The following is a 133,545-nucleotide window of genomic DNA, read 5'->3' as shown; positions in this document are numbered from 1 at the left end:
TATTTGACTTTCATGGCCTGTTCAAAAACAGATTGACATAAATTCCAGTCTATATTACAAGTGACCGATTGTAATTAGATGTAAAATCATTAGAGATATTCTTGTTATTAGAGGAGGTGTTCTTGTTATTTGAGATTTGTTTCAGGTGTAGTGAATATTATTGGGTGATTATCACTACCTCCCGGATCAAAATAAACATTCCAAGAAGCATGTATATAATGACGATTCTAACCATCGTTTTGTTCGGTACACTTTTCCCAAATCTAACTTTCCTGATTGGAGTTCCATCGTTCATTACTATATATTGAGAGATTTGATAATGCTTGTAAAAAAAATTGTTTCCTGCAGTGTTACCTTTAGAGCTTCCAAACAGTTTGTATGTTCATATCTCCAAAAGTATAATCAAAACCATAATTCAGAAAGCTATTTTCCCAGAAACCAACGTTTGGAATATATATATTTCATAAAATAAATTTTGTATAAAATAAAAATTTAATGTTATTATCTGTACAATTTACCTATAAGAATGTGATTATTTTTAAAAGTTTGATTCTGTTATACAGAAAACAGTGCCCCCATATACATTTTTCTATCTTGTGTTACTGTATTATACTTTTTAATATATAATGGAAGGTTCGAATTTTTCCAGGTTTCGTGTAAAATTATGACATTGGATTGAAAAACGCAATTAATTTATGAGTGACGAATAATTTATTTTAGACATTTTGGCTCTTCCATTGGATAATGGATAGTGATCGAAAGATTTTTCTCCACAATGTTCTTTAAATGTTTAAAGCTTTGTGGATCTGTGTTACTATATTTTCTAAAAAGAAGTGGGAAGCATCTATATTTTGTGATAATAATATAGTTGCCGACAATTTCTTTAATGCCTCAGTATGTTTTGAAGATAATTCATAAGAAGAGGAAATTTATTTCTTTGTCATTGTGCTATACTCATGTCGGAGGATGCTTCAGGTGAGAAGTAATAGGATGTCTGCCTTTTTGAAGAAGAGATGATCTTGCTTTTTTTATTTTTTTAAATTTACATTTAGGCTATCATGATTCACAGATTAATCTATCTTTTTTATTATTTATGCTGCCTGTATTTTTTTATTTATTTTATTTATTTATTTATTGAACAATTTCCCAGATACAGCATAACTTTGCCATTTTACACAGGGACATGCTAACAAAAGAAAGAAAAAAAAAACAAGACAACAATAAACACAACATAGAAAAAAAAGAGTGTAAAAGTAAAACTATTCCGTCAAAGCTCGTTTAATTGCTCTTTCAAACACTGGGTAGCTCGAAAAAATGTCCACATCAGTTGTTACTTGATTATAACTGTTTGGTATTCTATAAAAAAGAGACCTCTGTGTAACAGCCAACCTAGGACGGGCAAGATGGAATAGGTGGGTATTCCGAGTGATGCGGGAAGGGACACGTAAGGATAGTTCCTGAAGTAATATTTCCGATCTTAAGGTTCCATTAACTATTTTATGTAGATATTTCAGGTCAGAGATAATTCTGCGTACTTCAGGAGTCTGAATATTAAGATGTCGCAAGAGCTCCTTCTTAGATAATATTCGAAGTGCAGGAACACGAAATCGGACTATAGCAATGAAGAAATTGAGAACAGAATCAAGTCTGGAGAGATGTGTAGGTGCTGCCATGGCCCATATGGGAGAGCAGTATTCGATCTTGGGCGCTATTAAAGTCTTATAAAAAGTTGCTAATGAAGAAACAGTGCGTAGTTCGGTGAATCGATAAAGAAGTCCCAACATGCGCATTGAATTCTTTAGTATTGAGGAGATGTGGTCAGAGAAGGTGAGTTTTGAATCAAAGATGACACCAAGATCGTTATGACTAGCAGAATGTGTGATAGGGGAATCGTTGATATGGTATGTGGAGGGAATAGGAGACTTTTTCAAAGTAATAGTAATACTGTCACATTTCTTACTGTTGAGTTTCAAGTGCCACATTTCACACCAGCCTGTAAGGTAATTTATGTCTTCCTGTAGAGCAATTGTGTCATGGAGACACGATATTTCTCTGTATAACTTACAATCGTCAGCAAAAAGCAGAAGACCACTAGGTTGAGCTGATAAGTGCGTGTAGAGATCATCCATATACAGGACAAACAGTAGATGCCCAAGTACACTCCCCTGAGGCACCCCTGAGATCACGGGTTGGGGGTTAGAAGTCGCCCCTGAAAGAACAACTCTCTGTTTACGGTCCTTCAAGTAGCTTGTGATTAGAGAGAGAAATTTGCCATGTACATTAAATCTATTGGAGAGTTTATGAAGAAGATGAATGTGACTGACAGAATCAAAGGCCTTCGAGAGATCAAAGTAGATAACATCTAATTGAGTATTGTTATTCATACATTTGACTGCACAGGAAAGAAGAGTACTTAAGTTTGAGAGACTTGAGCTTTTCGGTAGAAAGCCGTGCTGAGAACTATGGATGTAAGGTGAGGTGAATTTAAGTAGCCTGTCTTTAATTATTTTTTCGCAGATAATTGATATTACAGAAAGAAGAGATATTGGCCTATAGGAGGATACATGATCTTTAAGTCCTGATTTATATATTGGGGTTACGTGAGCCAGTTTCCAACTGGTGGGATAATACCCTTCCTTGAAGCATCTATTGAATAAGATAGATAGAGGAACCGCAATAACTGAAGCAGTTTTGTTGAGAAAGAGAGGACTAATTTTATCAGGTCCAAGTGATCTATGTGGAGATAACGATAGCAAGAGAGCCAGAACTTCGCCCGGGGTGGTAGAGAGAATGGATAAGGTGTCCGAACAGATGGGGTGGAGAGGGGGGAGATGGGTTGTAGAGGAAAGGGAAGTAAATGTTTTGCAGAAGTAGTTATTGAAGAGGTCTGGTCTTTGATCATCACTCGCTTCAGTATTTTCATCTTGAATTGTTGCCGGTATGCCCGGAGATTTTGTTCTAGATTTAATTACAGACCAAAAGACTTTAGGGTTACTAACAGTAAAATCACCAATTGAGTCCATGTATTCAAAATATTTACGTCGCTGTACCTTCTTGGCAAGACTTCTAATTCTAGCAAAGTTTTTATATGTGTAGTCACTCGGATGTGATTTCCATAGAGTCCAGGCAAGCTTTTTGTTTTTAAGTTGTTCACGAAGTTCATTGTCGTACCAGACCGGAAACCTGTTCGATTTTGATGCTTTCACCGGCACAAAATCCTTTATGGCTGAGTGGACAACGGATGTAAATAAGTCCACAGCGTCGTCAACAGTTCCTACCTCTAACAAACACCAAGGAAACAGTTCAATAGCCTGGCAGATGTCACCCCAGGGGGCTTTCTTCCATAGAAGTTGTGACCTACTTTTGAGGGGCTGGTTTGTAGTAGTGGAGGGGAGGAAATCGAAAGAAACATCCAAGGAATCGTGATCCGAGGGAAAAAGATTTCTGCATGGGACAACACAACGAGGTTCTAAGTTAGAAAGAATGTAGTCAAGATTGCTATTATTGCGGGTATTATGCATATTATGTTGACCTAGACCAAGTCCATGAATAAAATTGTCCATGAAATAACTGTCGTTTCCATCTTTAGCGACTCCATGCTTGCTGTCCTGCCACGTGATGGAAAGGTTGAAATCACCCAATAGGATGACGTCACCGTGTGACAACGCATGTAACAGTGAGTCATGGCAAGCTTCTAAGATGTGCTGGGGGGTGTTCTTGTGCGGCCTATAGAAGCATCCAATAAACACAGAACGACGCTTTGGAATAAATACTTCCACCCATATAAGTATTCATTATGATGTCTGTTTTACGGGTTGATAATGATTCGAATTGAAAAGTATTATCCTTTTGAATATTTTGTATGGGTGATTTCTACGAATTAAAAGATTGTGATGATTTAGTCTCATACTGAGGGTCTTGTATCAATAGTGTGCTTGATTGGTGATCTAATGTTTGTCCTTTCTTCTGGTGGAGTGTCATATTAGACATTAAAATAAGATTTCTTCGTTTGTAAATTCAGCGATTTATTATTATTTAAAAATGGAAAAGCAGAAAATTTATGAAGTTTTTTTGTGAGATAGGTTTATCTTGTCGTGGCTGAAAAGGATTGGACCTGAAAGAAAAAAGTAGAAAGTTTACCTATTCTATTCTTTGCTTCATTAAACGAAAGTGTTTGTACAGCCATTAGTTGCATAATCTGTTGTTGCCTCTTCCTTTCCTCACTGTTCAAAATCAATGTGTGTGAAGCTTCGCTGTTTACACACTTTGGATTATTATTTCAATTACTGTAATCGAGCAGCTGATCACATTTTTTTAGACATTTTATGATTTAGTTTACAAGAACGAGTTATATGTCCGAATTTTCGGCATCGATACTTACACTGTCTTATACCTGGGATGTACCGACCGGTATAGATAGATAATATATTTTGATACCTTAGGTAGCTTTTGGGAATCAAAAGTGAGAACAACTGATCGAGTAGGTATTCTACTGTTTTTGGGATCAAATCGGAAAATTCTACATGCTGATGTGACGGGAGCTTTGCCTTTAATGTCTTTCAATAAATTGTTCATGGAGATATCGATATCTACATCCTTTATTATACCGGGTGAGAATAAGACATGATTTGGGGTAAACGTTTCCAATTTGTTTTGTTGTAGAATATTATGGTCTAGAAACATGTTTGCTTCTAGCTCTGATTTGGAAGTGAGTTTGATCAAGTTCCTACCCATTATACTAAAATCAGATATTCCTTGTATATCAGCTGCATGTTTTCCCCCCTAAAACTTCTGTACTTGATTTTACGTATACAATATAATTTGTTTGTACAGTAAAATGGTTCTTTTTCTTCATACACCATTATCGGTTAAAGTATAGGTGAGACTTATTTATATTTTTCTTAGCTGTCTCCAAAAAATATAAATAAATCTTTATATTGTTAATAATAATAATAGCTAGAATTGAATTTAAGAAAAAATGATTCTTTTACTTTTAGAATTTAGGCAATGGAGGTGTACAGCCATCCTAGAGAGAACCTTAATTCCAAAAGAGACAGAATGACTCAGTAAAGATAAACAGAAGTTTAAAAATAATTGTTAAATTAAAAAATATAAAAAATAAGAGTATAAAAAATTAAATTTCCAATCCGGTTCTCGTTACCATGATCATAGAAATCCATTTGCCAAGTAATGCAGATCCCTGCCTCAACAAAACCCAAGCCCCTTTCGAATAAAATAATTATTGAATAAAAAAATCTATATAACTTATATATCTAGCTTAGAATCACACATTAACAATATCTTAGATAAAATATTATATTTTCTATAAACCTACCGCAAATCAGGTGCTGAGACTGTTAAGAAAATTTGATAAATATGTATGTAAACCGCTGAGATTTTTTAAAAGGTTTATTTCCCAAAAGGGGGTAACAAAAACAACAAACAAGAAAAATATAATAACAAGAAAAATAAAATATTCTTGAATAAATAAAATAATAGGGATAACCATCATTAAAAAATAAATACCTTAAATATATATCAGGTTCACACATTCATCAAATAAAAGTTCTTTTTTTTTTCTTTTTTTCTCTAATAAGTAAACACACGCAAAAAATGGGCCCTGAAATGTCTATCCTCAACGGTGAGAAACTACTAATGATTGGCACAAAGGAGTCAATATACAATCTAGTTACATTGCGTTGTTGCAAAATTGTTCAATAGATTTTTTTTTCTTTTTTAATACTTCAAATCGCAGTCTTCGAGGTTCAAAACATTTAGTATTCTCGTCGACAATTGCACATAAGATCTCGTCCAGTGTTATTTTAACATTTACCCGAAGAGGAAAAACTTTAAGTTTATAACGTTGATAGGAAAAGAATATATAATTTAGTAATTATTCTTGATTACCAATTTAGTCCTCACAGTTAACTTTGATAAATTAATTCAGTCACCAACTAAACTTAATGATACTTGTCCAAAGGAATTACACAGGAAGCCAAATAATTTCATATTAATTTCTAAATACTGTAAGCCGAAAGTTTATCAAATATCCAAAATGCAACTAAATTTCATGGTATCGTCCAAAAATAAAGAAAACTAAAAGCAGAATACTTTTAGTCTCAATTTCCAGTACCAGGATCGAAATTCCAATTAAACATGACTATATGCTGTATAAACTGTCTCTAACACTTCATCCAATAATCCAACCAAATTTAACGAAAAGATTAAATCTTCTGTTAAACTTTAAAAATTTTCCAGAATTTAGATTGGTGATAATTTTCCAAAATTATAGATGATTCCAAAAGAAAGAAGAGAAATAATAATCAATGTGGTAAATGTCGATGTCCAATTATCAGGTAAGTCCAATACTTCTAAACACATTGAGGAAAAGAAACTTCTTTTTTATTTTCAAATTTCAGACGACAGATAGAGGAATTCCAGGACCAGATTGAGAACCATTTATTTGTCCAATCAACACGCACGCATGATCATCACATACAGTTCCTAATATCATAGTGATTTTGTTTTAATGGCCTCTTATTCCTATTAACGTACTGAATTCATATTGACTTCAATAATGTTACGATTACAGTAACAATTCCACTTCTATGCATTCACAAAATTAATACTTTAAAACCGAACAAAATTAATACTCAATGAATAAGACGATAGAGACAGCTGTGGGGATTGTTTTTTTTTTCTCAGCTCCGTTACACACTTTTACTACGAGTGCTCATTTAATCATAATAATATTTTCATATTTGCCATTCATCGGCAATTGTTTACAATTGACGCGTCGCTACATAACTTATTCAATCAACGAAGAAAGAGCTATATTTCCTAATCATTATACAATTAAGTACGATACATTATTTCATTACAATTATATCCCCGGATTAAAAACATCGTTTTTCTACATTACTTACACTTTCCAAAATTTATTTCAAGCTCGAAACTTTTACTTAACCCTAGAGGACTTACAGGGTTTGTCCGAAAAGTAATAGGACTGAGTCGATTTTTAAAAAAAATTATTGAGCCAATCGTTAAAAATCTTTAAAAACTTTCAAAATAGGCTCTTTCTGCGTCGATGCAGCGCTGCCAGCGCGATTTCCAAGCATTGAAGGCGTCACGGAAATCATTCTCCGTGAGAGCCGCGGTCCAAGCTGCTTGGATCCCCTCTGTCGTCTCAAAATGCTTGCCTTTCATCGGGCGTTTCAGGCGAGGAAACAAAAACAAGTCCGGGGGCCACATCTGGGCTGTAGGGCGGCTGCGGAAGCGTTGGGATGCCGGCCTTGGTCAGGTAGCTGTTCACAAGAAAGGCGGTGTGAGCCGGGGCGTTGTCGTGGTGCAGCTTCCAGTCGGCTCCGATGTCTGGTCGGACCCGACTAACCCTTCGTTTGAGTCTCTTGAGCACGTCCACGTAAATCTTGGCGTTGACGGTTTGTCCAGGAGGAACAAATTCATGGTGGACGATGCCTTTGATGTCAAAAAAGACAATGAGCATCGTTTTCGCTTTGGATTTGCTCATTCTTCCCTTTTTTGGGCGAGGAGACGCTGGCGTGTGCCACTCGGAAGATTGCCTCTTTGTCTCGGGATCATACTCAAAGATCCATGATTCGTCACCTGTGATCACGTTATTCAAAAATTCCGGGTCACTTTCACACATGTTCAAATTTTCTTGGCACAATTCCACTCGCCGCAATTTCTGGTCGTCAGTGAGCACTTTTGGGACAATCTTCGCGCACACCTTGTGCATGTTCAAATGTTCCGTCACAATTTCATGAACCACAGTTTTTGGTAAATTTAACATCTGGGTAATTAAACGAATACTTAGTCGACGGTCTGAGTTCAAAACTTCGCGCACACGAGTCACATTGTCGGTGTTTGTCGAAGTTGAAGGTCTTCCAGCACGGTCTTCATCGGCGACCTCTTCCCGGCCCTCCGAAAAGGCCTTGTGCCACCGAAACACACCACTTCTTGCTAAAGCATCATCTGGGTAAGCTTGCTTGATCATATCAAACGTCTCTGTCGCAGATTTACCGAGTTTAACACAGAATTTAATCGCGTACCTCTGCTCTAACGAACGCTGCATTTTCGGCTTGCACCACTCACAGAAATACGTCGCGCGAAAAAGCCTGTCCTGACTCTCCGTGTACTCGGAGACAACTGACCAGCCGCTCGTTCGTTAGCTAGGAACGCCCTCTACCGGATCCAGTCGGTGCGTGCACGCTCCGAAGTACAGTCATGGCGGAATAAAATAAGTCCTACTACTTCCCGGACAAACCCTGTACAAAAGCAAAGAATATACGCCAATTACAAAACGTAGAATAAAAAAAATCTCGTCTCAGAAATTCACGGGCCTTTGGAGTTTCAAAATTTCTAATTACTACTCCGAAAATGCAATAATCAGTATCATTAATGAAGGATTACAAAAATAAGCGAAAGGTTGGATACACTTCAAACAGCCGAAAACGCGATAACAGCTTTCTTTTATTTTCAAAAGTTTGCATATTCCTCATCACTGATCAAACCGAAATAATTGTTACATAGCTTAAGGACAAATTAAAGTTAAATGTAAACATATAGTTGTTGGATAAAAATTTGGAAAGAATTCAGAAATATAAGGTTGAAGAATCGAAAACTTGACCAAACATTTATAAATTTTGTAACATTTCCTCTCCGAGAATGAATTTTGTCACATATATTATATTCGCAAACTTCCAATCAGATGTAATCAATAATCTCGTATTCCATTCATAAAACAAAATTAAAATAAAAAAAAATATATAACAACATAACTGACAATACATTTATCCTCCTTTAAATACTTTTGGCATAAGACGGCAAGTCTAATTAAATTGGGTTCCCTATGCTCAACGATAGGCAATCGATCCCCGAACATATTACAGTACACTGATAAAATTGGCAGTTAACACACGAAAAAGAAAAAGAATTCACATTAACGGACATATCATACAAAAGCCAGAAGAAACGGACAAGTGTTGTTGTGTACAAAAAGAGAATTTAATTTTAAAAGATTACGGATGTGTGATCTACTATTTTGAGCAGAAAGCTGTAGTGAGTAAGACCTTCAAATGTAAACAACCCAAGATTTTGTTATTAATACCTACTGTAACTACCCCCTTTTTGACCTATTCGGTATCCTGAAGTAAACACGTAATCAGACAAAATTTTACGTGTACCGAAATAACAATACTATGCCATGACAAATCAGAATTTCAATATTTCTACCGGTAACGAACTTGATACAACACGAAATAAAAAAACGACCTAACTTTACATTTGTAACTACCTATCCTGATATTTAAAATTTAATAATATCAGGATAGGTGATATATAAAATTTACCTATTCTGATATTTATCCTGAAATTTACCTATCCTGATATTTAGAATTTAATAATTTAATATTTCTACCAGTAACGAACTTGATACAACACGAATTAAAAAAACAAGCTAACTTTGCATTTGTAACTATCTATCCTGATATTTAAAACTTAATAGTTACACTACTAGAATTAACTATTTTCGATCTGTGCCATTGCGACTTCTCATTAGTTCAACAAATCTAATATTACAATTAACATACCGAATTGTTGCCATTATTAAAACGTAGAATATGTTTCGTGAAACAAAGAATATATTATTACTGGCAAAATCATCAACTTTTAAGAAGAGATCACGAAATAATTATTTTATCTTCGTCTCCTTTATACTAAAAACAATTGTAGTATCTACTTAAGAATATAAACACATTTTTTTATCCTCTAGGCCTCAGCACACTTAAACAATCAATTTCACTACTTTCAATTTATCACATATCAACGAATTATAACGAAATAAACAATGAGGGAGAAAAAATAACAGAATAAATTACACTTAAATCAAAATTTTAATCAAACGTAAAGAAAAAGGAGTTTTGGTGAAACCAAGCCTCTCATATCTCCAATTATTACACGTTACACAAAAATAATGCTGCCCTACAAAACATACATACAAAACGAAATTTTCTTTCTTTCTTTCTTTTTATAAGTTTAAGAAAGGAGGCCTATTTTTAAAAAAAATCAATACTTACAGGTTCTCGGAGTCCTCATTTTATTTTATTCCCTGTTTTCTTAAGTTAGTATTATGTCCATTAATTAGTTGTAGAGAATGACGTCCAAACGAAGCACTTAGCCGAAATTTTTACATCACAATACGAGCGCCTCCTACCTTTGTTTCTGCTTCTAGCCAAATGTTACTAACTTCCTCTAATGTGAACAGGGGTGTAGCCAGCGGGTTTGTGTAGGGGGGCGTCGTTTTTGAGGGGGGGCCAGCTGCAATGTACAAATTAAAAAAAAGTGTTGCTGCTAGTGTTTTTGAGGCCTGAAAGAAAGGAAAATTTTGGTTTTCTTCTGGAAAACTAAAAACACTATTTTAGCTTATTATTATTATTATTATTATTATTATTATTATTATTATTATTATTATTATTATTATTATTATTATTATTATTATTATTAATATTATTATTATTATCCATTAATTATATTCAAGATAGTTTTTATTATGCTTAATCAAGAACTACTGCCCGGGACCAAACGCTATACTTTTGTGCATAACTATAAAGGTAACCAAGAAAGTTCTGTCCCTTTTCGTGGAGGCCTGTGTTCAATTGGACCTCACACCGTGAGTTGAATGCGAGTGGAGATAAGACGAACGTCAGTTGTTGGTGTGGGTATATCCAACATACTACCTGGTTGTGGCAATTCAGACACACCGTGAACTTGCGTAAAGACAGAGGGAACATGAGACATCCACAGAGCGTCATAAGAGCATGTGTGCTGAACGAGTTCAAATGGAGGTCAAACGCCACTATAGCGGGACAGAAGATATGCCAGGCCTTTGGTGAGGGTGTCGTGACGACGCGGACATTGCAGCAATGGTTTAACAAGTTTAAGAGTCTTCATCCCGGCGAAATTAAAATACCGCTAATTACCAGTAATTATGTGATATCTTCAAATAGATAAAAGATAATCGAAATGTGGAACAAGAGCGCCCTAGACAATATTATTTTACATGACAAACCGTTATCAGGACTCACTTATCTGCTTTCGATTTCGAGCCATTTTGAAAATCGGCATTTATTTTCGCGTTTCTAAACAGCTGAAAACGGAAAGCCACTAGGTGACTTGTGATAACGGTACCTCACGCAAAATAATATTGTCTAGGGCGCTCTTGTTCCATATTTCAATTATCTATTATCTATTTGAAGATATCATATAATTACTGTAAAATTAGCGGTATTTTAATTTCGCCGGGATGAAGACTGTTAAGGAGGATGACGAAACTCCCGAAAACACCACGTGTCAGAAGACCAACACAAGTACATAGAGGAACTGGGACTACAATTCAGTGTGTGGAGAAACCATTCCGCAGCACATCCATCAACTTGTGAAGCATTACAAGCTGGTTCGATGGGTCTCACATATTTTGATTCCGGGCCAGAAGGCAACGCGGCAGTCGCCTGTGTTTATTTACTGTTTCGGAGCCATTTCTGGACAGGGTGTTGACATGTGATAATAAGTGTGTCTTATACGAAGCTCCACGGCGCTGTCATCATTGGTTAGCATCCCATGAACCGATTTCAAAACAGCCGAAACCAGCACTGTACCAGAATAAAGTCCTTCTGTGTGTTTGGTGTATCGTGCATCGGGAACTGCTACCAGCTGGTCAGAGTATCAATGCAACTGTGTAGTGTCAGCAGTTGAGCTGTGCTCAACAAAAACTCAAAACTCTGGAGCCATCACTTCTGAATTGCAAATGTGTCCTCGTTTACGGAACAACGCTAAGTCCCACGTGGCTAGGATGACTCAGGACACCATTCTCCGCCTTGGATGGGAAATAATATTGCAACCACTATATTCCCCGGATATTGCACCGTCCGATTATCACCTGTTCCATTCTTTGGAAAATCAGCTTAGAGGACGCCAGTTCAAATCCCTAGTAAAAGTCCAAAATGCACCTGATACCTTCTTCGTTTCACGACTCACCAAGTTCTACCGCGACGGATTCCATGGTCTTCCACAATGTTTTCAGAAGGTCGTCAATGCTGATGGGGACTATTTTTGATCTTCCAGGTTAGGTGACATATCGATGTTCGAAGGTAGTGGGTGAAAAAGCAATAAAACTTTTCTTGGTTACCTTTATATTTAAATTTAAGACCTTATATACAGAACCCATCTACACAAGATTGATTTTCTTTGAAATTTCACTTAATTTCTTTACGGTTTCCTGACAAAAATATTTATTTATTATTCGTGACTAAGAAAAACATAATTATTTTGTTACAGTGAGTAGAAATAAAAGAGAGAGTAAATGAAATTCAAATTGAATAAAATCATTGTTTCTCACCAAAGTTTCCATCCTCTATGTCTTTTAAAACACTTGTTAAAGCATATAAAAATATACTGTACTTACAAATGAGTTTAGTACCTTTGTTTCATGGCTGTATTTGTAGTACCTTGTTAAAACGTTTGTCGTCAAAATGTCAAATATAAATCGCAGTAAATTGTGTAATCTGCTGTCACAAAAAAAGTATCCAATTTTTGATCGGTATAAGAAAGAAATACTATACTATTTTTCGATCGGTATGGAAAAACAATATTTCTCCATACTATTTTACCGTAAATTATTGTCAATAAACTTTGTTACTTTTAAATGAATGAAGCGAGATAATTTTACTATGATGTTTTAAAAGCTGGTCATTTGGGGGGGCCAGGGAACCATTTGGGGGGGCCTGGCCCCGATGGCCCCTCCCTTGGCTACACCCCTGAATGTAAAATTAACCAAAAATTCCCCTCAACGTTTTATTAACTAACGCTAAAATTAATTGGGAAAAATACTGTTTTAAGTTAAATATAACCTTTTGAACAGGCCTAATAAAACAAGGAATGGAATTCTTAAAACTTAGAATCGAAAAAAAGAAAACTGAAGAGAAGAACAAGCATAATCAAAGGGATAAAATTATCTCGTTACATTTCTCCCCCTGGGTTATATAATTTTGGATACAAAATTTATTCTCAATCACTCCCCTAAAAATAATTTTGTACTAACCTCGTATATAAAATCTAAATATAAAATTCTTTTAATCCATCATTAATTACAAGTGGTAAGTATTAAATATTATCTGTAAATAAATACATAATAATAGACCTAACTTTTTTGATTCATAAAAGAAACAAAGATATTCTATAATGTTGAAACTTTTCCTAAATTACTATTTAAAGAATGTTTATATGTTGCAATAGCTGATCGTACATGTATTGTTTTAAAATATAAAACAGTTGAACATTGCAGGAAACATCAAATAAAAAAGTATAATTTACGATTTACTTATAATGGGAAAAAGATAATCTTTTAATAACTCTTCACATTTCTTCCTCGAATAATTAAATAATTTTAAATTTTGAAAATTCTGAACTCCAGCATTTTTGCCAGTAAGAATATGTAGAATTGCACTATTTCACATTAGTTTTTGTATTACATATGGACCTCCGTAGCACTTTAGCCATTTACCCATTTGTTTCTTCAATGCTGAAGAGAGGAAATGGGTTTTAACCATGACCAATAGACCCGGTTCTAGTTCATCCTGACGGTTGCCTTTATCCTTTTTCGGAATTCTTCTAGGAGGTTTTGCATGTATAACAAGATGTGTCTTATCATTCGGCACTTTATCACGTTCCGGAGGCCGCAGAAACGACTTTTTGAATGTATCTACCACCGAATAAGGTAGAAAGATTTCAGATGGAGTGCATCCTATGCTGATACACAGTGATTTGTTCAACAACTCCGATAGGATTTTAAATACTTCACCCAATTGGTTTGACTACTGCTGCATTCTAACCTAATGAGCCGGTTTAATTCTTTATTACTTCTTTCCGTAATTTCGTTGCTAGACGGAGAATAACTAGAAGTATATATAGGTTTGATTGGACGTTCGTCACAATACACTATCGCTATGGCTATCTGCTCCTCTATATCACCCGGATTTTGAGCCACTGACCTGAAACATGAGTCACTACACTACAAACATTTTTCAGCTATACGAACAGCATTCTCATCAGAAAGTTGGTACATATTCAAACAACGTTGCAATTTACGGAGAAACTGACGAGGAGCACCAGAATTTATGTCCCCCGAATAAGTCGGGAAACTGTTTAAGCCCTTTACTGTAAGGCCAGAATGGAGCAATGCAGGACACGAATTATTCGCTAATGGGTGAACCATGGGATTACATGCATAATTAGTCGAACAATTCCTTGGGATTTTCACGAACGTATTATTTTCACCATCCGCAATGGTACGGAATTCCATCCTAGGTTTAGGTTCGATTCTCTATTAAGGCTGGGGTTACCGGAAATTCCATTCACACCAGAGGTCTGATCCAGTATGGTAAAATCCATAGCATCACCAAAAATTGTTTCATTAATCGCATCATTTTTACGCCAGTCTACCTTTACATATTGTGAAGTTGATAATTGCCTATTTGCTTTAGATTGTGACGAAACAGGGTTAGACTATTGTCGACCATTACGATTAAAGGAGGTTAAACGTTGCTCAATTATAATATTATTACTGTTCAAATCTTTTAACTTATGTTCATTTTCGATATTCAACGCAGGGTATGTTTGCTTACAAGGCAGTTTTTCAACATGCTGTCTTTCATCTTTATATTTAGTTTCCAGTTTCTGAATTCTTTCACTGAGGACCGTAATCCCCACTTTAGTACAACATTGTGAAATTTTCAACTGAGCCTCTGCGTGATCCGATTTTAATTGCACAATACTATTCTGAGTTTCAGCTACACAACTTTGTACATTATCAAGCCAAGTTTCACATTGCTCTATTCGAGAAGGGATAAACTGAATAATTTTGTCGAGTGACTAATTGGTTTCTACAACTATCTAAATCAGATTCAACAACTTCTAATCTTGAATTACAATTACTAAAACCTGTTTCAACTTTTGTAATTTGAAAGCCAATTTACTACTTTCAGTTTGTATTTCCTGCTGTACTTCAGCTTTTACGTTATAAATTTTGACTGTTAGATCCCTAATCAAAGCTGAGAAACATTCTACCTTGTCATTAAGTTCCTTTATTTCTTATGATCTTGAAGCTTTGCTGGCGTCTGCTATTCATCCAATGTTCTCGGGATTGCTGCCAGAGTGAGTGTTGCTGTGCTGAGCTTTCGTTACCATACAGCGGCAATATCTTCAGAGCTATGTGTTGAAGTGTGCTGGTCGTACAGTTTATATTGTGGTCTTTAAGAAACTCTGTGTTCCTATTGGTTGTTTTTGTTGACCAATGGCGTGCTCTGATGGACAATGATGTCCTTTATTTCTTGTTTTAATTTGTTACTAGTATCATTAATTGTTTGTGTGATACGGTTACAATTCGCGCTCATACTTGACTCTAATCTTTGCATCATAGTTATTAAAGTCTGAATTGAGCCACCAACAGATGCAATTTCACTTGAGGGCTTGCTAATTGAAGGATCCTCGCTATTGGAAGATCCTCGGTAGATACCTCCTCAATTGTTACTTTTTCGACTTCTATTGGCATTTGCGTCGATGCAGGTGCCTAACAAATTTTACATTTCCACGAGATAATTTTCACGTACTCGACTATTTCAGGAGTTTCGGTAAATCCCACACATCGAAAATGATGCCAACTGTGACAACCGTCACATTCGACTGCAAATTTATTAATTTTATCCTCGGCTCATATTGCATACTGCAACAGGCATACTTCCCGTTCAAACTTTCGCTACTAAAGCTGTCTCTCGTCGAATTTATTTCCATAAGAGAGGCTTAACAATTTATGTAATATAATACTTATTACAATGTCACGTTCTAACTATATTAACTTTTTTTACACTTCCATTAGTAAACTTCCCCTCCTCTTCGGTTCCAAATACCAAGATGTGAATTATTATACCTACTACTACTTAATTTTTTCTTTTCTATTTTATTCGTTTTTTTCAAAACAAGGTAATTTGAAATCTTTTCGAATCCCAGGTTTTCACCTAAATTTTGCTTTGCGGAGGGAAGTTGAATTGGGCAGTCATCGTCTCCCCTTAAGGAAGACTACTCAACATGTTTTCCGAAGGCAGAGAAGGATTGCCCATAAACGTAGAACTACGATTATTATTAGTTGATTCAACAGTAACTGACGGATATGATGGATTTAATGTAGAAGTAACCGAAGTTGCAACCGGCATATTAGAAGAGAAAGGAGAGCTAACTATGGGCACTGGAGAACATTGCCCAAATGCTGGTTTTAAATTATACATCCCACGTACAACATAAGGAATTGGTCCACTTCCATACATTATGGGAATGTTGAACTTCAGTCATAGGCCTAATTTTATTACTTTCGTTCGTACACCAATTTAATTTTAAATTTCTATTTCTCCTCCAATTGCGACGTTGCGGTTTTCCGGTAAAGATCCGAAAATTTAGATTATTTAGTGTATTTTCTTTCCCAGAACTTTCATTAATTAGGGGTTCGGTTTGAACAGCATTATTTCGGGTTTCTTTACATTGAGCTATAAAAGTTTTCCTTATGTGTGGTTTCTTATTTTGAAATTTTACACCACTAAAATTGTCCTGATAGCTATTAGGATTCCACTATAGCTCAGCTATTCTAAGTATTAAGTCTTGAACAGTACTAACCGAACCTAATTTAAGTATTTTTGATTCTTCGCTTGAAAGACAATTTAAAACCAAATCTTTCAATTCTTAGTCAAATGGCGACGTGACTATAGAATTGTACGTTTCTACAATATATGGAACAAATTCCAATAAGAAAGATTATTTACTTTTATCATATCGTAACGATTAGAGACGACGTTTTTACGCTGTCTCCACTCGTTCAGATATGTACTGTAATTTAAACAAGTTCAGGAAATCTGGAAAGGTTTTGATTTGACTTGCCACACTTCGATACCAAATTTTTGCAGATTTTTCTAAACATCGAGCAATTATGTACATACGATCTTGATCCGTTAATATGTACAAATTCATAGTCTGTGTTAAGTCATCAAGGCAAATCTGTGCTACGCCTTGAGTAATTTGTCCGTTAAATCCCGGAAAATGGTGTAGCTCACGGAAATAAGATCTTGCGCACATCTTGTGTGACGAACTGTTTTCCCAATGCATACTTTCTTTATTTCGACCCAACGCTTCTATCCCTATTCTATCATTCACAACTGTTCCAGGCTTCTGGCATTGATTAACACATGGTTTACAACACGAATTTTCGTTTTCGCCATTTTTAGTTCTAATATGCTTGTGTCTAGACTGCTGTTTATTCTTTTATTCATCTTAATCTAACGAAGAAGAGTTTACCTGCACAAAATTTCTTTCTCGACTGATTCGCGTTCCATCTAACCTAAATGTTTGATTTTCATTACTCTCATCAGATATATTACATTCAACTCTATTTGTTTCAGGTGACTTTCCTAGAAAATTTTGATTAGTATTAATTAACTGATTATTTCTTCTACTCTCTAATTGTTCTAAATTTTCGCGGAACAAATTTTCGTATCTACCTTTTTCTTCATCCATCCGCTTCTGTAACAATTGCTTTAGGTTCTCTACATTCCGTTTACATTGGTCCCCTCCATGTCTATAGGCACCAATCACATCCCTTTCCAAAACTTTCACCATGTTTACCGTTTTTTCATTTAATTCGTGGAATTTCCGATTCTCTTCAGCTTGCCGCTGTTTTACATAAATTTTGTCTTTTTAGGTTACCTAAGATCACCAGAAAAGAAATTACAAAAGCAACTTTCTAAACCCTCTTTCCACCGCGTATATATATAATCCTTTGCATCCTACATGATTTATAGAACATCACATGACACAACTTAATAAACTAATGAAACCACAACAAGAACAAAACAAACAAAATTTAAGTTTACAATTTCAATTGTAGGAGGAGCTAGTACAGCGGTGATACTTTGGCCTATCTGATCTGACAAAGAGCCTCTAGCCACTTTCAACAGTATTTTTCAATTAACATGTCTTCGACCCTGAGTAAAGCACTTTCCTACTAACCACATACCGGTAAATATTTTTGATCTACTTAGCTTAAAATCCATACTCAGTATTCTGTTGGGTTTCTCTATTCTTTTCTCCGTTTCCGATTATACACCATTCTTTTGTCACCGATACAGGAGGAAACATCGATATCATCCGATCTATAAAATCTTACAATATCTGTCTCACTAAAGTTCGCTAACTTATCATATTGATCTCTTTTATAATATGCATACATTAAAGAGCTATTATTCACAACATTATCAGTCATTATTTGGGGTTCTATTAACAAATATTTGTTAACACTTATCACCTTATATCTACTACTGCAAACTACATCTACAACTACCTCTACATTTTTGTAACATCAATTAAATTATCGTCACCAACAACATTTACATGAGACCTAGACTCTGGCGCTCCTAAGGCAGCCATTTTATTTCTTTCCAAATTAATTTCTTTCACTCCATTTGAAACACCACTAAAATCATTGGAAACTTTATGTCTTTCTTTAACTACTTCCGACCCCCAGCTCTTCTGTTCTGCTAGTAGCGAGCTCAGTTGCAACTTCATTCTCAAATGCCGATATTGATGACGTTAAGGATGATATTTTAGAAGATTTCTCTGTTCGGAAAGTTACATGGAGCGCAAACCCAACATGAATCTATTTCGATACTTCTTTCGACTCCGGGCTGCAATAGTTTCAAACATTGGAGGTGAACTTTCTTTGCACCATTTTCACATATCACCGTCTTCACGCTACTTGTATCTAGGTTTTCCTTACAATAAACACAAACTCGAAATTCCTGAACGTTATTTTCAGAATCAACATCATTTTATTCATATGATCTGACTAACACATCTCCAACATCTCCCATATAAACCTGCACTACACCTAACTACTGGATCTCACACCAGTACTACATACTCTAGTTATACAAACGCTTATTTATCCTGGCTGGGTCGCCAATTTTGATATAGCTTATTTTGCACAGTTAATTAAATTCTAATCTTACTCTTGTTTCCATGGAAATGGATTCTGGATTAGATCGCCAATTTTGTTAAAGCTCTTTTCACGCCATAAAAGAAAAATCACAGATTCTGAATGTAGTCGCCAATTTTGATATGATACTTAGATTCAAAAATAGTTATATATATGTATATTCTGAATGGGTAAAGCCAATTTTGACACGGAACTTTCATTCTATAACAGAAAAGAAAAGCATACTAAGCAAATCCTGAAGATACCAAATTAAAAAATAAAACAAATACACCAGAGTTTGTCCAACCCAAAACGTGTAACCAACTCATGCACGAAAAGAAATATTCAGATTCTTCTTAAAGTAGTATACCAGCTATGAGATCCATCGAATTCTTCATTTCACCGTTATATATATATATATATATATATATATATATATATATGTGTGTGTGTGTGTGTGTGTTGATACAACAAAATATTTGACTCAAAATATAATATTAATTTGAATTATTGTTTCTATTGCTTTCAGATAATATCACGGCTACAAGCTATAAACTATACCAATCCAAATATAAAAGGCGAAGAAAATTGTATTAACTTCATCAGAGATAAATTACAATAGTATTCCAAATTAATGTTCATACCTATTTGTTTCCATAAAATTTCAGTCTGTACTTAAATTTTAAGTGTATTATTCAATTTGATTAATTACAATTCAATAAAATTCAACTAGTTACATTATTTTGGCTTTCATTATTTTATCCGACCATTCACATTGGAAGTTTTGTTTATTATAGTATTATGGGTACCCATCTACGGTATCTAATTAAGACTGACTTAGTACTATATACATACATACATACATACATACATACATATATATATATATATATATATATATATATATATATATATATATATATATATATATATATATATATATATATATATATATATAACAAAATCAATATGGGCTGATCCACTCTAACTACTCCCTAATTGCAATAGTATACATTCCAGAATAATAAATAAATACAAAAGAAAACTAACCATCCTAGTCACCTATGCATTGAATATATTGGACGCTTGTATCGTTATAATCTATTTTCTTTATAAATTAATTTCAAAATCGTAGCGGATACTAAGCATCTCCAGCTATTACACCTAGCCATAAAAGAGAATACCATTACATTATAACTACTCCTCGATGATGATATATGAAATATATACATATGAAATGCAGCTAAAAATGAAAAAACTCTATATTAGCTCGAACACTAGCACGCTCAGCTACGAGGCTGACAGCACGTGGCATTTGCTTTTTGCTATATGTATGCTACGTGGCGAGAAACGGTAAACTCCAACCAATCAGAACCGTGTATTTAGTTCCTATTGCTAGGGTCCAGCATGATTAAAATATATGCAGCCTTAGCAAGGATGCATTTCTAACTAGACTATTATTTACTGACTAAGTAATATCTTATATACACTGCTCTTGATCCTTGGTACGTATTAATCTATCTATTGAAAAATAATTTAAACTTTGTGTTACACATATTCCTATTTAAAACAAGACAGCGTAGAAAAGTAAACATAGTTTTACAATCAATACCATCACTATCTTTCACACACAAGTAATCCACTCTCCTACAAATTCGTTCGTACTCAAATATCTATAAGTTTGCCTTATTTCAGTTCTTGGTTTCATAAATGCTGCAAAATTTCTGTGAAACTAGTAGATTTTAAGAATCGAAATCATTCCGTAAAACTAGTTGTAATTTAGGGGGGAAGACTTTTTTGTTAACTTGAAACAAAGCATGTTATACTGCAGAAATGACTTGTATTTGTTTGCTTGCTTTCGTTTGCTTTTTACGCCGCATCACTTCCAGCTTTCGCCGAAATTCTTCTGCAGGATCTATGATAGCAGATGATCTTTTCGATAAAAATATCTCGTCAAAATCTCTTCGACCGTGAGAGATATAGGTATCTGACAATTTTTGTGGTGAATCTGGCCATGTTCTAACTGCAGAATAACGAGGAATGTTGAGTGAGAATTGATGCTTTGAACGGATCGTAGACTTTCGTTTTTCTGATTTGGTTTCCACAGACACCATTGTTTCATCTTCTGATATTAGTGTCTTACTAGCCGCTGGACGGTCTTCAAACATACCTTGGTCAACTAGAAACAGAGGTTTTGGTAAACTAGGATTTTCTTTCAGATAATTACAATACGATTTCGTAGCGTATAAATCGAGTATATCTTTCCAAACTTCAGCCATAGACACAATGTCATATCGCTTGTCTCTTACTTCCCAACGACGAAGAACTTCTGGGTCTGGCTTCTTCACCCTCAATTCTCTTGGTAACATTTTCTGGAAAGCGACATTGTTCACTTTTAACTCTACAACTTTACTGTCCTGCTCTAACTCTCGATGTATGGAGGCGACAGCTGATCTTTCTGGAACTCCTGCCAGTTGAGCTAATTTATCTGGTAATACTACTAGTTCCTTCACTTTGACAGCTATTGCACGTGCACACGGAAGTTCTTGTCCAACCTGGAAAATACTTGCCACTGTCTCCTCATCTAAAGCCACTTCTTTTCCGCCTAAAGTTTTCAACCACTCACAAAACTCACGAGTAATCTGAAAATAAACATATATCAATATGTAAACAACATTGATATAATTATTTTCGTAAAAATTCGTTAAAAAGGTAAATATACATATACATGCACATCAAAGCAAGTATTGTTTCTCTTGGAAGAGGCTTACATCAGGAAGTTTTAAAGCAGCGTTTTTCAGTCCTTTTTAAATATTTTGCTTATTGATTGTGTAATTTACAATACTATGGAACAGGTACGAATATACAATTATTTCACACCTGATTCCAGACTATTTTGTATTTTTGATCACAAATAAAGATTAATTATGAGACTACAATAGTGTAACTATTAAATAGTGAATAATAGTTAGTGTTATCGTTTGGAAAGATATAAATAACAAACTTTTCTCTATAGCATTAACTTTCTGCCGGCACACCAGTGGTCCAATAGCGGTACACTAGTGTGCTGGGGTACATAGTTTGAAAATTCCTAATTTAGAGGATGCGTCGTACATTTTTAGAAAATGAAGATATCTGATTATAGTGTTCGGGTACTCATGTTTAAATTTTAAGAATCTTTTCAGACATTTACTGGAGCACATTTTAACTTGACACTGTACCAATCAACTCCAACTCGATGCTGTGTGACGCCGACTGCTGCCCGAGTTCAAAGTAAACTACATGAAGAGGCATGGAGCAGACGAGGAACACGGTTTGTTGACGACAAGCAAGCACAACCCAATTTGTGGAATCGTGACTTCGTATATTGTCATCGTTTATTCCCTTCTTCTGCTCTTATTGCTCTATCTACTTCTTTCATCTCTGTCGCTGCTCCAAGCGTAAAAGCATGCTCAAACGCCATACATCGGCCAATTGAAAAGTTTAATGGTATGGTATCTTTATTGTTTAGAGAATGTTTGAAGAGTCCTGGTAAGTTAACTCTATTTTTTCACAAATATTTTTAAATTAAGATTTGTACATGGCTCAGTAAATTGCTTAAGCCAAAGAGACTCAACTTAAGAAATGCTTTTCATGCTCCGGATGAAACATGATCACAGGCCACCATTTGGTCATCACCGTCACAGCGTATCGAGCTGGAAAATGACATTTTCGTTAATAGTACTTACTCTATGAACAATTTCATCGGCCTTCCTATTGAGTAATATCCCTTCTTCATCTTGTTGTGGGTCGATTGGTTCATCTGGTATTTCAGGCCTCCAATGCTGACGCTGTCCGCAAACCAGGAAATTGTGGTAAGGGTTCCTCTTCATAGTGCTAGCAGCAGGTCTACAAATACATTAAAATGGGACATAGTAGAGCTTGAAGGTGTAATACAATATACTTGTTTATTATTCAATATACGGAGAGTAATAAAAATAGTGCTGAATAAATATTACCACGTAATTCTTTTTACAAAATGAAATCATTATATATAATAGAAAACGTTGAAATTAATTATGAGATGGAAACGTTTACTTTACAAGTAGTATGTGTGCAAAGAGAATGTGTGTTATCGTTAGGAAAAGGGAATCTACTAGTTAACATCATAGTTTGCTCTTTAAATAGTACATAATAAAAATAAAGATTTCTTCCAACAAAACAAAAACTTTCAATTATTATTGGCAATGAACGAAATACTTTTCATCACCACAGAATTTAGTTTCTTCTATTCTCCCGAAAACTGCTCATTAGAATTTAGATCCTATCCTTAAGCTTGTTAGTTTATCATTTCGATGTGATCGGACGAGTGATACATGTCTTATATTTGAACAATATGTTAATTAACCAGAAATTAAATTTTAAAGTGTTAATGATATAGGCTATACCTCATTAATCACTTCATGTACTGACAATTTTAGGCTATACCTCATTATCCACATCATGTACTGATTATTTTAGGTTATACCTCATTAACCATACCATGTAAATCATACTGATAATTTTAGACTGTACTCCATTAACCATACCATGTACTAAAAATTTTAGGCTACACCTCATTAACCATACCATGTACTGATAATTTTAGGCTATACCTCATACTATGTAGACCCTACTGATAGCTTATACCTCATTAACAATACCCTTGCTTATATCATAATGAAGAGCATGATGAGGGTATGTTTCAGTATCATTTTCATCTCAATATCAATTTTTAGATTTAAAAATAAACTATTTTTCCTCCGTTTTGTCGAAAACTATCTACGAGCTTTTACACTCACGCATATCATTTTGTTTAGTAGAATAAGTTATATCAATTATTGATACACTCGTGTGTGTGTCATCTTTGGAAAATATTTCCCGTTAAACACTAATAAAATATTGAGCGGCTAAGTGCTCTGTTTGTTGCTCGTAGATTCCAGTAGAAGCAAGAGCTTCTCCTTTAATATTGAAGCTTTCTTGTAGGTTATCAAGTACATTTTATAAAGCAGACATAGTAATAAATTTCATAAAATGACCCCTCATTGGCGGTGTCATACACATCATTTAACAGCCAGTTCTATGATTGGTATCTTAAGTTGCTCTAATATCAATATTATTATATTATCGTGTATTTGTATTACATTATTATTATTATTATTATTATTATTATTATTATTATTATTATTATTAATAATAATAATAATAATAATAATAATAATAATAATAATAATAATAATAATAATAATAATAATAATAATAATAATAATAATAATATAATTATGCCAAAACAGAAAAACTTGGGGGGGGGGGGCATTTCGCATCTTTTTTCCCGCTAGAACTCAAACTTTGTGTTTATGACAGGAAACTTACACATGTTACAGAACCAAACTGTGTTTTCAAATCCGCAGAATTACAATTCCATTGATGAGATGCTATAAAAAAAAGTATAGTGTTGTGTCTCAATTGCAGCATATCTTAATTATCTCTTTACATAACAGAAAGGAAAACAAGTATACCAGACTCTCAAAAACAGTACTAGAAAATTAATATGTTTTCATAAATTCTAGATCTCTAGGTGAAGAGACAATCTAAGCATCCGCTTTGGAGGATCTGAAAAATTTTAATAGTCAGTTCTGAAAATCTTAAAATTTTTAACAAACGGTTCTGGGAACCTGAAAATTTTTAACGCCAGAATCTGTGAATCTGAAAACTTTTAACAGCTGGTTCTGAAAAGCTGGAAAAATTTAACAAGCGGTTCTGGTTACCTGAAAAATTTTAGCAACTACTTCTTACAACCTGAAAAGTTTTAACAACAGTTCTGAGAATCTCAAAAATTTTAACAACTGGTTCTAAGAACCTGAAAAAATTTAACATGCGCTTCTGAGAATCTCAAAAATTTTAAGAACTGGTCCTGAAGAACATGAAAAATTTTAACAACCGTTTCGATCGACCCAAATCAATGACACCATTCGTTCTGGGAGAAAGCGAAAGACTCTTGCTTACGTAATTTGCATACTTCGTTTGAGATTTTCAGCTATAATGTGTGATACAAAATTTAACTGAAATTTAATTTTTGAATATGTTTTGAAATAAAGTTTAATCTAAAAGGACCACACAGGCAGATCTCGAGTACCAATTGTAGTCTCCGGACCGCAGTTCGAGAAAAGCTGCTTTGGGAAATCGGGAGCTGTTATAATTGAGTAGACCTATAGGCTATATTTGAGCTGCAAAATTTGTAGCTTTGGCTTTTTTGAAGGACTGGATTCTGTTTTACTGGTCGTTTATATGTGAAGCAATACTTTAACTTGCAGATTTTCAGGAAATTCTTGGAAAAGTAAAGAAGTCTTCATATCAGATAGGATAATAGATTCAGAAGAGATCAATTTAAAAACAATGCAAATGACAACTAAAATACTCTTTTATTTATTACTTACAAGAAACGAAAGAAGGAAAATTTTGCATTATATATATTACTAGTATATATTACCCGCTTTGCTGGTAAAAGATATCAAAAATATCAAAAAACGCTAAAAGACATATCTATTTATTTTAAATGAGAAGTCAATATACCAAATTTCATGTCTTTATCATTCTGAGATTCAGAGATATGGATATTTTAAGATAAAAATTGCCACTCCTCTTTCACGCCTTACCAGTCGAATTTTCAAAATTTCTTCCTTATTGGGACCTTGCACCGCAAATCCTATATCCTGTCCAAATTTCAAGTTTCTAGCTTAAGCTGTTTGCCTGAGAGTTGATCAAATCAGTCTGTCAGTGAGGACTTTTTCTTTTATATATAAAGATTACCAGATAATTTTTCTGTAGGTTGTAGATGTTGTGAAGTGCAGATGTCACTATGAAATGTTTTACATATCAATATTTTAATGCAATAGGATCTGCATATCAAAATGTAAGTTTACACGAATTTCTCTATTAATACTTAAATTCTTGACTTACTGTGGTAAAATATTTAGGCTTACATAGTATAAACGCCTGACTACAGATTACTGTACTTATCCAGTGTTTAATTACAACTGGTTATTTCATTTAAATGTAAGAGTGGACGTATTTAAACCTAGTATAAGAATATTTATTACTAATTCTTGGGACAACAAGGTGACAGCAGTGATGATAGCCTATAACAAGACGCTTATATAAAAATATTATTATTATTATTATTTTTTACTTGGAAGCAGAGTGGTACACGAAATGTCATGCACTTAAATTTCCTCATATAATTTTTAGTACACAAAATATGTGATACAACTGAACATTGTTTTATTCTTTGAATGTGCATGATTAGTGACCATGAAGGATATATTCAATATGTGCATCCTTCTGGCGTATCACCTCATTGATAGTGATGATTTTAGGGGATGACCCGGGGGGTACTTCCCCCCGAGTTACAAAAGTCTTCCCGGATGCTTCAGGTCTCTCCTTATAATTATTTGGTGAGAACTTCTTGTCTACTTGGGCTTAGTAGATAAATATTTTTAAATTAAAAAGAAAACTATGATTACAAAGAATTATTTCACATAATCCTTTCTATAATATCATTATATCATAGAAACAAAGAAGAAGGCGTAAGGGTATTGAAAATAAAAGAAGACTTTGATGTGTCAAGTAGCAACCTAAGCTTGGGTGAGCCAACGGCCAATCTGCCATTGTCTATTGATTGTAGCGGAAGAAAAGATGTATCGCAAATCTACACATATTATTGCATGATTTGAGTTTGTTACTGAATTGAGAGATGGCATAAGTGTTTGATTAGTCTTGCCTGTGTGTGTGCATTTATTTTGAAGACTCACTGCGCGTGTGAAACAGTTGATATTTCAACTTGCTGAGATGTCAAAACAACCGACATTATTATCTTTTTAAAACAAATGACGACGTGTTGAATGTGAATCATGTTCTACAAGAGACAACATTCGCAGTGAAGTTGAAAGCGCAGAATGAATTTCAGTTGTTTCTTCCAAGGATGTTATAAAATATTTTATAACATCCTTGGTTTCTTCTAAAATATCAGTGAACGGTGATATTGAGTCGGAGCCATCTTCAAGTAAGTGTGATGTTGAACGAGAACTAAAATATGAAAGAAATTGTAGAAACAAGCATTCGATTATCAGGCGCACGGCCTCCCTAAAAAAGAGAAAGAATTCTACATGAAATTCAGAACGTTTTGGAAGAGCCTGTGATAATGATTCCAGAAGCTGTTGATGTGCGTTGGCTTAGTCATTATCGTACGGTTCACGCAGTGTTCGTCTGCTACAAATCCATATTAATCCATATTAATAGCATGTGAGCTGATTCATAAGAATGAAGCTGATCTATCTACTTTGGCAGGGGAAATTTTGTTAGAAATGATGAATTTTAGTTTTATTGTTTGGTGATTCTGGATGAGACATTAAGTGCAGTTAGTAACCTCAGCAAACTTTTACTAAAGGAAACTATAAAACTTTCGTTTCTTCTGCTCTTGTATCTGGAATTGTAGAGCATTTAAAGAGCATCGCCCTCTTTGCGCAACAAGGGATGAAAAAATGAGGTGAATAACAAAATCAAGAATCTTAAGAAAAATGCATCAGAAGTCAAAAGTGTATGTTTTAACGAGGATAAAATGAAAGGTTTAACGAGCGCAAAACAATTTGTGGAAAGTGTCGTCAATGAAATGCAGGAAAGATTCAATGATGGTGCCATGAAATTGATTCAAACTAAGTGTGTATTTTCAAATCTTTGATACATTTTACAGCTCAGTGAGAAAGAGTGTAAAGAACTCTGTGCTATATTTGGAATTAATGATGTTGATGCTGTCGTTGTGGATGTGTGTTCTTTTAAATATGTTGCACGCAGCAAACTTGAAGATTCTGGAACAGATGTTGCTTCTTTTATTTTGAAAGCTGATACAGGTTACGAGGCTCTTAAACCTCTGGCTGAGTGTGTGTTTTATATCCCTGTTTCTACTACTACTGTAGAAAAATGATTTAAATAGAATCATGACAAAATTCCGAAATCGTATCGGTCAAAATATTCTTCAGTCATTTAAAAGTATCGATCGAAGGAGACTTTATAAAAGCTTACAGAAGATTTTATTCACGAGGTTATCAACAGGTATGCTGTGAAGAAATCCAGACACATTCGACTGATATAATTGTAAAAATATGACTGCTCTAACTTGTTACATTTTATAATAATTTGAACTAGAGTTTGTAATTTGAAAACTCAACAAAGTTTTTTTTTTTTTTTTTTTTTTTTTTTAGCATGTACAATAATTCATTTTCATTTACAGAATTTGTGCGTAGGTTTTATCAGTTAAGTAAGTTTAGCTCGACATTTGTTTTTCAGTGTAATTAAACATTTTCAATGCTGTAGATTTTTCAGTTAATACTACTTTTTTCATAGAGATAGCCATTTGTTACTTCTAACTGCGTTATTGTCAGTTAGAAAGGAAGTGGACATACTGAAATTTGATGTTTAAGAACAACGTATTATCTATTATTAATATACAGTATTATGATATTTATAATATATGCAAGTTTGTAACTATTGTGCAGATTTGTCTACTTGTATGAGACACAATTGTAAGCTGTATGAATGATCAGAAAAATGTGTAAGTTCTTTATATATTAACAAAATTTCCTTACCTCATATCCTTGTTTATGCTCGATGTAGGTTACCAGTATTTGTGTGTGTGTGTGTGTGTGTGTGTATGTGTGTGTCTTTGAATTGTCACTTCAAATATACAGCATTATCAGCAACCCAGCTTTCTAAAATTTAAAAATTTGCTCTCTATTAATAAACTTTAACTTAAAATATTTTAGTAGTTTTTCACAATTTTTGTCGGCCTTTCCAGAGTCGATAAATATTTATGTCCTTTCTTCAAGTAAGAATCATAGCGGGAACTGCTGTAGCAGGCACGTAGCCAGGATTTCGTGAAGAAGGGGGAGATCCGTGACATGAAATACTTCGGTCATCACACCAGGGGCTCGATCATTCTAAACTATTTTACTGGAACATATATTGGTTCGTTTAGCCAGGATTTCGTAACAGGGGGGAAGTGACATGAAATTGTGAAGGTCCAGGAGCTCGACCAATCTAAACCAGTGCTATTCAACCCTTTTTCTCGCGTACCCCTAGACTCAGTTCGCCATTCAATTGTGTACCTCTGAAGCTGTTTAAAAGAAATTACTTCTGTAAATCAAAATTGACTTATTAACCTTAATACACATGTTCTGTTGATTAAAAAGGGGGACAAACAGAGACCCAACAAAAGAACAAGCAGTGTGCCAATCAAAAGACTATTTAAAGGGGAATAAAGTGTACATCCGAAAAAATTAACATGGGAAACTTCAAAACATATGGGAGACATACAGTTCTACTGAGGGCGATTTTCCTCCCCTCCAGTTCCCCTAAAACTGGACAGTACGTGTGAATATTGGATGATCTGAAAAAAAATGCTAGCATTTAACAGAACTTAGCCTATGTATTTTCAATTAAAATTTGTCAACTATTAATATCTAGGTTTTATTGTCTTTTCTAATTTATATTCAGGAGAAAGACATTAAATTAAAGTAATATATCTTTATGATGATCAAGAAACAATTATTCGTAGCATCATTACAAAATTCACGAAACAGAAAAAAATATTGTTTCCTTATTTTAAATGGATTGCTTCAAATCGGCATGTCACAGAATATAATTTCTGTCACAGATTACTACTTTAACATTTCTCCAACGCAGAGGGAAAACAGGGAATTTTGAAACAGCGCTACCATCTTGTACAGCACAAAATTCTCAGCTTTTACAAAGTACCGAATATCTCGGTAAGTACTTCACTTATCGATCTCAAATAAACGTGACAATGCTCCTTATGGCATACTGATTTGCTCCATGAATTTTAAACCATACTGTACTAGGGACCTTTTCCAAGTTATTGCACTATTTCCAAACTCAGCTTTTCTCTCTTCTGTTGTGGCAACACTGTTTAACTGATCCTTCTAAACTTGAAGTCATCTTAAAGAATTCTTCTCAGTATTTAATTTAATGTGCACAAATAGTTACTACTTCATTCCTTGTGTGTGTTAAAGGCGTTTAAATTTGACACATGTTTAACGTTATTTCTCAAAAAGTATGCAACACTGATCTGTGAGTGTCATCTCTTTCATCTTTGTTTTCAATACTGATTCGAATTATGAAATTAAATGTAGGTCATTCCATTAAAAAAACATAACTTTATATTGGGTTGGCAACATTGTTCACCTGGTGATGTTACACAATATATTGATAATGTTCCCCTTCCTATAGTTGCCTTGTGCAAACTTTCGCTTCCCTTCCTCTCTTGGTTCCTCTGTTATAAAGATGAGACATTATAAATGGTGCACCCGGTGTATATATATATATATATATATATATATATATATATATATATATATATATATATATATATATATATATATACAGTATATAACATCATGAAAATTTGTTCTAAAAGAGATTTTTCGAATTTTCAGAACTAAGGAGCCATGGCCCCCACCTAGAAAATTATCCTAGTTACGCCAATGAGAGTAAGCGACATGGTGCTCTTCAAAAGTACTGACGCCCTATTAAAGCAATATTTTTGTCGGTTTGCAAAGAAATAGATTTAGTAAAAAGTTGTCTCGCTCGCTCCGCTCGCACCTAAACGTTTGAATATGAGTCACAACGAGTTTTCGCTTACCGTATTACTTAAAAAGATTACATATGATGTGTTAATGACGATGTGATATACAAGCTGTCGAGTATAAATAGACCCTAGTATACGCAGGAGCGTTTCCAAAATCAGAAAGGTCAAAGTCTGAAATATACGTGTTCGGCGTTTTGATGGTGATGAGTTTGGTTACTTAATCCTGCTTTTCTCGTCAATCGGATTAATCACAACGGTGAGAATGAAAGTATAAAAATGAGAGGAGTGAAGAGAGACACGCAAGCTACTGTCAAATAAAGGTAAACAAAGGGAATAATATTTTCGAACTTGAAGTAGTTGTAGAATAGAGGCTTAAGGAGCCAGAACCAACCCAACGACTTTCGTCTTTTTCAAACACTGATCACTACCAGTGATCTTTTTTTATTCCATTGATATATGAAATGGCATTTGAAGACATTTATTGATATAATTTCTCCATCAACTACTTGCATCGCCAGGACATTTTGTGTGTGTGTGTGTGTGTGTGTGTGTGTGTGTGTGTGTGTGTGTGTGTGTGTGTGTGTGTGTGTGTGTGTGCGGATTCGTATCATAGTGTGTGATATTTTTATCTATCTACATAAATACAAAAGATATACTTACACATATATGTGTAAGTATGTGTGTTAGTGTATTTTTAATACGTTAATTAATAATAAGTAGCATTAAATTTAAAACTTTCATTCATTAAGAAATTAAGTAATTATTGTAATTTCAAAGATATGTCATAGCCAAACTATATTTTGGATTTTAAATACAAACATTAAACATTTCTTCAGCTTCGATCAATATTCAGAAATTCGCAAAGAATTCCTCTGAGTTTCCGTTACATTTCACAAAATAATTTTTACTGTAAAAAAATCGAAATTAAAATGCTATTTGTGGGATCACATTCAGAATAATATTTCGAAAGTTTACAATTATTACTTGAAATTAATGCTGTCATCCATTTCGATCATTTTAAAAGCACATCCAATAGTTTCTAATGTGTTGACATTTCATTTCTTATCGATAGTATGAAACATAAATTCCCACAACTGTTCTCCAACTGGATCTGTGCAAGTATACCAACCAAAAGTAATTTTGTCAAGGTTAACAAAAATCCAAAATAAATCTCTTCATAATAGCTCCTGTTTGTAAAAGAATAGCTAATGATCACTTTTGACTGCTGCAATGGTCTGTCGAAGCAGCTTGGTGAAAGTTCAGCATAGCATAACAACAAAAGCTCCTTCTCTTATATGTTAAAAAATAAGAAGGAAAAGCTTGGTGAGATTAGTATAGGGGCACCGAATTCTTCTTCGCCACGGGCGGCGATATCTTTAGCTACGGATATGCTAATACAACCATATCTTTTACTTGCAATAACTTAGTAAGATCAGAGATAAAACCTGGTCTTCGAATACTGAATTGATATCAAAAAGCCATTACTCGCTATACCTTTTGTTTTTGTTCTGTGGTGATAAAGGTTGAAACTGGAAATCATTAATTTGAACGAATTTCGGTTTGAAAAATGGTTAAGTGAGGAGATAGAATTACTCTTGGAAAGCTGAATCAATTACAAAAAAATTCTCAACTCGGTATAATGGGGAGCACAATAAAGATGTGGCCTGACTCACTTGCAGTTGAGAGAGCTACTTGAGTTTTGCGAAGAGCTTACTCCTTCTCCACATAGCCACCATGCAAATATACACACTTCTCTCACAGGTGCTTCAACGTATGTATACCATCATTGTAAAATTGTGCATGTTTCTCTGTGAACCATGCAGATGTTGCAGAAATGAGGTCCTCAGTTGAAGAGAAACGTTTTGCCTGAGAAATCTCTTCAGCTTGGGAAAGAAGAAGTCGGACGGTGCTAGATCAGGCGAGTACAAGGGATGCGGCAAAATTTCGTACCTACAAGTAGCTGCTTGTCTCCTGGTAACGTCAGCATTGTGACACGGTGCATTATCCTGATGAAGCAGTACATCTTTCGACAGTTTTCCTCGTAACTTTTGTAGCGGGTAACGGCAGTATTTTCAAGTAATTGCGGCATCCTTGGGAAGATAATCGGTCATGATGATGCCCTCACAATCCCCCAATGAAGGCACTCAACATCACCTTGCCAGCTGATGGCACCACACGAGCCTTTTTGGGATGGTGGTGACCCTTGTGACACCACTGCTTAGATTCCATTTTGGTCTCAGGATCAAACGTATGTTTCCATGTTTCTTCCTATGTAAAGAGACTTGAAAAAAGTCCTTTGCAGGCCTGGATTAACCTATCTGAAGATCAGGGGCTAGAAAAAATATGGCTGACTTCACCTAGTACATTTCTGTGAAAGCATAGTAGGAAAGTTGAGGGAATATGTTTCATATTTTTCGTTATATTTTATTTTATGACGATGATTGTATCTTCATGATTCTTTTTAGATAGCCAGTTGAGATTTTGATCAGAATAGAGGCCCCTGTCCACCTGGATTCCTAGGGCTATAGCCTCCCAATCCCCCCACCTACCCTTAATACACCGCTGGTCCTTTGGGTCACGATTGCACAGTTCCAAACATTGCCTTGATGCTTATACGCGTTGTTCCTTCTGAAAAGATTGCAGCAGTCTTGGAATCCACCTGGTACTCAGTTTTGACAGGTGCAGATGGTAATGGATGATTGTTTCGATGGACTCTACACGTATTCTGACCTATTTAGATAGTTCCTGGATATTTATTCGTCTGTCTTCCAGGATTAATGCCTCCACTTGTTTCCCAGTGTCATCATCAATGGCTGATTAAGGCCATCCTGGACTTGGGTCATTTTGCACTGACGTCCGACCACATCTAAATTCCTTGTGCCACTGTTTCACCATGCTGAAGGATAGGGGCAACATCACTATACACATTTGTCATCTCCTTGGGTGATTTCCTCCTAAGAAACAGGTAGGAAATCACAGCTCTGGTCTCAACTTTGTCCATAGTCACACCTTGTCATGGATTAGGACCAGTAACAAAAAATGGATTAGGTTAGAAGATTGATATTTTGCAATATTTCTATACAGATATGTACCATTTCACATTATTAATATCTACAACCTATCTCAATTGGCAGGCCACATCTTTATTGAACGATCTACGTATATATCTTACCGTTCTTGCTCTACAGAAATCAATATTGAATCCGGAAGTAGTAGTAATAAATTTCAATTCATTCCAGTTTGGTAGTGTTGCGGGTTGCGGCATGTTCTCTTGATACTATGTATAGGAATACTCTACTTTCTGTCACATGTTTGGTGACTGTTCCCTATTATTTATTTAAATATGATATTTCAGCAAAAAGCAAGTTCGTAACTATGATAACACTGTAAATTTTCATAATTGTGTCTTCGTTTTTCGTATACATTTTAATAAGGTATCACGTGCTTTAGTCTGAAAATCTGGGAGCCTCCTTCAGAACAACAAAAATGTTTATGAAATAGGCACAAATTATGGTGAATGTGGAGCTGATTTTAATAATATGTAAAATGCTTATCATCATAAGTTTTCAGATCAATATTTAAAAACTTATGTAAAACTTGTAATTTAAAAATTGCACCATCACAGATCCTAAATCTGTACCTATCTTCTTCAATATGGATATGACGCACATTTGTTTAGTTAATGTACTTGATTTTATCAGAATTAGCAGTATGCCACAAATGAACAAATTATATTACAATTTGCAAATTGTTTAATTTTGGTGCCTTGACTCGTATCGATTATATAGACCTGATAAACTAAATGTAAGGTACAAATATTACTGGAAAAAGTAACAGTGAAATTGACATTGAACAATTATATATTTCCAATATATGCCCTACATACAGAATTATTTAACTTAAGTCTAAATACTTTAATCAGCACAAAGAATTCAAGCAATTCAAAACATGAGAAACAATTTATGTTATCAATACTGCTCAACCTGTTTCTTCAATTTGAATTTCGCAATGTATTCTGTTAAAATCATTCGGGCTTATAACATACATAATTATTAACAGTGGAGTTTGCAACGAATAAAGAAACACTACATGATGATAAAAAGTTAACTAGCTTCAATTCTCGTCAATATATAATATTTATTAACTTGTAAAATACGGACACGATAATATTTTCATGTTGCATTGAAACTGAGGTATTTATTCGATTTTGATTGTTTGTAAAGAAAATAAGATTACATTCGATCATTCTCTTTCAGCACCAAAGTAGATGTGCCGTTTTAACATAAAAATCTTAATCAACTCCACCTGGAATCATGGGCGCCCGAACTTGGGGGCAGGGTGGGGCCCAAGCGCCCCTCTGGCTCACGAAAACAATTTAAATTTCTCAAGATTTTCTTAATAGAAATTTAAAAAATACCAAACGTAATTTAGCAACCAGGGAAATGGCCCCTTCATAGAAAATTTCTTTTTGCGTCCATGCCTGGAATCAAACCCTGGTATCCTATGCAGAAGACATGTTTGCTAACTATATATCCACGAGGCAGCTCCAAACTATGAGTGAAATTTCACGTGTAACGGGGCCGAATATACTGAACCCTTGTGAGTGTTCTCTGCCTTAAACCTAAATACTTTACATAACTTGACAATTAAGTATTCTCTACTTATTGATATCATAATTATTTATTGGAATTAAAAATCTAGCACTTATGCAGGGTGTTTCAGAACACCACCGACTACGTTTGGTAGGTGATTTTTAACACCAAGATAAGGCAAAAAGTACTGACCAAACTGAGTGCACAAATGCTTCGTTTCGGAGTTACAGGCTGCCGAAAACATGAAAAAATTAACTTTAAAGGCCCATAGCTCCAAAACTATGGTATCTACCACAGTCGGGTCAAGATTTCTCTTAAAAACTAATATATGCGTTATCCAAAAATACATGTTTCAGAATCCTGCGGTACTCACGCAACAACTTTCATAGGAGTTTGGCTATGGGCATATAATTTGAAGTACTCACTAATTAGCTCTATAAAAATAGTAACGGAAGTCCATGATTGTAAAACTTGGATATTTGGGTAGGGCACATACTAGTTTCTAAGTGAAGTCTTGACCCGACTACGGTAGGTTCCATAGATTTTGAGCTATGGACCCTTAAATTTTTTTCTGTTTTCGGCAGCCTATAAGTCCGAAATGACAGCTTTCTGCACCCAGGTTGGTCTATAATTTTTTGTCTTATTTTGGTATCAGGAATCACCTCCCAAACGTTGTCGGTGTTGTTTCGAAAGACATTGTATATTTGTGGCTTCTCATGCCTTCCTTCACAGTAGAATTAAGAGATAAATCAACATAAAATGTGCATGAGTTCGATAATATTAACTCGTTCTTTAAACGTTTGCAAATAAAGAAAAAATTACATCACCTGTTACTACATATCGAAATTGTAAAGCGTACAGGCTTCACACCGACCTGGAAAGTCAGGGAAGGTCAGGGACAGTCAGGGAAATTTAAAATAGTCAGGGAAAGTAAGGAAACGGACATTGCCATGTGCAAAAATTCAGGGAAATGAACGAAAAATCAGTGAAATTATTTCAGTTCATAAAGGATGTGTACGATGCTCCTACAAACCTGGAGTTGGAACTTATTTTCTGAGTGAATGAAATTTTTGTTCCGAAGTTAAATTTATTCACATTTTACAAACCATATTTTTAGTTTAGAAAAATACTTGCTGTATGAAGTAAGTTCTTTTCCATCATTATTTAGTGATCAAGTGGGAGGATGGAGGGCATGTGCTCCCTGCAGGAAGCGTTGAGGGAGCTCTTGGATAGTATGAGTAAAAAGAAGCAATTACTTGTTTTTGAAGCAAAAGCTTTTTCCTTCAAATTTTAAAGCAAATACTTCAAAAGCTGTATAAATAAACATGGGAGCAAATGCATTTGGATACTCTTGCTTCTGAAACATTGCATTCACTTCAAGAAGCAATTACTTGTTTTTACTCATACTACTCCTTGTGTTGTGTGTCGTTCTTTGTCGTGTACAATGTGATTTAATAATTATATATTAAAAATATTAAAATGTTAAAGTTAGAGCTTTGAGACTTGTTGTATTCGGTTCAGAAGGCTTTGAAGATTTCATAACTACTACATTCAAAACATCGAAAGTTTTCGTCATAAGATCGGTTTCTTCGGGCAGGGTCACATAGACTAGTGTTTTTTTTTTTTTTAGGCCACTGGCACTCAAATAAATATGTATACTGTTCCATTATACTTCTTATAACTGTTGAGCTTGTATTTATATGCCCTAATAGCATGTTGGTTTGTAGCAAGTCTTTCACTATATTTGATTTTAACTTGCTAGACTTTCTGTGCACTTTACACCTGTTGCAGGCGTTTTGAAAGAGTTACTCGCAAATGTCTTAATTTGATTTTCACTTGCTAGATTTTACTTGCCTTGGAGGCTTGCTGCAACTTTGTAGCAAGTGTGTCAGTTCTAGTTTCTACCAACAGGTGGCACAAAAGTCTAATCTTAGAAATTTCCCCGCCAGGCCGCCATTTGTAGTAGGTGCGAAGTGTGTGAAGCATTAAAACAAGTGGATAATTAAGATAATTACGTAAGTATCCAGTATGCAGAGATAATTTATATTTTAAACGTATTGTTTGACAAAGTTGTTGAGAAAAATATACTGTATGATTGTTCGTATCCAGTAAATGTTCGGTTTGTAAAAGACATGCAATGCAATGCAAGTATATACGTGCAGAAGACTTACTACACTCACTTGCTGAAGACCTGTTGTAGACTTGCAATGCAAGTATATACTTACAGACGACTTACTACAAACTTGCTGTAGACTTGCAGTGTAAGTGGTATCCTTGCAGAGACTTGCGTCAAACCTGCACTAACTTGCTGCCAACTTGCTTCATGTGCAAGTAAACCCCTCGCAGAAACTTGCTTTGCAAACTTACCATACGCTTGCACTGCAGGCGTGCTGCAAGTTCGAAGAGCGTCAACTAGGAAGTTTGCATTAAACTTGCATCAAACTTGCAGACTTGCATCACAAGTCTGCTGCAAGTTTGCCAGACTTGAATTGCAAATCTGCTGCAAGTTTCTTGCAAGTCATTTTTGCTATCTGGGTGCCTTTCTTTTCATTTTGGGTGTGATTGAAACAGATCTAAGAAAACTAATTTTAACGAAAGGTGGCTTGATGCAAAACAGTATCTCCAGTTTGTTGGATGGTTGAGAAGAGGACCTAACGAGTACCATGGTTATTGTACAGTGTGTAGGAAGTCTTTCAGTCTTGGTAATATGGGAGGCCAAGCAGTACTGTCACATGCGAGGGGGAAAATTCATGCAAGTTTGACCAAAAATGTGCACTCTAAATCATCTTTGAAGATTTTTTTTTTTTATTACTTCTGATGAACCTGGTGTAAAAGGAACACAACATAAAGATCCCAATCTGGACGGAAAATCAGATTTATCACAAAGTGTAAAATGACGTAGTAGTGTAGTTGATGTAAAAAAAACTTCACTGTCCAAAAGTGCTTCATCTAGCCAATCAGAAGTGCAGTTACTAGAAACTTTTTGTGCTGAAGATAATGTTACAACAGCAGAGATTTTGTGGGCACTGGAGGTTGTTGATAGCAAGCTGTCATTACACTCGTGTGAAGATTTAGGACAAATATTTCGTTTAATGTTTCCAGACAGTGCAGTTTCTTCCAAAATTTCAGATGAACTCTACAAAATGTTCTTATGTCATAAATTACGGACTTGCACGGTATTTTGATAATGCACTTAAGGACAGGTTAAATGAATGTGAAAACTTTGTTATTTGTTTTGATGAATCGTTGAAAAAAAATGTACAACAGGGTCCAATGGACCTGTCTGTGAGGTTTTTTGATGTCAATACTAATAGAGTGTGTACGCAATATTTTAACAGTGTGTTTTATTGAAGAGCTTCTAAAATTCTTCTTGATTGCTTTACTGAAGGAATACGTCCATTGCTATTAAGGAACATCCTATAGGTTTCAATGGATGGATCACATGTGAACCTAAATTTCTCAAATAAATTTGAAGAAAAAATGAAAGGTGATAATCCTGAGGGGAAACAACTAGTGAACGTTGGCGTTTGTAAACTTCATGTTAGTAATAGGGCAATAGAAAGTGGACTGGAAGTGGTTCAGTGGGATCTTCATAGTTTTTTTGCGTGATAATTTCTACATTTGTAAGGACTCACCTGCTCGTCGCACAAAATTCATTGCATTAATAGGGAAAAGTGTATTTCCTATCAAGCATTATACTACTAGATGGCTGGAGAATGTAACTTCTGTGAACAGGGAGTTACTGCTTTTTGATGATGTGAAAAAAAAATGTAGATAGTGAAAAATCTACACATACCAGACCATTTCATAATGTTTTGGAACAAACGGAAGATGTGTTTATAAAACCCAAACTTTCGATTTTCAAAAGGTTGTGAGCTGATTGTGAACCATTTTTGAAGAAATATCAGACACCAGAGCCGCTGTCACCCTACTTATTTTCTGACTTAACAGTTTTAGTAAGAAATCTACTAGAGCGAGTTGTTAAGCCAACAAAAATGCCAGTCACCGTAAACAAGTTCTTTGCTATTGACCTGGATAATGTTGGCAATGTACGTCCCTTAAAGGATATTGATATTTGGTTTCAGACAAAGAAATTTCTTCGAGAAATAAAATCATCTGATGTGTCAAACAATTCCAACAATAATACAAAAAAATTGTAATACAAATGATCAAGAAGATTCTTGAGAGAAACCCTCTGAAATATAAAGCTGTTCAGGCATTGTCATCATTGGACTCTTGTGTTATCGCCAAGCAGGCTGAACAGGGGAAACTAAAATTGGAAATGTTGCTGCAGGTTCTATATGAAAAAATTCATATTACTGACGATGTTGCAGAGAAGGCAAAAATTCAGTATGCTTTGCTTTGTGATGAAGCTGCTTCAAACTTGCAAGGAAACTTTAGTGAATTTTGGATAAAGCTACTTCTAAGTGGCTAGACGATTTCTATTCATCCCTCCCAGACAATACGTACGTGTACGGCACATGTGCACTATCCATCCATAAGCTGTACATGTGCACATGTGCATTTGTGTGGATGATGCACACATACATAACCCGTGCTTAAGCTGTACATGTGAATTTGCGTGGATGAAACACACATACATAACCCATGCATGTGCACATGTGCATTTGCGTGGGTTATGCACACGTACATAATTCCGTGATTAAGTGGTGCATGTGCACATATGCATTTGCATGGATGTAGCACACATTAATATAACCCGTGCCTAAGCCGTTATGTGCACATATGCATTTGCGTGGATGAAGCACACGTACATAAGCGGTGATTAAATCGTGCATGTGTATATGTGTATTTGCATGGATGAAGCACACATTTATATAACCCGTGACTAAGTCCTGCATGTGCACATGGGCATTTGCGTAGATGAAGCACATTTAAATAACCCGTGCTTAAGCCGTGCATGTGCACATGTGCATTTGCGTTGATGCAGCGCACGTGCACTCATATCCAAAATGATTGTCGCATACCTATAACTGTCTTCTTGTAAGAATATAATTTGATAATGATTTTGCAGGGTACTTTTAATACTGATACTATGTGAATAATCGGGAAATGTATATTTGTGGTAAATTTCATAGGAAAAGAATTATAAATACGAAAATTAGAATGAGTAAAACAAAATGTTGCTAAATGGACAACAAAATTTTATTTTCGTTTTATTGTTCTTATTTACTGCTTTTTTGACATGAAATTTGCCATATGCATATCTTTTCCGATTATACACATACTAACACTATATCAAATACTGAGCGAATTCGTTATCGAAATATATTCCTACAACAACATATTTATAGACATGCGACAATAATTATGGACATGAGTGTACATAACCCGTGCGTAAGCCGTGCATGTGCACATGTGCATTTGCGTGGATGAAGCACATTTAAATAACCCGTGCTTAAGCCGTGCATGTGCACATGTGCATTTGCTTGGATGAAGCACATTTAAATAACCCGTGCTTAAGCCGTTGTGTACACATGTGCATTTGCACTTCTACTGCACATGTGTATGACACGTCCATAATACCGTGCAAGTGTATACTTTTACTTTCATTCTCCTAGTATTTAAAACATGAAATATGGCTATAGTATTTTTAATTGAAAGTTCAATATTTTAAAATTATATTACTCATTCTAAATAAACAATATAAAGTAACCTGCATTTTTCGAAGGCCTAAGTACATTCGAATAAATATTCAATCAAATAAGTCTAAACACTATAAATAGCTCTCTCAGCAGCATAAAAAATGTGCAGTGTTCGCTTTGATGAAATAAATGACGTGACAACCCTAGGTTCGGTTCGCACTGACGGGAGGTCCGTCGGGTCCGAACCCCCATAACTTTTAATTGTACGAAAATTAGTATAATTTCAAGGGCAGATACATAACGTATTTGCATTTCATACTCTAACCCATCCTCGGACTTCCCCAGAGAGAAATACAGAGTGTAGTACTGTATATACTTCTGCCTATCTTGCTGATGCTGAAGGTGGTTATTTATTGAGCCTAAATGATAGTTTTTAGCTTTTTTTTCTGGAGAAAGTTCCCCATGTGCAATGTGCCGCCAAATATCATCGGTCTGCTGTCGCCTTTTGGCGGATAGCCGCCAAAGTGAAGGAAAAATGACAGTTCGAAGCGGAAATCCACCGAAGCGACTGCCGTCGTCGTAATGCTAAATGGTAGTTGTCGTTTTTCCTTCAGGCGTTGTTATAGAGACTTCGATGAATGACAGCTGAATGACTGTTAAAGTCCGCTGAGCTAGGATATAAGATCAACATGTAGCAGCACTGTACTGATGTAACTACTGTCAGACAGTTCATAGGTTTACAAAATTATTTGCGTGACCGATTACAGCAGAAAATGTTGTGTTATTTGTTACTGGTCAAACATGTCAAATATACTATCTAAAGCTCCTTGCAAATAATAGCTAAACTCTAAAAGTAAAATTCTCACTGACAATTATTAGTTACTTCTGATATACTTGGAAGGTGATGTCGTCATGTTCAACTCAACTCAGAATTCAGAATCGACCATCGATTTATCGATCTGAGAACGATTACTAACGCTCTGCGAGCAACTGATATTTTTGTTCATTCAGGGAGGATTGTTCTGGTACAGACAATCGACATCCCCTTGCAGTCCGTATTGCTGACTCAAGTGGGAGCCCGTGGCCATTATCACCTACTCTTTTCATCTATTTTTGTGGAGGGCCAGTGCTTGCACTGATCGACATCTCCGCGAGGACGTATTGCTGTCTCAAGTGAGAGCCACAGTGGGCTTCCCCTAGCACCTACTCCATACGATTGCCTCGAACATTCCAGTTATATTCTCTGCTAGATTAAACCATCATCATGCCCCCCTCCCCGACGGGAGCGAAGGGTACAGCCAAATCCGGTCACTCTGCTGGTACGAAGACTTCTAAAGCAGATACCTCGAAACAGACTGAGTCTCGATCTCGCTCACGATCTCCAATCGGACACTCCAAGCAATCAGAGTCTAAGAAAACACGGCATTATAGCTCTGATGGAGAAGGTTCCACTGGGCTAATGCCCCACCATCTCCCACTTTGCCAGCTAATCAGGGTACAATGTATAATTTCATATTAAAGAACTTCGACGCTAAGTACCGAACTGCACGAGCAATCTTCATACAAATCAATAAATATGTACCGCGCGCAGATGTGCATCAAATTATACCTACGAGGGACGGCATCATCTTAAAATCTCCTAATCCTAATTTTCACATACATGTTCGAAATAAAGCTACCTTTGAAATCTTTGGACCGCAGGCTGTGTTGACGCCTCTTACCCCGAGCCAACGAAAATCACCTCCACCTCCTCGTCGTCCACCATTGCTATCAGTTGTTATCAGGGGCATTGAACCTGAACTCACCGACGATGAGATATTTGATGAGCTTCGCTACGAGGGTCTCGAAATCAAGAAATGTATTAGGGTACGTAACAACACTGGTCCTACCTACCTCGTTTGTGTCTTGACCGACCAACAACAAATCCTTGACCATCTCTTAGCTATGTATATCGCCGCCGTTACAAGGTAGAACCGTCTCGAACGTCTCCTCCGCTTCCAATCCGCTGCGAGAAATGCCAGACGTATGATGATCATTACACTCATAACTGCACCAACACTGTTAAATGTGGATATTGTAGCGAGAGTCATCTGACTCGAAATTGCCCAAATTCAAGTGCACCTCCTCAATGCACTACGTGTCCTGAAAAACATCCAACTTACAGTTATCGCTGTCGTGGCAAGCCTGCACCTACCCCTGATAAGCCAGAATTAGTAGCTCCCATCAAAACTTCCGATGACCCAACTCCACCTGCAAACTCACTGACACATCCTGTTACAGTAGATCTCTTACGAATCATTCACTCTGCTAAACTTCTCTATAATCTCCAACTACACGCCACATACAGCGGATCTAATGTCCATTTCCAAATACAACCTACTGAAACAACTGTTTGAACATGGCTTGTCATCTCTATAGTACTACCATTCTTCTTGTTCTATACATTATTGCATACAACCTGTTATTTCTTAACATACGGTCTCTCCTCACGCATCAAGTGCTGTTTCAGCAACTTCTTTTGGAGGAGAATATCGCCGCTTTTGCACTCAATGAAACATTTCTAGCTCCTTACATAACCTGCTTTGTTCCCAAATATACTCTCCACAGACACGATGGGCCCAGCGGCGCACGTCTGCACGGTGGAACAGCCATTGGATTACAATATCGCATACCACATCGCACTATTACCTTACCACACACCTTGCAGCTGCCAGAATATAATGTTGTATTATTATATCTCAAGGGTCATACAATAGCCTTCGCAACCATCTATGTCAGGCCGAGACACGATATACCTTACCAATTATTTCAACACCTCTCCGATACCTACCGTAAATTCATTATCATGGCAGACATCAATTTTCATAGTAGGCCTCAATATGAGAAACAGCGATTTTTGGATTTTATCAGTCTTCATACCACCGGCACCTTTCATGTTCTACCACAGCCAACTCGCCTCTCTAGCAACTCCACACCAGATATTGTAATTTATTCCACATCGATCAACTCTCACATCACTATTGACGTTTTAGATTCTTTGGGGAGCGATCATGTTCCCATCAAGCTAGCATTAACTACCAATACTTCTCCACACAATACTATATCCAAGAAGAAAGTGTCTATATCATCAGGCTAACTGGCCAGCCTATCATGAGACCATTACACACTCACTCTCAGCTAACTTTGACTTAACGTCACAAGATGACCTTGACAACGCCGTTACCCGACTCACTCAGACTTTACAAACAGCAGCCCAACAGCATATTCCAACTACCTATATTACTCCGCATAAACCTAAACTTCCTCCACGATGCCTAACTCTCATTACTGCAGCTCGGCGTGCTTACAGAGAATACACACGCAGACGTAACCTAGAATCACTTCGCCTCCATAGACAGTATCTGCGCATCACTCACAATTATATCGTTGCATACAAACGCCTTCTCTGGACCAGAACGTGTAACAGACTCAACGAAAACTCACATCCTACCAAATATTGGCGACAGTTCAATCAGCTCATCGAAAAATTTCAACGGACGCCCTACCCATTAGTTGTTAATCAACAAGCACTATCTTCTGATCAAGACAAAGCTAACACATTTGCCAAACACTTTCAAAATATCTTCACTCCTCTACCTGGTTGGCATACTCCATTACATCTAAACGAAGCTGTCGATAGTCGATCTGACCCCAACTTACCACATTTACAACCTAATCCCAATCACGCCCTGGAGTTAGATCATCCACTTGCAGTACCGATTCAACCTACTGATATCCAGGCCACACTCCTCAACAAACGAAATTCCGCTCCAGGCTTTGACGCTATTACCTATACACTGATTAAGAACGCCCCTCCTGTTGTCTTCACCATACTAAGTATCATTTATACATTTATACTTCGAACTGGTTTTTTTTTTTTCCATAACTTGGAAGTACTCAAAAGTCTTACTTTTTCCAAAGCCTAATAAGCCTCCATCTGACCTCACGTCTTATCGGCCGATACAATTAACATCTACCCTAAGCAACATTTTGGAACGCATATTAGTTCGCCGCCTCCATGACCATTTGCAATATCATGAGTTACTTCCGTTGCACCAAGCTGGGTTTCGACCTAACTTTAGCATTCTAGATCCCCTGTTACGTCTCAGTACTTCTATATATAACCAATTCAATCGAGGCAATCCATCTAGTCTGGTCACCTTCGATCTAGAAAAGGCGTTCGATAAAGTTTGGCACCAGGGTCTTATATACAAGTTATACTCTTTTCAACATCCCCGCTCTTACATCCGAGTTATACATTCCTTCCTTACAGCCCGACTTGCCTACATCTCCATCAATGATGCTCTGTCCTTTCCAATCTTTTTGAATTCTGGCGTACCACAGGGATCTTCTCTTTCACCCCTATTATATTTGCTGTACGTATCCGACTTGCCCACTACTCCTAACGTACAACTTTTCCAATTTGCTGACGATACAGCATTTCTGGTTATCGGACGGACAATTACTTCTATTCAATATAGCCTTCAACTGGCCATTGATGCTTTTGTCGATTGGTGCGACATCTGGCGCTTGGCAATTAATGCTACGAAAACGCAAGCGATCGTTTTCTTACCATCTGGACGACGATCACGGGTCCATCGAAATCCCCAACTGCTACGTCTCCATGTTGACAACAGTCCGGTTACAATCCATAATACTCTTAAATATCTTGGCATTGTATTTGACTCCAAGCTCACTTGGATGCCTCACCTTCTTACTGTCATCGAGAAAGCCAAAAACCGACTCAATTTACTAAAGCGCCTAATAGGTACCACGTGGGGTCTAAATTCTTCTCTCCTTCTCAATACATACAAGGTTTTCATGCGCCCAATTCTAACCTATGGCCACACAGCCTGGATATCAGCTCCCTCTAAATATTATCTTTAGTTAGCCATTCTTGAACGCCATGCGTTTCGTTTAGCCTTTCGCATCCGTCTCCCGCATCCGACACGCCTTCTTTATGAACGCATCAATTTTCCTCCACTATTATCACATCTTGAGGCCCTCCGCTCATAGTACATTCAGAAACGCATTGAAGCTGCTCATCCCATATTCCTGAGCATTCTCCGCAATGACCGAGACCATGACACTCCCGCTGTATATTATCCCACACCTCTTCAGCATCTGATGACCCTTTATCATCTCAAAATCGGCCAAGACAACATTGATCCAGAAGTTTATGACATTTATCATCCTGGCACAGTTTCACCACTCATCTATCCATCTCATGCACAGTAAAACCATCCACTAACAGGGCTGCCTTTGTTTCCATCAGTTCCTGCGTCGCCCCAGGAACATAAGATAACAGCATTTGTCTTACTAACATCACCCATGTGTTGTGGCGTCGTTGCACTTCACTTTCATACCATCCATCATTACAGATCTAATGATTGTCATATACTTAGCTGTTAAAAATAATGCTCTCATAGCTCTTCATGTATTCAACTAACCACCATATATTTGATGTATCCATTCATTTCAGGCACCGCAGTTTCAGCAAGACCATAACTTGTATGCCAGCCAGCCAGTCTGGACCAGCACCCACCGCAACTGAGGCTTGTCCTCACACAATTGATGACCCTCCCCATGCAATACGAAATATGAATAAAGTTCCAAATAAATTGATTATTAAATAGCACCTAGACTCTCTAATGATAACTTTGACCTCTTATGCTTTTCTCTCTCTTACCGAAGAAAGGGCGCAACCCTTTGAACGAGTAAACGTAAAAAAAATCGTCAGTGTTTTACCGACCGCATGAACTTTAATCTTATATCTATCCATCATATGCACAGCAATACCTATTAACAAGGGCCTCCTTCGTCTTCATCAGTTCCTGAATCGCCGCAGGAACAGAAGATAACTTCATTCGTCTGAACCAACATAAGCTTGTGATGTAACTCCAAAGCACTGCATTTCATCCATTCACTACATGTGTTTATTTTCTTTACTGCAGCCCTCAACATTCTTTTCCTCTCATCATTTATGTTTATGTAATGACTGGCAATATTCACTTCTAGCTATTAACCTATTACTGCTTGTGTTATATATGTTTTTTTCTCCTGGAATCATTTCAATCCATGTATATTTAATATTAATGTGATGAATAAAGAAATAATAAACCTGACAACCCTTAGACCACCTACATTTCCATAGAGACAATTGATCTACATTACAGCACTTACCCGAAGAAAGGACACAACCATTTAAACGGGACGACGAAAAAAATTCGTTGGTGTTACAGCGTAAGGCACGAAATATATAAACTACTTTGTTTTTGTTGCATTTCGAATATGCTTTTACATCACATCTGCACTACGAGGAAATCACCTGTGTCCTACATGTAAATCACCTGTGCACTACATGTAAATCGAATATGTGCTACGTGTAAATCATCTGTACGGTAGGTGTAAATGACTTGTAGAAGATGTGTGCACTGCACATGTACTGCGCACGTGAAGATGCTGAATAGCACCTGTGACGCATATGTGCATCACACGTACAGGTGTTGCACATGGTCCATCCTTGCAATTATACATATGCTATACGGGTACTGTATGTGCATTGTGCTGTCTGGACTTTTGTTTCACAGAAAGGCACATGAAGATTTATGGAAAGTTGTAAAGCTGTGCCTAATATTTTCCCGCTCTAATGCAACCGTAGAAAGTGGTTTCTCTGTTAACAAAGCACTACTGGTTGAAAATCTTCATGAGAAAAGCCTCATTTCACAGAGGAGAGTGTATGACTCCATCAGGTATTTTGGGAGAATACAGAAGGTGCAATAACATAGCAGATGTTGTATGTGAGGGGAGCTAGGTGGTGCTACGAAATATATCTTCAAGATGCCAGGAAAACTCGTGCAGAAGAGGATAAAAAAAAGAGTTGAAAAGAAGAAATTGACAGAAGAAATAAAAAAATAGAGGAGAGTTGGAAAATACTAAAGCTTGAAGCAATAAAGGAAAAAGTAATAAAAGCAAAAATTGAAATTTTGGAACAGAAGAAGAAAATTTGATGTGACTCAAAATGGACGTTGAAGTGTTTTGCTCATATAAACTGTAGAAATATTATACGTATTTCATTGTTACACTTGTACATTCTATAAGTATTCAAGGAACAGTATAAACTGAAGGTTATTATTAGTCATTACACTAAAATGTTTGGTGAATTTACACCATCAAAACTACAAAATTTTGAGTAGCTATTTCGTATTGAGTGATAAATAAACATTTGCATTTCTTTTTATATCTACTTTTTCAGCTTTGTTTACTGTAAATTTAATGTGGGTTTTAGAAAATAGGACGACTATGGGGATGGTGTAGGCCATAGTAGCTGTTGGTCAGGGAAATTGATTACTTTAGTGAGTGAAGGTCAGGGAAATTGATTTGAAAATTTCTGTGTGAAATTCTGATTAAGAAAGTATTTTATTTTTACCTTCATAATAATTTTAAATGAGCGTCGCAAAAAAAAAAATGCTCAAAAGTCTACTGAGAAGTCGTTTTGCTCTTAATACAATATGAGTAAACCGCGACAAGTAGATTATTTTCTTTCATCTTCATTGTGTAGAACTTGCAAAACCAGTACTGAGCTGACAGACTTTTCCATTCTACCCGCCTCCTCATTTCTCCCGCCGGCCACAAGGAGGTACCTAAAAAGTATCTTTTTTCAGTCACATTAAAAGTGTGATTACATTATATGTAATGTCAGATGTGCAAAGAGCTGTTCTCTGACGCAGACGCTAAGTGAAATTCGTGGTGGACAAACATTGTGTGCGTGGGTTTTCTCGTGGTTATTCCGTTTACTCCCACTTAATTCATTCAACCATCAGCATCCATCTTATTATCAGATTCCTAGCGGGAAATCATGTGGTTCGATTTCCACGTTTATCAGTAGGTCCACGTCTCATATAGCCTCCCTGCTGAACGGGACGTTAAACTCTAAATCAACTCAACTCATCTCAGAGTCTCCTTTAACTTTGGTTCATAATCATAGACGTTAAACTCTTAAAAAAAACTGATTCAGGCTAACCCGAAAAAAGCCAAGCCAGAATATATGACCAGAGGGTAACATCAAGTAGATGGTTTAAAATAACTTAGGCTACGTTGCAAAATCTCTCATGGATATTAATCAGGGTTGCAGACCATATTAAAATAGCTTTAAAAAAATGTTCTGTCGCTATACAGGAATAAATGTACATAACCATTTTTTATTAGTTACACTAGTTAACAAAGGTTTTGTTACATAAAAGAAAATACCTGTTCTGAAAGGAACTTTTTGCGCTGAATTCGAATATGCACTCGGTTTTTCTCCATCACGTACGATTTTCCCGTAACAGAGGGATTTTCGGGAAAATCCCTAAAAAAGTTTCCCTTTTCGTTTATTTTACACCCCAATATCTTGTCCCCTTGCATATACTAACATAGAAATTATACCTAAGTATACTTTGATTCATATTAAACAAACCCTCCAAGTTTCGTAATAATCGCTTTATTCTTTCTAGAGAAATAAATATGTTTGTATGTATACTGTGTGTACTGTTTATTGCACCTTATAGTAATGCTTTCAGATCTCTTAAGTTGAGGTAAAACGTTTTGCTTTATTACCACAAACACATATATAAAATATAATACAATATAATTTACAAGTGTGACAATTTACAATAAACAATAATACAAATGTACTAAAGGTCACGAAAAGACAATCAAAACTATCACAATATATGAAACTTCCATTGGGTTACAAAAACGTACACTACTTTTTTCTTTTGTAAGAAATGTTGCATTCTCTAACAAGACCCCAACAATAGTTCCCCATCATTGAAGGATCCCATCGTCCCTGGTACCTTTTCTCCATTGCCATTATATCTTGGTGGAATCTTTCCCCCTGTTCGTCGCTGGAGCACCTAGGTTAGCAGGAAAGAAGCTGAGGTGGGAGTGCAAAAAGTGGATTTTTAAAGACATCCTACAACCCAACTCTTTGTATTTCTGTATCATGTCCTGTACGATTTCTGTGTAACTCTCAGCTTTGTTATTGCCCAGAAAGTTGCGCACAACACACTTAAATGCTGTCCAGGCAGCTAGCTCAGCACTGTTTAACTTGCTGTCAAAGCTATCATCAAGCATTAATTTCCTAATTTGGGGACCAATAAACACTCCCGCTGAAATCTTAGCATCACTCAGGTTTGGGAACTTATCTCCCAAATACTTGAAACCTTCACCAGATGTGTCCATGGCTTCGACAAAGTTTTTCATAAGTCCTAACTTGATATGAAGTGGTGGTAGTAATATCTTATTAGGATCTACCAAAGGAGCGTATTTGACGTTGCATTCTCCAGGTACGTAATTCACTCTAGGTTCCCATTCCTTCACTTCATAATGTTTGTCATCAGCTCGGCTATCCCATAAACATAAAAAACATTGGTACTTCGTGTAACCGCACTGCAGTCCTAATAAAATACCAACTACCTTGAGATCACAACATATTTGCCAACAATGGTCCTTATAATTTATAAGATTTAGCAAAGTTGACATGGTGTCATAGGATTCCTTAATCTTCACTGAGTGCGCAAGTGGTATAGAAGGTTTTTTATTTCCATTATGTAAAAGGACAGCTCTAAGGCTGACCTTTGACGCGTCGATAAATAACCTCCATTCTTCTGGAACGTAAGGAATTCCTAGCTCCGCCATCAACCCATTTACATCCGTACATACGCACACATTATCTTGCATTGAGAAATAGCTTGAAAATTGAACATGCCTTTTCCTGTACACTGATATGTTCGTTTCTGCATCCAATAAGTTCCACTGCTGGAGCCTTGATCCCAGAAGTTCCGCCTCTTGTTTTGTCAGGTGCAAATCACGGAATCATTAAGTTCACATTGCCGGATGAAATGTGGCTCGCGAACACAGTCAGGGATGAACGTTGGGTCCTTGGATGTACATGTTGATGTCGATGGTTCATCAAGGTCATGATCATCATCAGAGTCTTTTGGCCATATCTCTTCCTAGTTGATAAGGGGCTCGGGAAGTGGAAGTTCTTTTGCATTCTGTTACATTTGATAACAAATATTGATAACCATTTCATGAACAAAACAAAAAAACTTGGAGAATTGTATATATATGTATTAAGATATACATATACTGTACGTTTAAACGTTGGAAATACATTCTATTTTTATACACGTTTCTAATTTACAGAGAGCAATACAAGTGTGTTGTTGACTATTGTAAATATTCATTTTTATGTCTGTGTTTGTAGTAATAAAGGAAATCGTTTTTACCCCAACTCAGGAGATCTGAAAGCATTACTATCAGGTGCAATAAACAGTACACACAGTATACATACAAATATATTTATTTCTCTAGAAAGAACAAAGCGATTTTTGCGAAACTTTTAGGGTTTATTAAATATAAATCAAGGTATACTTAGGTATAATTTCTATGTTACTATATGTAAGGAGACAGGAGCTAGGGGAATAAAATATCTGAAAAAGGGAAATTTTTGAGGGAATTTCCCGAAAATTCCTCTGTTACGGGAAAACTGTACGTGATGGAGAGAAACAGAGTGCATATTCGAATTCAGCGCAAAAAGTTCCTTTAAGATCAGGTGATTTTTCTCATGTAACAAACAAAAAGTTTAAATTTGTTAACTAGTGTTATTATTTTTCGTATTAATTGGAAAGGCACGTGACTATATGACTGCATTAGAGAGCCGTCCCTGGATTAGTTTATTTATAATCTTTGGAGAGCTTGAACAAACACGACTAACATCAAAATAATAATAAAAAATCAAAATTGAATTGATTTTGAGTTTAGTGACTCTTTCAGCAGCGAGGTTATATGAGACGTGGGTCTACAGCTTAACGTGAAATCTAAACTCGAAAAAAGAACGAAAAATAGTAGTGTATTACATAAAACAAAAAAAAATAGGTGGTGAGGATTACGAGATAGCGAAAACAAATATAGAGATGTTTCAACTGTAACAAGGTTGGTCATTATCATGATTTACCGTATTTGCCGACGTATTAGACGCACTTTTTCCTGTGAGAATAAGTTCTAATGTGGAATGTTTCTTTTACGCCTATACTGAGATTTCGATTATACCAATTTCAGTTAAGTATTTCTAAATGTATGTTGTTTAATGTCTTTCTTATTCCCTTACAATGCGCAAAAGCATTCCAGCTACATGCTGTTTTGTGACTCAGTAAATGTAGTTTGGGTACAGCTGCTTTGTTTACAGTTTCTTAGTGTGTATATTGTGTTTTGGACGCATATGCGCTAGAGCGCTACATATTTTCCCAGACGCGCGTGCGATTCTATGCTAAAGTTAAAGTATAACTTTGTACTTGAAAAACAAATCTTTAGAGTGAAAATATTTTTCCTCAAAACTGAATGCGGAAAATGGGTGTGTTTTATACGTAGGCAAAAAACAATATATTTAGGATGTGATGTATAAATTTCTTTAACTGACGTTCTAGAAAGAGCTTAAAAAAAAAAGATTGTTGTTTTAAGTTTGAAGATCGTTCAACTGCAAGGATATTACTTACCTACCAAATATGAGTTCTTCTTCCTTTTCATTGAGTTGCCTTTTGAGTCTGGCTTTGTGTTCCTTGTGCTTTATATCTTGGCTTATATCTGACATCATCTGGGTCGCCTCGTCCAAACGCTTCTCCGCTGTGGAAGGTCTTCTGATCAATCGGCGTGCTTCTTCCTTATCGCGTTCTTCTTCCTCTGGCTCTTCACGAATCGTCAATGAAGACTTTTGCCGCGTAGAACTAAGCCGTTTGGTATTACTGCTCGCCTGGACCGATCTTCGCTCTTGTAGCTGAGATTTCTGTTTTGTTTCTTCCTTGGATTTGTGTTCGACGGTAGTGTCAGAAGATCTTTTGGCAACTTCTCCAATGGCCGATATTGCAGCTCCTGCGAACTGTAGTAAATACGCAAAAATGGAAGTTTATTACTTACAAAGTACCATCAATATATTTATATTGGTGTCAGAGATTAGCATGATTTGACGATATAGTAAATTGTATTAGTAGGAGAAACTTGATTGCTGTGGGTGACTATGGAGGCGGTCATCTTGGTATCCGCCATATTGGATTGAGATCATTTTTTTTAAAACATACAAAAGTATATGTGTGGTACATAATTTTACGCTAGGATGTCACCAGAAACGAATATAAAGTCAGTTTTTAGATATCTTTAATCTCTTCCAAGTTATTGATGCAATGTTGAATACGTGATGACTTATGAGAACGTACGGAATTTGTGATAACTGATATCTTATCCCAGTTGCAGGTGTAAGTGACGAAGAAAATGATATTGTCCCCTGAGGAACAAATTGAGATCATCCTCATTTCCGCTGAAATGAGTTCACGCGACATTGCCAATGATTTTAATCAAAGACATCCACTTAGGTCGCCAGTGTCACATGTTAGTGTTGCTAATGTGTTTAAGTGATTTATAAAAACGGGTGCAGTCAGGCACGTAGCCAGGATTTCGTGAACGGGGGCAGGTCCATAACATGAAATACTGTGGTCATCACACCAGGGGCTAGATCATTCTAAACTATTTTACTGTAACATATATTGGTTCGTTTAGCCAGGATTTCGTAACGGGGGACAAGAAATGAAATTCTGAAGGCCCAAAAGCTCCATCAATCTAAACTACTTTACTATTAACAAATATTGGTTAGTTAGGACTAGAGATGCAAGGGCTCGAAAAAAAAAACAGCTTTTTTGAAAAAAAAACTCGGTTTTTTCTGCTTCGCTTTTTTGCTTGGGAAATTTTGGGCTTTTTTGAAAATTTTGCTTTAAACTGATAATGCAGACTTTGTTTCGCTTCTCTACAACAAAAAACTCATTTAATTAGTGGTTGATGCAGATAATAATATGAAACCTTGAAAATAAACCATGAATTTCAAAAAGATTTTTTTTTAAATTCTTAACATTTTTACATTATGAATTCCAAAGGATTAACCAATATATGTAATAATATTTTAGCCTCTTATATACTATAAGTACTTAAAAAATAAAACACAAATAACTAGCAAAATTGTATGTAGTATTTTTACTTCAACATATCACACACCCTCTTTTTGAAGCAAAATAAAGAAAAAACATGAGAGAAATATACACATCAAGAGCTCCGTTTCGGGTAGCTCTATACATTCTTGAAATTTTTTATACATTGTATGAATATTTCGAACAAATTTTTCACTGATTGATCACAAACGTAATAATCTGTTACCACCTATCAGGTGCTTCGGATCTGCAAAATCGGTAAAGCTCCAAATTCTGTAATGCACTGACTGTTCCTTAAGCTTGTTCAGAATAGGGAAAGTATCGAATTTTCTGTTCATGGATCATATACGTAATAGACGGTTCATCTGAGAGTATGGTTTCCTAGGCTGTAGAATATATAACAACCATCACGGTTTACCCAGTCCTGAAGGTTTCTGAATTGTTAACAAGAAAATTCAACATATCGTTACGAAACTTTTTTTTTTTTTTTTTTTTTTTTACCAAAAAGAAAAACTATGGAATACATTTTAAAAGAGTGGAAGAATTAATCACTCTTCCAATTCACAAGAAAGGAGACAAAATTGATTGTAATAATTATCGAGGCATTTCTCAACATTCTATTAATAAGAGTGACCCCATACGCAGATGAAATTATTGGAGATTATCAGTGTGTATTTAGTCGAAATCGACCAGATATTTACCATTCGACAAACACTCGAAAAGAAATGGGAATATATTACCCAGTACATCGACTGTTTATTGATTTTAGAAAGGCTTACAACTCGGTTAAGGGGAAACATTGTACAACATTCTTACAGAATTTGGAATATCGAAAAAGCTAGATTTACTACGTGTTTAAATGAATCCCAGAGTAAAGTCCAAGTAGAAAAATGCGAGCTTCCACGTCGAGATTGGCCTGAAACAAGGATATGTGTTATTGCCGTTATTATTCAGCTTTGTTCCGGAGTACCCTATAAGAAAAATCAAAGATAGGAACCAGGGCCTAGAGTTGAATGGTGTTCACCAGGTTATGGCGTATGCTGATGATGTAAATCTAATAGGAGAATCTAACAATCGAAAGAAATGCAGAGGATTTATTAAACGCTTGCAGGGATATGAGTAAATGCAGAGAAATCTAAATACAAGGAAGTTCACAAGGATAGTAATATGACAAATTGTGAGTGCGTTAAAATATCAATTAACACTTTCGACACAGTGGATACTTTCAAATGTCTTGAATCAGTATTGCCAGACCAAAATCATACCCACAAAGAAATTAAATGTCGACTGAAATCAGGAAATTCTTGTTATTATTCAGTTCAAAACATTTTGTCGTCGCGAATTCTGTCAAGGAATTTAAAGCTTAAAATATATAAAATGATAATCATGCCTGTTATGCTTTATGGTTGTGAAACATGATCGTTTACGCTGAGAGAAGAACGCAGACTGAAATTATTTGAGAATAAAATTCTGAGACTAATATTTGGACCGAAGAGGAACCGGAATGGGGAATAGCGGAAACTTCATAAGGAGGAACTACATAATTTATACGGTTTACCAAATATCGTTAGAGTCATCAAGTCTAGGAGGCTCAGGTGGGCAGGTCATGTAGCCAGAATGGAAGAAAGTAGGAACGCTTTCAAAGTTTTAACTGGAAATCCAATCGGGAAACGTCCATTAGGGAAATCTAGGCCCAGATGGGAGGACAGTATTAAGATGGATTTAGCATAAATAGGAATACAGAGTAGAAACTGTATTGAATTGGATAAGGACAGAAGTCAATGGAGAGCTTTTGTGGTCATAGAGAAAGAGAGAGAGAGAATACATTTAAGTTAAGCACAACAAACATAAGTGAGTGGTTAGCTTTCGCGCTTCTATCGTGAAGTCCGGGATTCAACCCCGCATTCGACCATTTTGACAAACGTTTTCTTAATTCCATCTGTGAATGTAGAGATAGTGCGTGTACTGTGTGTCCTGGCCGACTTCCTTTCTAATCGTTTTCAAATCTTTGTTATTACTAATTACCAGCAGTGATGGATTTGTAAAGAGGGTTAGGGGTGGGGGTGTCTTTCGAATTGAAACCTCTACCCTGAAATTACGGAATTTCTAAAACAAACTAAATATTAGTTTTGCCTTTAATCATAAACTTTACTGTCCTTAAATAAAATAAAAAATAGGAATTTTTAGAAAAACTAAGCATTAATAATAAAAAAAGCCCCTACCAAAATACTTTTCTAAATCCGCCACTGATTATCAGTATAAAATGGTCTTCAAGGTTGTATCTGAAAGATTATAGCTGAATATACAAACGAAACGAAATATTTGTTATGCCTGTACTCATAAACTTAAAGTCCTCTTAAAAGTTAGGAATTTTTAGAAAAACCAAACATTATTCAGAAAAACCCCTCCCAAATATTTTTCTAAATCCGATACTGATTATTTCCATCAAATGGTATTTAAGATTGTGTCCGGAAGATTATTGTTAAATCATTGCACAGCTACAGTATAACGGAAATGTGGAAGTACGCTCAGATGGATATATTGAAAAACATAAGTTTAATTATGTGCTAGAAGCTAGGGTTCTACGCTCCAAGATATGAAACACGGATGACTAAAAAGAAATGATCTAAAGAAGAAAAAATGTGGATGATTCAGAAGTTAAAATAAGGTTAAACAGCTTCTAAAATTGCCCTCAAATACTACGTACTTTATGTTTACTTGAATTCCTAAACCATGTGCTCCATCCATCATGATGGTGAATTCCAGAGCGAAATATGGCATTCAGGTCATGAAATCTTATTTAACTTTAGAGTATACTATAAGAAAGCTATTTAAACAGAAAAATCATGAAAATGAAAAAAGCCAAAATTTCCGAAATTCTCGTTTTTTTCCCAAAAAAGCCAGCTTTATATGTGCAAAAAACCATCGATTCAAAAAAGCCGGCTTTTTTGCATCTCTAGTTAGGACAATAAAATGATGATATGTTGGTAAGTATTTTAATAACAAACTATGAAGAAATCTCGAGTAAAATAAGAAAACGTATTCAAAAAGATTTTACAATATTTACGTCCTTCCTCTCTTTATTCAAATATAACAATTTTCCTTTCATTATGACCTCAACTATTATGAAAAGTACATACACAATAATGTCTTGTAAACTATTTTACAATATCTGCGTTCCTTTCTCTGTTGAATCACCTGTTAACAACTTTTTTTCAGATAATTTTTTTTTATTATTCCGTCAACTACTGTCTGTTCCAAATGACAGGTTAAAGGAGCAGTACAAAATTGTTTTTGAAATAACATGTTTGATACTGCAAGGATGCGATGACGAAAAATTATGATAAAAAATGTCCACGCTGTTACCCAACGGCACTATGCTCTCGGAAGCTTGAAATCTTCCTGACAAGTAGCAGAAATTCGTAACTTCGTAACTTTTCTAAAAATTTCAAATTCCCTGACTCTTCTAGGTTATCTCGCTCACATCGCCACCATGTATTGCAAGTAATACAAATCTCCTCATAAGAAAGAGTAACCAAAAGCTTGCTGTAACTTTTTTATTTTTAACGCTGATCCTCCTTTTTCTCATTTCATTTTGTTTCATCCTTCCTTAATTTTATTTTCATTTCTAGTCTCGAAGAGGGGGGTCCAGACCCCCACTTGGCTACGTGCCTGGTGCAGTGCACGATAGACGTCGATCTGGAAGAACAAAATCAGTCAGGGATGAAGCAACTACACAAGACTGTAAGATTTTCTTACGAATCTCCTGAATGTTCATTAGTTTGTGCTCACCGTTTGTCAGTCCTCATTGCATTAACACAACAATCCCTACTTTTGTCGACAATCAACATGCACAGTCTGTCCAACACACACAACAAAACGTTCACCACGTTCTTGGCTCGCACCGTTTATTCCGGTAACTCTTTTTACACTGAGAATATTCGCTGGTTTCAAATTTTCATCCGATGATTTTGTTGATAAAACTACAAGGAACGTGAAGGCACAAGGAAGATTTGTGTTGCAAATAGTTCCGGATTTACTCTTTGCTAGACTGATAAGGCTGTTTATACTAATACGCGATACTGTATTATAATCTCACTGGCTATCAGGCCCGTGCTGGCCCACCGGGACACCGGGACGTGTCCCGGTGCGCCCTCCAAAATGTCACACTATAAATAATGGTACAAGTTTTTAGTAATAAATTCTTACAGTTTTATTGGTAAAGAACCCGTGAAAGGTGCAGTGCGCCCTTTACATTAGGCGCCCTTCCGAGACCACATCGAAGATGATCGATTTTATTTATTCTTCCGTATAGCACAGTTCTGTACAATAAATACACACAGTTACTGTTGGCGAAGAACCCGTGAAAGGTACAGTGCGCCCTTTATATAAGGCGCCCTAAGAAACATCACATTATAGATAAGTGGTTTTAGTTATCCTGTATACCAGCTTTATTTAATAAATTCAAATACTGACTGGTAGTACAGAACCTGTGAAAAATACAAGGCGCCCTTTACATAGGATACCCTGCGAAATATCACATTATTTTCTTTTTATTTTATTCTTCTGTATTTCAGTTTTGTATTATAAATTCATACAGCTGCTATTGGCAGAGAACAGATAAAGAGTATAATCACTTACAAAAATATTATCAAGTTATATAGCTATAAAACGAAACAATGTGATACATCAAGAATAGTTCAGATAGTCAAACGTACGTTGCATTTATGTAATACTATACTGACACTAGTCTCTAATTTATGATTTTTACGGCATCGAAGCTTTCACTCTTAATATGCATCCATATATGCGAGCATATTAATTGTTCCTGTGTGTTTTAAAGCAGTGTTCGGATAATCAGTACCTGTTGTATTTCTGAAATATAGCTGTATTAATTTCCACAAAATATGCTCTTCCTGTCACCACGGCACGGCGCGTCCTTAGGTTGTGGATCGAGGAGAAGGCCTCTGGGATATAGAGGTTAGCTGCGAATATACTGAGTAAGCAGTCACGGACAGACAAGGGGTGATAATCCAGCTTGAGAATTTGGTATAAGGCTAACAACCTCATCCTGTTAAAAAGGATTGTTCAGATAAGTTCGCAGAATCCTCGGATCAGAACTGATAACTTGGCACGAATTCCGCAAAGTAAAATCGACATAAGATTTGGAACATGAAATGTAAGAAGTCTCTAAAGGGCAGGCGCGTTAAAATTTGTTAAAAAAATGTGTTTAGAAATAGAGGTTGGACCTAGTGGGATATCACGAAGTTAGATGAGAAGGAAATGGAGGAGTCAAGTCTGGAAATTTTACGTTCTTTTACGGGGAACAAATTAAAAATTACCAACTAGAAACAGGGATTTCCGTTCACAAACGAATACGTAATATCAGCAATTACATAGGTTGAATTTGTTAATGATAGATTTTCTTTTACTTCTCTTAAGGGTCGGTGGTGTAATATTATTTTAAATGCACATGCCCCAACAGAAAATAAGGATGGCGATTAAAAAAATACAGTTTTTACGAAAGAATAGAACGGGTATTTGATCATCTCCTGCAATACCATATGAAAATTCTGTTAGGTGGTTTCAATGCGAAGGTAGGACCAGAGGGTATTTTCAAACCAATTATAGGGAATAAATGTTTGCATAAGGAAGGTTGTGACAATGACGTTAGACTCGTGAATTGTGCAATATCCAGAAACTTATCGTGAAGATTACAAAATTCCAACATCGCGACATTCATAAATATATTTGGACTTCATCAAATGAAAAAACACATATTCAAACTGATCATGTTTTAGTAGACAGAAAAGAACAGTCTAGCACAACTGATGTTCGGTCGTTCAGAGGAGTTGATTGTGATAGTACGAGAGAGACTATCGTTGAATAAAGGAAATATTCAATATCCGGAAACGAAGAGGTTTAATACTTTTTTTAAAAAAATAGAGAAGAGTCAGGTGAGAGGGGAGCCAGATTGAAGTGTCGAATAGATTCTCGGTTTTAGAATGTTCGGAATGCACTAGTGTTCACGATACTTGGTTGAAATTAGAGATAATATTAAAATTTCAGCAAAAGAAATATTGGAGCACGCAGAAATACGTAGAACAAACCATGGTTCAACCAGAAATGTACTAAAGTAGCAGAGAAGAGAAAACAGAAGAAACTGCGTTGGCTACAAAATCCGAACGAAATAACTACATAAAATTTCATTGTCATCTGGCAGAAAACTTCTAAAACTTTTAGAACAAAGAAACGCGACTTTTGAACGTTAAAATTAATTAACTTGAAGATAATAGTGAAAAGAAAAACATTCGGGACATGTATAAACGCATCAACGAACTTAAGAAAGGCTAACTTCGTGCTTATATATTAAAGAAACCTAAAGGGACAGTTCTCACTGATACAGATAGCATCTTAAATAGATGGAAAGATATCTTTGACGATTTGCTTAACACATAGCCAAAAACTAATGCGCGTGGAGAAATTGAAATGCATGCAGCATAACCGTATATTCCAGAACCTAAACAGACAGATATAGAAATCTCTATTTTTTAAAAAAATAAACACACATCCCCGGGTGTAGACGAAATTCTGGTTGACAATTTTAGCTGGAGGGAAAAAATTGTAGAGTAAGATACACAAACTCATTCTCATTATCTGGAACAAGGAGGAATTACCACAAGATTGAAGAGAATCAATCATTGTTCCAGTTCAGAAGAAAAGCAACAAAACAGATTTAATAGTTATCGAGACATTTCTCTTCTGTCAACATCCAATAAATCCTCTTAAACATTGTATTAGCAAGATTGACTCCATACGCAGATGAAATTATTGGAAATTATCAGAACGGATTTAGGTAAAATCGATCAACTATCGACCAGATATTTACCATTCGACTAATACTTGAAAAGAAATGAGAGAATACAACATCCTGGCACATCAATTATTGACTTTAGACTCTGGTAGGAGGGAAACATTGTACAACATGCTTACAGAATTTGCAATACCGAAAAAGGTAGATTAATTAAGATATGTTTAAATGAATCCCAAAATAAGGTTCGAGTAGAGAAATTCTTGTTCACGAGCTTTCACGTTGAGAATGACCTGAAACAAGGAGATGCGTTCTCATTATTATTTAACTTTGTTCTAGAGAACACGATAAGGAAAATCAAAGACAGCAATCAGGTCCGAGAGCTGAATTGTATTTGCTAGGTTATGGCGTATGCTGATGGTGTAAATTTAATAGGTAATGATAGAATAATACAAAGGAATGCAGAAATCTTAATTAATGCTTGCAGGGATATAGGCTTAAAAGTAAATGCAGAGAAAACTGAATAAATGGAAGTTTGTCGGGATCGTAGTACTGCATTTTATTGATGCGTTAGAATACCAAATAATATTTTCTTTCGACAAAGTGGATACTTTCAAATATCTAGGATCATTATTAACAGACCAAAACCACAATCGCTAAAAAAATAGATATCAACTGAAAGCAGGGATTTCGTGCTATTATTCAGTTAAAAATCTTTTGTTGTCGCTAATTCTGTTGAGGAATTTGTAGCTCAAAATATAAAACGATAATCATGCCTGTTGTGCTGTATGGTTGTGAAACATGGTAAATGACTGAGAGAAAATCGCTGACTGAAAGTATTTGAAAACAAGATTCTTAAACCAATATTCGAACTCCAAAATGAACGGGAATGGGGAAAGGCGGAAACTTCATAAGGAGGAACTGCATAATTTTATACCGTTTACCAAACATTGTTAGGGTCATCAAGTCTAGGAGGCTCAAATGGTCATTTTATGTAGCCAGAATGGAAGAAATTGGAAACGCTTTCGAAGTTGTAATTGGAAATCCAAATACGAAAATGTCCGTTAGGAAGACCGAGGCGCAGATGGGAGGACAATATTAAAATGGTTCTCGCAGAGATTGAAATATAAAATAGAAACTGGTTCAGTTTTCTAAGGACAGAAATAAATGGAGAGCTTTTGTAAACGCGGCAATGAACCTCCTGCATCCATAGGCGTGCTATATTAAGTTGTTGATACATTTAGCTTCTTTTTATTTGACAGAAATGTTATTTATTTATTTATTGAACAAATTCCCAGATACAGCATAACTTTGCCATTTTACACAGGGACATGCTAACAAAAGAAAGAAAAAAACAAGATAACAATAACAACAACATAGAAAAAAGAGTGTAAAAGTAAAACTATTCCGTCAAAGCTCGTTTAATTGCTCTTTCAAACACTGGGTAGCTCGAAAATATGTCCACATCAGTTGTTACTTGATTATAACAGTTTGGTATTCTATAAAAAAGAGACCTCTGTATAACAGCCAACCTAGGACGGGCAAGATGGAATAGGTGGGTATTCCGAGTGATGCGGGAAGGGACACGTAAGGATAGTTCCTGAAGTAATATTTCCGATCTTAAGTTTCCATTAACTATTTTATGTAGATATTTCAGGTCAGAGATAGTTCTGCGTACTTCAGGAGTCTGAATATTAAGATGTCGCAAGAGTTCCTTCTTAGATAATATTCGAAGTGCAGGAACACGAAAACGGACTATAGCGATGAAGAAATTGAGAACAGAATCAAGTCTGGAGAGATGTGTAGGTGCTGCCATGGCCCATATGGGAGAGCAGTATTCGATCTTGGGCACTATTAATGTCTTATAAAAAGTTGCTAATGAAGAAACAGTGCGTAGTTCGGTGAATCGATAAAGAAGTCCCAACATGCGCATTGAATTCTTTAGTATTGAGGAGATGTGGTCAGAGAATGTGAGTTTTGAATCAAAGATGACACCAAGATCATTATGACTAGCAGAATGTGTGATAGGGGAATCGTTGATATGGTATGCGGAGGGAACAGGAGACTTTTTCAAAGTAATAGTAATACTGTCACATTTCTTACTGTTGAGTTTCAAGTGCCACATTTCACACCAGCCTGTAAGGTAATTTATGTCTTCCTGTAGAGCAGTTGTGTCATGGAGACACGATATTTCTCTGTATAACTTACAATCGTCAGCAAAAAGCAGAAGGCCACTAGGTTGAGCTGATAAGTGCGTGTAGAGATCATCCATATACAGGACAAACAGCAGAGGCCCAAGTACACTCCCCTGAGGCACCCCTGAGATCACGGGTTGGGGGTTAGAAGTCGCCCCTGAAAGAACAACTCTCTGTTTACGGTCCTTCAAGTAGCTTGTGATTAGAGAGAGAAATTTGCCATGTACATTAAATCTATTGGAGAGTTTATGAAGAAGATGAATGTGACTGACAGAATCAAAGGCCTTCGAGAGATCAAAATAGATAACATCTAATTGAGTATTGTTATTCATACATTTGACTGCACAGGAAAGAAGAGTACTTAAGTTTGAGAGACTTGAGCTTTTCGGTAGAAAGCCGTGCTGAGAACTATGGATGTAAGGTGAGGTGAATTTAAGTAGCCTGTCTTTGATTATTTTTTCGCAGATAATTGATATTACAGAAAGAAGAGATATTGGCCTATAGGAGGATACATGATCTTTAAGTCCTGATTTATATATTGGGGTCACGTGAGCTAGTTTCCAATTGGTGGGATAATACCCTTCCTTGAAGCATCTATTGAATAAGATAGATAGAGGAACCGTAATAACTGAAGCAGTTTTGTTGAGAAAGAGAGGACTAATTATATCAGGTCCAAGTGATCTGTGTGGAGATAACGATAGCAAGAGAGCCAGAACTTCGCCCGGGGTGGTAGAGAGATTGGATAAGGTGTCCGAACAGATGGAGCGGAGAGGGGGAAGATGGGTTGTAGAGGGAAGGGAAGTAAATGTTTTGCAGAAGTAGTTATTGAAGAGGTCGGGTCTTTGATCATCACTCGCTTCAGTATTTTCATCTTGAACTGTTGCCGGTATGCCCGGAGATTTTGTTCTAGATTTAATTACAGACCAAAAGACTTTAGGGTTACTAACAGTAAAATTACCAATTGAGTCCATGTATTCAAAGTATTTACGCCGCTGTACCTTCTTGGCAAGACTTCTAATTCTAGCAAAGTTTTTGTATGTGTAGTCACTCGGATGTGATTTCCATAGAGTCCAGACAAGCTTTTTTTTTTAAAAAGTTCACGAAGTTCATTGTCGTACCAGACCGGAAACCTGTTCGATTTTGATGTTCACCGGCACAAAATCCTTTATGGCTGAGTGGACAACAGATGTAAATAAGTCCACAGCGTCGTCAACAGTTCCTACCTCTAACAAACACCAAGGAAACAGTTCAATAGCCCGGCAGATGTCACCCCAGGGGGCTTTCTTCCAAAGAAGTTGTGACCTACTTTTGAGGGGCTGGTTTGTAGTAGTGGAGGGGAGGAAATCGAAAGAAATATCCAAGGAATCGTGATCCGATGGAAAAAGATTTCTGGATGGGACAACACAACGAGGTTCTAAGTTAGAGAGAATATAGTCAAGATTGCTATTATTGCGGGTATTATGCATATTATGTTGACCTAGACCAAGTCCATGAATAAAATTGTCCATGAAATAACTGTCGTTTCCATCTTTAGTGACGCCATGCTTGCTGTCCTGCCACGTGATGGAAAGGTTGAAATCACCCAATAGGATGACGTCACCGTGTGACAACGCATGTAACAGTGAGTCATGGCAAGCTTCTAAGATGTGCTGGGGGGTGTTCTTGTGCGGCCTATAGAAGCACCCAATAAACACAGAACGACGCTTTGGAATAAATACTTCCACCCAAATGAGTTCACAATCCCGTTCGAGATCCAGTCTTCTCTTGCTCTTCCACTTATTATTTACACAAATCATCACTCCACCTCCACGAGTTATGCGGTCTTTACGATAAATGGTGAAATTATTTGAAAAGCTCATTTCACTGTCGTTCACTGATTCATTCAGCCACGATTCGGTCACTGCGAAACAATCCAGTTCCCTTATCTCACCTAGGTTCAATGAGCACTCAAGTAATTTGTTTTTAATACTACGAACATTTTGATAATATATATTGAAAGCACTGGTGTAATATAGACAGGGTGGGCCAGGGTTTACGTGAATATCACCACAAAGGAGGAGAAAACAAGCGAGAATGAGGCACTGTTTTTTTGCTTTTGACTCATACCTTGGCACAAAATCACTGGTAGTTCCTCCGTCACTGTTAGCAGTACCAGAGAGAGCACATGGCGGTCCTCTTGGTATGAAGGCAGCAGCAATAAAATGAAATGATCTTCCACTACACTTCAGTCCATGTTTCATTGGCAATGCTTCACTTGGGAAAGTCACAGCACCGATACTACATGAAGACAGTAGAGCACGCACATAAACACTACACACAACCACGAAAAAAAGGTAAACAGGAACTAAAAAGTTTTTCGGTAGTAAAGAGGATTTCGATTCGAGGTTAGCTATTTAAGTTAATACTAAGACAAATTTGGTGGTGATTTTGATATAAAATGGCACCCATACTTTCTTTCAAAGTCTCTCTCTCTCGCTATATATATTCCCGTTTGTATAGGCGCCCTTTTCGTAGACTTGTCCACCGCCCTCATTAGCATAGACAAAGGTATTTTCTCAATTTTATTTAAAATATAGGCTTATAATTTTCAACTTATTTTCATTTTCATTTTTAGCAGTTGAATGGTTGAGTCTTTCGAGTGGAAGGGGGTGCTGGCGGACCTCCGAAGTAAATCTATACACCACTCCCATCAATATTTATATTCGAAATGGAAGATAAAATTATAAATTTTAGTTCGGATCTGCTCCTAGCTTTAAAAATGTGTGTTGGTGGAGTTTAGAAGTCAATCTATATAACATAAAATTGTCTGTCCTCCTTTATTATTTTATTTTCATTTCTAGTCTCGAAGAGGGGGGTCCAGACCCCCACTTGGCTACGTGCCTGGTGCAGTGCACGATAGACGTCGATCTAGAAGAACAAAATCAGTCAGGGATGAAGCAACTACACAAGACTGTAAGATTTTCTTACGAATCTCCTGAATTTTCATCAGTTTGTGCTCACCGTTTGTCAGGCCTCATATTAACGTAACAGTCCCTACTTTTGTCGACAATCAACATGCACAGTCACAACGATACGTTCACCATACACAACGATACGTTCACCACGTTCTTGGCACGCACTGTTTATTCTGGCAACTCTGAAAATATTAGTTGGTTTCAAAGTATCATCCGATTATTTTGTTGATAAAACTACAAGCAACGTAAAGGCACAAGGAAGATTTCTGTTGCAAATAGTACCGAATTTACTCTTATACTACCGTAGGGTTACTAGACTGATAAGGCTGTTTATACTAAAAAAGAAATGAAAATGAAATCTTTGTGTTTTACGTCCCACGATTTTGCCGGTTAGCCTAAAGGAGACGGTGATGATGAGAGATGAGTGAAATGGTGGAATGAAGAAATAGCCCTGGAGGAAACTGGAGAACCCCGAGAAAACCGACGAGCACAGTGTTTGTCCACCACAAAGTCCACGAAACATTGACCCCAAGCACCGGAGGTGAACACCCTTCGATACTGTATTATAATCTCACTGGCTATACTAATTCACAGACAAAGGAATTTCCTCCATTTTATTTAAAATATAGGCTTATAATTTTCAACTTATTTTCATTTTGATTTTTAGCAGTGAGTGGTTGAGTCTTTCGAGTAGACGGGGTGCTGGCGGACCTCCAAAGTAAATCTATACACCACTCCCATCAATATTGATATTGAAAGTGGAAGATAAAATTATAAATTTTAGTTCGGATCTGCTCCCAGCTTTAAAAAATGTGTATTGGTGGAGTTTAGAAGTCAATCTATGTAACGTAAAATTGTCTGTCCTCCTTTGTATATCGGGGGTTTACTCCGAAAAAAATATATATATATAAATCAAATGTCTTATCATACTGCAGTGAATTGTGTTTTATAACACATAGGGATATGCAAGGGCTAAGGGAGTAAGGGGAATCGAGTGGTGTAACGTAAAGGCGCCGAATGTGCAGGGGCGACCACTATTCGAAGTCACACAGAGTAGAATACTTCAGAAAATGTCGGGGTACATAAGATGTGTGGGTTTCTTCTCTTACGAAGGCATACATAGACAATATTCTACTTTGTTATTGTAACTACTGATTTGCCGGTTGTATAAATAATTTCCTTGGACATTATTTTTTCTTTGTGAAGTAATATATTTTACCCTAATACTTTCAGTTGTAATTCGACCCCATCTGAATACTTTTAGTTATTACCGGTAAATCATCGAAGCGTGTTTTAATTTGTTGAGCGTGAAGTTGAGCACAGCTAAATAAATAAATAAATAAATAAATAAATAAATAAATAAATAAATGAGCGTGAATCAAGCGCGTTATTTTAAAAAAGCTTGTTTGAGTCAGTGTTGGGCAAAATCAATTGAAATCAATTGCAATTGATCAATCAATTGAAAGTATTTGCTCTGAAAATCAATTGCAATTGATTTCAATTTGTAATTGACAATTAATTTCAATTGCAATTGAATTCAATCATAAAATTTGCAATTAATTTTTCGTCAATTGTTAATTGTTAATTGGTCACCAGGCAATTGAAACTTTTAATTGTTAATTGTCAATCGCAAAGAGTGCAATTGAAACATTTAATTGTTAATTGCAATTGGCAATTGAAACTTGTAATTGTTAATTGCAATTGAAATCAGCAATTAAAACTGAAGATAAGAAGATATGTGTATATTGTGTTGTCCACTTATTACTGTTTTACATATTTCAAAAAAGGTACTTATAAGAAATGCTGGATAACTACCATCCCTTCGCCCCCTGGGAAGAAAACCGTGAAACTAAGCATTTTTTAAATATGTTTATGATTCTATCCCCCTCGAAAGAACTCTATATGCCCGTCACGCATACAATAGGGATGGGCACGAGCGAGTTCGAGCGAGTTTTCTTTAAAACTCGACTCGAAGCAGACATCTTTGAGCTCGACTCGAGAACTCGGCTCGAAAAATTTTCCCCAACTCGACTCAATTCGGATCGAGTTTCCAGTCGAGTCGAGCCAAAACGAACCAATTCGAGCTAAGTCCTTTCTGTGGTTCCAAGTACTACTCTCTTCAAGTATCCTACATAGACAATATAATTATCCATGATACTACTACTAGTACTATAACTAATTATTATTATAACACCGTGTATAAACATGAAATATAGGCGGTTTGTATCTGAATACTAAAAATTAGTTGACTGCCGATCTCGGTCGTCAAGAAATCTTCAGGAGGCAAGGACATCGGTCACGAGGTTATAGGTTTGAGTTGAGGAGGAGCAAATATTCGGGCTCGAGCCAAAACTTGTTAAAAGTTATAGGACTCCAGCCAAACATGTTCAAAACTGCTCGACCCGGGTTTAGGGTTGTTAACGACTCAAGCGGCTCTCTTACAGCTCATTTACTTATCGAGCCGAACAGAGAAGTGAGCCGAGCCAACAGCTCATCCAACCGAGCCAGCTCAGCCCGTGGCCCACACGAGCTGAACACAACCGAGCTGATCGCTTACCCCAACCGAGCCAGTTCGAACCATCAGCTCAGTTGAACTGACTCGAACCCAGCCTATGGACTCGTTTCAACGGAGCTGGTTCAAGCCATTGGCTCCAATCGAGCCGAGTCGATGATTCGTCCCTACCGAGCCGGCTCAAGCCATCGGCTCAATTGAGCCCAGTCGATGGGTCATCCCAACCAAGCCAGCTCAAGCTGTTCGCTCAGTTGAACCGAGCCGAGCCGGTTGACATCACTATCCCTGTTGGGCTTCTACTCTGGCTAAAAAAAATTAGACCATGCAGTTCTCAGCTTTGATGGTAAGAACTACAGTATATATATTGGTGCTCACGGCGTCATTAACTCGTTCCGCCACCAACGAATTTCGAGGTACTTTGTTTTGCATCTTTTGTGCGTGTTTTGTGTTGCTTTGTGAGCCTATTCCTACATTTTGTGCGTCACCGGAAGTGGGTCAAAATGGGCCTACCAATATGGCGGAACAAGTTATTGCTGTTCCGCCACCAATGAATTTCGAGGTCGTTGCCTTCACATCGTTTTGTGAAGTTTTGTGTGTCTACTTCCACGTTTTGTGCGTCATGGGAAGTGGGTTAAAATGAGTCCCCAAGGTGGGACGAAAATGAATCACTGTTCCGTCACCAACGAATTTCGAGGTCGCTTCTCTCGCATAGTTTAGTACCAGTTTCTTGCCGTTTTGAACGCGTATTTTCACGTTTTGTGCGTCACCGGAAGTGGGTCAAAATGGGCTTCCAAGATGGGACGAAAATGACCAAGAGTTCCACCACTATCGAATTTCGAGGTCGTTAATTTCACATCGCGTACCCTTTTGTGAGCCTATTTCGACGTTTTGTGCGTCACTGGAAGAGGGTAAAATTGGGCCTCGAAGGTGGGACGAAAATGACCCACTTCTCCGCCACTACCGAATTTCGAGGTCCTTCTTTTCGCATCGACTAGTGAATATTTCGTGCCGTTTCGTGCCCCTGTTTCCACGTTTTGTGCGTCACCAGAAGTGTGTCAAAATAGTCCTCCAAAGTGTGACGAAAATGACCCACTGTTCCGCCACTATCAAATTTCTAGGTCGTTTCTGTCGCATCGTTTAGTGACTATTTTTTAAAAAGTTTTCTGTGCCTACTTCCTCGTCTTGTGAGTCACCGGAAGTGAGTTAAACGGGCCTTCAAAGTGGGAGTTAAATGACTCACTGCTCCACCACTACCGAATTTCGAGGTCCTTCTTTCGCATTGACTAATGCATGTTTTGTGCCGTTTTGTGCCCCATTTCCACGTTTTGTGCGTCACCAGAAGTGTGCCAAGATTAGCCTCCAAGGTGTGACAAAAATGACCTACTGTTCCGACACTATCGAATTTCTAGATCTTCTTTTGCATCGCTTAGTACCTTAAAAAAAAAGTTTTCTGCATCTATTTCTCGTCTTCCGCATCACCCGAGGTGAGTTAAACGGGCCTTTAAAGTGGGAGTTAAATGGCTCACTGTTCCGCCACTATCGAATTTCGGGGTCGTTGCTTTCGCATCGTTTAGTGCCTGTTTTGTAAGTTTTGTGCGTCACCGGAAGTGGGTCAAAATGGACCTATGAATATAACGAAACAAGTTAATGCTGTTCCGCCAGCAACGAATTTGGAGGACGATTCCTTCACATCGTTTAGTGTGTATTTTGTACCGTTCTGTTCGCCTACTTCCACGTTTTGAGCATCACCAGAAATGCGTCAAAATGGTCTATCAAGGTGTGAGAGAAAACAGCCATTGTTCCGCCACTATCGAATTTGGAGATCGTTTCTTTCGCATCGTATAGTTCCTGTTTTGTACCGTTTTGTGCTCCTATTTCCACTTTAATGCGATAACAAAAATGGGTCAAAATGGCCTACAAGTATAGCGGAATAACTTAATGCTGTTCCGTCACCATCAAATGTCGATGTCGTTTCCTTCACATTTTTTATGCATGATTTGTGTCGCTTTGTGCATCAGTGGAAGTGGGTCAAAATGGTCCTTGAATCTGGGATGAATATGTCTTTTTCTGACATATTTGTAGGTCCTCTTTGACCCACTTTCGGTGGCGCACAAAACGTGAAAATATGCGCAGAAACGGCACAAAACATGCATTAAACAATGCGAAAAAAGCTAACTCGAAATTCGATACTGGTGGGAGAGTGGGTCATTTTTCTTCCCACATTGAATGCCCAATTTGACCCACTACCATTGATTCTCAAAACGTGGAAATAGGCTTAGAAAACAGTAGAAAACACGACAAGACGATGTGAAGGAAACGACCTCGAACTCGTTCCTGACGGAACAGCATTAACTTGTTCCGCCACATTTGTAGGATAACATTGACCCATTTCCGGTGACGCACAAAACATGGAAATAAGCTCACAAAACGACACAAAAATGGAAATTTAGCTTAACTACATGGAAATTTTAAGTTTCTACGGTACGCTTAATTATATGGAAAATTTTATACATTTTTCCTTTACGTTGGTTTCCTTTACGTTGATTTGGGACTTTCAAATTTTAATCTTTTTTCAACTGAAAGTATCTATAATTCAACAAGGAAATAATTATCAATGATAATTATAATAATTATCTATATAATTCAATTCATTGTAATTTGGTCCATGACAAACACTTTACCATTTCGTACTAGCTGTTATGCCCGTTCTTCGCACGGATCAGATAAAATATCAATGTAAACAAACTGAACAACGGGAGAACAATTAAGAAACATTTCTAAAATTGAGTATATTTTGTGTGAATATATATCCAACAACGTACATGTGATTTCATTGGGAAGGCCAATGGGGGCTGAATTTGAACGTAAACATTATCGGTACACGTGTCACTATACATCTGAGCAACCCCGATAAATATGGATTCGACACAAATATTGGTCATTTTCTACTACTTTCACATGTCCCGGTGAACGCCCCCTCAGATCCCCTTGGTTCGAATTGTGAAAAAATCTCATCTGGCCCCCAGCCGATACCGCGAAAACTATGAATGTGACACTAACATCTGCTATTTTCTACTACTTTTTACATATACCGGTAGAAGAACCTATGATCCTCTGGTTCCAATTTTTTAAAAAAAAAAACAACAACAACAACGCCTTTGGCCCGCAGCCGATGGGTGCTGCATTTAGAAGTCAACGCCTGTGGAAGTATCACCAATCATCTCAGCGACAGCGAAAACTATGGATTTGACACTAATATCGGTCATTTTTCATTATTTTTACATGTCTCGCAATTCTCCACCCCCGGTGACTCCCGGCCCGCATACAATGATGGCTAAATTTGAAAATCATCGCTAATGAAAGTATCACCATTGATCTCAGCGACCGCGAAAACTACGGATTTGACACTAATATCGGTCATTGTGGATTATTTTTACATGTCTCTTGATCCCCTTTATAATCCCTCCGTTCCTTAGCTAATGGGAGTTAAATGTGAAAGTAAATGCGGTCTTGAGTTAAACCATTGAGCTCAGCGACCCAGAAAACTATGAATTTGACATTAATATCGGTCATTTTTTATTATTTTTACATGTCTCGGAATTTCCCCCTCTGGTGACCTGAGGCCCGCATACAACGGTGGATGAATTTGAAAGTCATCGCTAATGGTAGTGTCATCATTGATCTCAGCGACCGCGAAAACTATGAAATCGACACTAATATCGGTCATTTTCTACTATTTTACATGTCCCGGTAAACGCCTCCCTGAAACCCACTGGTTCGAATTTTGTCAAAAATGCTTTTCCTTGGTGTGGGACCTGGACCAAGGTACCCGTGACCAAAATTTGGTTACTCTCGGTCAGCTTGTCTGGTCCCTAGGCCGGTCCGGAAAACGTCCCCCTGAGACCCCCTTAGTTCGAAATTTGAAAAAAAAAGTCTTCGTCTTGATCTGGGGCCTAGACCAAGCTATCCGTGACCAAATTTTGAAATGTTTCGGTCCACAGGCCGCACAAAGATAGACAGACAAACAAACTCTTTATTTTATTTATATTAGAAAGGTCAGATCCGCCGTTATTGTAATAGAGAGGTGCTTGAGCGATTGATCGTAGAAATTCAAACTCCGATGAGTGATAATTTCATAGGCTTGTTTTATTACAAGTTTAAACTCTTTAGTCAGTAGAGAAGAGGGCATGAATCATGGGTCAGAGTTGATGACAATGAGTTTTGGTGGGTCTGTGGGTCACGATGGGTGGTGAGTCAGTTGGTCGTGGCTAAAATTTTCATTGTCCCACGCCCTCTCTGAACTACAGTGTTGAAAATTAATCAGTGAAAATCAATGGCAATTGATCAATCAATTGAAAGTAATTGCTATGGAAATCAATTGCAATTGAATTAATTGCCAATTAATTTCAATTGCAATTGAATGACTGAATTCAATTGCAATTACTTTCCACTGCAATTACTTTCAATCAATTGATTAATTGCAATTGATTCTTCATTATTAATGACCAACTGCAATTAACAATTAACCATTCCTTACTTCAATTGTTAATTGCAATTAACAATTAAATTTACAGATTAATTGTTAATTGTTAATTCAATTGAAATTTGCCCAACACTGGTTTGAGTGTGAGCTAACTTATTTTTTACACTCTGTATTGGAGCTGAGTTAAGCTCGTTTCAAAAGTGAGCGTTTACAACCTAGCTACGGTCACTTTAAATAATATTATGATGCTATATATATCTGTATATTAATTTTAAGTAATGCAGAAATGCACTCATACCTCCACACCTGACAACTCTTTTAACCAATATAACATATAGACATAGCAACGACTCTACAAAACAATCGCACGAACTCGTTAAATAGACCTAGGTAATACTAGTGAAATCGCAGGCAGTGTATTTGGGAATATATGTTCTATTTTCTATAGATTATTAGACCATTAATTAGCTTTAGTTATTTTTGCTTTTATTTTGCATCACAAAGACATACTGTAATGTTTCGCAAGTTTTTTTCTGTCGTTTCATCTTATACATAACTACATATGAACAAATAAGACGGTACAACACTTTATTGGGCCTAAAATCGACAAAAAGTACCTAATTACGGGCCTGTGTATATTTCATATACAAGTTAATAAAATATCAGTATTAACTTACAATTGCATCTCCGACCCTAGACAGCCTAGATGCTCTGGACAACCTTGATAGAGCAGTATCGCGTCTGTTTTTGGCTTGTGATTTCCTACGTTCTACTTCGTCCTCGTGACTCCTTCGTGGTATCCTCTCGTACACTTTCATCAACTCAGTTTGTGTTTCCGCTTCCACTTCTTTCTTCTCTTTCTTTGTTTGTTCCACCTCTTCGTCAACTTCGTCAAGCGAAGTATCAGGCGGATAACCTAATATTTTGGCCACTTTGTTGTAGATGTTTCTCGGAAGGCATTTCTTTGCAAGCTCTGGATCATTTATACGCTGAAAGTTAATAATAGACGATGTTTAAATTTTTCATTTATACTTTACTACTAGGGTTTACTACTTGCTACTTTACAACTTCACATTTATTCGCTATTCGATACCCAAGTTTTGAGAAAAATAAAGCAGCAGAGGACTAACAAATGGCTAAATGCAGAATATTACAACACATTGAACATCTGTCTATATGTTTGAATGTGTATGTTTTTTAGTAAAATACACAGGGTATATACCTACTGTTTATCTTGAAACTCCCTTGTAACTTGTAAATTTTACTCTAATAGATAAAAAAGCGTTGAAATTTTGTATTATGCAAATATTGACAGGAAGAAATAGTTTCATTTACACTGCAATCAAGGATCAAGCAATGACGGCTTTAGCGGGTAGGCTGGATAGGCACGGTCCATGGACCTACCCAAAACTTTTTAAACAAATGTATAAACGCTAGAAGATACAATAAAGAGTAAATATGTTTTCCACCATTTATATTAATAGTAGATAATACCCAACAAATAGCATCAACCACTACTGTAAAAGTAATTTCGTACTATCATTAACCAATCAAATGTGTATGTAGTAGCGGATCCAGGATATGATCAAGGGAGGGGCTAAACCATAGTTTGCCGCTTTATCCAGTGTAAAACAGGATTGAAGTCCATTTTATCCAGTGTATACCTGAGGGTCAAGGGGGGGCTATAGCCCCTATAGCAATCCTTGGATCCGCCCTTGTGTATCTATAAGCGAGGGAGCGGGGCTACCCAAAATTAAAATCCTAAAGCCGACTTTGGGATCAAGGCGTTTTTATCTCTTCTCTTCGGAAGCCTTATTTATAGCGGAGTTATGAAAAATGGAAACCTGTAAATTTATCTCCACTCTTGCTTTCCACCAAAGTTCTAGTAAGTCTTTCATTGTCCTGATTTCATTTACACTTGGTTGTTTTCCCTTTTATTTTAAAACCTAACCTCCATGCTACTTCAGATCCATGTCTTCCTTAGCTTTGATTTTCTTCTTTTAAACAAGACTGGTATTTTAAATATATTTCCTTAAATTTTCTTAATCTTACACACACTTCAAGACTTCCTTTCTAACTTTCAATACCAACATAACCAAACTAACAATGTTGCCAATACAACTCAAACATGGGTATTTTTTCAACTGGCACTACGTCAGATTGTTAATCTACATGTTAAGCGAAAACTTTCAATATCACATCTACCTGTATTACTTGCTGTTACAAACTCAGGGCACCACAGTATCACAAGAATCCACAATTTGAAAACGTCTACAACAGCAATAACACAAATAAGACGAATGGAGCCACACACGTCCAAAATACCTTAATGTCGAGTTCTATAATCATGATACCTATGTATATTTTCCTATGATATATTTCAAATAAATAAGAACAAGGTTACAAATGATTGAAATTTCGAGTTTTTCTTAAGGTTTTATTCCGAAAACGTATTCAGATAAATATCACGTCTAAGAAGTTACATGATTTCCAATAAACGAAAGGATCATTTTGCCGTTTACAGCAATTTGATATCTCGAATTATATAGGGTGATTTTTTAAAACTCACGGATCTCATTTGGATCTAGATTGACTAACTGAAGTCCGAATTTCATGCGGTTTGTGGCTAAAGATCAAGGAAAGATGGGAGATTTATGAGACTATATTTACTGGTTTAAATTCATCCGGGGTAATATCGATTACGCCTCAAGAAAAACAGCAAATTTTCGCCAGTGTACCTTATAATTGGAATGAAGTGCGGTGCGGTGGGGAGATCTGAGTTTTCTTCGTTACATGACAACCTCGCCAAGGTCAACTGGGCCGGATGTATTGAGAATTGTGCGGCACAGTTCTGTGCTGCTGTGTGAGTTTGATCAGCGCACAGTGAGAATAGTGTATTCTTTGGATCAATATGAGTTTATCGTTAAAACTTTAGAGAACGGGACCTGTTGTTGCTATGCAAAGGACATTCAGAAACAAATTTGCCTCACATTCTTCCCCAGACAGGAACATAATGTGGTCGCTAGTGAATAAATTGGAAGAAATAGGATCGCTTCTGAGTGAGGCAGGGAAGCATCGGACTCCGCAGGCGGGTCTTGTGAATGATGTCAGTTATCGACTCCTTAGGTCACTCAAGAAATCTCTCCGTCGTTTGTGGGAAGAAACCGGCTATAGCTATTCAATATGTGATTTATGGGTGTTACCACTAACACTTAATTTGTATTCTCACTAACACTTAATTTGTTTTCTGCAGTTTCACTTCAAAAATCCAAAACCTTATTCCAATTGTAAATTACATTGGCGAAAATTTGCTGTTTTTCTTGAGGCGTGATCGATATTATCCCCGATGAATCCCGGTTTGTACCAAGTGTTTCGTGCTATAGAAACTTGCTTTGATTTGTAAAGGTGCTAATCATGCCTGTACATGTGTGAACAAACTAGACAATTTTTGTTACATATGTGGGAAAATTACGTTTAAGTCGAGATAACGTGCCTTAACGCCTGAAACAATGAAAGCCTACTTCTTGTACTTCGGATGCAAGGTGGGAGACCAAGACTGAATCTGGGCTCCTCACGTTTGTTGTACTACGTGCTCTTCTACTCTTAATGCATAGGTGCATAGAAAACGTCTCCGTATGGAGTTTGGAGTGCCCATGGTGTGGCGAGAACCTACTGATCATACCACTGACTGCTATTTCTGTTTGGTCCCACCTATTCGGAAAGGCTATACCAAAGAGAAAAAGAAGAGTTTGGTTTACTCGAATCTACCTTCAGCCAGACGTCCTATTCCACACGGTCCCGACGTGCCAATACCAGATCCACCAGAAATTGTCAACATGGATATAGATGATGATGATAATATGCAGGATAGAGAACAACCCTCAACATCTCAAGATCCAGACTTTTCCACAACTTCACCTGACCGGAAACCGCATAAGGTAACACAGGCCGAATTAAATGAACTAATCAGGGACTTAGAACTTCCCAAAAACAAAACCGAATTGTTGGCCTCACGGCTGCAACAAGGGAATTACCTCGCGGATGTGAAGGTAACAACTTTTCGCTACAGACATAAATAATTTGTTTCATTTTTGAAAACACAAGGGTAGCTGACTGTGCGCCATGACATTGAAGGACTCCAGTGGCGTAGCACACTTTTGCGGGCCCCCCCGCAAAGTATAGAGAAGGGGCCCTAGTTGAAAAGCCGATAGAAGTAAGATTGAAGTTCTACTTCTTTAAATCTTTAATCATCGCAAGACTTCGGGGCCCCCTATACGTCGCCCCCCCCCCGCAGTGCGGGGATTGCTGCTACGCCACTGAAGGACTCTTTGCAGCAATAAATATACCATATAAGACCGCAGAATGAAGACTGTTCATTGATTCCTCCAAATTTTCTCTTAAAGCAGTTTTACTGCACAATGGCAATGTTCGTCCTTCAATTCCTGTTGTGTATGCAGTTGATGTTCAAGAAACTTATGAAAACATGAAATAAATTCTTAGGTTACTGGAATGTGATAGATATGAGTGGCAAATTTGCGGTGATTTCAAGGTTATTGCTACTTTGCTGGGCTTACAAAAAGGTTACACAAAGTTTTGCTGCTTTTTATGTGAATGATACAGTCGTGCTAGAGATTTACATTATAAGAAAAAAAGACTGGCCTGTACGTTCATCATACACACCTAGTAAGAAAAGTGTTTCTTCACAACTTCTTGTAGATCCTACGAAGATATTGCTTCCTCTACTTCTTATTAAATTGGGACTGATAAAGAATTTTGTAAAGACTTTGAACAAAGATGGACTGGCATTTAAGTACTTGTGTCGCAAATTCCCACGCCTAAATTTTGATAAAATAAAAGAGGGGATATTACTAGGATTTTCCGTTAAATAACAGCAATTTTACGTAGGACCAGGGGGCCTACTCAACCTAAATTATAATTTAGGGGGACTAAGCCCCCCTTGAGCCGTCTGGTTATCGACCTATATTGCGAGTATATTTTGCCACCAATGTTGACATAATATATTGGACTGTGACGTTGCCAGACCTTAAACAGTGTTGCCATATATATATATATATATATATATATATATATATATATATATATAAGTATGGGAACGCTTAGATATACCCTTCTCTGTTACGCCCAAACGCAAGCCAATCGGACTTTTTAAATTTCATTTTCGTATTTAGCACCTCCAAATTAGTTAAGAGCGGATGTTTTCATTTATGTAACAGAAAGAAAGTTAAAATTTTAGAACAGTGGAATCAAAGCTATTATGCAGGCTAAGGATAACCTCACGCTGTTTTCTTTTGGTCTCTCCATTATTTGGATAATCAACTGAACAACTTTTTTAAAAAAATATTTTTATTTTTATATTGGAAGGTAATCTGGGATGTTGTATATTAAAATCATTAACTAAGCCTACAAGCTGTTATTGTTTTGTTGGGAGAGACATGCCAGTATAAATTAGCGCAGTGCATAATTGATCATGGAAGATATGAGAACCCCTGCCACCGTAATCTTCCATCTTCAACCACAGATAATCCAGAAAAATAATGGCACTTTGGACATGTTATTAGCAGAGTTCAAAATATTTCATACAATTGCTGTCTAGATTGGAGAAGTGTAAAAATATAGCAATAACGGCTAATTAGGGTCATTGACTGAAAAGTTTATATATTCTTCAGACAGTAATTATTTCCATATTTTTAAAAGCAAATTTACAAAATCTATATTTATATATTTACTAGCTGCAATGTCCTTTTTATTTATTTATTTATTTATTTATTTATTTATTTATTTATTTATTTATTTATTTATTTATTTATTTATTTTTTGCATGGGGAAGTTTCTGCAAAATACTTCAAAGTGAAGAAATAATGACATAAATAACGAAAAGCGACGCCTGACATTGTCCCTGTCCATTCCCAGGCCAGCTGACATGCACGGGAAGAATAAGGTTTATGAACCTTAAAAACGAAAGAATGACCAAAATTAATAGCGAAGAGCAACGTTTTCAGCATTGCCCCTTTCGTTCCCGGGCCAGTTTATATGCCCCTTCTTGATTTAAGCGTGATCGGGCCAGTCACGAATCAGTTTAGTGATCTGAAAAACTATGACTTCGACACTAATTTCTGTTATTTTGGAATTTTATTCTTTACTATCTCACCACCATACTGGTGGAGAACTGACATCGGGATGTGTCATTATTCATTTCAGCGGCCTGAAAATCATAGCTTCAACACGTCGGTTGTTTTCGACTATTTTACATATCTCCTTGCCATACCCCTAAGGGTACTAGGAGTGTTTTACTAACTCGAACAAACTTGAGCTTAGATTGAGACTATCACTCATCTGCTTAGCGATCCAGAAAACTATGAATTCGGTACTAATATCGGTTGTTCTGAATTCTTTTCCCACTTCCTTGGGGTTACTAACGGCAACTGAACTTGGAATTAAATAGCATCTGTGGTGTTCCTATTATCTCAGCAACCCCGGTTCCAGAAAATTATGAATTGGGCTCCCTGAGGGCTTGTAACTGTCTTACTCCCACAATAATATACGTGTAACGTGGGTTCCTGTCACCACGGCATGGCGCGTCCTCAGGTTGCGGATCGAGGAGAAGGCCTCTAGACATAGAAGTTAGCTGCGAATATAGTGAATAAGCAGTCGCGGACAGCCGACTAGAAGTGGTCCTCCAGTTGGGGGGTTTGGATAGGGCTAACAACCTCATCCTGTAAAAAAGAAAAAAACACACACTTGTTCAGAAATATTCACAAAAGCCTCGGACAAGAACTGATAACTTGGCACAACCTCAGCAAAAGAAAATGGACATGAGATTTGGAACATGGAATATTAGGAGTCTTTATAAGGCAGGCGCGTTAAAATCCGTATCGAGAGAGTTAGAGAAGTACAGGATGGACGTAGTAGGAGTTCAGGAAGTTAGGTGGGAAGGAAATGGATCTGTGAATTTCGGAAATTTTACGTTCTTTTACGGGGAAGGAAATAAAAATCACCAGTTAGGAACAGGGTTTTTCGTTCATAAACGTATATTACCAGCAATTAAACAGGTTGAATTTATTACTGACAGACTTTCTTTTATGACTTTTAAGGGACGGTGGTGTGATTTTATTGTTTTAAATGTACATGCCCCAACTGAAGATAAGGATGACGATATAAAAGACAGTTTTTACGAAGAAGTGGAACGGATATTTGACCAACTCCCGCGATACCATATGAAAATTCTATTAGGGGATTTCAATGCGAAGGAAGAAAGAGAGGATATTTTCAAACCGATTATAGGGAACGAAAGTCTGCATAAGGAAAGTAATGACAACGGTGTTAGACTCGTGAACTTTGCAACATCCAAAAACCTAATCGTAAAGAGTACAAAATTCCCACATCGCGACGTTTCTAAATATACTTGGACATCACCAGACGGGAAAACACATAATCAAATTGACCACGAGTAGATACAAGAAGGCAATCTAGCATAATTGATGTCCGGTCGTTTAGAGGGGCTGATTGTGACACTGACCACTACCTGGTAGCAGCGATAATACGAGAGAGATTATCGTTGAATAAAGGTAATATTCATTGTCCGAAAACGGAGAGATTCAATTTAAAGAAATTAGAAGAGAGCCAGGTAAGAGAGAAATACCAGATTGAAGTTTCGAATAGATTCTCGGCTTTAGAATATTCGGAGTGCACTAGTGTTGAGGATACCTGAATTGAAATTAGAGATAGCATTAAAATTTAGCAAAAGAAAAATTGGGACACGCGGAAATACGTAGGAACAAACCATGGTTCGATTAGGAATGCATAAAACTAGCAGAGAAGAGAAAACAGGCAAAATTACGCTGGCTACAATATCCGAATGGAATGACTACACAAAATTTCGCGGCTATCAGGCAGGAAACTTCCAAAACCTTTAGAACAAAGAAACGCGATTTTCTGAAAGCTAAAATTAAGGAACTTGAAGATAATAGTAAAGATAAAAACATACGAGACATGTATAAGGGTATCAACGAATTTAAGAAAGGCTATCAATCTCGTGCTTATATATTAAATAAAGCTGACGGAACGAAGAAAGGCGACAAAACTGACTGTAATAATTATCGAGGCATTTCTCTTCTGTCAAGATCCTATAAAATTCTTTCAAATATTCTATTAGCAAGATTGACCCCATACGCAGATGAAATTATTGGAGATTATCAGTGCGGATTTAGACGAAATCGATCAAACTGCAGTAGGACTAACAAAATGTAACACACAAGCATGTCGGGAGGCTGTACAAGAGCGCTTGCCAAACAAAGTGGTCACTCCTCAAAGAAATGTATACAGAGAAAGTCAGGCTCCGTCGAGCTTCAGGGCTAGAGCGCTCGCTTTCGCTCGCGTGGTCGCAGTTTCCAATCCTACTGGGAGCTCACGGCCTCAGATTCAAGACCCGAGTAGTTATTTTCCTATTTTTCCCACGTGGGACGGTGTCCCAGCAGTAGTGGGACATGTTGATATTTCTCCACTAGCTACATATCGATATCAACACACAAATTGTGCAAATTGTGCACACAAATTGTGATTATGCAACCACACACAACAGGCATCAAAGTGTCCGCCATTTTGTATTTGTTCAAGATATCGACTTAATACAAACGAATTATTGTTACTTGGTAGAAACCCCATCAATTCATATCCATTTAGACCGATTTTCATTTAGCAGATTATTCGGGACTCCCTACGTTCCTTTGGGGAATCCCTTGCGCGTGCATGGTAGGATTGTGAAACATGCAAAATTCAATACAGCAGGTATGACTTCTTCAGTGAATTTTTTACCCGCCCTCTTTACGTTGGATAGTTTTCGAACTATTGGCGTCCGAAAGTCATTTTCCCACGGTTTCGGCACCTTGTAGATCTGAAACTATGTCCGATAGCCGAAAGTTCAAGAGAACTTTTTTCTTGTCTCAGTGGCAGGATTCACCTCCCAAGAGTTGTAACACTTATTTTGCAAAACCTGATATATATCCATTAATGCTTCCTTCATTAAACATTCACTGTAAATGTTGAATAATTGGGGCGACAAACTACATCCTTGTCTGACTTCTCTTCCAATCTCCACGCTATTGGTTTCTCCTTCATTCAAGCGCATCTTCACTCGTTGTCCTGTGTACAGGTTTTGAATGAGTCTTCGATCTCTCCAATTGACTCCGATTTCTTTAAGTAAATTCAGAAGTTTCGTCCAATTGACTCGGTCGAAAGCTTTTCGCCAGTCGATGAAGCACATCACAACTCTTCCTTTACATCAAGAATTCTTTCTGATATAATTCTCATCAATCCAATAACATCCCTGGTGCCTTTTCCTTTCCAGAATCCAAATCGATCTTCTTCTAACCTCTCATCTATCTTACTTTCTAGCATGTTTGTTAGGTTTATTCTGTGTGGTTATTATGGCATACAACCAAAATAATCAAAACGTGCAAAGAATCCTTGTTACTTGTGTATTATTTGATTTTATATCAGAAATTTAATCACATATTTTATAGTTATCGTTGAATTGGCGGCTTAGAAAAAAAACAGATAATGAAAGTTAGTCACATTTATTCATGGAGTCTAATTTAACTGATTCGAGGTCCTATGCACGCGGGTAAATTACGCTGCAATGGAGACAGGGAGCGCCAAAATATTTCTTGCCTACGGTATCAAAATACTTAAAAGAGGCTCTGAATATTTCCACTATCTGAGTGATGCATGCACCCATTGCACCGAATTGATGGCACTATTAGATATATCCATGGGCACCGTCTCTACTGTACAAGTCCTGTGGATTTGGATGGATTTCCGTGTTTCCTTCTTAATTAGTTTATTGGTTTAAAATTTAGCGCCCGTTTTAATCACCAAGACTATATGAAACGTGGGCCTATAGCTCAACGTGAGATCTGGGCCAAGTGTCGTGATAGTCCTATTCTACCAGGTCTCCCGCATTAAAGGGGCATACGCTAATCATGTAGCCACGAAGGAACTTACATCCCTTTCTGATATTGAAATCTTCACAAACACAAGTATCAGTGTATAATATTAGTTGGCAGTACGAAACCCTGTTTATACAATGACATACAGTGGACAGATGATCCGGTTTTATGTATAGTGACATAATTTTCGATTACTTCTAAAAAACTTAGAAATAATAATTCTTGTAAAATGATTTTACCTTTAGGTGCTCTGCTTCTATCTGAGCTAGTTGTTGAATCCACCAGTTCTCGAGCTCCTGACTTTTAAATTCCAGTTTCAAAGGTTTCACTGTGCGCAGGTTCTTTCTTCCATCCATTTTCAGCTAACCTATAATTAAAAAAATATACTTTATTATTTTTATATGAAAATAGTTTTAAAATTATTTGAAACCTTAATTAAACTTTCTGTGGTTGTACTATTTGTTTCAGGTTTAAACTATCAAGTCAGAAAGAAAAATTCTTAAATCAAAGATCCTGTTAAAATTATGTGACTTTCCTCCCAGTTTAATTTTCTGAGAGTGCTATGATATTGAAGGGTTCTAAGATTTTCAAGTATTGGGTTGATATGACTGAAATGCCTTACCAAATACGTCATTTCCAAAGGCCATAAAAGGAAAAAGAAATGAAACCTGAAAATAGTTTGAGAGACCTCGAAATAGTCACTATCTTTAACCACACATTTGCCATCGCTCAGCCAATCGTTGGATTCAATGACGAAAGAAGTTTGGAGTCTGCAATGCGAAGAAATCCTCAATCTCACGTTAAACCGAGTGGTTATCGGAGAAGGTCATTCTTTCCCAGGAGTGCTTAAGATGTTGGATGAGAGGAAAGTCGATGGTAGAGTCACTGCCCAGGACAATACGGTGCTTGGTGAAAGAATTGTTACTGCAGTCATGGAGAGTCTGCAACGTCCTTAGAGCATACATTGTTGTACAACGTGAGGACATCATGTCCTTTGAACGTTTCTGGATGCTTGCGGACAAAATTGCGGTGTATTTCATGAAATTCAGCATTATAACGATCCAAAGTGATGTAGGACATGATAGATCAACCTCACTATACATCACCATACCAGCAACAATATCTATAGGTTTTGGGAACTGTGCTGGACTTTGATTCAGACCCAACCACTGTCCTAACCGTCTACGATTGTCGTAATACATCTATTTTTCATGAAATGGCAGTCCTATTAACGAAACTTCCCTGGTTATTTTTCACGCTCAGAGAACTGCACACATATATGTCAATATTTGTTTGCCAGTATTAACTTATGTGGCATCTATCAGACTAACTTCTTCACCTTAACGATTAGACGTTGCCACTGAACGACAGTGATGTGGCATATGCTAACTCATCTGCAGTAGCACAAACGCTTTCCGAGGGTTTGCTTCCACGATGTTCTTGAGGAACTCATCCCAACATGATGATAGTCAGCGCCCACGGAGCTATTTTGCAATGCTGTGTCCCCGGAACAAAATTTGACAAACCAACATAGAATGGTCCGTTCATGCGTCATTCATGGACTGAATGCTCTAATAATGTTCTACAGGGCTTCCTGTGCATAATGTATCAGTTTGAATACGTATAAAGAAATCACTCGAATTGTGAGCTCTTCATGATGCACTTTCATACAACTCTGCCTCTTAGCTGTCATCCCAGCTCCTTCGCTGAATGTATGCAGAGTTAGACGCGTGATCTTAGTTCATCTCTGTATTGTTTATGTAGGTGAGTTTCCCAGGAATGTTAAAGAGAATTCATTAGCACCAACTTAATGCAAGACTTCCTCTAAATGGTTAAAAAAGAAAGAAAAAAAAGTTATCCGACTGATTTTGATAACCCCTTTGTGATCTCATATACTACTGGACGTAAGTTGCTACCCGTTGCAATGCTTGTATTGAATCTGTTATTGTTATGAATTAGCTTCTGGTGTGATAAAATTCTAAACTCAACTCGTCTCGTTTGATTAACTACCACTAGAGAAGGACAAACGAATATTACCAGCAATTAAACGGGTTGAATTTGTTACTGACAGACTTTCCTTTATTACTCGTAAGGGACGGTGGTGTGATTTTATTGTTTTAAATGTACATGCCCCAACTGAAGATAAGGATGACGATAAAAAAGACAGTTTTTACGAAGAAGTGAAACGGATATTTGACCAACTCCCGCGATACAATATGAAAATTCTATTAGGGGATTTCAATGCGAAGGAAGAAAGAGAGGATATTTTCAAACCGATTATAGGGAACGAAAGTCTGCATAAGGAAAGTAATGACAACGGTGTTAGACTCGTGAACTTTGCAACATCCAAAAACCTAATCGTGAAGAGTACAAAATTCCCACATCGCGACGTTCATAAATACACTTGGACATCACCAGACGGGAAAACACATAATCAAATTGATCACGTTTTAGTAGACAGAAGAAGGCAATCTAGTATAATTGATGTCCGGTAGTTTAGAGGGGCTGATTGTGACACTGACCACTACCTGGTAGCAGCGATAATACGAGAGAGATTATCGTTGAATAAAGGTAATATTCATTGTCCGAAAACGGAGAGATTCAATTTAAAGAAATTAGAAGAGAACCAGGTAAGAGAGGAATACCAGATTGAAATTTTGAATAGATTCACGGCTTTAGAAGATTCGGAGTGCACTAGTGTTGAGGATACCTGAATTGAAATTAGAGATAGCATTAAAATTTCAGCAAAAGAAAAATTAGGACACGCAGAAATACGTAGGATCAAACCATGGTTCGACCAGGAATGCATTAATCAAGCAGAGAAGAGAAAACAGGCAAAATTACGCTGCTATAAAATCCGAATGAAATAACTACACAAAATTTCGCAGATGCCAGGCGGGAAACTTCCAAAACTTTTAGAACAAAGAAATGCAATTTTTTGAAAGCTAAAATTAAGGAACTTGAAGATAATAGTAAAAATAAAAACATTTGGGACATGTATAAGGGGATCAACGAATTTAAGAAAGGCTATCAATCTCGTGCTTATATATTAAATAAAGCTGACGGAACGAAGAAAGGCGACAAAACTGACTGTAATAATTATCGAGGTATTTCTCTTCTGTCAACATCCTATAAAATCCTTTCAAATATTCTATTAGCAAGATTGACCCCATACGCAGATGAAATTATTGGAGATTATCAATGCGGATTTAGACGAAATCGATCAACTATCGACCAAATATTTACCATTCGCCAAATACTCGAAAAAAAGTGGGAATACAATACCCCGGTACATCAACTATTTATTGACTTTCGAAAGGCGTACGACTCGGTTAGGAGAGAAACATTATACAACGTTCTTACAGAACTTGGAATACGGAGAAAGCTAAATAGATTAATTAAGATATGTTTAAATGAATCCCAAAGTAAAGTTCGGGTAGGAAAACTTTTGTCCACGAGCTTTCACGTCGAAAATGGCCTGAAACAAGGAGATTCGTTGTCTCCATTACTATTTAACTTTGTTCTGGAATACGCTATAAGGAAAATCAAAGATAGCAATCAGGGCCTACAGTTGAACGGTATTCACCAGGTTATGGCATATGCTGATTATGTAAATTTAATAGGGGATGATAGGATAACAATAGAAAGAAATGCAGAGATCTTATTAGACGCTTGCAGGGACATGGGTTTGGAAGTAAATGCAGAGAAAACTAAATACATGGAAGTGCGTCGGGACCGTAATACAGCAAATTATGGATACGTTAAAATATTAAATAATACTTTTGAGAAGTGGATAGTTTCAAATATCTAGGATCAATATTAACAGACGAAAATCATATTCACGAAGAAATTAAATGTCGACTAAAAGCAGGGAATTCGTGTTACTATTCGGTTCGAAATCTCTTGTCGTCGCGAATTCTGTCGAGGAATTTGAAGCTTAAAATATACAAAACGATAATCATGAATGTTGTTCTATATGGTTGCGAAACATGGTCGCTTACTTTGAGGGAAGAACATAGACTGAAAATATTTGAGAACAAGATCCTGAGAAAGAATATTCGGACCCAAGATGAACGGGAATTGGGAATGGCGGAAACTTCATATCGAGGAACTACATAATTTATACGGTTTACCCAACATTGTTAGGGTCGTCAAGTCTAGGAGGCTTAGGTGGGCGGGTCATGTAGCAAGAATGGAAGAAAGCAGAAATGCTTTCAAAGTCTTGACTGGAAGACCAATCGCAAAACGACCATTAGGAAGACCTAGGCACAGATGGGAGGACAATATTAAGATGGACCTCGCAGAGATAGGAATACAAAGTAGAAACTGGATGCAGTTAGCTAAGGACAGAAGTCAGTGGAGAGCTTTTGTGAACGCGGCATTGAACCTCCGGGTTCCATAGGCCATAGAGTTAGCTAGTTAGTTAATTAGAGAAGGACAAAGCGTAACGAACTTCTAAACGTATTCTCGTTGAATAACTGCCACCAGAGAAAGAAGGATAATTTCCGCTAAGCTTGTGGAAGATTAGTTGGTAAGATTGAGAAATCACTTTCAGGAATAACCGTATAAATTGGCTCTGAATTTCATTTTTCTCCTTGAAACACAAACCCTAGTTGTGGCCTGATTAAAGCTACGAGAATATCTGAAGAAACTTGTTTGATGTACGGATAGGCATTTTAAATATCATTGAATAGCCATATCTATGTTTGTAGCTAAGTGGTATATTTCTTACTTGTGAAACATGGCCATCCGACGTATAGTATCGTAACACTTGTGAGTTAGGTTGGCGCAGTGCCTATTCGGTACAGTTACTCATGCCTTATCCAATTTATTCACACTCTGCAAAGGCCAAATAATATTTTTTTTCATCTATTACAATTTATGACAAACAGAATTCTATTCGTTCAATTTATAGTTATTTCACAGTTTTTCTTTTATTCAAATAGTTCCAGTTCTAGTTACCATATAAGGTCCTTTAGAACTCGTTAATTTATTTACTTGATCCAATTTTGTACAGATGCTGCAAAATGATTGTTGTTTAGTAATATTTAATAGTAATTTTTACTGGTGTTCCTACATGTGAAATAGATAAATAATTACTAAAAGTGTTTACTTAAAGTTGATTAAGCCTGTTGATTTTGCCTGTTAATTTTACTTCAAATTAATTTTCTGCAATGTATTCCTTGAAGAATAAAACATCGAAGTACCAGAAAATAATTTTTGAGAAGTACATAACACGGAGGGAAGAGCAGATCTATTGACGAAAAGGAGATTCAATATATGGAATTCTGTACGGCTAAAGAACAGACTTGAAGTTGAATTTCTGTTCTGATGTTGGTATTTAAAGAAAAGTATAAAATATGATAAATGGTAATTCGAGTATTTAATTAAGACAAACTATATTTCTTTTAAATTTCTATTTAAGAAAAAATATTATAGCTTTGTTTTTGTTGGACGTAATGGTTAAATTTTACACTATAGTCATTTAGTTTGATTTTTAGGTCAGGATCTGTTTCAGCAGCGAGGCTATATGAGATGTGGACCTACAGTTTAACGTGGGATCCGAACCACAAGGTTCCACTGGGAATCGAACCTGGGTCTCCCACGAAAAAGACGCTCACCTAAACCATATAGCCACGAGGAAGCTTGAATCGTGCTTGCTGAAACTATTATTCTGGTTTTGACTTTTACAAGCCTTCGATAGCCCTATCAAAAGATTGGGTTAATTCAGAAAAGTTTTTTTTTTCTTTTTAATAATTTATTAGGTGTATTACTATCTTAGGTGACGCATTAATCCTGTATGTACATTCTTGTTTGTTCTTACGTTCAATTGAAATAGATTTAATTAATTTTGTTACAATTGAACTTGATCATCTACAGTATGTCATATTTCTAGTGATCGTTAAGTTTAAGAACATCACTTTTTGTAAACTTTACGGAGAAAATTGAACACTTTGCATATTAAGACATATTTCTAGGTAACAAATTTCTGCAGGTGGCTGATTTAAAGGGTTAAGTTTAGAGTTGTCCCTCCGTTTTTCTATTAAAAAATTAGGAAAATTTACAGGAGAAATAGGATAGGAAATGATGATTTGGAGTTCTTATATGATGTTTAGGTGTGAAAGTTTCGCAGTAAAGTTATGTTTAATACGAGAAAAGATATGTAGAAGTGCGTACTATTTGCAAGACGCGGAAGGTTTCGATGACTTAAGAGTATGGCAGTCGTATAGGATGGGGAATCGGTGCGTTGAATATATTATTTCTGCATTGAGTTTTACAGAATTATATAAGAATAATGAAGAAAATCTATTAAATTTTTATGAGAACCATGGATAATTGAATTTAATTGATAATTGAAGCTTATATGAGAACCTGTTCCAGTCACTGTTCTAGTCTAACTAAAGTCTTACCAGGTAACCTAACCGAACCTAAACTAACCAAACCTAATTTAAACTAACCTAGCCTAATCTAACAATTTTTAATGTTTTAACTGCCTTTTTGTAGGTTGGAAACTGGAGGGGCAACTCTAAAGTTAAGCCAATTTAAATATTTAATAATACAGGTGAATTTTATAATTACAAGTGTAGCGTTACTAGTCTGGAAACATCACAAGTACTATAGGAATTCATATCATTGCGAAACCCATATTTAGAAAGTTCCATTAGCAACATACAAGCACCACTCTAGTAACCTAACCTAACTACCCGACCGTACTCTATTCTACTCTTCTCTGCCGAAGCAGACAATCAACTCTACTAACCAAACCTAATTTACTAAATTAGTCAATTCTACTAACTTAACCAAACTGTATTGTACTAACCTAATAACTGTACTAACCTAGACTATCCTAGCCTATCGTATTGTACTCAGCCCAGCAGACTATCTGCCTTACTTATTCTAGTAACCTAACCTACTCTCTGACAGCAGAGGTTAGTGAATCTTGCACTTTTTTTTTCGAACATACTACCAGCACTGTCCCCTCTAAACTTAACTTGTAGACAATGTGATACTGTTATGTCACTCACTGGAAATATTTTAAACAAGCATTCGTGAAAGAATTTTTATTTTTCAATAATTATTTCTGGTGCCCTCATTCATTTCATTTCAGCCTCTCTTGAGAAACCTTTTTTATAGGCGTAAACCATAGACCTAAGTCGCCTTCATCTTGTATTTGAAGCTTAATCTATAATAATTTGAATTTTTTTCTTGTTTTTAGGATCTACAAAAACGTAAAATTTAGATACGGGTTATTTTTTAAAGTGTGAAGCAATGGATATATATTTTATCTACTTACATGTATGTATTAAAGTATAGCCTATTTGTGTCTTTTTTAAAACCATTAGATCCAACCTTTAGCGTGTCTGTTTTTCATTGAAGAGATGATATTACCTTCATGTTTTACCACAGTCACAGATTTCTGTATAAGAATGAAATTAGCACTTTTAAAAGCTCTTTTTCATGTTAATATAAAATTCAGGTTGACTGGTGTAGTATTCATATATTTCATGCATTTTCCCATGAATCCCGTTCTATTGATGTCCAAGAATTTGCAGTTAAAAATGATGTGGCTAAACGTTGCAATTTCTTCCCCACACCAACACGCATTTGTATCTTTTTTTTTTTTTTTTGTTTTGTTTCTAAAACCACATTTGTGATTATATATAGATTAAATGCCGCAGCAATTAGCCATGTCGACTATTACACTTTAAATTGATAAAAAGTAGAAAATTGAATTAAGCGAATTGATATACACTATATATTGCCTTGGTAATAACCGAATTTATTAAACCAAAATGGCGCAGACATGTCCGAAATCGCCCGTGTTAAACTAACTGTTATACAGCTTAAACATTGTAAGCAATAAGATTGTCGTTGTCAGAAACGTCCACACTCATTTAAAATTTGTTTCACACTAAAAAGAACTACAAAATAACATTAGTAAATATATATATATATATAGTATTAAACCGGAGCTCGAGATGGATCATTCTCTATCGGCGCCATGTAGTCTCGAACTCCATCTTTCTTATTTAGTATTTGCTTTAGTTTATGTGGTGAAAGTGCCGCATTGAACATTAGTCTTATTCTTATTCTTGTTCTTAGACCGAGCCGTGGATTTTTATTTAATATTAGACAGCGTGGGGCTATAATCCCTATTACACTTCGTTTATTATAAGTTATATGTATTGAAAATTCTTGACTGATGATCTATTCAGATTATTAGTTCTGTCCTGTTATGTTCCGTAGAATCTTTGAAATAATTTGGTTAAATAGCTTCTGCTATACTTGATGTCACTTATTGATATTGGTAGAAGTAAGGTTATTGAAGTACAACTGCTTTGTATATATATATATATTTGAATTTATGGACTGGTGTGAACAAATTATTTATTTTAGTGCGAAATTGAAGTCATATAGAATGCTTGTTACTATGAGTTCTTCGCTAGATACTTTGTCAGATTCTTTTTAATGATTGAATTTTGTTGTGTTGTAAGAATTCTATCTATAATTATGTGAATTAAATTCCAGTTGTCCATTGCTAAAAGATTTTGAAGAGAGTAAGGTCCAAATCCTAAATATCTAGAAATTTTGTCTAACATGTTTCTTTCCTTTTTTCGTTTTTTCACAACTAAAAATTATGTGTTCTATTAAACCAATGTCCTTTCTGCACCAAAATAGATTAATGTCAGTTTATATATATATATATATATATATATATATATATATATATATAATTTCTATGGTGTTAGTGAGCCATTGAACAGTAATTAATATAACAAAATTATTTTATGTCTTGTCCATTTGTGTATGATGTTCCACTTTGTCTACTTGCTGATCTCCAATCTTATATTAATTTTGTTTTAACTATTGTTTTGAAAATTATATGACTAGTCTTAATTAAGGCTGGTTGTCCTTCATCACATGCATTTTTTGCAGCTAGGTCTGTTTCATCTTGAAATTTTACATTTGAGTGCGATTTCGTATGTAAAAATTGAATTGTATATCCTTTCCATGTAATTGTTTATATACAACTTTTATATTAAGTAAACGCCATGTAGTTGTGATTGTCCAATTGGTCTGCTGTAAAGCATGGAGTACAATTAATGCATCAGAACATATGTATGAATTATATAATTGCAGATATTTAATGAGTAAAAGAGCTTGTAGTATTGTGAAAACCTCTCCTTCAAATATTGTTTAAAAAAAAAAAATTGAAGTTTGAATTTTTTTGTAATTTTAGGTTAGGAATTAGTATTGCAGCTCCAACATTTCTTTCTCATATTTGGATGCATCCTAGCAGAAAGTTGAAAGTTTCTGTTATATTTTGTAATTTTTCTAGATTATTAGATGTGAAATATTTAGGCGTAATAGACTATTTGTATTAAGTTACAAAGTTGTCAGTCATATAACAGGGCAATGATGGTGTTTTAACTATCATCCCTTCATACATTTTGACAGTGGTAAAAGCTTGAAAAATCCATGGTAGATTGTTCTTGTACTATATCCTTTTTTCTTATTTCCAATTATGTTGTAAATCTGATGTAGTATATGAATAATGGGGTTATTTGCTTTCGTCATTCTTGATAATATAAAATTTTCTCCTAATACACATTTTTGAAATTGTAGAGGCAGCATTCCAGTTTTTTTAATAGCGTTTCTGGACAGAAATTAGGTTGAGAAATTATAATTTTGAGCATATAATATATGAATTTTGTTAGTCTCTGGTAAAAGTAAGCTATCTTTTCTATATAAAATATACTACCATATAAAAGTTTATTCATTGTCCATTGTATAATAATTTTGTGGACTCAAAAAGGATTTATTCTCCATCTTTTAGAGCTTAAATTTCGATATTTATTTAATGTTGTTATTAGATAAGATAGATGATGTTTCCAGTTTAGTCTTGTGTCTAAATAAAGTTCAACATATTTAAAGTTATTATTATTGTATAAAGTTATTATTATTGTATATTATTATTGTATAAATAAAAATATATATAATAATATTGTTATAAATATTATTGTTATTATTATATGTCCATTTATTGTGATTTCTAGAACTATGTATTGTTTTTTCCTCGTAAATACAGAATATTTAGGTTATTCTTTTCAATTAATATCAATATCCTTATGTAAGGTCCAATTGACCGTTTTTGTTAGGATGTTTTCTCATTTATTTTTTCTTTTAATAAGCTCATTAGTAGCCAGTATTATTACAATATCATCAGCGTACGAATATATTTTAATTTCTTTTGAGAGTTCTGAAATTAAATCCAATATATAGATGTTGATCAGGGTAGGACTCAGCTTGCTACCTTGAAGTAGACCAAGGGATGTTGTTCGTGGTTTATTGTAAGTTTAATTTGATTTATATTTTTCAATTAATAAGTAAATTGTGAATAATTCTGATGAATTTAGAAGCACATGGATTTTGTATAACTTTTCCATAAGAATATTTAAAACGACTGAATCATGTACTTCTTTCCAATCTATACTAAGTGAATGATGAATTGCCTTTCGAGATAAATGTTAAGAATAACCGGTCCAGTAGTGTCATTTGTTGATAAGGCTTTGCTAAAACCTGATACTTGGAGGTAGTATTTGATGATGTTCTAAAAAACCATAATAGTCTGTTTAATATTAAATTTTCAAATAATTTAAGAGAGCAGGGAAATAAAGCAATAGTTCTATAATTATCTACATTTCCAATAATTTTTTATTATTTTTTTTAAGTATGGGAATAATTAATATTTGTCTCCATTGGGATGCAGTGTGACCTGTTTTCCATTTGTTATATATTTCTAATAGTACATTCTTCCCATGTTCTAAAATGTGTTTGTAATGATTACAGTAGAACCCATCTATTCTAGAAGTATTAAGATGGAAGCAGGTTCTGGAGTACAATGTTTAGTTCTACCTCAGAAAAACATGATTCCAGAGTGGATTATTTTCTTCTATTTATGTATTTTATGATGTTGCTTCTTGAGTTATTTACATTCGACGGAGTTAATTGATGATGAAATTCAGTAATTCAGTTTTGTTTTGTATTGTAAGATTCTATTGTTATCTGTAAATTCTATTGTTTCATTCTCTTAATATCGAAATTTTATATTTGGGAGTAATATATGAGATATTACAGACCGTTCCCAGCTTTTCCTTTTATAACCTAACACAGGTTTTTTTTTTTTTTTTTTTTTTTTTTTTTTAACTATTGCTTTATGTTTCTGATATTATATAAAATTCTCTTTGGATTTGTTTTTGTAAGAATAGCTTAAGTGATATTTGACATGTGTTTATTTCTTTTTGGCAATCTGCATTCCACCAGATTTTGTAATTAGTTTTTGTTTTATCTTTATTTAGCATACAATTTTGAGAGTTACGTGAATTTTTCTTCTGTACTGATACTGTTTTTAATTATATTTAAGAGATTAATATTGTTCAAGAAATTATTAAATTATTTGACTTTCATGGCCTGTTCAAAAACAGATTGTCATAAATTCCAGTTTATATTACAAGTGACCGATTGTAATTAGATGTAAAATCATTAGACATATACTTGTTATTAGAAGAGATGTTCTTGTAATTTGAGATTTATTTCATGTATGGTGAATATTATTGGGTAATGATCACTACCTCCCGGATCAAAATAAACATTCCAAGAAGCATGTATATAATGACGATTCTAACCATAGTTATGTCTGGTACAATTTTCACAAATCTAGCTTTTCTGGTTGGAGTTCCATCGTTCATTACAATACATTCAGAGGTTGGTAATGCTTGTAAAAAATTGTTTCCTGCAGTGTTACCTTTAGATCTTCCAAACAGTTTGCATTGTGTGTTCATATCTCCATAAAGATAATCAAAACCATAATTCAGAAAGCTATTTTCAGAGAAACCAACGTTTGGAATATATATATTAAAAAAAAAAAATTAAATTTTGTATAAGATAAAAATTTAATGTTATTGTCTGAACAATTTATAACAATATGATTATTTTTAAAAGTCAGATTCTTTTATACAGAAAGCAGTGCCTCCATATCCATTTTATCTCTCTTGTGTTACTGTATTATAGTTTTTAATATATAATGGAAGGATCGGTTTTTTTTCAGGTTTCTTGTAAAATTATGTCATCGGATTGAAAGACGCAATTAATTTATGAATGACGAATAATTTATTATAGACATTTGACTGTTCCATTGGATAATGGATAGTGATCGAAAGATTTTTTTTCCATAATGTTCTTTAAATGTTTAAAGTATGTAGATCTGTGTTACTATATTTTCTAAAAAGAAGTGGGAAGCATCTATATTTTGTGATAATAATATAGTTGCCACCAATTTCTTTAATGCCTCAGTATGTTTTGAAGATAATTGTTAAGAAGAGGAAATTTGATTGTTTGTCATTGTGCTATTACTCATGTCAGGGGATGCTTCAGGCGAGAAGTAATAGGAAGTCTGCCTTTTTGAAGAAGAGATGATCTTGTTTTCCTAATTTTTTTTTTAAATTGCATTTAGGCTGTCATGATTCACAGATTAATCTATCTGTTTTTATTATTTATGTTTCCTGTATTCATTATAATGTCTGTTTTATTTCTGTTTTGCTGGTTGATAATGATTCGAATTGAAAAGGATTATCCTTTTGAGTATTTTGTAAGGATGATTTCTGTGAATTAAAAGATTGTGATGAGTGAGTCTCATACTGAGGGTCTTGTATCAAATAATGTGCTTAATTGTTGATCTATCGCTTCCCTTTTTTCTGGTAGAGTGTCATATTCGACATTAAAATAAGATTTTTTCGTTTGTAAATTCAGCGATTTACTACTATTTAAAAATGCAAAAGCAGGAAATTTATGAAGTTATTTTCTGTGAGATAGGTTTATCTTTTGTCGTGGCTGAAAAGTATTGGACTTGAAAGGAAAACGTAGGAAGATTCCCTATTCTATTCTTTGCTTCATTAAACGAAAGGGTTTTTTTTTTCAGCCATTAGTTGCATAATCTGTTGCTGCCTCTTCCTTTCCTCACTGTTCAAAATCAATGTGTGTGAAGCTCCGCAGTTTACACACACTTTGGATTATTATTTCAATTACTGTAATCGAGCAACTAATCACTTTTTTTTTTTTTTTTTTTTTTTTTTTTTTTTTTTACATATTTTATGATTTAGTTTACACGAACGAGCTATATGTCCGAATTTGCGGCATCGATACTTTTACTGTCTTATACCTGGATGTATGTTTCGACCGGTATAGATAGATAATATATTTTGATACCTTAGGTAGCTTTTGCGAGTCAAAAGTGAGGACAACTGATCGAGTAGGTATTGTATCGTTTTTGGGATCACATCGGAAAATTCTACATGCTGATGTGACGGGAGCTTTGCCTTTAATGTCTTTCAATAAATTGTTCATGGAGATATCGATATCTACATCCTTTATTATACCGGGTGAGAATAAGACATGATTTGGGGTAAACGTTTGCAATTTGTTTTGTTGTAGAATATTATGGTCTAGAAACATATTTGGTTCTAGCTCTGATTTAGAAGTGAGTTTGATCAAGTTCCTACCAATTATACTAAAATCATATATTCCTTGTATATCAGCTGCATGTTTCCCCCCTAAATCTTCTGTATTTGATTTTACGTCTTTGTCTTGTCTTCTTCACCATATAAAGGTGTTTCATTATTTATGCACCCTCTTATTGTTGTGCAACAAATCTTGATAATAGAAGATTTTTTTTCGTATTTATATTCCATTATTGTTATTTAATTTTTCCTTGGAAGTAATATATTAGACTTATTTTCCTTGTACCTTCTGTTGGTTATTACGAGTTCGCTGTAAGGTTGTTGTTGGTTTTTATGTTGTTTTTTTTTTTTTTTTTCAAGGTTTGGATATTACTTCCTTGTATTGATTAGTTTGAGATGAAAATGTGTTAAAACGAAGGTAGTAAAATTTTTTTTTAATATGAAGTCCTGACTTCATTATATATTGTATAATTGCTTTTATTCCTTTCCAGTTATTAGATGCCAAAACCAATTTGTACAAGAAAGGTCCATGTCCCAGAGTATAGTTCAGTTGTAGTAGATTAGTTCGGTTTGATTTAAATAGTTCGCATTCAAATATGAAGTGATTCAGGGTGCCGATGCCTTTATCGCACCAACAATGGTAAGTATCCTTTCTTTTTATTTGAAATAACTTAGACGGAGTTAGTGCGGTGTTAAATAACATGCGATAATATATTATCACTTCTCGTCTAGTCCAGGAAGATAGATTTTTGGAGCAGATTGCAGAATTATTTCCATGAATTTCCCAATAAAGTTTTCCAGGTAGTGAAGAATTATTTGATCTCCATTGCTTAATTTCTGATTTTTCATATTCTGATATTATGTGTTTAAAATTTTGTGGTGCGAGTTTAATATTTATATTTTGGCCTTCTCGACATGCATTTTTTGCGGCTAGGTCAATAATAGTTGAATTTGGATCCAAGTTAACATGTGCTTTACTGAACACAAATGATATTTGATATTTATTTTTTGACATATTTGCATAAAGATATTTGATATTTAATATGATCCAGGTAGACTTTTTGTTCCAATGTGTTGAGTTGAGAGACATTAATACACTTAAAGAGTCGGTACATATTACTGTCTTTAATATTTTATTTCTTTTTATGTACAGTAGAGCCTGACGTATCGCGAAAGCTTCTCCTTCAAATATGGATGTATATTGTGGTAGCCTGTATTTAATAGTTTCAGATTTTTCAGGAATAAATATTGCAGCCCCGACTTTAGAATTTGGAAATTTTGAAGCATCAGTGTATATAAATATAAAATCTTCGTCTAAGGTATGAATAGTATCTTTCCAAATATTCTGGTAGATTGATTGTTTAAGATCTTCATGATAAATTTTTATATAATTCGGAATTATTGGATTGATCTGCGTAATGTTTACTTGATAGTCCCAGACAAAACAGCTTAGAGTGGAAACTTTCTGAATATGTGGGTTAATGTTTTTTAAGTCCAGATATGCTTGAATGAACCATGGTCTATTTTTGAATAAGGAATGTTTCTTTTCTGCAGAATTAAGTCTATTTGTTGTAATTTCCTTGAGATTGGGGAATTAGATTTTCCAAGAACGTTTAAAATATATTGATGAGCATATTTCGAAATAATTATGTGAATTGGGTTACAACCAATTTCTGAAAATAGGCCTCTTTTTGGGCAGAATGCCGGTTGTGAAAAAATTATTCTTGCTAGTGTATAAAACATTTGATCCAGTTTGCTGATGTGGTACTGAATATGGTACATAAATATGATGCCGTAAAGTACCTTTGATATAAATCCTTGTTTAAGAATAATTACAAGGGATATAGGATTAATCCCCCATTTTTTTGATGCAAGACTACTAAGTAAATTTTGATATTTTATAAATTCAGTAAATTGATATTTTATAAAATATTGAATATGTTTTCTCCATATTAATTTCCTGTCAAGGTGCATTCCTAGATATTTCATTTCGCACACAGGGTTGATCTTCTTGTTTTTCATTTTTATACTGTATTGTTGATTATTCCTCTTCCTATTAAAGATGATAAATTTAGTTTTTTTTCGTTAAGTTCTAAACCGTTCTGATTCATCCGATTGTTTATTTTGTCTAGATTCCTTTCTAGTATAGGTACTACTTTCGATATTATTAGTTTGCACGCTTATCAAGACATCATCTACGAAGCCTATCAACTGACATGGATGCAAGTTGTATTTCATTAAGTCTGAGATGTATACAGTGTATGTTGAAAAGAATAGGGCTTAATTTGCTTCCTTGTAATAAACCCAATGAAGTTTCCCTAGGAAGGGAATATGAATTGTTCCATTTTATATACAGTTTCCTGTTAATTAAGGAGTTGTGTATAATTCTTATCATTTTTCCTGGCATTTTTAATTCATGCATTTTTTTTTTTTTGGTGAGAATATCTAATATAACGTTATCATATGCTCCCTTTATGTCCAGGGATATTGCTAGTAATTAGTGCCTTAAATAAAAAGATTTGTAAATGTCTAATTACAGTAATGACAAAGCATCATGGGTTGAGAAATTTTTCCTAAAGCCAGTTACATTAGGAGGAAGAATTTGAAAATGTTCTATAAACCACATGAGGCGATTTAGTAAAAGATTTTCGAATATTTTCATTGAGCAATTTAGTAACGCTATAGGACGAAAGTTGTTTGCAGTATCATTCTGTTGTTTAATTTTTGGAATTGGAGTCACTAAGATTTTTTTCCATGTTGATGGTATAATACCAGAGTTCCAAATGTTATTGTAGTAGTTTAGCAAGATTTGAAGTCCTTCTGGTGGGAAATTTTTGTAATGTTTGAATCCAATGCCATCAATACCTGGGAATGAGTTTTTATGTACATTTTTGAGAACAATTTCCAATTCTTTTATTGTAAAGTCTTTGTCTAATTGAGGATTGGGGTTGTTAAATAAACAAGTGCTTAGTAGCATTCTGTCGTTATTGACTGAACACGGTGTTAGTTTGCAATGAAATGATTCAATCCAAGTGAAGTCGTTAATTGTGAGCGAGTTTGCATTGTTGGTATGGTAGTTTCTAAATTTCTTCCAAAAGTTCCAAATTCTATATGTTGACGTGCGGTCTGATAAAGAGTTGCAGAAATTTGGCCAGTATTGTCTTTTTGTATTATTGATTGTACTTTTGGTTAGGGTTTTCTTTTGTTGATAGTTAGTAAAATTAGCAGGAGATTTTACTGTTATAAATTGTTTGAAGGCAAGTATGCATTTATTTACACTTTTTTGACATTCGACGTTCCACCATATTGGTTTGTTACAATTCTGCTTGGAGTTTTTAAATCTGATCCGCTCTTGTTTCTGTATCTCTGATAGACTGGAGGCAGAGATTTTAATTAATTTAAACAAGTCTTGTTCTCTGTTTAAATTTGAAACGCCCTCCCGAACTGCACTGCCAAATGCTGTCCAATTTAATTCCTTTGCCACATACTGAAGTTTTGATTTAAAAGTTACCTTAAAATTTTGAGAATTGTCCGGTATCTGTTTTATTATGTGAGTTTTGAAAATGATAGGATAATGATCACTATTACACGTATGAAAGTATGTGGACCATTCTGCTCCAATATAATGATCTCTTTTGGTTAGGGTTAGGTCTGGAACACTAAATGAGCTATTTTGGACTCTAGGTGGAGCCCCATTGTTTATAAACGTACCTGACGATTCTGTAAGAATTTTAAGAAATCTGCGTCCTTCTGGATCTGTTCTATTTGATCCCTATATGATATGCGATACATTGAGATCGCCACAAATGTAATCAAATTATTGTTGGTTTTGTAATAAAGATTTCCAAAATAAGTTGTTGACTTTTGTTTTGGGTGGGATATAAAGGTTTATCAACTTTATATTATAAATGTGAATTCCAATGTATTGAATATGCTCATGATGGTCAGCTAATTGAACATTAAAAGTTTTAAATTGTAAATTTGATTTTATACATGTAGCAATTCCTCCATGTGAATCGTGTCTGAACTGGTTGATACAAGTATACCCCTTAATTCTTAGTGGAATATTAGGTTTAAACCATGTTTCTTGTAACAAAACTATATCTGGAGAATATATATTAATTAGTGATTTTAAATTATAAAGTTTCACATATATACTTTGTGCATTCCATTTTAAAATAACAATTTTCTATTAATTATCCATTAAAGTTTATCTTAATAGAGCTATGGTTAAATTTTAATTTAATTTTTATTTTCAACTGTTTTTCTTTTGGAAAACATTTTTTTAAATCTAAGATTGAATATATTTCTTGAATAATTGTATTAACTTTCAGTTGTGCTTCGGTTTCACTAGAATCTGGCTGTGAATTAGTCAAATGTCGTTGGATAATTTCTCTTAATTTAAGCATTTTGTTTTGAGATTTTCTTACTGGGTCAGTTTTACTATCTATTTCGTAACTAGATGCCGCTAGGTCCGTGTCTTTAGGTGTGCAGGATGTTGGATGATAGGTTTTGGTTCTATTAGGAAAATCTTTTCCTTGAAGAAGAGCGTTGTTCAAAAGGGAATGCTGTGTAGGTGTTTTGAAAGGTATTTTCCTTTTAAAAGCTGGTGCTTCTCTTGATCCCATAGAGATTTTGCTACTGTCCTTCTTCACACTATAAGAATTCTGAAGGAAAGTTTTAGATGTCGTGGGTTGTTGATCTTTAAAGTTTGACTCAGTACCAATGTTAAATTGAACCATTTTTCTGGAGTTGTTATCACTCATACTTTTTGCGGATTTATGTTCCACTATCTTTTTCCTTTTTTTTCCTGGTGGACTACCGAATGTTTCTCCACGCTGGGATTCGGTAGGTGGAACGAATTTGTTTGAAATAGCCTCCGAGTAAGTGAACTGTTTTACTCTAGGAGAGAATGGTGACAGAGAGGTTTTTACTGTTGTATCTTTATGTGTTTCAAAAAGAAATGCTGAGTTTTCTAAGGCTGGGGGTCGTTTTATTATGCTAGCTTCATTAAAAGATATTTTTTCTTTGGCCATTAATTCCATGATTTTGGATTGTCTTATGCGTTCTACGCATTGATTGTAATCTGCTCTGTGATTGCCTCCGCAATTTAAGCATTGAACTGGGTTATTGCAAGCATCTAGTTGATGGCATTGTCCGCACTTGACACATGTGGGTTTTTTTTGCGCGACAGCTATTTTTTCTGTGCCCAAATTTATAACAACCTGATAGACATTGTTTGATAGTTGGAATATATAAATGTACATCTCGTTTCATGTAATATAGTTTGATATCTATTGGAAGTGTTTGTGCATCAAATGTTAAGATAATTGTTGACGTTGGTTGAAGCTCTTTGTTATCATTTTTGCGGAAGATTCTGCGAGCTGAGGTGACTTGAACGTCACACTGTATGTCTGATAACAGTTCATCCATGGTTATATCTGGATCTATACCATAAATGACGCCCGTTGAATATAATAGATGGTTTGGGATAAAGACTTCTCATTGGTTGTTAGATAAAATGGGATGTGTCATGAATTTGTTGGCTTCATCGCCCGAGCGAAATTTAATTTTTATCAAGTTGCGACCTATTTTTTCGATATGTTCAATGCCTGGTATGTCCGCGTAAAATATCTTACGACTGATAGCCATTATGTTTTTTGCCTATGTCTTCAGATCGTGCTTTGAGAAAGACTGCGTAAGGTGCTAGGTGATGTGTTTGATATTTGTTCTTAACTACGAGTATATAAGTTGCATTAGTTTCCAAGTTTGTAAACTTACTATCCATATTTCCATTGAGTTTTGATTTCTTTTCCGTAATTATTTTTGAGGTTTTTTTTTTTCTGAGCTGTTTGAGGTTGTGAAAACTACCTCTGTTTGTTCTGTTTCCATAGTGATGCTTTCTGACTTTTGCATATCTATCGAGGAAGTATTTTCTTTTACTTCCGACATATTCTTAAACAAACTTTAAACACGAAATTAGCATAACACAAAGAACAATATAACACCACAAAATGAAACAAATTGATAAATGCGTACATGCAAAATTACTTAAAGATAATAAGGGTAAGTGATTGAAATTGATCTCACCGAATGTTCTAGAATTGCACTAGTCACTATGGGTGATGATGATACTTTTGATGAATTCCGTGAATAACTTAAGAGTTTGAGAAAGCACTGAATTATCAATGCGCTTAATAGTACCTAAAATTTCTGATAGTCCTTGTAGAACAGTTAATCACTTGACAAACGTATTTAGATTATCACATTAATAATTATCTTCACCACATCAGCAGTTCGTTGTGTGCAAGCCGCCATGTTTCCCCAATTCCATGTCGATTTTACGTATACAATATACATTAGTTTGTACAGTAAGATGGTTCTTCTTCTTCATACACTATTGACGGTGAAAGTATAGGTGCACCAGACATAACGTTCTAGTGTGGTACAAATGAAAATAATATTTTACTCTTAAATGCTTTTATGCGTATGCTTAATGTGAAATATCATAATATGACGGCAGGTACGTATTTTTCTCTAAATTGTCTTTAGTCTAACTTTGTTTTAATAATGAATTATCTTATATTTTTTTTTATTTTAATCTCATAGTCTTTTACGATGCACAATATGGTCCACCGCCATTTGAATTATATATGTTGAGTTAAATTCATAAAAAGTAACATGTTATTTTTATAGATTGTATTGTGTCTTATATCTTGGCTTGGACAAGCGTCAAAATGGGCTTGTAGTCATAGCAAGTCTGTTTATAATAATAATAATTGAAATAATTTATTTATGACTATTTTTGCACTTTTATCACGAGTCAATATTATTTATGAGTATTTTTTGCACTTTTATCACAGGTCATTATTGTATTCATTGTTTTCTCACTAGTAATCAATTTCATACAATTGTTAGTCCAAATAAAATAACTAAAGAACCACAAAGTACTTGTATATGATTCAAAAACAATCACACACCACAGACACTCCAGCTCACACAGTCGCCATCTTACAGTCTCTGCAATAAGATTGTTTTTGATCTAAGTCATGTAAGGATTTAATCTTTTATTTTCCAATAATGTTTACCAGCTCCTGTTCTATTTATGGTTTTCCACTGAAAATTGTTATCTCTAACAAAATCACTAACAATACTCTTAAAATTCTAATGTTTGGTATTGGTAATCTGACCTATCTCTACTGCCGATTTAGATTAATAATCCATTTCCTCATTCAAAATTATATCAACATGTGTCTTTGTGTATTTAAATACTGTTAAAATTACTATTGCATAACTGTTGATATAGCGTTAGGAGCCCTGTTGTAGGAACGGGTTAGAAGCCCTGCAGGGGTTGGTTGGGCTCTGTTCTCAATATAAGTAGTAGTAGTAGTAGCAGCAGCAGCAGTAGTAGCAGTGGTAGAAGTACCGGTAGTAGTAGTAGTAGTAGTAGTAGTAGTAGTAGTAGCAGTGACTTCCAGTTCCAGTGACAAAGAGCTGGGGTGAGCGGGCTATACACAAGGCTATTTGAATAAACTTTGTTGGAATTTTGAGTTCATTTAACTTCTTGATTTGATATTTAGAATAACGGAACATATGCTTTGTGAAAGTCAGTACTAACTGCAGTAAGATATTTTCTTTGTGAAATGTATTTCAAATAACTATTATACGAGATCCCATTGCATCATATATTGAATTAATTTCCCTAATACCTGTGATGTTATCAGGAAGAATTTGGTGCTTTTCTATTACCACTGTAGTCTATTAAAAATCAATTATTCAAAAATTTTAAGACGACAGGATAGTAAACCAATAGGTCAGTAGCTCATAGCATTGTTGATTTGTATGAGTATCGGTACGATTGTAATTTTTTTTAAGAAAAAAGAATTGTCACATTTTCCCAAATTTTATTAAGTGAGTTTAATAAGAGTTCTATATCTTTTTTCGATAGATTGTTACAGTGAATACTTTGGATGCCTTCAATGCCAGATGCTGTATTTTTCTTTATATTATTTAAAACTAGTTCTAGTTAGGTGACGGGAGACGAATTTTCCATTTCTGTGGTGAGTGACATTAATAAATGCTGTTAAACAACTTCCATCCGTACTTACAAACGAAGGCGTAAGTATTTGATAGAAGTCAGCAACCCAATCATTATATGTTAAGATAGATATTCGTGTACTTTGACAACGTCGTTCACGAAGTTGTTGATTGAAATATTTCCATATTTTTGTTTTCGGAGTTTGGAATAATAAATTACTGCAAAAAATATGGCCAGTGTTCTCATCTGATTTTGCCAATTATTGTTTTAGTTAAGGACTTAGTTCTATCATAATTGATAAAATCTAGTGTATATGTATATGTACTATATATATATATATATATATATATATATATATATATATATATATATATAGGCTGGACAATTTATCTGGAGCATCCGTGATAACGGAGAAACCAGAAGAGGGAGAAAAGCGAAACTTTGCACGAAGTAACTATGGGGACATCGTTTTACATAATAAACAACACCACCCAATGAACAGCGTTGCCATAACAGTATAAAGCTATATTTTTTTTTCAAATAGCACTACGTCAGATTATTACATATTTAAAATCTACATGTTAACCCTGCTGCTCTGTTCCCATCTATTATACACATATACTGTTCGGGTCAATATGACCCATAATTAAATTATATTGGAAAAGGATCGATTTTTTTTAACGATTACTAGTTTATTTAATAGTATAGTGCTAGGAAAATATTTTAATCGTTTTTAAATTTTTAAAATGCATTACATGTACATACTTTCACCGATGGATGAGTGGTTAAACTCGTTGCCTTGTAATCAAAAGGTCCCGGTTTCGATTCCCGTGAGGGCAAAAGTGGTTCGGATCCCACTCTAATCTGTAGGTCCTGTCCTTAGGACGTCATCATCATTCCATGAAAGCCAATTGCAAACCGCCATGGGCTCACCTTGCATAGAGACCTTCAGGTCAAGACCTGCCTTCGGTCAGAACACTTCACCATTATTACCATCATCATATGTACATTCTGTTGATGAAACCAAAATGTAGGAAATTTTGATATAGACACAAATATTGAACATTTTATAATGGTTAGCTGTATATTAATTTGGAACATGAGTTATTTTCACTTGAAACAAGATGACTTATGGCAATAAGAATTTTATTACTATGCAGCTGTTCATATCCATAAAACACACATGCCACTGCATTGTTTTGCTGTTTTTAGTCTTCACAAGATTGGTAACAAGTAAAGTGAATATAAGACATTTGACACGCATAATACTTGTTGGTAAATTTGGTAAGCGTTACTACTGACAAGCTTGCAGAAAACAATTTGGTAAACGTTATACGCAACCACATCACTCTTTATTTACAGCACAGACAGTAAGAAGTAGCGTGAGATTTACAAATATTTATTTATTTATTTATTTGCCTGTTTTGCATACAAATGACAATATTCTCGAGTACGCATACAGTTGCCAAAATTACAAAATAATTACATATATGCTATAAAAAACTTAGAGATAGAGTAATACATATGTAACTATGACTTTTATGGGTATACACATTCGTAATATAATCAACAACAACAACAACAACCAAAAAAAAAAAAAAACATTTATACATTGTCTTCAAAAACCTCATTTACCGAGTAGTAACATTTATCTACTAAGAACTTGTGAAGATCAGATTTAAACATAGAATATGATTTGTTTTGCTTTAGAAAATCAGGTAACTTATTGAAAATTTTTGTACAGTTAATATATACGCTTTTTTGAAAAAACGAGAAATTTGGGGGGATAACATGCAAATTATTAACGAATCGAGTATTGTATCTATGGACGTTACTGTTTTCAATAAATGTTTGTTACTTACGGTAAACAAGATAATTTTATATAGATACACACAAGATAATAGTAATATTTTTTGTCCTCGGAAGATGGGCTTGCAAGAAGATTTTGGTGACAATCCAAACACAACCCTTAGTGCTTTCTTTTGTAGGCGAAACGTGCTAATACATTCAGTAGAATAACCCCAAAAAATAATACCGTAAGTTATTAAAGAATGGAATTTTGCATAGTACAAAGAAACAAAGCTTCTGTTGTGACATTGCCTCTTAGTCTACGGAGGCCGAAACAAATACTACTTAATTTTTTGTTGAGTTGAGAAATTTACTCATTCCAGGTTAGTTTCGAACTAATGGTGACACCTAGAAATTTAATTGAAATAGAAAAGTCGTCTTTTTTGTTATTTACTATTACGTAAGGAATAAATTTATTTTGAAGAGAATAATGAAAATTTAGCAAGGAAGTTTTATCATTGTTTAAAACTAATTTATTGCTACTTAACCAGGTACTTAATTGTGAAAACGCAGTGTTTATATTATATTCAATATCATGTCGTGAGTTACCTGTAATAATAACATTGGTGTCATCAGCAAATAAAACACATTTATTAGGCAACATTTCACGTGTCAAGTCATTGATGTAAATAAGAAAGAGCAATGGACCAAGCACTGATCCTTGAGGTACACCAGTTAGTATTGTACCTTTATAACTACTAAACTTATGCATTTTGCCATTATTTTCGTTCTTAATTTGAACTATCTGATACCTATCCTTCAAGTAAGACCAGTGTTGGGCAAAATCAATTGAAATCAATTGCAATTGATCAATCAATTGAAAGTAATTGCTCTGAAAATCAATTGCAATTGATTTCAATTTGTAATTGACAATTAATTTCAATTGCAATTGAATTCAATCATAAAATTTGCAAATAATTTTTCGTCAATTGTTAATTGTTAATTGGTCACCAGGCAATTGAAACTTTTAATTGTTAATTGTCAATCGCACAGAGTGCAATTGAAACATTTAATTGTTAATTGCAATTGACAATTGAAACTTGTAATTGTTAATTGTAATTGTTAATTGCAATTGAGATCAGCAATTAAAACTGAAAATAAGAAGATATGTGTATTCTGTGTTGTCCACTTGTTACTGTTTACATATTTCAAAAAAGGTACTTATAAGAAATGCTGAATAACTACCATCCCTTCGTCCCCCCCTGGGAATAAAGCCGTGAAACTAAGCATTTTTAAAAGATATTATGTTTATGATTCTATCACCCTTGAAAGAACTCTATATGCCCGTCATGTATACAATAGGGATGGGCACAAGCGAGTTCGAGCGAGTTTTCTTTAAAACTCGACTCGACTCGAAGCAGACATCTTTGAGCTCGACTCGAGAACTCGGCTCGAAAAATTTCCCCCAACTCGACTCAATTCGGATCGAGTTTCCAGTCGAGTCGAGCCAAAACGAGCCAATTCGAGCTATATCCTTTGTGTAGTTCCAAGTACTACTCTCTTCAAGTATCCTACATAGACAATATAATTATCCATGATACTACTACTACTACTATAATAAATTATTATTATAACACCGTGTATAAACATGGAATATAGGCGGTTCGTATCTGAATATAAAAATTAGTTAACTGTCGATCTTGGTCGTCAAGAAATCTTCAGGAGGCAAGGACATCGGTCACGAGGTTCTAGGTTTAAGTTGAGGAGGAGCAAGTACTCGGGCTCGAGCCAAAAATTGTTAATAGTTATATGACTCCAGGCAAACATGTTCAAAACTGCTCGACCCGGATTTAGGGTTGTTAACGACTCAAGCGGCTCTCTCACAGCTCATTAACTTATCGAGCCGGACAGAGAAGTGAGCCGAGCCAACAGCTCATCCAACCGAACCAGCTCGAGCCGGTGGCTCACACGAGCTGAACCGAACCCAGCTGATTGCTTACCCCAACCGAGCTGGTTCGAGCCATCGGCTCAGTTGAGCTGATTCGAACCCAGCCTATGGACTCGTTTCAACGGAGCTGGTTTGAGCCATTGGCTCCAATCAAGCAGAGTCGATGACTCGTCCCTACCGAGCCGCCTCAAGCCATTGGCTCAATAGAGCCCAGTCAATGGGTCATCTCAACCAAGCCAGCTCAAGCTGTTCGCTCAGTTTAACCGAGTAGAGCCGGACATCACTATCCCAGTTGGGCTTCTACTTTGGCTAAAAAAAATTAGACCGTGCAGTTCTCAGCCTTGATGGTATACTTATATTGGTGCTCACGGCGTCATTAACTTGTTCCGCCACCAACGAATTTCGAGATTCTTTGTTTTGCATCTTTTGTGCGTGTTTGTGTCGCTTTGTGAGCCTATTCCTACATTTTATGCGTCACCGGAAGTGAATCAAAATTGGCCTACCAATATGGCGGAACAAGTTATTGCTGTTCCGCCACCAATGAATTTCGAGGTCGTTGCCTTCACATCGTTTTGTGCCATTTTGTGTGTCTACTTCCACGTTTTGTGCGTCATGGGAAGTGGGTTATAATGAGTCCCCAAATTGGAACGAAAATGAATCACTGTTCCGTCATTAACGAATTTCGAGGTTGCTTCTTTCGCATCGTTTAGTGCCAGTTTCTTGCCGTTTTGAGCGCGTATTTTCACGTTTTGTGCGTCACCGGAAGTGGGTCGAAATGGGCTTCCAAGATGGGACGAAAATGACCAAGAGTTCCACCACTATCGAATTTGGAGGTCGTTAATTTCACATCGCGTACCCTTTTGTGCGCCTATTTCGACATTTTGTGCGTCACTGGAAGAGGGTCAAAATGGGCCTCGAAGGTGGGACGAAAATGACCCACTGCATCGCCACTACCGAATTTCGAGGTTCTTCCTTTCGCATCGACTAGTGAATTTTCGTGCCGTTTCGTGCCCCTTTTTCCACGTTTTGTGCGTCACCGGAAGTGGGTCAAAATGGGCTTCCAAGATGAGACGAAAATGACCAAGAGTTCCGCCACTGGGGTCGCGGTGTCTCAGTGGTAGAGCGTTTACCTCCGGTGCTTGGGGTCCCTGGTTCGATCCCAGCTCGCGCCGTGTGGACGTTGTGGTGGACAAACACCGTGTTCGTGGGTTTTCTCGCGGTTCTCCCGTTTCCTCCCACTTTCTTCATTCCACCATTTCACTCATCTCTCATCATCACCGTCTCCTTTAGCCTAACCGGCATAAGCGTAGGACGTAAAACTTAAAGATTTAATTTCATTTTCAGTTCCGCCACTATCGAATTTCGAGGTCGTTAATTGCACATCGCGTACCGTTTGTGCGCCTATTTCGACGTTTGGTGCTTCACTGGAACAGGGTCAAAATGGGCCTCGAAGGTGGGACGAAAATGGCCCACTGCTCCGCCACTACCGAATTTCGAGGTCCTTCTTTTCGCATCGACTAGTGAATGTTTCGTGCCGTTTCGTGCCCCTGTTTTCACGTTTTGTGCGTCACCAGAAGTGTGTCAAAACAGGCCTCCAAAGTGTGACGAAAATGACCCACTGTTCCGCCACTATCGAATTTCTAGGTCGTTTCTTTCGCATTGACTAATGCCTGTTTTGTGCCGTTTTGTGCCCCATTTCCACGTTTTGTGCGTTACCAGATGTGTGTCAAGATTAGCCTCCAAGGTGTGACGAAAATGACCTACTGTTCCGACACTATCGAATTTCTAGATCGTTTCCTTCGCATCGCTTAGTACCTTTAAAAAAAATCTGCATCTATTTCTCGTCTTCTGCATCACCCCTGGTGTGTTAAACGGGCCTTTAAAGTGGGAGTTAAATGGCTCACTGTTCCGCCACTATCGAATTCCGGGGTCGTTTCTTTCGCATCGTTCAGTGCCTGTTTTGTACGTTTTGTGCGTCACCGGAAGTGGGTCAAAATGGACCTATGAATATAACGAAACAAGTTAACTCTGTCCCGCCACCAACGAAGTTGAGAACGATTCCTTCACATCGTTTAGTGTGTATTTTGTATCGTTCTGTTCGCCTACTTCCACGTTTTGAGCATCACCAGAAATGTGTCAAAATGGTCCATCAAGGTGTGAGGAAAAAGAGCCATTGTTCTGTCACTATCGAATTTGGAGGTCGTTTCTTTCGGATCGTACAGTGCCTGTTTTGTGCTCCTATTTCCACTTTAGTGCGACAAGAAAAATGGGTCAAAATGGCCTAGAAGTATAGCGGAATAACTTAATGCTGTTCCGTCACCATCGAATGTCGATGTCGTTTCCTTCACATTTTTTATGCATGATTTGTGTTGCTTTGTGCATCAGTGGAACTGGGTCAAAATAGTCCTTGAATGTGGGATGAATATGTCTTTTTCTGCCATATTTGTAGGTCCTCTTTGACCCACTTTCGGTAGCGTACAAAACGTGAAAATATGCGCAGAAACGGTACAAAACATGCACTAAACAATGCGAAAAAAGCGACTGTGGGATACTGGTGGGATAGTGGGTCATTTTTCTTCCACATTGAATGCCCATTTTGACCCACTACCATTGATTCACAAAACGTGAAAATAGGCTTAGAAAACGGTAGCAAGGAAATAATTATCAATGATAATTATAATAATTACCTATATAATTGAATTCATTGTAATTTGGTCCATGACAAACACTTTACCATTTCGCACTAGCTGTTATGCCCGTTCTTCGCACGGATAAGATAAAATATCAATGTAAACAAACTGAACAACGGGAGAACAATTAAGAAACATTTCTAAAATTGGATATATTTTGGGTGAATATATATCCAACAACGTACATGTGTTTTCATTGAATTTGAACGTAAACACTATCGGGGGTGTCACTATACATCTGAGCAACCCCGATAAATATGTATTCGACACAAATATTGGTCATTTTCTACTACTTTTACATGTCACGGTGAACGCCCCCTCAAACTCCCTTGGTTCAAATTGTGAAAAAAATCTCCTCTGGCTCCCAGCCGATACCGCGTAAACTATGAATGTGACACTAACATCTGCCGTTTCCTACTACTTTTTACATATCCCGGTAAAAGCCCCTATGATCCTCTGGTTCCAATTTTCAAAAAACAACCCCTTTGGCCCGCAGCCGATGGGGGCTGCATTTAGAACTCAACGCCTGTGGGAGTATCACCATTCATCTCAGCGACAGCGAAAACTATGGATTTGACACTAATATCGGTCATTTTCCATTTTTTTTTCCTTGTCTCGCAATTCTCCACCCCCGGGTACTCCCGGCCAGCATACAATGGTGGCTAAATTTGAAAATAATTGCTAATAAAAGTATCACCATTGATCTCAGCGACCCCGAAAACTACGGATTTGACACTAATATCAGTCATTAAGGATTATTTTTACATGTCTCTTGATCCCCTTTATAATGCCTCTATTCCTTAGCTAATGGGAGCTAAATGTGAAAGTAAACGCGGTCTTGAGTTTCAGCATTGAGCTCAGCGACCCCGAAAACTATGAATTTAACATTAATATCGGTTATTTTCTATTATTTTTACATGTCTCGGAATTCCCCCATCTGGTGACCTAAGGCCCGCATACAACGGTGGCAGAATTTGAAAGTCATCGCTAATGGTAGTGTCACCATTGATCTCAGCGACCGTGAAAACTATGGATTTGACACTAATATCGGTCATTTTGGATTACTTTTACGTTTCGGTATCCCTTCCCCCTCCCCGTTGATCCCCGGCCGGCAGCCGAATAGGGTGAATTTGGAAATGCGATTGGAGTTTCACCATTGATCTCAGCAACCGCGAAAACTATGAAATCGACACTAATATCGGTCATTTTCTACTACTTTTACATGTCTCGGTAAACACCCCCCTGACACCCCCTGGTTCGAATTTTGTCAAAAACGCTTTTCCTTGTTGTGGGACCTGGACCAAGGTACCCGTGACCAAAATTTGGTTACTCTCAGTCAACTTGTCTGGTCCCTAGGCCGTTCCCGGAAAACGTCCCCCTGAGGCCCCCTTAGTTCGAAATTTGAAAATAAAACTCTCCGTCTTGATCTGGCGCCTAGACAAAGCTACCCGTGACCAAATTTTGAAAAGATTCGGTCCACTCATCTGGTTCACAGCCCGCACAAAGATAGACAGACAGACGCAAACAAACTCTTTATTTTATTTATATTAGAAAGGTCAAATTCGCCGTTATTGTAATAGAGCGGTGCTTGAGCGATTGATCGTAGAAATTCAAATTCTGATGAGTGATAATTTCATAGGCTTGTTTTATTACAAGTTTAAACTCTTTAGTCAGTAGAGAAGAAGGCGAGAATCATGGGTCAGAGTTGATGACAATAGGTTTTGGTGGATCTGTGGGTCACAGTGGGTGAGAGTGGTTCATGGTGGGTGGTGGGTCAGAGTGGGTCACGGTGGGTCATGGGTCACGATGGGTGGTGAGTCAGTTGGTCGTGGCTAAAGTTTTCATTGTCCCACGCCCTCTCTGAACTACAGTGTTGAAAATTAATCAGTGAAAATCAATTGCAATTGATCAATCAATTGAAAGTAATTGCTGTGGAAATTAATTGCAATTGAATTAATTGCCAATTGATTTCAATTGCAATTGAATAACTGAATTCAATTGCAATTACTTTCCACTACAATTACTTTCAATCAATTGATTAATTGCAATTGATTCTCCATTATTAATGGCCAACTGCAATTAACAATTAACCATTATTTTATTCAATTGTCAATTGCAATTAACAATTAAATTTACAGATTAATTGTTAATTGTTAATTCAATTGAAATTTGCCCAACACTGAGTAAGACTCGATCCATTTATTGGCAGTTCCTCTTATACCATAAAAGCGTAATTTTTTAAGTAAGAAATCATGATTTACAGTGTCAAATGCTTTAGTAAGATCAACAAAGAGTCCAATTGCCCATTTTTTTTATTATTTATTGCATGCATAACATAACTAAGAAAATCGAAAATTGCAGAATCAGTAGATTTGCCAGTTAAAAATCCATGTTGTGATAATGATATTAGATTATTGGAATGTAAGTAATTCCTTATCCTATTTGATAGTACCGTCTCAAAAAATTTTGAAAATACAGACAAAACTGTGATAGGGCGATAATTCCTAACATTGTAACGACTGCCTTTTTTGAAGCAAATAAATCACATCAGATTTTTCTTGTTTTCGCTAGATGATGGACAGTATTTGCACCTTTGCACGTTTGATAGGAATGCCTGTTTCGGGTGTTATCACTGTAGCTTCTAATTCACCATTTCCTTGTGCTCTGGTTACATTCTTTCGAGAATCGTCATATATTGTCTAAATTCTATATCAGATAAAATGATAGATTTTCCAAGTTCTTCCAAATACAATCTTCTTTTGAAGAACTTCTCTTGTTGCCAGCTTGGATTGATTGAAGGACACAAACTAAATCCATTGTAAGCTAATATATCGATCATATTATACAACAATATCATTTGATATCTGTTGGTTTTGCGTTAGATGTGAATGTGTTCACAAGTTGTTTTATTTTCATCTGTGAAGAGTACTCATGAGCATAATGTCTTTTATTTTTCTTAGGGATATAATTTACAACGGTTGTATTGTTTGAAAAATAAAACGACGATGAATGTTTGACAAATCTTCGGAAGTTCAGGTTTGTTTTTGCTTATAGTCTCAAACATAGTTATTTTCAAGTGCTGTCCTAAAGTGAACGAGGTGAAAAAATGATTACAAGTAACATTATAGCCCCTAGTTCGGAAATAAGATCACTTCAACACACACTCCTTGGTTTCTCTCAGGTTCTGCACCGGGTTCTTTACCTGTATATACCTGTTACTTTAGTACATAAGATGTTTTGCTATCACATACAGTCCAGATTTTTATGCCGTATTTTGCCGGTTTCCTGGGCATATATTGCTTGAAAGAGCAACAGCCTCTAAATCCTACCAATTATTCATCAACAGGGACGTTTTCATCAGGATAATATAGCTTAGAAACAACTTCCACCCACTTTTCTCACGCATCACGTAAGTAGACACAAGTGTTCCGCGAGAAATATAAGACACCAGCTGAAAATTCACTTGTACAGCACAGAAAAACATCTTCGGGCCATATCGACATTAACAGGAAAATTTCGAAAACCATTGATATTAAGAGTATGTTGATATTTTCAGAAAACATCATTTGGATTGAATAAAATAAAGTCACAAACCTGATCCACTCCACGAAAATAATCATACATTTTATGAGAAGTCAAAATCCATTTCGGACCAAATAGACCCGTACAGAGCAGCAGGGTTAAACGAAAACTTAAAATACCACATTTATTATTCAGTGTTGCAAACTAAGGATATAATAATTTCGCAAACATCCAAAGTTTGAAAGCCTCTATCACATACACAGCACAACGGGAATGGACAAGACAATGGACATCGGAAATACCTTAGCGTTGGAGGCTATGGTCATAGTATGACTTTGTTTTGAATGAATAGTAACGAAGTTACAAGGGCTTGAAATTTTGAATTTTTTCGAAATACTTTATTTCGAAAACATGCTTAGGTAAGTATCATATCTAATTACTTGTGTGGTTTGCAATTGGCAAACAAACCGTTTTACTTTTTCTAGCACTTCGATATCTTAAACCGTTCCGGAGATACGATAAACATTGATAAAGTTCGCAACACTCCTGAAAATGGCGTATTTTTGGACAATGTTTAAATTGTTGTTTTCCTTCTTTTTTTTATAGCATTGTAGGAATAACTTTTAGTGGGTGTAATTATAACAAGTCCTCGCAATTACATGATTTAAGCAGTGTTGCGAACTTGAGCGATTTAAACAGTGTTGCGAAGCAGTGTTGGGTTGTCATCCTGCTACTTAGAACTACTTTTAACAGTTTCAAACTCTGAGAGGATTTTATTTATGTATATAAAATAAAAAAGTTTCTCTTCTTGGGGGGGCGATCGGGGCAATTGCCCCCCCCCCCTGGATCCACCACTGGCAAATAATTGGTATGTATTGACTTGATTTTCATGGGGTGCAAGGTTATAATTATGGTAAATGATCTCTTCCGAATGGTTCATGGTAACTTCTCAGTTAGCTTGAATATAATGTTGTATCTCCCATAAAGTTATATCCGGAATACTTTTCCCTTCAACGGTTATCCTCGTAGACGTAGTTGCTCCTGTGTTGAGGATAAGTGGAATGTGTGAGAGACGTGAACTGTTAATATTAGTTGTGAAGTTTCCTAGCCTGTGATAAGAATTTGATTACATCAGTTTATTTACCTCATTGAATGAAATATGATTTTGTACTATGTCAAGTTGTCTTTTATTTTCTGGACATTGTATGGAGTTGGCTTAATGTGCATTTCACAGGAAAAAAAAATAATTTGATGAGACTTACGAGGGCAAGTCAAGAAAGACTTGGACTGATTTTTTTCCCGGCAGTTCTGTTAACGCTGGAGCTTCATAGTTTGGCATACAAGTAGGGTGGGTCTTGCTGTGCATATATATAAAATGTTGTTAAGGAATCATTGCATGTTTGGTAACCACGACTTTTTATTGCAGGTGATGTTCTGCGCCGCCTCTAGAAGTCGCCTGTAGAAGAAATGGAGTCATTACGAGATGAACAATTTGCAGCTATACGGTTCTGCTATCGCCTGGGGAAAAGTGCAACAGAAACTCTAGGGATGTTGAGAGCAGCCTACAAAGATGACGCTCTGCCACGAAGTACCGTGTTCTGGTGGTTCAAAGAGTTTAAAGAGGGCCGAATGACAATCACGAAAGCTGGTGGACCAGGTGTATCAGCGTCAGCTGTTACTGAGGTGAACATTAACACGGCAGCAGTCATTGTTAGAGAAGATCGCCGCATCAGTATCGACGATCTGGCAGCCGCACTACGCATATCTCATGGCAGTGCCTTCAAAGTTTTGCATGACCACCTCCACATGAGCCGAGTGTGTGCGCGATGGATTCCGCGACTCCTGACACCAGAGCAGAAGGCCGTTCGAGTGGAGACTTGCAGGGAGCTGTTGCAAAGGTTTGAGGATGGTGGAGACGCCTACCGCACCGTGCGACTTTTTTCTATTCCTTGCCCTAAAATCCAGACTGCGTGGACGCCGCTTCTCCGATAATTCCGAGGTTCTGAAGGCATCGGAGGCGGTTTTGAAGGACCTCTCAAAGAATGGCCTGCGACACGTGTTTGAGGACTGGAAGACTCGAATGAAAAAGTGCATTCAAATGGGCGGGGACTACTTTGAAAAGGATCATGTGCCTGTTGCTGAGTAATAATAAATTGCCTAGAAAAAAAATCAGTCTAAGTCTTTCTTGACTAGCCCTCGTACATTGTGCAATGTCATGATTATCCATGCAATTGTTACATATTTATTATTATTATTATTATTATTATTATTATTATTATTATTAGTAGTAGTAGTAGTAGTAGTAGTAGTAGTAGTAGTAGTAGTAGTAGTAGTAGTAGTAGTAGTAGTATTTATATTTTTTAAAATATGCTAGGCATTCTCCAACGCACTGTCTTACTTGGTGAATGAAACGGTTCAATATCAATTATGTAACAATACAATTTACAATCTAGAGGTAAGTATTGGAATTTGAAGGTTAATATGACTATTCCAGTTGGAACTTTTCCTTTCTTTGTCCGTACGATAAATGTTTACGTGCTGAGGTGACTTCCGCTTTACAATTGATGTAATATAACGTCGTTTAATGCTGATACCTAATTCGACACTGGGAATAACGCCCACAGGAGATATGGCGTGGGAAGGAATATGTGCAGTCCAGTTATTGCTTTTAAGGTTTTCATGTTGAAGAAATGTGTTAGCATTATTTCCAGAATTTAATGAAACTTTTCGTCCTATGGTTTCGGACAGTGGCGACAATTGGACGTTTAAAGTGAAGGGGGGGAGACGTGATCTAAATGGTGACGTGCAGTTTTTCACAGTGCAATTTCACACGGTGCTCATTATCGAGCAATTTCACACGGTCCTGTTTATCGGATTAATCATGAATCTTTAGATTTATCCTGAAAATGTTTTCAGTTTAAGGGGAGAGGGAACACAGAACAAGTGTCAACTAAGTAAGAACAGAAAATAGCAAATACACATTAAAATAAATACGAACAATTGCAATTAGTACTAGAGAAGGAGAGTTTAGGAATTGTTTCACTTTCACAAAAAGAATAATCAAAATAACCGGAAATTAAAATAATTAAGAACAAGACAGAACAAAAAATAAGCGAACAAAAGTTATAGTAAAGAAGAGAAAATAATAAACAATATAACAATATGAAATTGAAATAAGTAAGAAAAATAATAACAAAAACTATCGCAAATTGAAATAGATGAAAACAAAAAAGCATATCAAATGAAAATAAATAAGAACAGAAAAGAAACAATAAAAAATTGTAATCATTAGGAATAGAAGATAGAACAATCTCAAATTAAGAGAAATAAAATAATAAAATAAGCACCATATCAGAGAATTCAGTTAGGAAGTTCAAAAATCGAAAAAAAAATGTAGCCGCCCCAGAGCATAGAAAAACGCTGTGATTTGTGAAACATAAAACATTAACTCCGTACTCCAAGGCGGTTTGAAGAAGAACCTTGTCGTCTTGTTATTTTCCAAGCGAACAACACATCGTTAAGGTGAAACTTTCATACTTCTGTACCGTACATTGTCAATCTATTTTGTACACAATTCCTAGTTCATTATTCCAGCTTCTGGAGATGGGCAGGAGCAAGCTCGAGCGAGATTTTTTGAAACTCGGCTCGAAACGGACATCTTTGAGCTGGACTCGAAAACTTTCCTCCAACTCGATCTGAATTCAGGTCAAGTTTCGAGTCGAGTTGAGCCAAATCGAACCAAATCCTGTGTGCAGTTTCAAGTACTCTCTTCAGTATCTTACGTAGACAATATAATTATTATCAATGATATTACTACTGCTTCAACTTATTATTATTATTATTATTATTATTATTATTATTATTATTATTATTATTATTATTATTATTATTATTACAACACAGCATATAAACAGGAAAGACAGGCGGTTTATATCTGAATACCAAAAACTAGTTGACTGCCGACCTTGGTAATCGTGAAGTCTAGAAGACAAGGACATCGTTCACGAGGTTCTCGGTTTGAGTTTCAGAAGAGCAAGTATTAGGATTTTAGCCAAAAATTGTTAAAAGTTATAGGGCGCCGGACAAACATGTTCAAAACTGCTTGGTCCGGGTTTAGGGTTGTCAACGACTCGAGCGGCTCGGGTCACAGCTCATTCACTATCGAGTCGAACCGAAAAGTTAGCCGAGTTCATCTGCTAACTCATTAGCTACTCATCCAACCAAGCTGGCTCGAGCCCTCGACTCAGTTGAGCCGAAAACAGCCGATGGTTCACCCCAACCGATCCTGCTCGAGCCATGGGATCAGTTGAGCTGAGTCAAACCGAACCGATGGACTTGTTTCAACCCTGTCTTCTCAAGCCATCGGCTCAATTGAGCCGAGCCGATGCTTCATTTCAACCTAGTCGACTCGAGTTGTTCGCTCAGTTGAACCGAGCAGAGCCGGTTGACATCACTACCCGGGTTGGGCTTCTGCTTGAGCTCAACAATTCGACCGTGCAGATCTCAGCTTTGATGGTAAAAACTACAGTATATATTTATATTGGTGCTCACGACATTTGAGGCTGTCTCGTTATAAAAATCTATTGTTGTCTCGTTATTGCGACGAGACAAGATGCGAGCAGTGGCCCCTCTCGTGAGCAACATTGAAAGTTTTCGACATTACTGCTTTAAATCTCATGGTTTCACTTTCGAGTCTAATCAGGTCATGATTTCAAAACGAGTTAAAACGAGCTGAGTGAGCAAGCGATTTATCAAACTCGACTCGAGAAAATTACCTTTGACTCGACTCGAGAAAATTACCTTTGACTCGACTCGAAACTCGACTTGAATTCGAGTCGAGTTTTAGCTCGACTCGTGCCCATTCTTAAGCCCAAGCTCCTCAAGCATTTGTTTAAAGTCCTCGCTATTTCCTAGTTTCTCCAGGACTAATTGCAATTTGTGGTCAAGACGGATGAAAATTGATTTTCTACGCTTCTCCGGATTGCAATTTTTAAGTCTTGTCTCGCAAAAGCATGAAACTAGACGTCACATCTGTTTTTAGTACACTCACAAGCTTCAAGATGCGTGGTGTACTCTTAGATATGCTGCGGTTTAACTTACTTCGGCAACCCTCCACTGGATTGTTTGTTTTGTGCCTTTGACCATTGCAGTTCTATGTTTATCTGAATGTTTGGAATGTCCATCCATTGTTCAATGAAATAATCGTTTAACTCTTCGATTTTCTTGCTAGACGAACAGTCCTCCATGACGATGAGCCAACCTTCATCAATCCTGCTTGATGATATTAATGCTAAGTTGCTACACATATGAACATGATGACGTACATCTTCACTGTGGAGGTATCCTTCAGCGAGACCTAAAAAGCTTCCACCAGATGTTCTAGTTAAAATGGTAATAGCAACCAGAAACGTGTGTATTGGCAAAAACCGCATGCAATGCACTGATTACAGCATCCACTTTCAGCACTCGAGATTCGCTCTGGCCAGATCACATTTTAAGAAATGTAAACAGATCTTTGTATGTTCGTTTACCTGGTATCAATGCATACGCGACTGATATAACCAATGTCCTTATCATGTGTGTTTCCTATATTTGCATGTATGGTGTACAATTGGGAAAAATACTTCAAGCTAGTAGTAATTCAATTGTTCGTATTTATTTTAACTTGTGTTTGCTCTGTTTCTGTTCTTACTTAGTTGACATTTGTTCTGTACTCCAAGTCTATAGTAGAAGCGGTTTCAGGATGAATCACATGATTGACAGGTAGACCGTGCGAAAATGAACTACACCTGCAGAATGATTAATCCGATAAGGAGGACAGTGCGAAATTACTCGATAATGAGCACCGTGTGAAACTGCACCGTGCGAAGTTGCACGGAATCATCTAAATATTTGTATAGACCTATCAATGTTAGTTTTCCCGGTTGTTTCTAACACTTTATTTGACAAAAGGTTGTATACCTAATAGGATACTATCTTTTTCAATTAAAATACCGTATATCGTATTTCATATTTTATTAAGTGAATTGACAAGAGCACGCAAATATGTACTAGACCTTTGTACTCTTGAACAACGAAGGTGTAAGAAGAGATTTCATTCCTTGCTCATGAATATCTTAAAATTCTGTCTGGGAAGTTAAATGATCAGATTATTTAATAACAAATTTGCAAAACAAATAAATAGAAAGGATAATATTAATCATAGTAATGAATAATGAGGCTTGTTTTGTAGAAGTTATAGCTATTGAAACTGGGGATTAATGAACAACTTATATTTTTAATTCTACACATGCCATTAAATGTATGTTATTACTCTTAGAAAACAAAGATAGTAAACTCTACAAGCATGTACTACAACATTTAAAGAAATACGCACTTGCAATATTAATTGCTTTAAATTACAATTTAATACGCAGTTCCTGTAGCTTTTTTAACTCCACAGGAAGACAAATAACCAATACATACTCACACAACGGCAAATATTACATGGCACCATTTTTTTTCATGAACCAGTAATACATACATACTTCCAAATGAAACTATATACATTAAGGGGTCATTTCAAAACAGTGGGGAGGCAACTGCCCCTCTTGCTCCCCCCTAATCGCCGCTCCTGGTTTCGGAGTTGTTATACCTGGGATTCCTGCCAAGTATCGTTTATAACTAATGTCCATAGAGTGTTGTTTATCTATTTCTTTATTACTAGCTTTTAGGAAAACGAAAAATGGAGCCATATGGTGCTTCTCATAATAAATTAATTCAACAAATGATATTGTCAGTGTTACTATTATTAGTATTAACAGCAATGTCCATCTTATTGTTAGAATCATCATCATTCTTTATAACTATTTCGTTACTAACATTCCCTATATTAACATTTGAGTCAGATTTACCTAATGGTTCAGGAAAAGCAACTTTGTGTTTCGCCAGTTTGATTAGTTTTATACGTATCTAATGGCCTTCAAATAACACAAAACCTTTACAAACTAAATACAGTAAAAACTACACTTTATATACATTTAAAAGCCTTCATTATATAATTTCTCTATAGTATAAGGAAATGAGCCCTGGACATTATTATCACAGGCATCCCGCGGAAGTTATAGAAAAACGTATACCGGACTACCATTAACACTCACAATTGTGATTTCTAACTATAGAGGAGACCGGGGCTTGTTGTTGTGGCAGGGGCAGGTTGTGACAGTTATGTTTCTATTAAAAGTGCAAACAATATACACGACCTGGCGACGCTGATTGACGCCTACAGTCACGAATTCACAGGCTTTTGTTTCCCATCAGTGTGAGTCGCGCCAAACCAGAGCAAAGAAGAAAGTTGGTTTTGTGGAGGTCTTGATCTATTTTTCAAGGTAAGTTTGATTTCTGTTTTCTTCAATATAAAATAGTTGGAAATATTAATGGTATTTTCTAAAAACTAAAGCAACTATAATACGCATGTAAACGGTTTTGTTTCTTGGTCAAGTAAAACTGAAATACTGAATTGCCAATAAAAGCAAAAAATACCCATTGAGGCTAGTTGTGGTAAACTGCTAGGGGTAAATTGTGATAAATGTCACAACTGACCCCGCAGAAAATCAGACAATGGAAGTTTATTGTCTAATTAATTTTATTAATTTTACATAAGGGATATTATTAATGTTTTGTTAGGAAGTGGACACGTTATTATTATTGGGAAGAAATTTCCGATTTCTAACGCATAAAATCATTAGCACACTGTTGATTGTATATGCATCAATGTTTGCAGATTTAGACTGGTTTCTTTTGCATATGTCTCTTGTGGATGGGTGTACTCAAGGGATCCCGGGTTCGATTCCCGGTGGAGACAAATGGTTGGGATCCCACCTTAGTTGTAGGTCCCTCCTTAGGACGTCATCACCATCCCATGGAAAGGAAAGGCAAACCGCCATGGGTTCACCTTGCCCAGATACTTTGAATCAAAGACTGGTCTTTGGTCAGAACACCACATCATCATTAACAACAATAACAACAACATCCTTTTGCATGTAGTTTGCAGCAATTTGAATTTGTATTTTAATGTTTGCTTCAATCTTTCTCGTTGCAGATGGTACGAACATGTAAGAGAAAGAGAAAGGCCAGATACCAATTGAAGTGCACATAGATGCAGCACGAGCATACCACGAAAACAAGGGATCTTCAAGACAAATGCAGCACAATATGAGGTTAATAGACAGTCACTGTACAGATTCTGCAAGAAGCAGTTTGTTGCAGGTAATTATAACCTAGGACTCAGCTTAATTTGCATGGAGAAGAGATTCGACCGACTTCGATTTCATGGTAAAGGTCCTACTGGAAGTATTGCAGGAAATAATCCATCAGGTTGGATGACCGGAGACTTGTTTGTGCAATTCATGGAGCATTTTGTCAAACATACAGGCAGTTATTTTCAACATCGTGTCCTTTTGTTGTTTGATAACCATGAATCTCATATCTCAGTGCAGGTAATCAATTATGCCAAGAAAAAATTGTGTTATTCTCCTGTCATTCCCACCTGGCACGTCTCATAAGCTACAACCCCTGGACAGAGGAGTATATTCTTCATTTAAAAAGTTAGTTGCAAATGGAATGGATGCATGGATGGAAAACAATCCTAGGTATACATTTAGTATCTATGACATTCCGACTATTGTGAAAACGGCATTTCCTCTTAGTGTAAATAAATTTAATATTCCTAATGCACTCAGAATTACTGGTATATATCCCTTTAATAGAGACATTTTTACAGATGATGAATTTTTGGCACCGCAGATAACTGATCATTACATTGAAGATGATGACCACATTATAAAGTTAGCACTAGGACGTACTTTGCTAACGCATCACTCAAGTTCAACAACATCCTCATCCTCAACGAACTTTTCAGGTCATAATGAAGAACAAGGATTAACTAACATTACAAAGAAGTGAATTCAGAATTCTCAGATTTGCCTGTGAAGGAAACAAACCAGCCTTATCCAGCAACAAACCGTAAAGAATCTGAAACCTTATCGACTGTTGACAATAGACCTGCTACAGTTAAAGAAAAAACACAACTGTCGTCTATGCAAATAATGCCTTAAGACGAAACGTCCAGAAATGACAGTAATCCTCATCATGTTAGTCCTAGCGTCCTTCGTCCGTTACCAAAAGCTAGACCCAGGGAAACTAAACGAGGAAGGAAGAAGCGAGTGTCCGCTGCACTCACTGATACTCCAGTTAAAGAAGTATTAGAAGCAGAAGCAGGAGCAAGATATGAAAAGTCTCTTGTGTGTCTGGAACCATTTTCTAATTCCAAACCCAGAGAATCGTGGGTTCAATGTGTTGACTGTAACCAGTGGTCACATGAAGCGTGCACAGAAGGTAATCCTATTTATGTATGCCACGACTGCAACTCGGACGATGATAGGGGGTCTATGTAGTCTAGGTTTGCATCATAAGTCATTTCTGAAAGAAATTGTGATTCTATTATAAAACTGAGTTATTAGGAAGGAATGTCGGCGCATTTAACTGTGTACGATAACGATAATTTAGAAAGAGTATTCACATGGAAATTTGAAAGTAGTTTCTTTATGTATGCAAAATATTTTTGTTAGGAAATATTACCTTTACGTTATGTTTAGCACAATTTATATTAAAATTACATTAGCGAAATCGGGCACATTTCTTTCTGTCACAACTTACCCGATCAAAGTCACAACCTACCCAGCAAGGAGCATGTTATGACAAAACATTTGTGTTTGTTTTTTTCTATTGCATTGTTCTTATAATGAAAAATACAGATGCAGAAAAAAATTATGGAAGTAGTCTAATGTCCAAGCTTTATTTTAAGACAAAATTTTCTGACATTTAATAAAAACGAGATCCTAGAAAAAATAAAAACTTATTTTTGTCACAACAAGCCCCGGTCTAATCTACCATTTAGTAATGAGTTCTAGCTTAGCAGAATGAAGTTTAAGCTTCGCATAAAAAATATTGGAATCTCGCTTTTGTTTAAAAATTATTATTATTGAAATACAGTTGTAGTGATGAAACCGTATTAATCAAAGCACTAGAATGACACACAACACTTCCTACACTATTCACCAAATTTCTGACATCTTCTCATCTTCGATAAATGCCACACTTCTTTATATAGGCAAGTAATATCGCAGATATTAAATCTATTATCATGACTGTTTATTACTAGGATTAGTGTGACTCGGATCGATATATGTATTTATTTATTATTAAAATACTTTTGATTTTAATAGTATGTATATAAAAAACCCATCTATTCCTTTGTTCTAGATGAGCAAAAATAAACATTTGTATAATACATAACCAGTTTTTTTCTAATAATTTATTACGTATATCAGGGGTAAAAGTGAGGGGGGAACGCGGAACGACGACATTATTCCACTTCCTAAATAAGTTACAATGGGCAAAAATAGGCACGGGTGACGGCATGACATCATCCGTCCCCCTACCTTTTCAGAACCACTTTTACCCCTGAGTATATATGAATTTTAACAACACATTAATTATACATTTTTAAATATTTCGTATTTCTTTTTCGTCACCTCAATTGAATTATTATATCTTTCTGGAACAGATAGATTAAGTAACAAATAATACTTTTAATTGTTTCTAAGTAGTTAATTGTACAATATATCTGAAAGTTTACCCCAGCCTCTTATTTATAATTGTTTTGAAACTTCAGTTGTCATAGCCTTGAATCATGTCCTATAGCACGGCCAACAAGAGATGGTCTCTGACGTTTCTTACCACATACGGTGGGACACTGCAGCCCCTACTTTGATACCAGTGTTACCAACCACGTCTTATGCCATTAATTAAATTGCCACTACAGTTGCACCGAAAAAAAAACTTGACACGCGAGTAGTGGCAATGTCACTGCGAGCTGTCAGAGACGTTCTCTTACTGGACGCACTATAGTAAAGGTTGTTTTGTTATATATGATTGTTAGTATTGCTTGGTTTAAAGCAGGGATGCAAATAACCGCTCGCCCACTCGCCGTGGCGAGTGATTCATCGGTGCGGGCGAGTACTTAATATCACACCGAAGGTAAGTAAATTATTCTGTTGTGGGATGTGGGTTAGTAGCTTTATTCTTGGGCGAGTAAAATTTTGTCGCTTATTTGCATCCCTGGTTTAAAGAGTCCTAGCTAAGGTTATTAATGTTCTTTCTTATTAAACATTATTTCTAGTATCGTTTACATATTTAAATTTGTAATAAAAAATGTTTTTCATAAGTAAGAATTGTATTAGAATTTTATCACATCATCTTAAAACTTCTTCGATAGATTTTTCAATGAAGAATTATTGTTTAGTCGATGTAGTTGTAATCATTAAGATCATGCAAATGGGATTTAAAAGATTGTAATGTTAATCCGTAACGTATGTAAGCACTGGCGTCGTTACCTTTTAAATATTGGAAGGACATGCCACATTTCACATATACAAATTATTGTCTTAACTCCACACTATGGTTTGGTTTAGTTTCATAGAAGAAAGTTAGTGATTTATCGTAACTCATGTGGTTAAAAAAAAAAAAAAAAAACTTACCATAAGCACACAAGTACACATGGGTGAACCCAGGGGGTTAAAGATCCTCCTAGATATGAGAAATATATTCAAAATATTGACTCATAACATGAGAAATACAATACACTTGAGAAAAGGAAATTTGACTATTTTCTCTGAAAAGAAATAACATGTTACTCATGTCAAAATAATTAGTTTCCAATTAACTACCGAAAGACCAAATGGCAGTCATCTAAGTTATCAATATCATGCCTCAATGATCAGTATCAGATTATGTCATTCTTCGAAGCAAAAAATGCAGCAACTTTTTTTTTGGGGGGGGGGGTCAACACTACCTGAAAGCCCTTGATGTATGTAACACACTGCAACATGGTTTAGTCGTTTCTGGGACACATGATTTAGTCTCTTATAGTAGAACATAAATATGATTTCGAGCGGCAAAGAACACTGAAATTTCTTTCTACTTCACAGCTTGAATTCTGGAAGACCAACAGCAGTCGAAGAACAGTTTCCGCACTTCTATCTTCAAGGCTCATTTCACGAAAGGAAACCACTGCGTCTTTAACATTGACAATATTTTTATTCTTCAAGAACGATCACAACTCTAAATATAAAGACAATTTATCAAGTTCCGGATGTAACTTCAGCTTATTGTGGTTCTCCCTTGTTAATAGCACAAGTTCCCTCATTAGAATTTGCTTAAGGTTAGTGTAAAGGGACAAGTTTTGCCGATAGATGTCGCTACAGTCTTCGTATCTCTCCCATGTAATTTTTACCTTTCACGAAAATTTACAATTTCTCTCATAAATTTCAACCTAGAGACTTCAAATTTTTAGAGAAGGAACTTCATAACCTATTAAAGGCATCAATCCGTGCCGATTTTTTATTTAGAATTTTCTTCCTGTTGAAGCAGTTCCATTGTTAAAGGTTTGGGTATCCATTTCAACAATCAAGCCATTTCAACAATGAAGAAAGTTCTAAATAAAAAATCGGCACGGATTGTTCTCTTTAATAGGTTATGAAGTTCCTTTTCTAGAAATTTGAAGTCTCTAGGTTGAAATTTGTAAGAGAAATTATAAATTTTCGTGAAAGGTAAAAAATACATGGGAGAGATACGAAGACTGTAGTGCCATCTATCGGCAAAACATGTTCCTTTAAACCAACCTTAATCCCTGGCTGATTTAATTTATTCTTTAATCCCAAAAGAGTTTATCTGAGTCAATTGTTCTATAATATTCTCTTCTATAGTAGTTTTCTGTAAATTTATATGCATGAACAGGTTGAGATCCTTTAAGTCTTTTCGGCGGCTTCTTCAGTCTTGGAAGGGTTGCTGGGAGAAGATGAAGTTCTGGAATTTTTTCTCATAATTTGCAAATGACGTAGAAAACTTCTCTTTAGAACGCATGTCACTAATTCCGCTTGAGATCAATTCCACAGATTTCAGAAGTTCTAACAGGATAACGTCCTTCCTTGAAATGTTCTAACTAACAATTCAAGATAGGATAGCAATTCGAAAGCCATATAGCCAAGACAAGTAGCTCCATTTTCAAAATTCTGAACCAAATCACTAGCTGCAGAGTTTGCAGTACTATTTCATATTTATTTATAGCTTCTTCATGAGATGTATCTCAAATTACCACGTGCAATATATTCTTGAATATGATGAAGTTTAGCTTTTGCTTTGGGAGACTGACTGAACGTATTGACAAATTCAATAATCCAGTGCTTTGAGTTTCTGACTATGTGTAATGCATCATTTTTCATAAATAAATTTTCACAGTAGTATTAAAAACTAAGTAGGCTACTACTTCGTTATTCTTGATTGTACACGAGATACTACAATTTGTAAACAAAGGCACCACCGAAATCGAGAGTATTACTATATTTTCTTGACAATATTGACGGGCGATATTCGGTCGTCAACGTTTTAATATTGTGTCATTTGACTGATGAAAGGCCCCGCGGGGATCCATCGCTCTTGGCCGCGCATAGGTAAGGCCGTCTTTGATCACAAAAGAAATGAAAGTATGAATACGAATGTCTCGCACGAACATTCTCACTCAACTATAAAGAATTTCTCAACCAAAATTGTATGAGACAGGGCTTGCTTAGTTAAAACTGAGATCCGAAATATTAGGGCCTACATGAATTTTTACTCGAGCCTTACTACCCCTTCCGATGACTTTACTCCTTGACTGCGCACCAAAAACCATGTGCGACAATTTTGAAGAAGTACAAAAACCGTTAAAGCCGCTTTTAGAAAATCTTCAAAACAAAATTCACCCTGTCAATAAATTACATTTTAAAGACTTTTTTGGGGGCAGAAATTAATTATTTCATATTTTTTCACGAAGTATTTACTTATGAGATATTAAACAGTTTTTATAGCAAATTTTTGATAAAATTATCTCAACAAAAGTTTGGTACCAGCAGTAAACTCTCTCTCTTTTTCCCCACAATTATGCAATATTGTATAGCGTTAATTTAAAAAAAAAATATTAGGCTATTTATGAAAAATGAAGAAAAAAGTAGGCCTAGCAGCTGTATTCAAGAAAATTTAAAAATAAGCAATGTTACAACGAAAATGATTTTTTTTTTTTTGTGATTTTTTTCAAAGAGAAGCAATTAGTGCCACATAGTAGTATTGTTAATGAAATACAGTGAAGCCATATCTAGCATCTTGGTGCTAGATCTAGCATAATTCACACGCATTTAGCATCTAGCATCTTGACTTTAGCATCTTGGCCAAATCTAGCATAATTTCATTCTTCCCTCTGGTGAACAGAAAAAGAACGAAAATTTAGTTGGTTCAAGGACTGTCTGGAATTATTCTTCTTAGTTGAAGCGATGGTTGGAGCAATGAAACCAGCCAGTATTTCCGCGGTAGTAATTTATTGTTGAATTCAGAGAAATGTTCAAAAATAGCAAAACATGACTCTACAAAACATATTTACTTACCCATAGTTTTATTACTGTCAACTGAAACCTGAATGTGTGGTTATCTGGAATGTTTCTGTCAATTTCAATTTACAACTTGAGAGGGTAGGGATATGAGCATCAGGGGACGACTAAAAGAAATGCTTCAGGGCTGTGTTGGAAGCGGCATGTTGTGTATATGTTTCTTAAAATGTTATCCTTTCATAAAATATAAATTCGACCTTCCTCCCCTATAATGTGTCATTTACCAATTTATTTCATTATCATTCCTGACAGCTTTGACAGCATTCATGTTAGCTTTGAACGTGAATACCGTTGAAATACTTCATTAAAATAATCAAGATAAGTAGGGACGGGTCTTTAAAATTAGTTAGGAAAGATAATTTGAAAATCTGGCATAATTTACAAAAATCTAGCATAATTAAGACCCGTGTTTGGCATCATCGCGAGTCTCGAGTGTGACAACCCTGATGAAATATATATAGTACGAACAGATAATCAGAAACCACTTCTTCAATTAGACGTCTTGAAACGTGAAATTCAGTTAAAAATCTCCATTATTTTGTTAAAGATTACAAGACTTTCTCCCATAGTTTGTCAAAAGTTAAAAAAGAAAAATCTGCCAAAGATACGTCATAATTATGTCGTATCTACGCTTTAAAACTGTTTGTTGGATTTTGTTCTAAATGGAAATAGTTAACATAAAGACCAGGAATATAATCCATACTTACTGGAACAACAGAAGAAATATAATTACAGTAGGCCTACAGTTATAGCCAGTGACATATTTAAGGGGGGCTTCCGGGCTTAAGCCCCCCAGAAATTTTATTTACTATTTTAAAGTAAACGACATATCCTGTAGAATTTTCACATTTCCAGGAATAAAGTGAGCAAAGCCCTTCACCCTCGAAACAAAATCGTAAATAAGCCACTGGTTGTAGCAGTTGAATTGTAGATTTAATTTCGGTTCTTCTGTCTTAGTTTTTTTTTTTCTTTTTTCTAAAGAGTCAAAGAAGAAGAAAATGTTTATACTCAAAATGTGATGCTTCTGATAAGTTAGTATTTTTACAATAACTTTATTTGTTTTAATCGTTTGTTCTTCGAAAAGACAATAAATAAATACTATTTCTACTAATAATAAACTGAAACAAGAATATACTTAACGTTCGCGTGCTCGTGTACTTTGAGTGAGTATATGAAAATACTTAACTCAAATTGTTTAAATAACTTCCTCTAGCTGAGTAGCTAATGCGATTACTTTATGTATGTGTCGATTTCTGGTGCAGTTATTTTTCTCGGATAATTTTCCGGGTAGTGATTCCGAACTAGGTGTGCACACAGAAATTTTTATTAGAAGAAGAGGAGTGCTGGCCGCATAGTTTCTTAAATGCTTGCTCTGCTACAGACAAAATACAAATACTATATTATTTAAAAAGAGTTTTTTGGGAGTCCGGACCCAGTAGATTGCCTCGTTGGTGCACCCCTGTTCGGATTCTACTTTAAGTAACATGTCCCGTCTCTTAAAGCTGAAAAGCACGTATAGTCAGCCGGCCACTTTATCGGTACTTGTCAACCGATGGCATTTGCGTGTTAGCAACAGGCATCCACCGTAGAGTCATAGTACATAGGCCCCTGTAACACGCCTTGCCGGATGCCAGGCTGAATTTTGGGGGGAAAGTACCCAAAATGGTGGAAACAAAATGGCGGACTCCAAATTCTTATCCTACACAAGAACTTCCTTATTTTGCGGTGGATCTTCAATATTTTGGCACCAAACCTAGGGTTTTTGGGGGCGAGCTATTTGTTCATACCATTGGTTCCTCTCTGTAGGTTTTCAAAATGGCGGAAAACAAGATGGTGAACGCGATACATGTAAAAAAATCTCTTTAATGTATTTTTAATATTGTCATGTGAAATATCACTTTTTATACGCAGGAAGCTTGTTTCTACAAACTATTTAGTTCTGAATATCTTTAAAATGGCGGAAAAAAAGATGGTTGAATCGTAATGTGTGTGCATAAAGAGCCATCTTAAGTTTTATAGTCTGACATGTTTTCAAAACTTCCGATTTTCTATATTGTACATTTCTCTTCATTTTTATTTTATCGTAAGATTCCAAAGAATTGAATTAGACGGAGGCATCCACCGTAGAGCCATGATACTTAGGTCCCTGCAACATACCTTGCCGGATGCCAGGCTGAATTTTGACGGGAACACAAATCAAAACGGCTGACAAGACATTCGTAATCTGCAGGGAAATGCCCTATTTACCAGTATATTTTTCAATATTTTGCATTGGAGTCAATTCTTAAGTTTAACTAATTTGTTACACTCTAAGAGTTTTCAAAAATGTTGAGGAACAGAATGGCGGGAATAAAATTCTACTGTTCGTTTTCCGATCGACTTTCTATAGTATTAAACGACGTTTCGCGGTGATTCAAGAATTGTTCCAAGTGTTTCAAAGTGGGGTGAGATATCTTGCATCCTTAAATATTTTCTCTCTCTCTTTCACGCAAAAACACTCATTATATTAAACCTTATATATATATATATATTAAAAACTTAAATCTTCGTCATCGATGACCATTTTCGGATGAACACTTCAAACGTCTTGCTTCTTCAATGAAAGAAAAAATCGTAAAATTATGGATTAAGAGGAGAGACAGCGTTTTTACACACAAGGTTTTAAATCAAATTATGCACTTTTGTTTGAATTTGTCATAGCAGTAACATTCTCGGATCACTCTTATACAGTTTGGTAATATCAGAACAATATTCACTAAAGTATAGAAACAAGAACAATTTTTGTAGAACATTTCTATTTATTTTATAAAACTTACATAAATTATTACAAAATAAATAAGTTATTACAAAATAAGTAGAAACATTTTTTAAAAAAGTAGTAAACAAGAAAGGTATACAGCATGATAAGTCATCAATTACCGTTGAGTTCATTTTTCTAGTCGTTGCCTTTATCTAGATTTTTGAGTAATTCAAATTCCGGTCACACCGTAATTTCTATGGATGACAACACTGAAAATTCTTCCGATTCGTATTTTCGGGTGTAGAATAACATTATCTATTATTGTAGTAAGTTACATTTTATTACCTCTTTCCACTTACGAAAAACGGGCAAAAGAAAAATTATTAGTTTTTCAAAAATATTTAGTAGTCTACCCCCTTAATTAATATATTTAATAATTACATATGTACTATTAATTATATAGGACAAAAACTACACTATGTTCAGGGTCGGATTAACGCCAGAGAACTTACAGAGTCCGTCTTCTTCTAGTATAGGGGTCCCATACGAGCTACGGGTATTACTTTATTATTATTATTATTATTATTATTATTATTATTATTATTATTATTATTATTATTATTATTATTCAACCATCTTGTTTTCCGCCATTTTAAAGATATTCAGAACTAAAGAGTTTGTAGAAACAAGCTTTCTGCGTACAAAAAGTGATATTTCACATGATAATATTAAAAATACATTAAAGAGATTTTTTTTACATGTATCGCGTCCACCATCTTGTTTTCCGCCATTTTGAAAACCTACAGAGAGGAACCAATGGTATGAACAAATAGCTCGCCCCCAAAAACCCTAGGTTTGGTGCCAAAATATTGAAGACCCATCGCAAAATAAGGAAGTTCTTGTGTAGGATAAGAATTTGGAGTCCGCCATTTTGTTTCCGCCATTTTGGGTACTTTCCCCCCAAAATTCAGCCTGGTATCCGGCAAGGCGTGTTACAGGGGCCTATGTACTATGACTCTACGGTGGATGCCTGTTGCTAACACGCAAATGCCATCGGTTCATTTTGTATTGACATTTCCGGGGCTTGGCCGGATGACTAGTAAACTTCGATTAATCCAACCAAAGTGGTTAATACACACAAACGTTAATAAGAAAAAGTAGCTTGGTCAGCATGAATTTACGTTCAAATGTAACCGTACAAGTAATATGGGTCATTGCACTTTTGTATATCTACCAGGACACAGAGATTTTTGGCTTCTATGAGTGGCTGAAAGATCAATATAAAGTTTATACTTATTAGTATAGGAAAGAGCTATCCATTATGTTAAGAAAAAATACGTGTATTGTATTTCGTTAACTTTATAGTCACATACCTTGTATATTTAATACAAACAAAAGAGCAGCGAAGTCCAGCATGCACACTTTTTCGTGAAGTAGCCAGACAACTAGAACTTTCGTTTTCACTTGTTGCCACGGTTTTGTTTGATCGATAAACTGAGCCGAGCTGACTACTTTTATTTTCTTCCGTACAATGCTATTTTCGTGCTCCTTCTTCCTTTTTTCCTCCATATTTGTCGTAACGGTATTATTGATTCAATATCATGGTTACATACAGTGGTGCAAATCTGTCTTCAACATTGGGGGAGGGGGGAAAATAAGACCGTTTCCTTTTTCTTTTTTTTCTTTTCTGCCTTATTTTTTAACCCATAACCTCCCAGCGTGTACATATGGACACGCAAATAGGGATAACTTTTTATGCCTGGGAGATTTTGTGTGTGGAATTTTGTGACACGGCTCACAGTGAACACATTACAACAATAACAACAAAAATTTCGTTATTTTCACATTT

The 133,545-nt window shown here is 35.9% G+C and overlaps 1 protein-coding gene across 3 annotated transcripts; it reads right to left on the bottom strand.

Moving 5' to 3' along the window:
* Positions 1 to 20,022: 20,022 nt before the first annotated feature.
* LOC145680779 (uncharacterized) lies at positions 20,023 to 133,178 on the bottom strand. Of its 3 annotated transcripts, none has more exons than XM_081751780.1 (6): positions 89,960 to 90,022; positions 83,174 to 83,301; positions 73,647 to 73,958; positions 52,539 to 52,918; positions 22,813 to 22,972; positions 20,023 to 21,726 (listed from the first exon to the last, which is right to left on the bottom strand). In XM_081751780.1, the coding sequence occupies exons 2-6, from the start codon at positions 83,288 to 83,290 to the stop codon at positions 20,905 to 20,907; spliced, it is 1,791 nt and encodes a 596-aa protein (XP_081607906.1). In that variant the 5' UTR covers positions 83,291 to 83,301; positions 89,960 to 90,022; the 3' UTR covers positions 20,023 to 20,904. The 3 variants fall into 3 exon arrangements, with proteins under 3 accessions (XP_081607906.1, XP_081607905.1, XP_081607904.1); XM_081751779.1 differs by lacking the exon at positions 89,960 to 90,022 and adding an exon at positions 133,070 to 133,178 and having other exon boundaries at positions 20,024 to 21,726; XM_081751778.1 differs by lacking the exon at positions 89,960 to 90,022 and adding an exon at positions 90,229 to 90,565 and having other exon boundaries at positions 20,024 to 21,726.
* Positions 133,179 to 133,545: the final 367 nt, after the last annotated feature.

Source organism: Thermobia domestica, chromosome 3, assembly GCF_964235325.1.
Source record: "Thermobia domestica chromosome 3, izTheDome1.hap1.1, whole genome shotgun sequence".
NCBI lineage: Eukaryota > Metazoa > Arthropoda > Insecta > Zygentoma > Lepismatidae > Thermobia > Thermobia domestica.
This window is presented reverse-complemented; position numbering and strand designations above follow the sequence as displayed.

What these genes read in the sequence shown, in the direction of transcription:
- LOC145680779 (XM_081751779.1), bottom strand. Translation starts at nt 83,290, where the DNA reads ATGGATGGAAGAAAGAACCTGCGCACAGTGAAACCTTTGAAACTGGAA. An exon ending in GAAGAACTCATATTTGGTAG is followed by an intron (nt 22,973 to 52,538) that starts GTAAGTAATATC and finishes ATGTATTTGTAG; the next exon opens with ACCTGCTGCTAGCACTATGA. An exon ending in CCGATGAAATTGTTCATAGA is followed by an intron (nt 21,727 to 22,812) that starts GTAAGTACTATT and finishes GTTTATTTTCAG; the next exon opens with ATTACTCGTGAGTTTTGTGA.